This window comes from Miniopterus schreibersii, assembly GCF_964146895.1.
Source record: "Miniopterus schreibersii genome assembly, chromosome: 20".
Classification (NCBI taxonomy): Eukaryota; Metazoa; Chordata; class Mammalia; order Chiroptera; family Miniopteridae; genus Miniopterus; species Miniopterus schreibersii.
This window is the reverse complement of record NC_138122.1, coordinates 2,851,452-2,995,630: the sequence shown is the minus strand read 5'-3', so window position 1 is coordinate 2,995,630 and position 144,179 is coordinate 2,851,452.

Sequence of the window (144,179 nt, the reverse complement as noted above, 5' to 3'; positions counted from 1 at the left end):
TTCAACACTGTGAGTGCTAAAACCTTTGTCAAATTACCTAACCTTTTTAGAACTGGTCTGTTCTAACAAGTTGTTTAGGTTCTGAGCCTTTTCTGGATCATCTTCAAAGAATCAAAAATCTCACAGGAAAAGGTTAGGCTGCTGGATGGCAGTAGAGTAGGGTCCTGGAATCGGGAAGGTAGGAAGGAAATGGCCCTTCAGTGCGGGGGTGAGATATTTCACTGAAGGGACCTGTGCAGGGGAAGGTGGGGGGTAAAGAGGTAGGAATGAGTCTGTAGTATGAGGCTAAGACCAAACCCATCTATGTAAAGTGTTTCATAACATGAGAATAACTCCATTTTTGCTTTTATTTTTCATATTTTATGCCTGGTAGATTTGACGTGTCAGAGGGAAATCAAAAACCCTCCTACATCAGCTCTTTATTATTTTAACTCTTAGCTTTCTTTGCTTTATTCTCTATAAATACCTTTCCCCAGACAGTGGCTCTTTATAAAAGCTGGTTTCTGATTCCCTTTCCCTCCCTCCCTCCCTCTCCCTTTCTCTCCCCTCACCCACTGTGTCTGTGAGCACCGCCCCTCCCCCATCTGTGCTCTGGAACCTGGGAGGTGAGGCTCACAGGTGGAGAATGAATCTCCCAGGGAAACAGGCCTCAGGGAGGAACCCAAGTCTCAGGAGCCTCCTCAGTCCCAACAGCTCTTGTTTCCTGTGGCCCCAGCTTCCCAGCTGAGCCCAGAATCTGAGGGACCCATTGCAGTGGCCCTGTGTCTCCCCTGGGCCAGCCCGAGCAGCAGCAGGACAGTGGGCTCCTTGCTGTGCAGTCAGAGCTGCACCAGGCAGGAGGGAGGACTCCGCCCAGACTCACAGCTGAGGGACCTCGGTGGTCCTGGTGGGCTGCACATTCCTGCAAGGCTGGGATTGAGGCCACAGACCTTCACACACCTGCCCACAAGCTTGGGACATGTAACCCCTGGGGGATTGCTCATTAAACACATTTAGGATTGTTATACAGAGCAGGACTGAAATCTTTGTTTCTTTGGAATGAGGCAAGTGTGCTTAGCTTCATGCATGGTCTTTAATTAGAAAAATTAGTCTTAGCCTCACAACAAAGTTAAATTGATGATTCAGTGACAGCTAATCATTTGCAAGAAACAACAGATGCCCTTACAATGAAGATACATTTCATGGTGGTTATTTTAAAGTGCATTTAACAAACTGAATAATGCATTATAATGAGCACACTGATCTTTCAAATATGTTTTTAGAGTTTATAATAAAATGTTTCCTCTGAGGATGCCAGAGGTTTACGTAATTGGTGATGAAGTTAAAACAGGAGGCGCTTTTCACACACCCACCACCAGTGGCTCCAGAAAGTTCAACAGAGGGAAGGCCTCTGGGTGTGGGAGATTGGAGCAGGGCCCCCCATCGGACAAACACAGGCTACAGAGACAAACCCTGGGTGATGGGAAACAAACATGAGGCAGGTGATGGATGATGGGGGGGGGGATCTATCGGCTTTTCCCTAATCCCTTCAGGACAGAACAAGAGGTGGTTGGATCAGGTTACAGAGAAGGTGACTTGCCTGAGATCCCAAGGACGAGGTCCGCTGCTGCCTGGAGGTGAGCGGCAAATCCTGCCAGGCTGAGGCCCTGCTGGCCAGGGAGGTCTCGAACCAGGGCCTGTCTGGCAAAGGGGAGGGACTGGGGGGAAGGAGAGGGGTTCCCAGAAGTTCTGCTTCAGGCGCAGGTGGAAGAACTGGACTTGCCCACCTGTCCTGTACTAGACAACTGGGCAACATCAACTGAGCGACTCTTCACAGACTTTGGAAAAGAGGAGATGGAGATTACTGAGCCATTCCCAGACCTAGTAGCCATAGTGTGCTGGAGAGATCAGGGAAGCCTGCCTGTCCCAGCTGCCTGTCCAGTGGGGACTCCTCCCTCGGTGAGTGGCCCGGAGAGCAATCTGTCCCAGGTCCACTGCTGATCTCGGCGGGTTTAACAGTTCTCCCTGGTGGAAGGTCATTACAGGAGTCATTGATCCTAAGGCTTCATTCATTCTGCTGATCCTGTGAGGATCTAGCTAATAAAAGACAGGAGATTAGCTCTGGTCATTTTATAGATGAAATTAGATGCCATCACTCTCCAAAGCTTCTCCATTGCTTTCAATATAAATCAAAATACTAACCATTGCCTACACAGGCCCTCTTTCGGGTGGTCCTCCATCCAAGGCCTCACTGCTGAGATGGTGATGAACATGGGCACAGCCGCTCGCCTGGGCCTGTCTTTGGGTCCCACATGGGTGGTGGAAGCTGAATTCACAACAGGGCAAATGTGGCTCCTCCGGCTCCTTCGGTTCATTTCTCACTGGAGCCAGAGACAGCTGGTGAAACACTCTTGGCATCAACACCTGCAGATTCTTGAAGGAAGATATTAAGTTGGCTCAGATTTCCCGTTTCTAGGCCAAGATATCAAACTTGCATAGCTAAGAACTCTTGAATTTATATGGAACTGCTTCATGACAGTGAGGGATGCATTTTTAGTTTAATAGCTGGAAGCTATGATTCACGGAGATGCTCAGGGTGGAGGAGGCTTGGCCCCGAGCTGTATTCCACACACCAGAGACCCGGCCCTACCTCATTTATATTGTCAGCAGCCTCGCTGCAGGCTCACACAGCTTGGCTCTCCCTGCCGAAGGTCAGCTAAACCAAGAGAAACCAAAAACAGGGAGGGGAGGAAAGAGGGCTGGTTTTAGGGCTCAAGCTGGGAGGCTGCCGTCACCATTCCCAGTTTTGAGAGGAGCCTCTGAGGCTCAGAGAAGTTAGGTCACTGGCCACAGAGCAAGCGTGTCTAGTAAGTGGCTGAGACAGTCCAGGACTAAAAAGGCAGAGCAGGGGCCCGAAGGGCAAGTGGCAGAAATTGTGGGGTTGGGGGTTGTGAATGTAGGGGAGCCAGTTCCCTCTGATTCCTGGGTTGGACAAGGGTCCCTTCCACAGAGCGTATGCAGCTGAGCTACCACTGGGGACACTGGTAAAATCACTCCAGTGGGAGCTCGTGTTGATTTTTATACTTATTTCATTGTAGAAATTTTCAAACAGGCATGAATGTAGAAAGAAAAGTAAAAAGCGGTCAATTTAACCCTTACGTATGCATCTCCCAGCTTCAAAGTATCTATTCATGCCCACTTCATTCCACCTGCCAACCCAGGAGATATCAAAGTAAGTCCCAGCACTGTAACAATTTTACCTGGAAGGACTTCATCATTTATTTATAATAACTAAACATTTTTAGCCCATAACTGCAACTCTACAATTACATCTAAAAAAATTTCTACCATTTCTTTAATATCAACTAATACTTGCTCATGTTCAAATTCCTTGATTTCTTCCAGCAACAAGAGTCCTTACAGTGGCAAGTTTAAATCAGGGTCCACAGAGGGTTTCCACCTTGCGGGGTTTTCTTTAAAACTGTCACCGTTTCCTGCATCCCCCTTTCCCGGGCCATTCATCTGGTTGACGAATCTGGGTCATCTGTTCCTGTAGACTGTCCCACATTCTATATTTAACTCAGTGGAATGTTTAACTTAAATGTGACCTGGATGCTGCAATACAGAGGCTTGATTCAATACGGGGTCATAGATGGCACTGTGTTCTCGCTGCACTGTGCAGGATTCTCTTCAGTGTTGCATCTAAACGAGGCTTTCAGGTGACAGCAAAACCTGGGTCATTATAATAATGATGACAACGATAGCAACACAGCAATAGTCGTGATTATATGTTGAAAGTTACTTGTGCCAGGCACTTTGCCAAGTGCTTCACATACCTGCTTTCATTCAAGTACCTCCTCATTTTATAGTCGATGGGCAGAGGGATTGATTTAACGACTTGCCCCGGGGCACACAGTTAGTACCTGACAAAGCTAGAATTTGAGCCCAAATCAGTCTCATCCCAAAACCCAGCTTCTCTAACCTTCTTTGGGGTTTGGTGACTTTGGTGCAAGAAGACATCCCACCTAGTGAGTCTGGGGAACAGAAAGGACAGAGGTAGAGAGGGAGGCTTTGCTAAGTGAGCTAGAGAGCACACCCTGCAGCCGGGGCCCCTGAGGGAGACAACAAGGAAGGCACCTGTGGCTCTTTAGGAAAGACTTTTTGCAGGAGAGCAGGTGTGTGTGTGCGGTGAGCTGTGTGTTGGGTGTAGTGATGGTTCCCTTTCCCTGTTCTTGTCAGGATAAGCATGCATGGAGTCTGGCAGTATTGCTAAGGTACAATAGGATCAATTGATGGGGTGGCCCCTGGCTGCTTGGGGGTTCCTGGCAGTCCTAGGCCTCACCCTAGAGGGAGGAGAAATCTGCATCTCAGACCACATGTGAACCGATTCTCAAAGCAAGATGCCACAGTCTATTGGGAACCTGGTTTTGGCTTTGGGACCAGTATTGGAGCTGGATGGAGAGATGGAAGCCAGAAGCCATAGTGGGAAAGACTGTGCATCCCAGGGACTAAGGAGGCTAAGAAATGTGATCCCAGCCTCAGAATGATTATAGCTGGTACCTAATTCTCTTCTGCTGGAAAAAGTGTTGCTATTGGAAGCAAAAACCCTGAATTTGTGTCTGGTCTTTAGCATTGACTAAACCTTACAGTGGTCATTTAAACTCAATGGGCTTCAATTTCCTTACTTCCATAATGAGGATAGTCCATGGGCTATGCATATATGAATATATATTCTTTGCTTAATAGATAGATTGATGATAGATAGATAGATATAGATAGATAGATAGATAGATAGATAGATAGATAGATAGATAGATAGATAGATAGATAGATAGATAGATGATAGATAGTAGATAGATGATAGATAGATGATAGATAGATAGATAGATAGATAGATAGATAGATAGATAGATAGATAGATAGATGATAGATAGATGATAGATAGATAGATAGATATAGATAGATTGATAGATAGATAGATAGATAGATAGATAGATAGATGATAGATAGATGATAGATAGATGATAGATTGATGATAGACAGATGATAGATAGATAGATAGATAGATAGATAGATAGATAGATAGATAGATAATAGATATAGATGATAGATAGATAATAGATATAGATGATAGATAGATAGATAATAGATATAGATGATAGATAGATAGATAATAGATATAGATGATAGATAGATAATAGATATAGATGATAGATAGATAGATAATAGATATAGATGATAGATAGATAGATAATAGATATAGATGATAGATAGATAATAGATATAGATGATAGATAGATAGATAATAGATATAGATGATAGATAGATAGATAATAGATATAGATGATAGATGATAGATAGATATAGATAGATAGATAGATAGATAGATAGATAGATAGATAGATAGATAGATAGATAGATGGTAGATAGATGATAAATACAAAGATGATAGATAGATATAGATATGTAGAGATATATAGAGATATATCCTCCTCTCTCTAAAAATCAATTTAAAAAGCCTGTAAAGCACAGCTTATCTGAATGATGCAGAGACAGACTATGGCACGTGTCTTTGGTTTCCCATGGCACCCTGTTAGCCCTCCTCTGAGTTTAGCGGTGCCTGTGACAGACAGTCCATGCACGTTCAAGTCCACCCCTCAGGGAAGCCCCGCTTCGGCAGCAACGGCTACTTCATCGCACTTTCTGTCTGGGTCTCCCTTTCCCCTCCCACAGCCACCTGCACCACAGCCAATCTACTGCACTTAGGCCTTGAGAGTCTGGCATGTGACGCTGCCGACCCCGTGCCACCGGGCACGCTCCTGCAGTGTGGAAATGCTCAGGAGAACACCTCTGCAAACATTCATCAAACACCGTGAGATGGGGCTCTGACTGTGCTTCATCTTCATCACCTTCAGGGGGAAGACTGCGGGGGCTCATTCTGTATCAAAGGTCCAGCAACATTTAGTCCTGATTTTTCTCACAGGGTTTTATCTCAATAACGCATATTTATATTGGTGTTTCTTCATTATTTTTCTTTATCTCCCTCTCTCCCTCACTTTGCTTCCTGCGATTACCTGCACTCCACAACTTTTCCTAAACTCTGCTTTCAAAGGAAACAAAGTAAGATACTCTGCACACTAGGGTTATTACTATACACTTACCATCATCGCTACAACTCTAATTGTTCTCTAACAAGTAATTTGTCAAGAGTTTAACTAAGGTATTACTGCCACAATATCCATTTTATTTAGCCAAGTGGCCTTCAGGGACCATAAACTGACACTGGTCCCCTCATGCAAGTACAGTTTTACCTCAGTTTTCAAACGTCTCCATTGACAAACATTTCAGTTTACAAATGCCGTAAACCTGGAAGTAAATGCTTTGGTTTTCAAACACGCTTCAGAAGTCGAACATGCCACACGGCTTCCGCTGAGTGCAAGACCCTGAGGCCCAGCCGTGGGCTGTTGATCCGCAGTTTTTGAACGTTTCAGAATTTGAATAGTCATAGCAAGTATGAGTTCCTGATACATATGACTCCCCCCAGCCCTTGTGATCAACAGTCTCTCCGCCTCCCAGGGCCTTTCCCCTGTAGACCCCTTAGAAAAGCCTCCTGAGAAGCTTAAAAAACCCTTTTGGTTTGAATTGACCAATCAGGCCTTATTCCCGGAACCCCAAAGCACCCCACCTCTGGACCCTAACACAGGCACATGCTCTGGGTCCTATTATGCTCTCTGCCTGCACTCAGCCTTGACTGACCATGTGGCCCCTCCAGGTATGCTGTGCATTTCCCCCAGGACCTTTGAACAATAAACTCCTCTATTTTAATTTCTCTTGTTTCTGAACCATGGTACCCTGTGTTCTACTTAACAAATGTTTATCTAACAAAGTCTTACCATAATCCATCTCCCAAATCCCACCCTGATAATTGGCTTTCTAGAACTAGCCTTGGTGCACTTTATTAGTCCATCTTCTCTACAATGGGGGGAGCCTGATATAAAAATTTCAATGTATGCTTTAAAAAAAAAAAGGTCTATTGATTTCAAAGAGAGGAAGGAAGAGGGATAGGGAGAGGGAGACAGAAACATCAATGATGAGAGTCATTGATCAGCTGCCTCCTGCACGCCCCCTACTGGGGATCGTGCCTTGACTGGGAATTGAACCTTGACCTCCTGGTTCATAGGTCGATGGTCAACCACTGAGCAACACTGGCCAAGCTCAATGTGTGCTTTGTTTAGAAGATGCAATCTTAGTATGAGAGTGAAAGAAATGGTAGATAAGAGAAGAATGAAAAGTTATTCAAGATTATGTGATTCTATGCTGGCGTTTGCTTCATGATGAGCTCTGGAGAAACACAATCAGTTATTTGCATATTTATGTATTTATTTTCATGGGATATAGTAAAGGGCACACTGTGAAGTAGTTCATGGGAAAGTAAGGTGAGAAGGAATTTTATGTCTTATGTTCATCCTGTGTCCTAGTTTCCGTTTGTCTAGTTGACTTTACAGGGAGTTAATTCTCCCTCAGTTGGGGAATCCAGCTCTTTGGCAGCTGCTCAGACAGCCAGCTCCTAATTATGACATGTCAGCTCATCCAAACCTGAACATAATCAAGGGAACCATAGACTTAGCAAGTGACTAGTAAGCATGGCTTCTTGGTAACAGTCAGTGAGAGGCCCAGCAATCAAAACCAGACGTCTGTAAATATTTATGCTGCAGTGAACATAAGGTTGCATATATTTATTGCAGTGTTATTTACAGATGTCTCGTGTTGAGAAGGGTGAAGGGATTAAGCAAAGAAAAAAAGGAAAGAAAGACTCATGGATACTGACATCAGTATGATGATTGCCAGAGGGAAGGGCGGCGGGGGAGGTAGAAGGTAAAGAAGGGATGAATGGTGATGGAAAGAGACTAGAGTTTGGGAGGTGAACACACAACACAATATACGGATGATATATATAGAACTGTATACTTGAAACCTGGATAATTTTATTAACCAATGTCACCTTGATAAATTTAATTTTTTAAAAAGACATCTGTAGGGACCACATAGCAGAACCGCAGGGTCCCAAGTGTAATAGATTAGCTGTAGTAGCAGCTGAGATAGAAAGAGTCTATGGGACTGGGAGGCAGGAAAGGCTGAGAAAATATGAGGAGATACAAAATAAAATGAGTCTAACATGACTGCTGTTGGCTGGAATGAGTCAGGGAGGTTTTGTGTGAGCAATAAAACATTCAGGGCCTAGACTGGGAGGAAGGTGGGAGGGTTTAAAGAAGCGATCCAGGTATAGGGACAGTGGGGTCCCAGGAGACTGTGAAGAGGGAATGCAGAGTGTTCTCACCCAGAGATGTATCCAGCTACCCTAGCATGGCAATGTCCATGCTGAGAAGTTACCCAGACTCCATCTGCTAAGTTTCTAGCTATTCCAGCATGCTCTTAGCAAACAAGAAGCTTAACTGATGAGTAGTTAATGGGACCTGTACCTGCCTTTTAGCACCCGTAAATTTATGCAAATATATTTCTTACATTCAGAGTTCAGATGCAGAAATTTGTAAACAATTTTGCATCTGAAGCTTCCTCTAAATACCTGAGCATGAAACTCAATTTAAGTAATCAGCACATTTGTAGAGAGAAATCACAAATCAGTTACACTAGATGGAGCTGTGAATAGGGACTGAGCCGGGCCACTCAGCTCAATCAGAGGATTCTATTCTGAGTGAAGCAGAAAAAAGGGAAAACAATTCCTCTGGATTCCCAGGGCAGGTACACTGAGCCCCGTTTGCTGTCACTTTTTACCAGGTGAGTGAGAAGATGGCAAAGGGCTCCTCAGAAAAGCCAAAGTGAAGGTCATGTTGAATGCTGACACTATCATAAGCAACTCATCTTACCCCCAGTAGCATGAGTAAGAAATTCTCACCTGACCAATGAGCCAGGAAGAATCACGCCAACCCCCCGGACATCAACTTCACGTCACCCGATCAAAATTCATGGCCACAATCATATCCAATTCTCCTCAAGGCAGAGACTGATGACATCAAACCAAAGTCACATGCCTGTGTTTGCATGTCGACACACATGTGCGCCTCCACATCTTAGGCTTGCTCCACAAGTTAGTCTTCTCCTCTCTCAATTTAGTTACCACATCCTTTTAGTCATTAACTCCTATTGATTCTACATGCAAAATTCCTGTTGATGCATGAATTTATCTCCCTTCACTCTGCTCTTGTGTGAATTCAGTCTTTGCGCTTAAGTTTTATCACACATATTTATGAATGTGCAAAATAGTTCAGGAGAGTGGAGCAAGCTCGAACTGGAGGGAGTTGGGGAGACATGAAGGGAGGTCCAAGGTAGCAATGACCTCCCATTTTGTTCCCTCTATAAACCTTTTCCTAAAGCAGTCTCACCCTGTAGAACTGGCCTCTGCATTCTATACACATTCCTTTAGGATAGCCTTATATTGTACTCCTTTGATTTCTTGATAGTCTTAGAGGTGAGAACTTATGTCTCTCTCTGTCCCTACCCCCATGTTCAGTGTCTGGTGAGAAGCTTTGTAAATATTGGCTGAATTAATGAACAAATGAGACTCTGACACAATTTGAATCAATAACTCTGAAATAGTAATGAATAGTTATGAATTCATAGGTCAATCATATTTTAAAAATAAGCTATAAAATGGTCTTTTTATGTTGATAGATCAACTAGAGAGAATTAGGTTATTAAAGAAGGATGTTACTGGTCCTTGGTGTTTATAAAAAGAAGTTGAAAGCTTGTGTCCACGCAAAAGCCTACGCATGAATGCTTATGGCAACTTTATTCAGATTGCCAAAACATGGAAGCAACCAAGATGCCCTTCAGTGGGTGAGTGGACAAATATACTGCAGTTCACTGGGCAGTGGAATATTATTCAGTGCTAAAAAGATATGAGCTATCAAGCCATAAAAAATATGGAGGAAATTTAAATGCATATGACTAAGTTAAAGAAGCCAATCTGAAAAGTCTACATGCTGCATGATTCTAACTACATGACAACCAGGAAAAGGTAAAAATATAAAGACAGCAAAAAGATCACTGGTTTCCAGGGGTTGAGGGGAGGGAGGGATGAACAGATGGAGCACAGAGGACTTTTAGGGCAGTGAAACTATGCTGTATTATACTATAATGGTAGATCAATGTCATTATAAATTTGTCCAAATCCATTGAAGAGACACCGATAGTGAACCCTAATGTAAACTTAAAAAAAGGAAGCATGGTATTTGAACTGTTCACTTTCTATTGCTACTACTACTAATAGTAATAATAGTAAAAGATAGTAACAGTTATTGAGTACTGACTACACCCAGAGACTTTGCAAAGAGTTTCACATGTATTGTGACGTTAGGGGCATCACTGCTGTTTACAGATAAGGAAACCGAGGCTTGGAGAGGTTAAGTAACTTATTCAAGATTACACAGTTGGTATGTACCAGCACTCTGACACCAAATTTCCTGCTCAGAACTACCCAACTTTCAATCTTTCGTAGCACACTTCTCTCCAGAGGACCTTACATGAGGCTACCTAGGTACCAGACATTCTGCTGGCAGCATTGTATTAGCTAAAGAGACCCCAGGAGGGACCAGTCATGGAGTGCTGAGAGCCTTCATCCCAGGCCTGCATGCTCAGGATGACTTCATGATTGGCGGGCACAGGTCCCTCCATAACTGTATCTCCGCCCACACACAGACCACTTCCTGATTGATACACTCATATCATCTGGGTTCCTGACTAGAATATGAACTTCACAGCTATCTCTCTTGTTCATAATTGTATCCTCAGTGTGTAGCCTACAAATGAATGAAGCAATAAACAAATGAGATGAGCAAATTAATAGTAAAATACATGGACATATTGCTTTATCACTTATATTATCACATTTTCCAAATGTTGTTATCTTCATTTTATAAACAAGAAAAGGAGGCCCAGAGAGGTTATGTGATCTGCTAAGATCACAGTCCATGTTGTATTGGCTGGAAAGAAAAGCTTACTGTGATTGCACCCATTTTCCCCTTTGTTTGATCCCTTCCCCCAGTGATCTGCAGGGAATGGACCTGTGGTTCCCTGGGGAGTGTGAAGTTGCAGCTTCCTGGTGAAGCTGCCCAGATGACCATGCTTATAATGGTTCACCTCTCCTTTGCTCTCTTTCTATTATAATACTAAATAGCTAGTTGCAATGGTAACATTTAGTAGGTGATGGGCGCTTTTTCATTAAATCCACACACAACTCTATTATGACCCCATTTTAATGATGGGGTTTCAAGAAGCTGAGTAACTCATTCAGAATTCCCTGTGTGGACTGCTCTACCAGTTTGCAGCAAGAAGGACCCTTGGGGGCAATGTAGCCAATGTCTTGGTATCTGTGGGCATCAGGGGAAAGCAGAAAACTTAGCCAATAATTGGCATCTAACATCAGGACTCCCAGATAACACTAAGATTACTGAGGGCACAGCTGCCAATCTTCCCTTCCCTGTGTAAGTGCATTATGAGTCTTCAAAAAGACAGGTTCCTGTCTATTCGTATCACTGGTGGACAGCTCATCAATGCACTTAACAGAGTGCTTAACACTTGATAACACCACCCACCAAAACTCCATGAAAGAATGGCTAAAGCCTCTCATTTTATTTACTTATTTTTATAGTGTAGTAATAACACTCAACATGAGATTGCCCTCTTAACCAATTGTTAAATGTGCCACACAAGATTGTTAACTGTAGGCACTATTAGCCATGGCAACCACCATTCTGCTCTGTTTCTATGAGCTTGACTATTTTAGATTCCTCATGCAAGTGGCATCATGCAGTGTTTGCCTTTCTGTGATCAGTTTATCTCTCTTAGCATAACATCCTCCAAGTGTATCCATGTTGTTTCAAATGGAGGATTTCCTTCATCTTCAAGGTTAACATTCCAGAGTGTATCTTTGCCACAACTTCTTTATTCATTCATACCCCCCAATGGACACTTAAATTGTTTCCACATTTTGGCTACTGTGAATAATGCTGGAACAAGCATGGGATACAAACATATCTTTGAGGTCCTAATTTCAATTATTTTAGGTAAGTACTCAGAAGTGGGATTGCTGGATCCTATGGCAGTTCTATTTTTAAATTTTTGAGAAACATCTATACTATTTCCGTAGCAGCAGCACCATTTTACACTTCCCACCAGCAAGGGTTCCCATTTCTCCACACCCACCAACACTTGTTATCTTTTGAGTTTTTTTTATAATAGCCATCTTAACAGGCATGAGGTGATATTGCATTGTGGTTTTGATTTGCTTTTCCCTGGTGGCTAGTGACCCTTTCATGTGCTTATTGGGCATTTGTATATCTTCTTTGAAGAAATGTCTATTCAAGTAATATACCAAATTTTAGTTGGGTTATTTTGCTATGAGATTTGAAAATGAGAACCAGAGAAGTTGCTCAGAGTCACACAGCTTTGTGGGCAGAGCAGGGAAAATCTGGACGTATTGCCATTCACACCAGGCTGACCCTGGGCTCTGGGCTCTGGGCTCTGGCCCAGCCAGTCTGCCAGCCTCTCATGATTAAAAGTAAAATTATTCTAAGTCCTCTCACTCAGTGGCAGAGCCTGAGGAAGCCACACTTGTAAATAAAATAAAGTAATAAAAATGGTGAATCTGTGCTTTAAAATCATTTCTCCTGAGAAAGATATAACTTTTGATGGCACCCAATGTGCCTTAGAGTGTTTACAAGTGGACACTACAGGCAGGGACAGCCTATATGATAAATTTAGGATAGACAGGACCTAACTCACCAAAATAGTCATGCAGGTCCAGAGTGGATAGACATTTTTTGAGAGCTAGAAACTAAGTGTAAATTCCTGCTGTTGCTGGTAAGTAAAATCCTAAGAATTCCATGCTCACACTTTTGTTGAGAAGATACTTAGCTTTCTGTCCTGACACTGAACTAACCCCTTAATAAGAGCAGGCCGGCAGGTAAAAGTGAATTTTATGTTTGAGTGTGTTCAGGCTTATCACTTCATGAAGGAAAATAAAACTGTCCTAAAGACTGCAGGCAGTTCAGAAAAATGCTGGAAAGAACAAAGAAAGAGCAACAGTATCATGAGAAGGAAAGAAACATACCTACTTTTTTTTTAATATTCAACATGACCTATATTTAATATTAGCTTAATTAGTCTTATTTTATTTATGTTCTTTTTAAAAAGACTTCACACTTATGTGCCTTAAGAATATACAATAATATACTCTAGAAGATGTAAATATGCAATAAAAAGTTATAAAATCTCTATCAGAGAACAAAAATATAAAAATGTAACTAGTCCTATTTTGTCCTGTTTAAATAATAGCATTTATTGGAACAGAAAATCAAATCGTAGAGAATATATAATTTCAAATAAGCACATGTTTTCATCATGTTTATGGCAAAAGTAACAGTATATGTATATTATTATTACTGTATACCATGCTATTGTGGGTTATTCTAGTCTGGTGTGGCTGTGTCTCAGGTCGGCTCTATAAAAACTCATCACTTTGTTCTGCTCAAGGAAGGAGGTAGCCCTGTAATTGTGGGAATTTCCAACTACTAGCTCCCCTGGGCCTGGCATTCCTCTTGTTTCTCCACATGCCTGGTTGCAGGGGCTTCCTATGGGCTATGTCATATGGACAGAAAGAAACTCTTGATGGACAGCACAGTGCGAGAATGTGGGGAGGAGAAGTCCTGTTAGATGTCTGCCTCTAGGAGGATACTGGGTGGTCCACACCTAAAAATACTGGGACGGGTTTCAACTAGCAAGGGCTCTCTGGAGATAAGCTCCCAGGATGGTGTTCAGCAGGATGAGACTCATGCCTGGTGAGTCAAAGTGAAAATGGAGTAGAAAGTGAGGATGGTAAAGGTGCCAGAGCCCTGAATCAGTAGAGTCCATGTAGGTTTATTTAGGGGGTAAATCAATGTCCCGAGAATGCATGGGTCAGCTGAGGGCATCCACCTCTTGCTTATGTGCTGTCGCTGAAAGGCAGGGAAGAGTGAGAGGCCAGGGCCCTGCTGTCTCTCTCTTCTCTCGGGGCAAACTGCAGTCAGTGTCATGAATAGTACTATTTTCTACTTTGAAATCAAGGAACTCTGCTCCTTCCTGGTATTCATTTTTAAAAGGGGTGAAATAAACTTTACTGTTTCTTCTTTTAAAAAGTCAGAGAAAGGCTTTCTATTTGTGATCCTCAGCAGGTCTCTGCTTAAGACAGGTGCAAAGTCTCAGACCTGCAGGTGCACATCAGCTGGGATTCCACTCCCAAAGGCCAGCATTGCTCTCCAGGTCAGCCCAAGGATAGCAGATATGGGAGGAAAACTACTGACAAAAGTGTTGGGGACTCTCTATCCTGGAGATATTCAATACTCCAGGACCACGGTGTTTGGAGCCATAGCCTGGAAGCCTCTACCACACTCAGGGAGGTTTGCCTGGAAGCTTTGGGTGGAATCCCCAGTCCCTGCCCTAACTTGTGTCCTGCCCAACATGTTTCCCTAGAAGTAGGGGGGCTAACCATCTCAGTTTGCCCAGGACTGAGGGATTTCTCGGAGTGTGGAAATTTCAGTGCTAAGCAGGAAAACCAGTTCAAGTTGGTCACCCTACAAAAAACAATGCTCTCGTCTTCCCTGAGAGTTCCTGCTATGGGTGTCTGCCTGTGCGAACAGCATGGATCTTAGTAAATTAGGAAAAGGAACGAGGGAAACAGGAGTCAGCCTATGCTGAGGGCTGGGTCCAGGGTCCTCCTCCTGGGTCCCATCTCTGTTTGCAGACATATGAAGGAAAATAGGTATTTCTGGGGGAAGTAAATAAACAGAAGAGGGGCTCCACACCACAGAATAAACAAAAAGCAGATAAAATATCACGTGAAGTTGAACTTGAGCTCAGCCTATGGAACACAAACTGAGAGAGAGAGAGAGAGAGAGAGAGAGATTTCCCCCATCTTCTGAAGCTCATTGCTATCTCAGGCGCCTAGGTACAGAGGTGAGTGCTCTTGCCTGGAGTCCCAGACCCTCGAGCTACTGAACAGTCACAAAGGCTTCTCATGGGGGAGAAAATAGGTGAACCAAAGCCTCTCTCCTTTCTGCCTGACAGATTATGCCATCAATTTGGGCCAGCTTTATCCCTCCAGACATCTCTGGGCTCTCTTTCCCCAACTCCAGTCTTTCAGCTTCATATATATATATATATATTTACTCTGTATAATTATTTGACACTAAACATTACCTAGGGTCAGCTTTGACCCACAGGGATCCTGACTTTAACCCCATCAGTTTTGCAGCCTGGAAAATCTGGAATTTTCCTGCAATCTTGCTATTCCCAGCACTCTCAGGAATTCCTCTATCTGTGCCTCCAGCCCCCTTAGCACAAATGCAGACATGAACTCAACATCCTCTCAAGTTCCCCCAGACAATCCACTTTCACAGAAAAGCTCTAGGGAGTAACGTGTCCTTTTTTAATGATAATGTAAAACTAACAGGCAGGAGGTGTTAGTCCACCCATGTCAAATACTTACAAAAAGCCTCTGGCCCTGGCCGGTGGGCTCACTTGATTGGAGCATCATCCTGTACATGGAAAGGCTGCGACTTTGATTCCCTGTCAGGGCATATACCTATGTTGTGGGCTCGGCCCCAGGTTGGGGCACATATGGAACCTGACCAATTGCTGTTTCTCTCTCAGCTCTCTCTCCCTTCCTCTCTCTGTAAAATCGGTAAGCATATCCTCAGGTGAGGGAAAAGAAAACCTCTCTGTAATTGTTTTCCTCCCTAAGACCTTGCTAAGGACGGCTCTGCTCCTCAGGTCTCTCACAGTCACCCCCTTCTATGCATGCAGAGCCCACCCCGAGGGGCCACCTCTTCTCTCTTCCGGATCCCTCACCAACCTAACATTTCAGGTTCTCCTCCCATATTTGTTCAGAGCATTTTGCTCTCCCACTCCCTGCCCCACTGGCATACTCTAACCATCCAGATTTGGAGAATGGGTGAGACCTCCTTGTTAGCATAACCCAAACCCTAAAGAGGGAGATGGAGCTATATCCAGCAACATTTTTTATGTTTTGTATTGGCTGCGATATCAGCTCTCAGTTCTCGAGTTCAGCAAAGAAAGAATTCATAGCCAAGAACTCTAGTATGAGAGGAAGTTTATTTAGCATGCAATGTGAAAGAAAAGGCAAAGAGAAGATTCAGGTGGGCTGTTCAAAGAGCTGCCCTGGCCTTTTAGAAAGAAAATCACAGAGGCAGAAGCAGTGAGTCAGCTGGGCTCCTTGGACTCAGGATACAGTTATAGAAGCAAAAGAAGGGTCCTTGGAGACAGGTTCATGGGGTTAACCCAGGGCAAGCTGCCTCTGACCGCTGCTCCCCTGGTTGCAAGTCTCATGGAGACCCTTAGAGATTAGGAGAAAGAAAGCAAAGATTCACACCTGAAGAAAGAAGGCACAGGTGTGCTCTAGAGAGAGAGGATGAGCTGGGTCCTTTGCCTTAACGGTTTTTAATTGTTTTCTAAAGGCAAGAATTTTAAAGGAGGTGTCAGGGAAGGATGTCAATGAATATTTATCAGCTTTCCAGGTGTATCCTTTCAGGGTTGTGGCCTCAACTGATCGGTCAGTGCCATGGCAAGGTCAAAGCAGTTGGTCCTGATGTTGCCATAGCATCGCTTTGTCTGGTTTTTCTGCTTTTCTGGGCCTAGAGCTGAAACACATCAGAGGCCTAGATGTCATCTCTACTTTGACCAAATTGTTTCTGTGGTCAACAGACCCAAGGCCTTGTTTCTAAGATTATATGGAGGGCTTAAGGCTTAAGGGAGTGGCTGTGCTGGGGGAAGGAGGCAGGTGATTCAGGGTGCTGGATGAGGCCAGTTTGAATCAGCTATCGGTCTCAGTTTCCCCATTCCACTTGCCAAGGAATTTTCCTGGCTCCTTACTATCCTGCCTCAGAATTACACCTATGATGAAGGTGTTTCTGATTTTCCATTCTATTTTCTAGCTTTTCACCCAAACCCCTGTTGAACTCTCAATAATTCTCTTTTTTTTACATTTTTATTAGGTTTATATGTATAGCAAAGTGGTTATAAAGTCATGTACTTTACAGAGTGGTCCCTTGATGCTTTAAGTTCCCACCTGACCCCATACATACATAGTTATCACAATATTTTTTACTATATTTCCTATGCTGTAATCTACATCTCTGTGACTATTCTATAACTACCAGTTTATACTGCTTAATCCTAATCACTCTTTAAAATAATGGTATAGATAGATGATAGATGATAGATAGATAGATTAGATAGATGATAGATAGATAGATAGATAGATAGATAGATAGATAGATAGATGATAGATAGATAGATAGATAGATAGATAGATAGATAGATAGATGATAGATAGATGATAGATAGACGACTGATTGATTTAAATTCATTTCCTTATGTTAGGCAGGCACATAATAGAGTTGAAATCCTTGCAATTTCATATTAAATTTATAAACTGATACTCACTGCTGTATCCTTTCCTTTCTTTTACTTCTTCCATGTCCTGCTAATTCTAATGAATGGGCAGTGACCCATTGATGAGCCCACCACTGCTGAGAGCTCCTCTTTTTTGTGTGTTTCCTTTTCAACCAAAACTTGCCCACAGTCGCCTACTTCCAACCATCTTACACTCCCTCCCCCCACGGTCCCCTATCTGTAGGGAGTGCTTCTGTTGAGACAAGTCCCTCTGCACAGCCTACTATTTCTGGCATTGTCATTAGGGCTTAATTTTGGCTCTGAGTAGTTCTAAATGATACAAGAATACCATATGCAAAATCACCCTTCAAAGTCCAAGCAAAGATAAGCTCCAGAACTGCTGTCCTTAGAAATCAGGCTCTTCTACGGGATCTCTAGAAAAGCATTTCAAGGACCCACACATGGGAGATTGTGGCGTGGCAAGGTTTACTCATGATGCAAAATCAAAGGAGTTCCCCTTCTGGTTTCTCAATGTCCTGACTCCCTCCACCCACCATGGAAAAAGTCCAACCTTGTCTTCATCAAGGCCAAGACAAAGGCCAGTGTCCAGAGTTCCTGCTTCATATTAAGGCTTAGTTCCTTGGAGCCCTCACCACAAGTGGCCACTAGGCCCACATGGTCTCATGTTCCTGGGCGGAGAGAACACAAACAAACCAGGTGAGTGTGGGTCATGGAGAGAGGGAGAGAGAGAGAGAGAGAGAGAGAGAGAGAGAAAGGGAAAGCTCTTTGTTCCCCTGGTGTTTAAACCAGGAGCTTTTTCCAAAATAACGAATCAACTTCCCAAGCTTTCTCGGACTTCTGAAGGATCCACCCCCTAACCAATGATCCTGTTCCCAGGTTAGACTGACAGCCCTCTATGGTCACCATTTTCACTTCTATTGCATTTACCTCCCCCTGCTGGCTCCCCCTCCCCATAGTCCTCTACTGGAGGGCCGCTGCTCCCTACCTGGGGGAAAGGAGGGTTGTGAAGCTGTAGCTTCCTGGTGAAGCAAACAGGCTCAGGGTCCCAGCCCATTAGGCTCATCAATGTCCAATTCCTTTCGCTTCTTTCTTATTAATATTTAGGTAACTACAGTAACAGAATGAAAATTTCCAGGTGGTAGAGGGTTTATAAAAATGGCTGGTCAACTGTATTCTTCAAAAATGTCAAAGTCATAACAGATTTTTTTTAAATGACAGGAACTTTTACAGATTAAAGAAGACAAAGAGCTATGGTATCACAATGCAATGTGTGATCAATCTTTTACTGCAAGAAAAGCAACTCTATAAAAAAGACATAAATTGACAAAATTGAAATACAGGCAGTAAATTAGATTTAAGTTCTGTATTAATAATCAATTTTCTGAAGTTAATAATACTGTCTGCATAAAAAACAATATTTCTTAGAAATGCACATTGAAATATTTTAGGGATAAGAGGTCAAGACGCATGTAATTTATTATCAAATAAATGTTTAGTTACAGGGAAAATATGTATGGTTATTACATCTAGAGAGATAACAAATGAGAATAAAATCTTAAAAATAGGTGAATTCATATATAGAATGTAGATGTAATTCTTTCCTATTGCAACTCTGTAATTTTGAAATTATTTCCAAATATTTCTTAATGGCCCATTGACTCTGTTCCCCATTTTGAGCTCCTCTGATTTTATTTCCCAGAGCTGCCACCCCCAGGGGCAGCCCCTGGAGGCAAACTACAGATGTGCTAATGAGTCTGAAGGAGGAGAGGACCAGGATGGGCACCCGGAGGAATGAAACTGGAGCTGGGGCATTAGCAACTCAAAGCAAAGAAGGCGATTGTCAGTCCTGCCTCACTTCTGGGGGTGGTGGGAAAGGAGCAAGAGGAAAAAGTAACAGCAGTATTGGTGACAAGGGTTTGAGATAGAACTAGATTCAGCCTGGGCTTTGGGGCTTTTGCTTGTTAAAGAAAGAAGTCGCAGCTTTCTTTGTCTTTTTTTAATTTTGTGTTCCTTTTTTTTAAATTGAGGTATGATTGACATACAAAAAGCTGTACATATTTAATGTATGAATATTGACAAGTTTTAAGATAATTGTGTACCCTTGAAACCATTGCATTCTCCACATAAAATGCCATAAATTAACTGTCGCTTCTGAAACTTCTAAAATGTTCTCCTCTTTTTATTTTGATAAGAATATTTAACAAAAGATCTACCCCCTTAACAAATGTTAAGCATACAACACAGTGATGTTAACTCCGTGCACTGTGCTATAGGGCAAATCTCTACAACACGCTCATCTTGTGCAGCTGCAGCCATGTGGTCTTTGGACAGCACTTCCCCAACCCCCTCTTCCCACAGCCCCCAGCAGCCACATTCTATTCTCTGCTTCTAGGGGTTTGACTACTTTTAATTCCTGATATAACTGGAATCATGTAATATTTGTTCTTCTCTGTCTGACTTATTCTACTTAGCAAGTTGTTACAAATGGCAGAATTCCATTCTTTATTAAGGCTGAATGATGTACCTTTAATGTATATATACTGTTAGCGTAGATAGCTGGATTTTTAAAATCTTTATTGTTGAAAGTAATACAAATGTCCCCCTTTTCCTCCATTGATCCCCTGTACCCTGCACCACTCGCCCCAGGCCCTTCACCTTGCTATTTTCCCTGTTCATGTGTTATGCATCTATGCATATAAATTCTTAGGTTAATCTCTCCCCACCTACCCACCCACCCCCGCTTTCCCTCTGAGATTCCTCAGTCTGTTCCATGCTTCTATGTCTTTCTATCTATTTTGTTCATTGGTTTATTTTGTTCATTACATTCCACATATGAGTAAGATCATGTGACACTTGTCTTTCTCTGACTGGCTTATTTCACTCAGCATAATACTCTCCAGGTCCCACCATGCTGTCTCAGAGGGCAAAGGATCCTTCATTTTTAAAGCTGCGTAGTATTCCATGGTGTAAATGTCAGAGAAGATGCTTGATATGATTTCAGTCTTCTTGAACTTGTAGAGACTTGTTTTGTGTCCTAACATGTGGTCCATCTTTGAGAATGTCCCATGTGCACTTGAGGAGAATGCTTATTCTGCAGCTTTGAGGTGAAATGTCCTGTAAATGTCAGTTAAATCCAGATGATCTAGGGTGTCATTTAGAGTCACTGTTCCCTTGTTGATTTTTTGTCTGGCAGATCTATCCAGTAAAGTCAGTGGGGTGTTAAGATCCCTGCTGTGACTGTGTTGCTGTCAATCTCTCCTTTAAAGTCCTCCAGAAGTTTTTTGTTTGTTTTTCGGAGTTTTTTGGGTTTGTTTTTTTTTCAGCCAATGTGAGTCTTTTGTTCTGAGGTAGATCTCTGTAAATAGCATATATTTGGGTCTTGTTTTGTTATCCATTCAGCTACTTTATGTCTTTTAATTGGAGCACTAAATCCATTTATATTTAAGGTTATTATTGATAGGTATTTATCTATTGCCATTTTATTTTTTTATGCCTATGTTTCTCATTCTCCTATTTCAACTTCTAATTACAGCAGTCCCTTTAACATTTCCTGCAATGCTGGTTTGGTGGTGATAAACTCCTTTAGCCTTTTTTCAATCTGGGAAGCTCTTTATTCCACCATCTATTTTGAAAGACAGCCTCGCTGGATAGGGTAGTCTTGGTTTCAGATCCTTGTTTTGCATTACCTTGAATACCTCATGCAATTCCCTTCTGGCCTGTGGAGTTTCTGATGAGAAAGCAGCTGGCAGCCTTATAAGAACTCCTTTGTAAGTAACAGATTGCTTTTCTCTTGCTGCCTTTAAAATTCTCTTTGTTTTGAATTTTTGGCATTTTATTATGGTGTGTCTGGGTCTGAGCCTCTTTGGTTCTTCTTGCTTGGGACTCTCTGTGGCTCCTGAACTTGTGTGACTTTTTCCTTCATCAGGTTAGGGAAGTTTTCTGCCATTATTTCTTCAAACAGATTCTCTATCCCTTGCTCACGTTCTTCACATTCTGGTACTCCTATGATACAAATATTGTTATGTTTTATGTTGTCTCACAGCTCCCTTAAACTGTCCTCCTATTTTTTAATTGCCTTTTATTTTTGGTTCTCTGAATGAATGATTTTTTTTCTACTTTGTCTTCTAATTAGGTGATGCGATCCTCAGCCTCTCTTAATCAGCTGTTTATTCCTGCCAATGTATTTTTTTTTATTTCTGCTATGTCATTCTTAATTTCTTTCATAGTTTTCATATCTTTTCTTATCCTTTTGAGCATCCTTACAATAATTCTGAATTCTATATCTGATAGATTGCTTCTTTCCATTTCATTTATCTCTTCTTCTGGAGAATTCTTTTGTTCTTTCATTTGGGGCTTGTTTTGTTGTTTTGTGTTTTTTTCTCCCCATTTTTGCTGCCGGTTTGGATTGTTTCTATGTATTAGGTAGATCTGATAAGGACTCCCAGTCTTTTGGATGGTCTCTGATGCAGGCCCATGTCAGGCTTTGTTTGTAACTGGCTTTGAGTACCCTGTTTGAAGTTTTCCCCACTGTACAGCTTGTGGTTCCCTCTACTGGGGCTGGGTTTGTTTGGACAAGACCAAGATGTGCACCAAGGTCTGCTTTTCCAATCCCTGGGTCCAGAAGCAGATCAGGCAGTCTCAAAGCACCCAGAGGCTGATTGTTATCAGCCTCTTGATGAGCCTCAGGCTGTAGAAACCCTACAGGGCGGGGTGAAAGGTTTTTCAGAAGAGTGGGGCATTGCTTCCTCCCACTATCTCAGGCAAAAGCTGCTTGGAAGGTAAATGTCTGCCTGAGAAAGATGTCCTCTGCCATGTGTGTGTGTGTGGGGGGGGGGGGGGTCAGCATAGAAATCCAGATGGCTGCCCTTTGAGTTCTGTTTTCCCAGTCAGCACCACTGGATTCTTCTCTCATAGCTCCAGCCCACTCTGCCCTCCCTCCACCGGAACCCAAAGTGAGTGGCTGCACATGAAACTTTGTGCATTTGCCCTTTAAGAGGGTGCGTGCATTTCCAGCCATCTCTCCTTGGCAGAGAGAAACCTGGATGCTTTTCACAGCCAGATATTACGTGGGCACCTTTCTTTGTTCTGGTGCTCTGGGCTGGGAATCCCAGCTTGGGGTTTAGACCCCAGAGTTCTCAGTCGGAAACCACCACAGCTGAGATCTCCATGTAGGCCTTGAGCTGCTACCTGTGGGATCCTGGCCAGCCCTCTCACATCTTCACACTTCCTACCCATGTCTAGGTGGTCTCCACTTTTCCTCCTTGATTATGAGAGTGTTCTGCAGCTCATCTTCAATTGCAGCTGATTATTCTGGGTAGTTTTTCTATATTTTACTTGTAATTCCAGTTTGGTCCTGGGAGAGTGTCAGTGTAGCTTCCATATAATCCACCACTATCTTGGAATCATAAGTAGCTGGATATTGATAAAGGAAGAGAGCAAAAGGAATGAGACATTGTTGAGCATGATAAACTAGTAGGGAGTGGGGAGTGGGGAGTGGAGACCTCTAGCCTGGGGAAAGAACGGGTTTGTTCGGGGGTGGACCCATCAGAAACCCAGGAAAGGTTGGGAGGTTGATTTGTTATTTTGAAAAGAGTGCCTAGTTCTTCCCAAGCCAAAGATAATATAATCCCATCTAACAAAGCCCTTTCTTTCTCTCTCTCACTCTGTAACACACACTGGGTCCTGTTAGTTTCCGAGTTCTCTCTTCTTAGCAGCCATGTGGCCCTAGCTGCTGCCTGAAGCCCATGGAGTGCTGCTCCAGTTCCAAGTACAGGCCTGGACATAGCACCAGCCGAAGCACAGCCAGAACACAGACTAGCTAGCTGGATGGCAAGAAACGCTGGACCAGACTAGCCATGGCATAGCACAGACTCTCTGGATACTAGCCCTGTTTCTGGGCCTGATGAAGGCAAGATGGACTATATCCATCTTGGAATGAATGGAGATGGAACATTGGAAACCCAGAGAAACTCCTTTAATTTTGCATCTGGCACCACAAATAAGTCTTATCACCAGGCCTCATTCTCCTTTGTGGGCCTCCTGGAATGCTTTCCTTGCAACTCCACAAGGATTCCACCTCCACTGGCAACAATACCACATTTTCTTTATTCATTCATCAGTAAATGAACACGTAGGTTGTTTCCATATCTTGGCTATTGTGAATAATGCTACAAGGAACATGGGAGTGCAGGTAGTTCTTGGAGCTTTCAACAAGATTAAGAGAAGTGTGCAGCCCCAGATTGGCTTCACTCAAGCCACTGCATAAGGGTAATTAAATTGTAATTGCATGTTTCTTCAGCCTTCCACTGTTGCACTCTGCAGGTAAAGACTGAGGGCACCTCTCTGGTCTCCCTGGACAGTGTTCACTTGACTTTCTTCCTCTCCAGATGGAAAGCTCTAGAGGACAGAAACATGGTTTATTACTTATTTCTGTGTCCCTATATCCAAACAGGTGTTTTATAAGTGTCTGTTAACTGAATGAATAGATGAGGCATGGCACAGAAGTAGGATAGTGTTCCATAAGCCTGCAGAGGACAAAAGAGACCACCTGCTTTTCCTGAGCCATCAACAGCAAGGCCAGTACCTCTCTAATCCTGCTGCTCACTGCACTCCCTTCTCTCCCACCAAGTAGCTGCCTTTCAGAGATGATAACACAGTGTGTGTTTCTGCTTTTAGTGTCTCTGAGCATGCATGTCCAGCAACTCTTTCTGGGAGGATCATTTAACAAATACTATTGAGACTCTTCTATGTGCCAGTCCTCTGAGTTCATGCTGGCTGCCAGTCCCCTGGGAACTTCCCACGACAAGGTATGGCAGGGAGCCCTGTAGAACCTACCTGTGCCACATTACTACCCACCTTCTAGTAATTGTCATGATGCTGCCCACTTTCTTATTTCCACTCTCCATTTGCATGGTTCCTCTGGAAGGATAACATGCAGACAGAAAAGTACCTCCAGAAAGCCCCAGAGGAGAATGGGGGAACTGGTGGAGGAGACCAGGAAGTGAGAAACCCCACTCCTCCAGACCCTTCCCAAGATCACACCATAGCTACACCAGTGGTGGTCTCTCTACAAGGTTAAATTCACACCTTGGAGATGAATAAAGACTGGGAGGACCCACCTCTGCTCCCCATACCTGCTCAGGATCAACCTTGCCAAGGAGAAGAGGGAGAGAGCGTCTCCAAGAGAATAGCTGAGCCCAAGGCCTCCTGGAGCAGTGGAAGGAAGCAAACACAGGTCCCACTGCACCAAACAGGGAGAAAGGTCTATGACAAAAGGCAAGTGTTGACTCTGGTTTCCTTAGAAAGAAAGGATTCAGTCAGGGATTCCCTTGAAAGAGCAGACAGCCTCAGAAGGGACACACGGGGTGCTTGCTGGGGATCCACATACACACACATTGATCTCAAAGTGTAGATGTGGTCATATAACACTGTGTTATCATCACTATGTGGCAGACTAACACACCTGACTGGATTTATCTCCTCATTCAGGACATAAAACACAAAATATATGAAGCGTGACACAGGAAGGAGCCAGAGCTGAGGGAGAGCTAAGCTTATACAACATGCCGTGTCAGCTGGTAGTCTTGTGGTGGAGGTGAAATCCTAATCCCTTTCTAATCAAGACTTTCCATGAGCAGCCACACGGTAGGTGCCACCCAGGCGAAAAGGCTGTCAGCTTGCTGCAGTCGGGAGCTGAGTATCCGTCCAGCTGGGAGCTTGCGTCTTCTGTGCTGCGTTCAGTCACTCACAGGTATGTATTGACACCCTCTCTGTGTCCGACACTGTGATAAACACTGGGCACACAGCACTGAGCCAGCCTGGAGTGGAGAAACGGGGGAGAGGGGTCGGGAACGCCACGCTGTCCTGGGAGCTGAGGGATTTACCAAAAACATTAAAGGGAACTTGGTTCCTATCTTCAGAGTGCACACAACCCCATGGGAGAGAAATGCCACGTGGGCCACTGAGATTTCAACCCCACAAACTAAGAAGTGCAGACTGAATTCAGGACTGAAAATGTAAGATGGAGTCTTCCATCTGCAGTGTCCGTGAATAGAGCCTCCCTCCTGGGGCAGGAGAGTAAGGAAGCCCTATGTAGTTGCTGCTTTTATTGGTTTTGGTCAGTCAGCCTCTTGTCCTCCAATGTAAATCTCTGATACATCAGGAGTCTTTCAGGACATCTCACACTCACCCCCTGACAAGCTGGCCAGCCAATCCCCTCTCTCCAGTGACAAAAATTGCAGAAAAAGAGCAAGACCCATTAAGCTTCTGAAACAAACAACTAAACAACGTGCCATGTGTCAGTATATCCAAGATTTTAGTCTAGTGCGGCCTGTGGTACTACTTTATTATATTATGGTGTGGTTACCTTCCTGCCGAGGTCTTGTCCAGCTCTGAATCTCTCTCCAAGGCTGAGTGGACCCAGACTAACAAAAGGTCTCGTAGTTTGGGTTCCACAGAAAAAAGAATCTAAACTAAGACCCCACTATTTGGGAAATTTATGAGGAGCAACATCTGAGGGGCGAGGGAGCCAGGCTGGGCAGAAGGGAAAACTGAGCTGTGATGCAGTTACAGCAGAGGCCTCCACAGGCCCCATGGGGACTCCAGAGCGAGTCAGATGACTAACTCACCCCAGTTCATCCAGACTTCACATTCCTGATTTTAGCATTCAAAGTCCCACACCCCAGGAAAATCCTGGAACCCAGAAAACTCAGGCACCAGCTGTCTAGCCCTGAAGTGGTCAATGACAGAGGCTGGCTGGTGTCCACTGGAGTGAGCACTCTGTCTGCTTCTGTTTTGCCCCCTTCTGTGGTGGATGCTCCTTGGTGGTGAGAATATGTTAACTAACTCCATGCCACCTATTGTAGGCCCATCTACACGATCCTCTCCCAGACCATCTTGTTCCACTCTTACAGTATTTCATCTTCCCAGGCCCTGAGCAGCCAGCCAAACTACTCACCCCTGACCATGAGACTGTATATTCTCAGGTTTCTCTCCTCTCCAGACAAGGTGGACGACCAGGTGCACCACTTAAACTTCTCCCTAGTGGAGAGCTTTCTCATCACCACTTTACTTCAAAGATATCCTGCGTGGCCTGGCAGTGACTGCAGCCCTTTTTTGTCTTGCACCCACCCAAATGTCTATATACCAAGTTTGACCCTTTTCAGATTCCACTGACTGTTCACAGAGCCATAGGTGTGACCTGAAGGTGAGGTGCAGGTGCAACATTAAGGGATGGCATGGGGTTCGCCCGCTCATGTTGCTCCTTTTTCCCTCTGGCCCTGTTCTCACTTGATTCTGGAAGCACCGTATTTGTGCTATATGTAACCCACATTACAGTGGATTGTTGCTTGCACAGCCTAACCTTATAACTTAGTACATCTGAGAAAATTCCACTCCTATTGGGTGGTCCTGGCCACATGCTTATTTGTTACCCCACAGTTAGATACCCCCCCTCTTGGCTTGGGTACAGTCGCAAGCCAAGAGCTCTTTTTAAATGTGTATATAGTTCTCTGCTTTAGATGGCATGCCCTTCGTCCCAAACCCTCAGTGTTTCCATTGTGGGCTCCTAATGTGGCTTGCCATGAACCACACACAGCCTCTCTTCAGACCACACTTAGTGTTGGGTAGGAACAGGATAACCCAGTGTGGAGTATGCTGCCTGAAAGCCTGACAAAACCTAACAGGTGTTGCATTTCTTCTTGGTGGTGGAAAGTATGGGGTCAATAAATTGTTCTTAGCTTTGGAAAGGATGCTTGGGCATGTCCTAGACCTCTAGACCCCCAAAAACCTTAATGATGTGTACTGTTCCTTCTCGCCAGTGTATAGCTTATCGTTTTAGTTATTGAAATGCCCTCTGATGCTCAGATGTGGGCTATATTCCCAGTCTGCTGGTGAGTTTGGCCTTTTTGGTTTATGCCTCTGATCGTGCTTACTTCTTGGAGCCTGCTAACTCTTCTCCCACCATGAACTTGGAAGTTCTGGCACTTCTGCTTCTCTTACTGTTTTCACTTTTCCATAGCTTCTAGCCAAATGAGCAGTGGGATAGCCCAATTCCGAGGTCCATTCCCTGATGAGAAATTCTGTATCAGGGGAATTTATTCTCATATCAATATGTTTTTCCTTACCTAACCTTGTATGCAATCCTCCTGGATCCAATACACTCAGACTCAGTCCCAGAACTCCCAGAGCCTGCCATGCATGTTGGATGCAGCTTCTTCAGCATATAGCCCCTTTCTCTCTTTAGCAGGCCCAACATTTCCACAGTGCTACTAGACCCCAGATATCAGGACGATGACCAGGAGCAGAGGTGGGAATAGATCTAATGAGGGGAAAGTCTTGCCAGGCCAAGACACCATGACCATGGCAAAGAAGTCATCCAGGGTGGAGAATTCCAACTTCTCTGAAGCTCCACTCCTAGTAAAATCTGAGCTTCCCTTTTTCCACCCTCTGGCTGCAGTGAAGACTCTGATATGGGCTGAGGATGCTCTCTGGCTTCCATGCTTTGCCCCCTTATTGGTGATTTATTCTTGTTGTTATTATTTAATGCGTTGAGTGCTCTCAAAAAGAGCCATCCAATTCCACAGTTGCTAATAATTATTATTTCCCCATATGTCTAAAATAACTGAGATGGATGTTTTTAGCGGGTTTCTCTTCCACCAATATTCCAGCCCCCATCACCACCAGTGAAAGTTAAACAGTTTCACTGCAATCGCATGCCAAAGACTCAAAGAGCTTCATCTACCACCAATAACAGGGCCCTTATTCCCAGCCCCCAGTGGATGATGTATCCCTGAAATCCCATTTCAGAGTGAATCTTAAGACCAAATTCTATATCAAAAAATGTGAATTGTGTTTTGTGAAACAAACTCCAACACTCTGAGATGTGCATGCAGGAAGTTTAATGAGAAATGTTCACGATGAGAGAAACTGTACTAGGCAGAGTGGAAGTTGAACTGTGATGCAGCTGCAGAAAAGATGTCAGCCAATCCTTCCAGGTACTCTGGACCTGGGATGGTCCCTCTGCAGTTGTCCCCATTGCGACTTGGCCTTCGTAAAAGGTGGAAATTCTGTGTTGCTGATGGGTTGAGGATGCCAAGCAGTCAGCAACTAAGCTGTGCATTGCACAGTGGCAGTCTTCTCTCTGTAGAACTCCAATAGAAAATGTATGTGTCTGTCTTTCCTGCAGGGTCGCTTTTGGTATCCCTAGCACCTGGCAAAAACTTGGCTTATAAAAGAGTATTGCAAGTGTTTTTTATTACTGAATATGTGTAACTTATTATCTGACTCTGAGAAGGGAATATAGAATTACTCCCTTTAGGCCTTGTATTCGCAGGGCCTAGGGAAGTTAGTTGTGGCATCTACCTACCCAGCTCCTCAGGGCACATCACTCTGACACCACCTGAATGTAGTATCAGCACAGGAGAGAATTCTCCTACCCAACCTGAGGTCTTACACTAGTCCATTGCATGACTATGCTAATCTGAGGCAGAGTGCCAGCTTTAAGATCATTTAAAGCTTCTACTATTACCTGACCCAGTGGCCAGCTCTGAAATAGAATGTGCCCAGCAACTTGAGGAGATATCACAGATCAAAGGAAATTTATAAATCTTAGAAAAAAGAAAACTTTGCAAAGTCCATGAAATTTAGGTCAATCTCATTTTGAGCATATTCAGTAAGATCTTTTATTCATTCAAACAATTAGATCAGGAACTCAACTTTCTTCAATAGCTGCATCTTTGTTGAAGCCAATCTAAGCTTCAAAGAAACTACAAAAGGAAAGAAACTTCAAATGCCCTTGAGGGATTAATTAACACCTTGAAACTTTCATCTTTCTTAACAGATGCCTGTCTCATACATGCTTAACTTCTAATAAAGACTGACAATAGAATCCTAGTAGAGTTGTTGGTTTGTTTCTTTAATGGAAGTACCCAGTTGCTGGTCTACGCTGAGCAGTAGATAATCAGAATATGAGGGAGAATCTAATTTTAAATAAATAAGTGCACTTGTACATGAAAAATATCAACAGTAAAAACATTTTTCATGATACACTTCTAGCTTGTGTGTTCTGCTATATATCTTATCTGTAATATGGTCTATGACTGTAAATTTCACAGAGATAGAGATATTTTAATATTCATGATTTTTACATAAACTTTTACATTGATGAATAACATATCTATATAAAAGTATGCAAATAAGTGTATATATGATGAGTTTCTCAAAGCCAGCACACCTGTGTAACCATCACTATCAAAAGCAATGAATAGAATCCTCCATTCTGTTTCAGTCACCACTCACATCTTCTCCCAGGGCAACACTATCCTGCCTTCTAATATCCTAAATTTGTTATGGCTGTTTTTCATTTTGAAGTGAAGCAGTATGTACACTTTTGTATATGATTTTTTTGCTCAGCATTTTTTTTTTAACTATGTCTTTATTGATTTCAAAGAGAGGGAGAGGGAGAGAGCGAGATAGAAACATCAATGATGAGAGTCATTGATCAGCTGTCTCCTGCACAGCGCCCACTGAGGATCAAGCCCCAAACCAGGGCATGTGCCCTGGCCAGGAATCAAACCATGATCTCCTGGATCATAGGTCAACTTTCAACCCCTGAGCCATGCCAGCTGGGCTCAGCATTTTGTTTTAATACACAACCCTGTTGTTAGCCCCAGGCATAGTTTTTCCATTGTTGTATACTATTCTAATATGTGAATATAGTATGATTTTTTTTCTACTGTTGACAGATATTTGGGTCTTTTCTCATTTGGCACTATTAGTGATAATTCTGCCACAGTCAGTGTTGCAAATTGTTGTGTTTTGATTTTTGTGTTTTTCTAATGGGCATAAACCAATGTAAAATTTTTAGGTCACCATGGTATATACATTACATTTTAGTAGATATTAACAACTAGTTTTCCCACTGGCTTTAGCAATCCATACTCAACCCTCAGGAATGAAGACTACAGATGTCCCATGTGTTCTCCAAAACCTGATGGTGCCAGGGTTTTTTATCTCAGCCTTTCCCATGAGTATACAGTGTTATCTTACTGTGATTTTAATTTCCATTTCCCTGATGGCCAACTATCTTGAGGGTCTTTTTATTATATGTATTGTCTATTTGGATATCTTGTTTTGTAAAATGCCTATTCAAGTACTTTGATTTTTTTTCTATTCTGTTGATTTGAAAGTTCTCTGCATATTCTGGATAAAGGCCCTTTGCTTAATATAAGTAATATAAATTTATTCTATACCTTGGACCTCCTCTTCATTCTTACAATGAACTCTTTAAAGGAACAGAAAACTTTTGTTTTAACAGTGCAACTTGTCAATCTTTTCTCCATGTTTCATGCCCTCCCACCTGAGTTCATGAAGATACTCTTCTGTGTCACATGCTAAAAGCTTTATTATTTTCTTTCCACATTTAAATCAACAATTTTGGAAGTTTTTGTTTGTTTATTGAGTGAATTAAAGGTTAATATTAATTTCCCTTTCTTGTCAACCTCTATTATTCTAACCTATAATCTATTGGGTTTGTGTACTCTTAGGTCCCTTCTAGTTTATTCTTCATTTTTAAATGTATCCACTTCTTTCTTTAGTTATCCCCCCTCCTTTCTGAGCTTTTATAATTCCTTTTTTAAGGTTAGTCATATTTTATATTATTTTCTTAAATATTTGGACCTTGTTTAGAAATACTTCGTTATAGTTTTCATCGGTTGTATAAGCATGTGTTTTTGAAATTCTTTCTTTGACTGTCAGGAGGTTATTCTGTTCCTTACAGCCATTTGTCCTATAAAAACATTGTATAAGATTCAGTGTTTTAGTAATCTTACTCAACCCTTTTCTGTTGCTCATTTTTATATAAAATTAGTTTTCCTAGACTTTAGAAGAGGGGGATCAGAAAAGATCTAACTTCATAGCTACAGCTGCTTCTTCTGCTGTTTTAGTAAAATGGGCAGAAACCACGGGTTAGAGCTTTCAGTGACAGCCTACCTCTGTGTCCTCCCATTTTATCTGGACGTCCCATTTCTTGCCCCACTGGCCCTGCTTGGTTTGGCTTCTGTTCCCAGAAAGTTATATTCTTGGCATGGAACCTTATCTTGAAAGGGATCTTCAGCTGGTTAGCTTTCACAGTTCATGGGGCCCAGGTTGTTCAAGTCCTGAAAACATTACAGAAACTCCTTCGCATTCAAGCAGGCCAGGCCCGCCTGCTTTTCTCAAACTGCCCACCGTGTTCTCCAGTGTTTGTGTTTTGGCACCTTATGTGTTCTTCTGCAGGCCCATCAGACACATACATTTTTTGTACTATTATTATTACTGAAACAGAGAGAGAGAGAGAGAAATTTGTTGTTGCCCTTATTTACGCTATGTGCCCTGACTGGGGTCCGAACCTGCAACCTTTGAGTTTGGGGATGACTTTCTAACCACTTGAGCTACCTGGCCAGGTCCAGGCACACCCTGGCTTCCCTCTCTTTCATCCCAAGCAATGCTGGGACCATGCAGGACTTAGAACAGTTGAGGCTTTCCCTTCTCTTATTTGAAGTTCTAAGGGATGATTTGTTGGTTATTTTTGTTGTACAATGTCTTACATTTCTGGTTTTCCTATCCTGTACATTATCATGAATGGTTTCAGGAATATTCAAGATTCTAAGCTATACCTACAAATGTGGCATTTTCATAAAATTCCTTCTGGAAGCCCTATGTTATTTCCTCAAAGTTTTAGAATTTGGCTCATCCCTAGTGGGGTGGGAGAAAGATGCTTTCTGTCTGCTGTGCTCCCCCGTTAAAATGTCCAGCCTTCCTCTCCCCACAGGGCCTGAGGGAGCCAGCTTGGAAAGTTGTTTATTGGAGATTCTAGAGACTATGCCTGGAGAATCCTCACTAATTCCAGGGCAAGAACTAGCTCATTGCCCTGCACAGCTCAGTTAGCTGCCAATTAAGAGTAAGTCAACATCAGAGCAACTCGGGACCTGAAGGGCTTCAAGCTGTGGTCTCCCAAACAATAAAACTTACTCAGTAGTAAAAAACAGATAGTGATTCATCTTCTTGAAGACTTGGATGAACACATCTGTGTTTGGGACTGTTGAGGGTTACAGAAGATAGAATAAAAATAAAAACTTGTAAAAGTAGAAGCGAAAACACAAGAAGGTCTCAGTTCAGAGATTTAAATAAGCCTCATTTACATATATAAACTCTGTTCTGATTGATTGAAAATACAAGAAACCTAATTAGTTAGAAACTAGTTTTTCTAAATTCTTAAATACTTTAAGGATACCTTTTCCATTCACATGTTAGTAGACACTACAGGAATCTGCCCTCATTTAGGAAAGTATTGTCACTGGCATCATGGAACAAGTATATTTGCTCTCCCTGGCCTCCAATCATCTGAAAACATTCATGCAATATTCCTGAACCCCTGCTATAGTTTAAGAACAGCTGTCATGATCAGTCAGGTTTCAGACATGAAACAGAAAGGCAGTTTGAGGAGTAATATGAGACAAGATTAATAAAATATATTTACAAATGTATAGGCAAGGTTAGAGAAATCAACAAGGGAAAGTGAAATCTCTAAAGGATAGCAATGTGCGTCTTGGGAGCGGGTCATGCTGTAAGACCACCAGGCCCAAAGAGCTGCTGCGAGGACCCAGGAGAACCAAGACCCTCCAACCTTCTTCCAGAGCTCCTGCTTGGAGCTACTGAAGCCCGGGGTTGGGAGCCCCTGTGGATGCCATAGAATGATTCAACCTCCTGTGCACAGAGCGAGGGGAGTGGAGTGGAGAGGGGATGCAGAGGGCAGCGGATGACCCCAACACCCCCGGACACACTGTGAACAGGCAGAAGCCCCTGTCCCCAAGGAGCTTACATTCTAGTGGGGAGAGGAAGGCAATAAACATGCAATTAAAAGTCCAGTAAGACGAAAAGCCAGGTGAGGTGAGGGGAAGACTGACAGGGAGGCCAAGGCCTCAGGAAGGCGTGTGGGTACCCACTCTGAGGAATGCATGTGAGCGGAGACCTGGGTGAGACTCAGCTTCTCGGGTGGAAGGAATAAATGCGAAGAGGATGGGACCATGTTTGGAAGCTGGAGGCACATCAGGATCAAAGGTAATTACTTTCTCCTATTTGGCCACTGAATGAAGTACAAGGACTTTCCAGTAAATATTATTGCCGATAACAAAGTTTCCTATGAACCTCTGAAAGCAAGCGACATGGTACACAGACATGTTCTTGAACAGCAAGGTAAGTGGTTTATCCTGTGTTTGAATGTTTAGGGAAGTCACATCTGTCTCCCATCACTGCACCCAGTTTTATCCTTTTGAGGGGAGGGTATGCAGTAAAATGGGGGCCGGGGGAGATGACACTCCTCTCATGGGGGTGACAGAAACTGGAGAAAAATTCAGGATTGGAAGTGGTAACCTTGGGAACCATCACCTGCCAAATGTAGAGCCCTCACCAAACCCTAGTGTCTTACATGGGCTGTGTGTCCTGAAGACACTTGGTTGGGTAAAAGGAGGAGGGAAAGGAGGAGGGGGAGGGAGTGAAGAGAGAGCAGGAGCGGGAGTGGGAGGAGACAGAGGAAAAGAGAACGACCCGTGCAGCCCTCCCATCCGTCTGCACGAGGAAAAGACCAGCCACCTAGTGTGGGATTGTATACATTGGCACTCGGCTGCCCTCTCTCCCCTCTGGCACTTCTTGCATTGGAGTGCAGTAAATATACTCTGAATTTTATTGCACCCTGCTAGTTACAGTACTACTAACAGGTAGATGTGGTACCTAAAGGGCAGAGCCAGAATCTGAACCCTGGCTTGCCGACTTTAAAATCTACCATGAACACAGAGAGGTTAAGCCTTGTTCCCAGAGCTGTGCCTATAGCCATTTGTCGCAAGGTTAGCTTTAGGGAAATTTGGGTCTGAATGAATGAATGAACGAATGAATGAAGACAGGAAGAAAGCTTTCATAGAGGAGAGGCTATTATGTTGTAGAACAGGATATCCTGGGGAATCTGAGTGCTTCCAGGAAGATTTTAAAAAGTGAACAAGAGCACCGTCTAGGACAATACTCAATTAGGCACAAGTGTGGAATCCAACAATATTAAGGAACACAAATTAGGTTGCTTAGAAAAATGTTTGTGGGGCAGGGCAGGCTCTAAGCAGAATGCTAGATGATGAGAGGGCAGCTGTGTTTGGGGTCGATTCTCACATTGCCACGATTCTTTCCCTCCTGCCCAGCCCTCCAATGTGATAGTCTTTATCGTCCAGTTTGGCCACATTCAGTCCATTCTTATTGCCATTCTTATTTCCTATTTCCTCTAATCCTACAGTGTTAAGTGACAGAAGAACAATGGCTAATGTTTTAACTAATAACAAGGACATTTATACTCTAGGGAGCTCTTTCACAGAGCTTCCCTGTCCCTCTCATTGGTAGTCAACTTTAGATGGCATGCCTGGACCCCTCAACCCTGAACCCAAGGTGTAAAGAAATAATCACTTGACCTAACACTTCCAAGAAGTTGCTAACCTGGTCTAAGATGGCTCACGGGCATCCTTGATGAGGTGAGGCCCTGACTGGTACCTAAGGAGCCTTATTCTACGCCAGGAGCTCCCAGGACAGTAGGGAATCAGGAATTACAACCTAGATGTTTTCACTTTTAAAAAATATATATTGTTGACAGTATTACAGATGTCTTCCATTTCTACACCCTTCTTCCCGCTTCGCCTCCCTCCACCCAACCCCTGCCCCTCCTATTCAACTAGCTACTATTTAGTTAAATGTTTTTTATTTGGTGATGCTGGGCGAATGAAAACAAGAATCAAGATGCCCTTAAGGAAAAAAAAAATGCTAGCATGGGCAATAAATTTTGGTTGCCCAACCTCCTGAGTAAGATAAATTTTGATTCTTACACAGATCCATTTAGTATATAATTTATTATCCCCCACTCAGTGGGATATATGATGCCACAGATCAGAGCATTACTGCCCTTGCAATGTGGGGTCCAAGGGAGCAGGAGAAGAGGAGGATTTGGCAGCAATGACCCTCATTTATCCTGTTGAAAGATTATAGAAGGTCATAAATCCATATTACAGAAGCAGACACACGGGCAGGTAAAGGGCTTATGTGAGAAATAGAAAGGATCATCACGAAGGGCCTCTCTCTGCAAGGATGATTTGACTTCATCAGGGCACGAGGAGCAGAAAGAAGTGAATATTTCTCTTGGAATAGTGACAGTGCCTTAACCAGGACAGAGCAGCCCCCGAGCCTGTGACACTGGTCTCCTGCCCGCACCCTCCCCTGATGCTCCGAGTGCTGGCTCTCGTCTAGGGGGTCGTTAAAAGCCATGTGCTGGAAAGAGCCCTCAAACTCGCAGCAAGAGACTTGGGGCCAGGTCTTGACTTTTCACTGGTTAGCACGTGGCCTTGGGCAAGTCGCTTAACCGTCCTATTTATAAGATAATAGCAATGGACAAAATAAACTAGTTAGAGTATCATCAATAGCAGTTCCAATCCTTAACCACCGATCATTATAAAGTTTATAACCTTCTTCCTATTTATTGAATTTATTGGGGTGACACTGGTTAATAAATTTCTATAGGTTTCAGGGGTATGATTCCATATACATCATCTGTATATTGTAGTGTGTGTCCACCACCCCAAGTCGAGTCTCCTCCATCACCATTTATCCACCTACCCTCTTCTACCTCCAGACCCCCTTTCCCTCTGATAATCGCCATATTGTTGTCTGTGTCTATGAGATTTTTTTTTTTTTTGGCTTAATCCCTTCACTTTTTTCACCCAGTCCTGAAACCCCCGTCCCCTCTGACAGCTGGCAGTCTGTTAACTTTCTGAAAAAGGAAAGTCTGTTTATTGTAGGGTTAAAGCTCCTAGCGCACCTCTGCATTCAGTCACGTGCCTGTTCTTCCACACATTCCTTTAATATTAGCACAACATGCTGCCATAAGGGAGCAAGGACGCCCATCTCCATTAAGCTTAGAAGCCATAGGTAAGCTTCGTCTTTGTTCTTTTCTGCTCATCCACCTCTCAGGTAACCTAATCAGTTGACATTTTCCCAAGGAAAAACCAGATACAAATTCAGTATTGGAATTAATCTTTTCACTATCAAATCCACCCATTCTTATTAACAACTCTGCCGGACCTGAAATATAGAGGTTTCCTCCCCTTGGGTACTTGGAAATTTTCTTTTTACCTTCCAGAGCTGCTTTTTTCACTTATTTTTATAAGAATGACCATCAAGAATGAGGACCAAACTCTGACAATGATGGAGTAACAAGAATCAGATCTAACCTCTTGCTATAAACAACTGTACACAATATATGAAACAACTATTTTGAGACTGGAGAACAGCTATTACCGAGTTGGTGAAACCCGAGAGAATAGAACATGTGATGAGCCCTATAATTAAACTGTGATTGCGTCTGGACAGAATTTCAAGATTCACTGACAGAAGGGAAATCCAAACAGAGCCTATTGGCTCCGCTGAGTTGAGAACACAGAGATCAGAGCTTAAAGACATAAATTCACCCAAAACTATGTAAAGAGCTCCAGAAATCTGCATAGAGTACCCTTGAGACTTTGTCAAGTACTAAGATGTGAGTGTTTAGAATGACTCTCCACAAAGCTGGTTGAAAATGACTGTGGAGTTATAAGCTGCAAACGCCAAAGCTCATATAAGGTAGGGAGGAGTTTAACTCTGTCTTAGCTTGGGTTACTATCACAAATTACCATCGATCAGGTGGCTTAAACAACAGTTATTTACTTCTCACTGTTCTAGAAGCCAGGAGGTCCAAGACCAAGGTGCCAGCAGATCCAGTGTCTTGTGAGGGCCCACTTCTTAGTTTGCAGACAGCCATTTTTGCACTGTATCCCCACAGGGCCAGGAGCAGAGAGGAAGCAAGATCTCTCATGTCTCTTCTTATAATCCCACCCTGAGGACTCTACCCTCATGACCTAGTTACCTCCCAAAGGCCCCACCTCCTAATTTAATTATACTGTAGGTTAAGGTTTCACCATATAACGTGCAGTCCACAACAAATTCCAACTGGCCACCATAAAGAGTCTTCATTAAACACCCAACCTTCAGTGCAATGTTGACACTCAGTGGAGATGTTGGAAAGAATGTGCCTTAGTAGCAAAACTGAACTTTCACTAGAGTGAAGGTTACTGGAGCCCCATCCAAGGAAAGCTTACTGACAGGCCTCAAAGAAGTCAAACTAACCCTTGATGACTTGACTGCCTGTAAAACAAAGTCTACCGCTCTATAAAGAAAGACAAATCCAGACACCGACAATGGAGCATATATCTGCTACCCAATCAAAACTTACCGCACATACCAAGAAGCAGGTAAATGTAGCCCATGAAGAAGAGAACAGGAAAACCACAAACTACTATCTCTTCTAAACATAAGTGCAAAAATTAAGAAAACAGCAAACCAAGTCCAGCAACACGTGAAAGGACTCTTAACCATGGCCAAGGGAGATTAACCCCAATAACACAAGGCAGATTTAACATCAGAAAATAAATCAGTGTAACACACCATATGAATTAAATAGAAGAGTAAACCACAATATTAATTATTATCTCAATAGATGCAGAAAAAGCATGCGACAAAATCCAATACCCTTTCATGATAAAAACAATCAACAAATTCTCGAGAGAATGAAACTTTCTCAACCTGAAAAAGGCCTCTGCCAAAGCCCCACAGCTAATAGGGTACTAACTGTCAAAGGCTGAAGCTTCCCCCAGGAATGTCAGTAACTCAAGGAAGTCTGCCTGCTCTACTACTATTCAGTACTGTACTGGAAGTTCTAGCCATGACAATTATGGGGGAAAGAAAGAAAAGACAGACTGGAAAGGAAGGAATAAAAAAAAAGTATCTCTATTTGCAGATGACAAGCTTTGTACATAGAAAATCCTAAGATTTTGTATGTGTGTGTGTCTGTGTACACATGCGCCCACATGCAAAGTGTGGGCACAACTTTGATCCACCTGGACATACATGACATATGTCTCCCTAGCTCTTGCAGCGTGTTCAGTGGCACACAGGTGACACACAAGTTATACACAGGTGTGTCGCTTCAAACAAAATAAAAGTTATTATAATGAATAAATGAGTTCAGTTAGGTTGCACTGTGAAAAATCAATATTCAAAATCAGTTGTATTTCTATACACTAAATAAAATTTCCAAAAATTAAAAAAATGAAGAAAACAATTTCTGTTATAATAGCATCAAAAAGAAAAACACTTAGAAATACATTTAATATACTTAACAAAAAATGCTCATGACTTTTACTCTGAAAGTTATTGAAAAAAATTAAAGACCTAAATAAATGGAAAGTAATCCCATATTCTGAGAACTCAGAATTGCTAAAATGGCAATAACCCCAAAATGATCTACAGATTTGATGCAATCCCTACCAAAATCTCAGCTCACTTTTTTAAAAACATTGAGAAGTTGATCTTAAAATTCAGAGATGAGGGGAACCCCGAATAGCCATAACAATCTGGAAGAAGGAGCAAAGCTGGAAAACTCAAGCTTCCCGTAATGTCAGGCCTAAAGTTCAAGTGCGCCTCTCCATCCCAGGCCTGCAAGAGCACCACGAGATCCTCTGCCCCACCAGAGACGCGCCCCCACCAAGCAGGAAAGCATGGCCACTCGACCAGCTCCCCCACCCGTTGGACCAGCTGGACCCCACCAGGTCCTCACCCTAATAGGTTTCAGTTCCCTGCCAGCCTATTAAATTATTCAAGCAAGCCAATCACCCTCCCGTGGGAAGCGGAAGCACCCTGCAGTCTCTTGCTACAAAGCCTGCCTCCCACAACCATTGCTGGTTCACTCTGCTCCCTGTTGCAACCTCCATGTGGCCTTGCAAGGCATACGGCACCCTCCTCCACCAGGCTGTAAGAATAAGTGCCTAATAAACCGCTGCCAATCTCAGCTGCCTTGCGCTGGGTGTCACGTTCAACCATCTCTTACTCTTCACCAACAGAGTAAAGGTGACACTCCCAATTCAAAATTTATAACAGGTAATCAGAACACCTCCCAGTTACAAACTTATTACAGAGACTATGTGGCACTAGCATAAGGCTAGACAGACATATCCATGTAATAGAAAGGAGAGTCTAGAAATAAACCCTTACGTTTGTGGTGAGTTGATTTCCAACAATAGTGCTAACACAATTCAATATGGAAAGAATCATTTTTTAAATAATGGTACTGGGCTAAATGGATACCCACAAACAAAAGAATGAAGTTGGGCCCCAGCATGTTTCTGGGCCTCCCAATGCTCCAGGCAGAGAGTAGGTTTATTTAATGGGAATTCTGTCTGAAGATGAAGTGAGGCCGCCAACACACTAGGTGTGTCTGGGGTGCAGACCCTCAGTTGCTGCAAATCCAAGGACTACAGGCCTAAATTCAGAGAAAGCTATTTGAGAAATGCTTTAAAAATTAAATATAGCTCTTTCTTTTCTTCCTTCCCTTATGTAATGAGCACACACAATTGTATTCATAGACACACAGACATGCTGACACATATCTCACCCCTCAAGGCCGTGGACTCAGCACTGACCACCTGTGTGGCAGGCTGTCACCTCACTGTGACTGGGCCTCTGCATCAGGAAGACCATGACAAACCTGCCTCTTGGGGCTGTGTGAGGAATGAAGGAGATAAAGCTTATACCATACATAGAACAGACCCTGGCTCATGCCGAAGAATTACCTGGCGTTTTCATTATTGTGTGCACGGATACCACAGACTGTATGTCAGCAGCATCATGTGTGTGTGCGTGCGTGCGTGTGTGTGTGTGCGCCCACATGCACTGTGTGGGCACAACTTTGATCCATCTGGACATACACGATACATGTCTCCCTAGCTCTGTGCAGCGTGTTCAGTGGCACACAGGTGACACCCAGGTGCATCAATTCTGGGCCAAGATCAGCAGTAGTCCCCTATAACATCACAGAGGACCTACTATTGATGCCTGACCCGTCCTTGTTCTGTCCTGTCATTCTCTGGGGTGCACAGGTGGCAGGACCCCAACTCTCCCAATGCCTGCATCCCACACCCCTCATGCCCCTGCCCGAGGAGCCCGCACATCTCTACACTCGACTCCATGGCTTTCCATCCTGAGTCACAGCCAACCCGCCCACACTAGCTCATCCAGGGGACGAGAGCCTGCACAGTGCACCTCCTGGTTTTAGGAGAGCCCTGGCCAAGTAAGCGCCTTCCAGCATTCTCCATCCCTTCCATGTAAAGTCCAGACTCCTGTAAACTGTGCTGAAGCTCAAATACCGATTTCCTTCAGCCGGCCTGCAGCCCTTTCCACTGTTTGCACAGGCTTCAGGGCCCTTTTTACTCCATTCTCCACCCCCAAGCATCTCCTTGGTCTTCAAAGTCCAGCTCAAACACCAGAGCTTGTCCAAATGGACCCCGATTGCTCATTTTTCTGTGTGTCCCACCCACTCTGCTGCCGGGGGTGGGCTGTTGTTCTGCACAGAGGCTCCATCTGGGTAAAGTCTACCTTCTCCCACTCCCACTAGCCTTTCCCCTTCTAATACCTCTGACCCTACAGCACCTCCCACCTCACTTTCAGCCAGTCTTTCCTTTATTCATAGCTCTCTTCACATCTGCTTCCATCCTGGGCCTTAAATATGCCAAACTTTTTTGTGCCCCTGGGCCTTTGCACTGCTTGTGCCCTCTGCCCCTTCACCCAAACACACGCACACGCTACCCCCCAGGTGTTTGGAGGGCCACTGTCTTTTCATCCTTCAGTTCTCAGTTTAAAAGGTTTCCCCTCAGAGAGGCCTTCCAGGCTCCCCTGTCCAAAGACCCCCTTTCCCTCAGTTACTCCCTAGGTCGTTACACTTTTATTTCCTCCCCAGCACTTTTCATAGTCTGTAATTACTGTATCCAGTTATCTGTTTCTTGTTTCTTGCCTGTTCCCCAGTTAGATGGTCAGCCTCTCGGGTTCTCAGTCAGGTCTTCCTGCCCACTGCTGAGGCCCCTGGCGTGCCATGCAGAAAGTGCTCCGTGACGACAGGTCTGCTTCCCACCAGGCAGGGAGTTGCTGAAGGACAAGCACTGTGCCCAGTAATCACACCTTTTTTCTTATTGCTTGACTACACAAAGGTATAAGAGCCCTAATATCATCTTCACAAAAGGTAAAAATCTGCCCCCTTATGCAAGACTAATAAAAACAGAGCTGTTTGATGGAAATAGGGATGTGTAGAGCCTGTACATACACACAGGCATGCATGAGCACACACACACTTGCACACACATACATATATGTGCACACACATACTCACATACAATCTCTCTCTTATTCATTTGGAATCACCAGGGCTCCAATGAGCTAAGTGTGAAAAACACTACACGAGTGAGTTCTCTGAAGTACAAGCTATGGTCTGAATATTCGTGTCTCCCCAAATCCATATGTTAAATCCTAATCCCCAATGTGATGGTACTTGGCAGTGGGGCATTTGGGAGGTGGTTAGGTCATAAGGGTGGGGCCCTCATGAGCGGGATTAGTGCTGGTGTAAGAGACCCCAGAGAGATCACTCTCCCCTCTGCCTCGAGAGACATAGTTTGCAGCCTGCAGCCAGGGAGATGAGCCTCATCAGAACCCAGCCATGTTGACACCGTGATCTTAACTACCCAATCTGTAATATTTTTTTAGCAGCCAAAAGGACCAAGACCTATGTGTTCCTTACACAAAGTTCTGGACTTTCTGGAAGAGGGTCAACAGGGGAGAATGTAGCCAGAGATCTTCCCACTTGCTTGCTGACTCCTAACAGACCTCTGGAGAGGTTAGGCTGATGAGAGGCAAAGATCCCAGAAGAGTGGGAGGTGCCATCAGAGGGACACTCAGAGAGCACACACGGGCTGTGGGCAGAGATATGCAGGGCTCCTTTGTCTGCCTGAGGTCTCCTGAGCCGGATGGTGCCCTCTGATGAGCCTGAGCCACCTCGTGACTAAAACAGACTGACAGAGAAAGAAAGGGGTCTGGGTTACACACTGGATTAGGCAGGGTTTGCCAGAGCAGCAGGTCCAACAGAATGTGTATACAGAGAGACGTACTTTAAAGAATTGGTTCATGTGATTATTACCCTCACATTCAGCCAGGACCCTCACTGGGTGCCACAGTGATCCGAGCCAGTTACAGGGGCCTGTGCCCGGGGTGTGGAGCTCCTGCTTCCCCTTCCAGTGCACTCTCCTTTCCCAGGCTGCCTCTCAGGAGCTGGCCCCTGGCACACAGCTCTCCTGATTTCTGAACCTGAGGAACTTCCCAAGCTGGCCTTTCTCAACCTTCCTGCCAGTCCGGCCATTGTCCCCAAACCCCCAGAATGTCAGCAGCCTTCTTCAGAATTTCCCCTGAAGCTACAGTGTGTGGTGAGCGGAAGCCCACTGTCCTGGAAATCAGCCTTTGCTCTCCCTGAGGCTCTCATGCCCCTGGTGGTCCCTGTGGCTCCTCTCCCTGTCCCGTCCCCTGCCTTCTCTGGGTGTCCGCATGCTCTGTCCTCCCCAGGACCCTCCCCTGTGGCACTGCACCCCTCCCCTCTGCAGTTGGCTGTGCGACCTCAGCTGGAAGCACCACTCTCCTGCCTGCACGCTCCTCTGCAAAGCAGAGGTAATGAAGGTGCATGACCCGGGAGGGCTCAGTGCATCACAGCAGTCACAGCAGGCCGGGCACAGGGCAGCGCCTCCCACTCTCTGCTTTCTGGACCCCAGAGGCAGTGTTTATGGGCAAGGACCCGACAGGAGGAGGGAAGAGTCCTGATGACCAGATGGGGCCACTCCACATGGTAGCATCTTGTGTACAGATAACAAGGTGTGTGAGCCTCCCTCAGTTGGGCCAGAATCCACTGGCTTCCTTTTTCTCCCAAAATTGCCAGGGGAGCTCTGTTCCTCCTGCTCTCCCTGCCCAGTGCAAAGCCAAGTGTTTGCATGGTGTTCCCCATGTCACAGAACATTCCTGTAGGTCCTCTTACAATCACACAAAGCCCTGTGGTGGAATTCTCACAACAAAAGAGCTAAGGTGAATCTAGAGTATGAATTAGAACCACAGGTTGGTTTTGTCAAGGTCACAGAGCTGAAGGATGACAAGGACTCCAGGAAGGCGGAGAAAAGTGGCCTGGGCTTCTTGAGGCCAATGGCCAGCAGGAAGAGCTAACCAGTGCTGACCAGCCCCCACCACTGGGAGAACAGCTCTCACTAGGTGCAGAGCATGGGTTACAAAGAAAAACATTTTGTTCAGCGAGCAAGAAAAGGTAAAGAAAAATATCCAAGAGAGAAAAAAAAAACTGAGGGCAATGGAAAAGGAATTCTGGGAGGTTAGAAGGGAATTACTTTATTTAACGGGCATATTCAGCAAGGTACACAGAGCCCTTGTTAGTGGGCAGTGCCAACCTCACCTAGTTTACATCAGGATCCTGTCAAGAAACCAAGTGGGAAATGGGGAAGAAGGAAAGAAGAAACATTCTTACCTTCTCATCAGTCCCCGCTCTGGGACCAAGGGTGCCGTGGCACCATTGAGGAGGCTGGAACCCTTTCACATTCAGTCCTGTCCCCTTGCCCCCATTGAGGCCATCTCAGGCCCTGACCTCGCTTGCCCATTTAATCTCACATGGTGTTGATGCCATGAGAGAATGAACTAGTTATTAACAGTAGAAAAGGGGCAGAGGGGGGCCAGATGTTACAGGCCTGCCCTTTGGGCGGCTTCACCAGGAAGCTGCAACCTTGCACTCCCAGGGAACCACAGGCCCCTCCCCTGTGGGTTACTGGGAAAAGGGACCAGACAAAGGGGAGAGATGAATGCACAGTGAAATTGGGGTGACTAGGGAAGGTGCCTGTCAGTCACACTTGGGAACAGAGATTTTTTTTTTTTCTAAATATATCTTTATTGATTTCAGAGAGAGGAAAAGAGAGGGAGAGAGAGAGATAGAAACTGGGGATCGAGCCCACACCCCGGGCATGTGCCCTGACAGGGAATCGAACCTGACCCTTCTTCCTTTGTCCCATCTAACTCTAACCACAGCTGGGGAAAAGTCTCTCGTTTTGTTTTGTTTTGTCTTTTTAACCCTCACCCAAGGATATTTTTTCCATTGCTTTTCAGAGAAAGTGGAAGGGAGAGTGAGAGGGAGAGAAACATAGACTTGAGAGACGCGTCGATTGGTTGCCTCCTGCACACACCCCAACCAGGGCTGGGAACTGAGCCTGCAGCTAAGGTACATGCCCTTGGCCGGAATCAAACCCAGGACCCTTCAGTCCAAGGGCTGACTCTCTAACCACTGAGCCAAACTGGCCAAGGCAGGTCTCTAATTTTAAAGACTTATGTGATTAGATTGTTCCACCTAATAATCCATGATGCCCTTCCTATTTGTAACTGTCAGCACATCTGCAAAACCCCTGTACTGAGTATGGTAGCTCATTCCCAGGTTCTGGGTTAACAAGTCAACATCTGCTCTCCACTCCTGAGGAGATCCACTGAGGAGCTTGGTAAAGGAGTTGTGGGCCATGCCCGCAGAGATTCTGGTTCAGAGTGTCAAGGTGAAGCTCACCCCAGGTGACTCCACTGCAGGTAGGCTAGGAGCCTGCTGAGAAACACTACCTGGGGCATTGGCACTTCCAGCATTTCGGGTGGTGCGCACAGGAGCCTTGGAGAGAGGAAGCAGGGACATGTGTGCCCACTTCAAAGATGGGCTCTGGCGCTGAGGCGAAGAGAAGACACTGGACTGAGCATGACAGAGCTGGAGCTGGGGCTCATCTTCAAGCACCAAGTCAGGGGCTCCTGGCACCCTTCCTGCCAGCAACTGTCACCCCAGAAGCCAATGGTGTCCACACATCCCTCCGCAGAGATAAAATAGCAAGCAGCATCTCAGGCGAAGGACACTGCTTGCCCTGGGGGCTGCTCCTTGGGGGGAAAGGGTGACAACCACCCTGGCTCCCTGATGTGACTCAGGCCACCTCCCACAGGGCCCCAGAGGCCTGAGCAGTGACAGGGGAGACCTGCCCGCCTCTGCCACACTGGGCCCTGCACAAGGCACCTTCACACTTCCCATACTTGCTTTCAGTGTGGCTGGCCCCACAGGGCTCTTCCCACCTCGCACAGGCTCCTCTTGGAGAGAGCCCATCTGCCGGACGGTCTCCACAGGCCTGCTCTGTGTGCTCCTGGGCCGTGTTCCGGCTGAACGGCTCGCAGCTATAAAGCAGTGGGGTGCAGAACGCTGATTGAAATGTTGGTACTTGCCTCCTGCATTCTGGGAAGGCGTGCGCCGCCTGGTTAAGTGAAGAGGGCCTGTATTTTTTAGATCATTGATTTATCCTCACCAAGGCTCCAAACATAGCACCGCGTGAGTCAGCGTCAGGAGCGAGCGTCTCTGCTTCCATTGGCCTCGGGCTGAAACCGCCCCCAGCTCTCCGAGGCTAAAACAGGCGGAATTGGATTTGGTGTGATCGCCACCCCTGCCCTGTCAAAGGCTATTTATCGCATTCATGTCAGAATGGGTGATTTTAGTGAGACCCTCACAGTTACCTCTGCACAGCATTGACCACAAAGAGAACACCCTGCAGGTTTGGCACGGGGCCTGGTGCCCGGCCTTGCGAGGCGGATGGGGAGGCCAGGTCCACTGTCCCCTCCAGCTCAGCAGGCTCACAGCACCAGCTCCCTGACTAGGAGGTGGCATCGTCGCTGTGCCAGGGATCTCCCAGGTGAGGGAGGGAGCAGGCCGGGCGCAGGAGGCAGCTGCCACGTGCCACAGGTTGGGGCTGCAGGTAGTGGAGCCTATGTTCCTGACTGAGGCAAATGCCCACCGGGCTCAACAGAGCCTGCACGTCCCCAAACCCACCCCGCCCGTCAGGGTGCCATTCACGCCAGCTCTGTGCCCGGCCCTTCAGGGACGGAGCTATGTTTCCCGACTCATGTGGAAGCAGGTGGCAGCGGCACCCTAAGGCACCCACAGAAATGTGCTTAGGAACAGAGACAGGCCCACAGGCACATGCCCACACTCGTGCAAACGACAGTCACATGGTGCGCATGTCCTCTGCCCGTCACTCACCCTTCACAGCAGTTCTTACTCAGCTAAACTGATGTCATTTGCGGAGCTTCCATCACTCTCCCTAAGGTGGAGATGTTCACCCAACCTCTCTGTCCCTCCCAGCCCCTCAGCTCCCGTGGTGGGTGTCACTCCCTAGACCCATCCTCCACTCTTTCTTCCCATTTCTGCCATACATGCAGATGACCTCGACGGGCACACTTTGAAATTTCCTGATAAAGAAATGAATTCCTGCACGTCAGGCCCTACCTGCAGATCACCTAGCTTACCTGAACTCTACAGCCCCCACCAGGAAGTTGCTGGGTGAGAACAGAAACAGCTTCTGCCCTGACCACCCATCCGTCCGGCACCCAATGCACAGTAGGCCTCCAATCAGCAGCTGTTGAGTGAATGAATGAATGAATGAATGAATGAACAAGTGAACAAAGGAACATCCAGGAGCCTGTCATAAGTCCTGCTTCTGCCTCCCCCATTTCTCCAGCCTGACCCTGAGTCTGGGCTGGGTGTCTTCTTCTGGGCACACACAGTGGCTGAACCGGTCCTCTCCGGTCAAGGAGATGTCACCCTGTGTTCCCTCCCCCCGCCAGGCTGTGGGCTTCATGGGGCAGGACAGCTGCTGTGTCCAGCTCCGGCTGTAATGTTCCCACACAGCAGGCACCTGATAGGCATGCACTACCTGACTAAAGGCATAAGCCAGTATTTGTGGGGACTTTGAGTCTACAGAGCACTTGCGTAGATCTGTTTGATTCCTAGGTGCAGACTGTGAGGGCTGTGGTGACAAAGGTACAGCATGCTCTGAAAACGCAGCTTCCAGAGATAGAGAAGCAGTCGGAGGGAGGTTTTAAAATGCACCAACAATGAAGGGAGATTTAAAAATGCACCAACAATGAAGGGAGATTTTAAAATGCACCAACAATGACGTTTTCATTTCATCTTCCCAGGTCTTACATTCAGATAGCAGGGGTTACCTGCGCTTCCGTTCATTTGCTCTTCAGAGCAAGCCTCTGAGGTATAAGTGACCCCAGGATAAATGACAATCTAGGTGGAGAAAGTGTTTCACTGGGTAGCACTCAGCATGCGAATGGCAAGCCAGGCCTGGGGCTCAGCCGCAGGATTCTCTCTTCCTTTGCTCTGCAGAAACCCAAGAGACTCTCAGAATAGCAATGCCCTGGCCTGGATTTTCTGAGAAAGTCCTAACTTTAAATAATTTTGCCACTTGCCTGTAAATGCGCAAGAACTTGTCAGGCCCTCACACAGTCCCGCTTGTAGAATATGGTCCCCATGTGTCCCAGGCACAGCCCAGACAGACACGGCGCCCGGTGCATCAGGTCACTTCTGACTGACCACAGTGAGACCAGCCTGAGAACCCTCCCACTAGAGGACGCTCTCCTCCCCACCTACCCCTTGCCTTCCAAGCTGCCACCTTGTCCCTTACTACCCATCCCCCACACACACCTCCTGGGAAGGCCTTTCCTCTTTCCCTGGCCTCCCAGGCTTCTGGAGTCCCAGCAGAGAGGAGTGGGGGAAACTCAGGACTGGGAGAGCTGCCAAAACAGAGGGGCCCAGGCATCCAGACCACGACGGAGCCATGTCACTAAGCAGCACTTGAAATGTTGGCAGCATCGTTGAGGTCTGTGTCTGCGAATGTAGGTCAGTGCTTGCACGCTGGACGGCAAAGCATGACCACTGGAGTGAGACAGAGGAGAGTAATTACAAAGCGCGGACTAAATAACCATCAGATAGCACGCGGAACAATAAGCAGCACGTGGAGATAGAGGAACGCAATTAAACCCGGGGACTGTGACCACTCCCGGCCTGTCAGGAGGCCTCCCTCCCTTCCCGCTCACGGACAGGCAAGGCTGCCCCATCCCCAGGGAAGCCGCTGCTCTTCTCTCAGCCCAGGCCTTGCAGCTATTTTCGGCCACAGAGGGCATTAGAGCCTGGTCCCCGCTGCAGGGCTTTCAGTCTCAGAAGCAGTTGGTGGATGCTAGAGGGGGACACTGAGGATGTTCTGAGAACACTGAGAGCTCTCCACTCCAAAATCCTCTGCTTGAACGGTCTGCCCCAGTACTTTATAGCTTTGCTACTTCCACTGGCAATTTAGCTGCCAGGAGAAGGAAGGGCCAGAGAAGATTCTAGGAAATCAGATAATAGAAACATCTTTGACCAGGTGTCAGGACACCCAGGTCCGGAGCTGGCTCTGTAGTTCTGCTGTTAGCTTACCATGTGACCTTGGGCAAGTTAGTTAACCTCTCTGGGCCTCAGTTTTCTTATCAGTAAGACAGGGTTTCACAAGATGATCTGTAAAGCCACTATCTTTCCAGCAGCAGGAATTGGGAAACTAGGAAGCTCTCGTCTGCTCAGTGGATGAGCCCCAACCTAACTCAACGCAGCGGAGGCAGGTTGCCCTTCTCTCCTCAAAGGACCTACCAAGCCACAGAAAGCCAAGTGTCACCTGAGTCCCCCAGAGCCTGTCCTCACCCCTGCTTTCCTCTCTGGCGCCCCTCTGCTCTGTGGCCGCTTCTCTCAGCTTCCTCTCAGGGAACAAGAGGCCCAGGACTCAGAGCTCCTAAGCTTGTCCAGTCTCGGTACAGACCAGGACTCAGGCCCGGAGAGATGACGTGACTTAGCCCAGCTTTTACACTGGGCCGCTTGGAGCTGCAGTGAACCACTTTCCATGCAGAGACTCAGTTTCCTTACCTGCAAAGTGGGCATCATTCCACCTACTTAGTGCTTTGTGAGGAAAATTAAAAAACATATAACACCCAACACATTAGGTGGGTATCAGACGTGATGGGCGTTTTAACATCACAGTTCTCACCATGATGCCCAGCTCTCCTGCGTAGGAGCCTGCCTTTTTCCTGCGGACACGTTGTTGCTTCTGGAAAGAAGTAGCTTCCTTCCTGCCCCAGAGACCACACTCAACAGTGGATGTGGGCTGGAGTCCGGGTCTGTTCAGGAACAGAAGCGTGGACTTGAGTAAAGCAGAGGGGGTCTTGGGGCCAGGGCTGAGATCCTGGGTTCTGGTGTTACCTCCATAGTCAGGTGGCTTTGCTGGGCGACTTGGCAGACACTCGTCCTCTGTCCCCCTGTCCTCATTGTCAGATGAGAACAGAACATGTCTCCATGATTCCCAGGCATGTTGTAAGGAACCTCAGCAGCGTAGCATGAAAGGCTTCAGCAATGTAAAGGCACTGGCCAGATGGAAACAGGTGTTACCCTAAGTGGTTTCCCAAACTTTGTGTTGTGAGGATCAGAAAAGACTACAGAAGTGAAGGTGTTCTGTGAACATTATAATTCTCAGCAAATGTAAGCACCCTTCTTATTGAGCTGTGTGGCTGAAGGAGGCAGGGAGGGACACGCTCAAGGTCGCACAGCCTGGTCTCATGGACACAAGCCCCAGAGTCCCAACTTCCTCTCAGCGTTCTCCCCGAGTCCTTGCCCGGGGCATCATGCAGGAAGGAGCCCTGGGCAGGCTCCAGCTGGGTTTGTTTGCCTGCTGAAACCCCTTCTGTTACAATCCCACTTATCGAGGCAGCTTCCATTTGCCAGAAAGGTCAACTTTGCATAAATTACGTCAGTGTAATCAAATATTTCCATAGATTGAATTAGGTTTAATTGGTGGTCCTCAAGGCTGTTCCCCTCCTTCCCAGCAGAGTTGGCCACCTCCTGGGGCTCACTCTTATCCCCTGTGCCAGGAGCAGCCCCTACAATGGCCCCCAGCCAGGCCCATGGGGGTCCAGCCTGAGATGCTGGCACCAGCTGGGGGCACAGGGCTTTGTGGTCAGAACGTGGGCTGCTCTAGGTGCATGTTCTCCTAGCACTCAGAGATTGTTCCACGTCAGAGTGGTACCCACTTCTTTTTAACAGGTGTAAAGGATGCTGCTCTATGGATATAACAGGAAGGAGTTTTCTCTATTAATGGAACAAGTGTGGGTAGAATCTTAGCTACTTATCCACTTAGATAAGTCACTTTATTCTCGAGTCTCAATTCACTCCTGTGTAACACGAAGGTGAAACCTGCTTTACCTACCTCACAGGACAGTGGCTGGACTGAAATAGCCATAACCATGCCCTGTGGGTCAGACGGGCCAGGTAAGCTCTCCGCAGTATCATCTCATCTAATTTTCAAAACAACCTGCGAAGCAATAGTTACCATGCAAGGAACAGGTGAGGAAATCAAGGCACAGAGACCTTGAATAGAATTTGCAAGGACATCACCAGCTTGTGGCACCGATGGGCCAGGCTCAGGAGATCAGGTGTGTGAGAGCAACGTTGGGAGTGGAAAACCCAGCAGACGAGCCTCCCTGCTGCCTTGGGATCAAGGACAATGCAGGTGGTGCCTCCACAGGAGCCCTGGTTACCCTCGATCCACCTGCTCTGTAGGGAGAGGAGCTAGGGAGGCCGGAGGCTCCACGGGAAAGGGACTCGGGCCCCTCGGGTCTGTCTGTGCTCTGTGCCCTCAGCAGCACCCTCATACCATCCTCCTCTCACGGCTAGGGCTCTGCTTTTAGGACATGACTGCATCCAATACTCAGAGTGCAACTTAGAGATTTGATCAATGTGTGTGGTATTGAGTGGAATTGTTTTTAAGCAAGAAATGAAATTTAAAGAAGCCAGTCTCTGGATGAGATGAACAGGGCAGGGGCTCATGGGAGGTTAGCAGGTGCAGAGCAGGAGAAAGAGCTTGGGGAAGTCTTCCCACCACAGGCCCGCCTCCTCTGGGCCATGCACCCTGGGAGGCAACCAGGGCAGTGTCTGAGAGAGCCTCCTGCTTCAGGTGCAGGGCAGTCACAAGCCAGGACACAGAAAGCAGGGCCTTGCCCTCTGGAGAGCAGCACCCGGGGGTAGCATGTCCCTTCCTGGGGTGGTTTGCATGGCCAGGGCTGGAGCCGCAGTGTCTTCACTCGTAGCAGGGATGGTTGTCTCCCTGAGTCTCTGCCATGTAGACCATGAGGCGCTGAGAGGTCTCAAGCAGGGCTCTGCTCCTGGCAGCCTCAGACTGAGTCCAGTCTGCGTCCTGATTGTGTAAGGAACACAGCCACACCTGTGCTTTTCTAAATCGCCTGGCTGTGTCCTCTGCAACAGCACTTAGTGGCTGCGAGAGACCGCATGGCCTGCAGTGTCCCTAACGTCTACTCTCTGGCCATCGACTTGTCAGTCTGGCCTTGAAAGGGGCGTGGAGCTCCACTGTCTGCTGCAAGCAGGTCCCGCGCTCAGACCCCTTCCTCCCTCATTCTAAGTCCTAGGGTAAGGCCGTGCCAGGCAGGGGTGATGGCACATGTTGAACAGGGGAGAGACGGGGGGGCAGCACCTCGGAGCACGGGTAAAGGCGCCGACCCCGGGCAGCTTGGGCTGCAGTGGGAGCCCGACACTCGGGAGGCCGAGTCCGGCCGCTCGCCAGCGTGGCCACACTCGGACGTGTGGCCTGGACAGTGAGTGAGGAGGCAGGTTGGAGGACTGACGCGGGGACGCCGCTGTGCGGGTGCGGCTGCCCAGTCTCCCCGACTTGAGTGGGTGAAGCAGGAAATGGTGACACTTGGGCTGCAGCCCTATCAGCACTTTCTGGGTCAGACTCCAAGTGCGAGCCTGGCACAGAAAAGTCTGCAAAACCCAGCCCGGCCGGGTGAGACCCACCCAGCCTCCTCAGGCTAGAGAGCGGACAGCTCTGGTCGGGGGCGCTGCTCAGGACGCCTCTCAGCCTCTCAGCGTGATCCAGCGTGACCTGCAGAACAATCTTTTTAAAAATAAATCCAGCTGGAGACCCCGCAGAAAACAGCTTCCTAGAAACTGCAGGAGAAACTGGGCACTTTATTTCAGTGACAACATCACTGGGCTGCTGCTCATTGCAGCAATTCCAATTCGGGCTGGAGTTGCCAAGGCTCTCCGGGGGGTGGGCTGCGGGGCCTCTCCCCTGCTCTCCTTGTAAATGACACTGAATGTGAATACTGAGTTAGATTAATAATAAAAATAACCCCGCCCTCTTTCTGGGCTGAGTCTCCTGTGGGTATTAGCCCAAGTAGCAGCAGTGTCTGTACTTTAAAGGTGAACAGAACTTCCATTCGTCCAGGGCTGCACTTCACAAATTCCCCATCAAAATCTATTTTGCTTAATCATCACAAAAAACCTGAGATATATACTTCTATTTTTTCCATTTCACAGTTGGGAAAATTGAGGATGCTAAAGTTTGTGTACCTTTTCCCAAGCTACAACTTAGTAAATGGCAGAGCTGCAAATCGAGCCCAGGTCCTCTATTCAGAATCCCACCATGGCTGTGTGCTCCACCAGCAAGAAACAACCTTCGCTCTCCAGGAGTAAAACTTCTAGGAACTCATGCAAGAGGTAGGCAGAATGGCATTATGGATAAACCATAAACTTTAAAAACTAGAATCTCTGTTACCAACGTACCCTTGCCCTGGAGGGTTCTGTGACGTTGAGCTGCTATATGTCCGCCTCACCCTGTGACTGTAGGTGAAGGTCCTTAGCTGCATCCTCACTGTGCCCACCCAGCTCTCTCACCCACGATATTGGGCTGCACTGCAAAGAGGTCATTTGAGAGAACTCCCCCTACTTTGGCCTGCTCAGCCAACGGATATAGTAGCTCATGACAGAAAAACATTTTTGTAAAAAGTGAAACATGCAAGATAACTAGAAGAAAGAATAGAGTAAATTGCAAGTACCATATTTTTAGAGGTCCTAAGTTCTAGAGAAAGAAGAACCCTGCCAGGTGAGCTGAAGCTCACAAGCCGTTTTCTCAGTGGGCATACCGGACTTGGATGAGCGACAGGGCTTGGCCAGCCCTGCTGGAGGAAAGAATAACTAGCAGATCTTCCAGCAACTGTGCAGGGTTAGAGAAACAATTGGACTTTTGAGATGCCTCATACACAATCGGACATTTGCTGAGGTCAGGGGTGGGACTGGGGAAGCAGCTCAGAGCTAGGCCTAAAGCTTCTAAAAATCAGAATCAAGTCTCCAAAGAAGTTGAACTGTACTCAGGAAACAAAGGCCTGACAGAAGGAAGAAGATCTTCCTCAAAAACACTATAGTCTGTCCTTCAGTCATTTGCAGGCTTGAGTCTTCTTAGGTTCCCAGGTTAGTATCAGAGGCTTTTGAACTCTGAAGGGCAGCACTTGGAGACCCCACAGCCTGTCAAGGCTGAGCCGATGAACAAGGGAAACCCAGAGTAAAGTTGCTGGACACAAAATCATCTGCAAGAGATCACTGTGTTCCTATATAATAACAATAATATTTCAGAAAACTAAATGAAAAAAACAATTCCTTTTTTAATTGCAACAAAAAAACAACCACCTAAGAATAAACTTACAAAGGATGTGAAGGACCTATACACTGGAAACTGCCGGATATTATTAACAAAGGCAAGAAGAAATGGAAATATATTCTATGTTCACGGATTGAAAGAATCAACATAGTTAAAATGGCTATATTACCCAAAACAATACACAGACCTCATGCATCGCAATCAAAACCCCACTGGCATTTTTTAAAGAAATAGAACAAGAAAATTACAAATTTTTGTAGAACCACAAAAGGCCCTGAAGAGCCAAAGCCATCCTGAGAAAAAAAGAAGCCAGAGAAACCACACTCCTTGACTTCAAATTATACTACAGAGCTATGATAATAAAAACAGCATGGTCTTGGCAGAAAAACAGACAGACACACAGACCAATGGAGCAGAATTGAGAACCCAGAAACAAACCCACATGTATATGGGTAATTTTTGACAAAGGAGCCAAAAACATACAATGGAGAAAAGAAAGTCTCTTCAATAAATGCTGCTAGGAAAATTGTAAAGCCACATGCCAAAGAATGAAATTAGACTATCGATGGTCCCCATGCACAAAAATTAACCCAAAGTGGATCAAAGACCTAAGTTTGAGGTTAGCCGAAGGACTTCTATGCATAGATATATATAACCCATGGACACGGAACAGCACCGTGAAGCACGCGGGGAGCGGGCTCAGGGTGGAGGGGATCACTGGGGAAAAAGGTGACATTCATAATACTTTTAACAATAAAGATAAATTTTAAATAAGAAAATGAGGAAAAAAGATCTGAAACAATAAATTACACAGAAGAAAACATAAGGACTAAACTTATGCACCTTGGTCTTAAAGAAAATTTTATGAATTTGACCTCAAAGGCAAGGGAAGTAAAGGCAAAAATAAATGACTGGGACTGTATCACACTAAAAAGCTTCTGCACAGCAAAAAAAACCTGACAACAAAGCAAAAAGGCAGCCAGCCAGATGGGACAAGATATTTGCAAACACTGCCTCTGATAAGGGGTTAATATCCAAAATATACGAAGAACTCATACAACTCAACACCAACAAAAACAATCCAATTTAAAAAATGGGCAGAGGACCTGAGGAGATGCTCCTCCCAAGAAGACACACCAATGGCCCACAGATATATGAAAAGATGCTCACCTTCCCTCGCTATTAGGGAAATGCAGATCAAAACCACACTGAGATACCATCTCACACCTGTCAGAGTGGCTGCTGTCAACGAGACAGGTGATGAGAAGTGTGGAGAGGCCGTGCAGAAAAGGGAGCCTCGTTCCCTGAGTACAGCCACTGTGGAAAACAGTATGAAGGTTCCTCCAAAAATTAAGAATAAAGTTACCATATGACCCAGCAATCCCTCTTCTGGGTATACACATAAAAAACTTGAAAACATTTACTTGTAAAGATATATGCACCCCTATGTTCATTGCAGCATTATTCACGGTGGCCAAGACATGGAAACAACTGAAGTGTCATTCTGTAGAGGACTGGACAAAGAATTTGTGGGACATACATACAATGGAATAGTACTCAACCCTAAGAAAAGATGAAATACTGCCATTCGTGACAGCATGGATGGATTTTTTAAATATGCTAAGCAAAATAAGTCAGATGGAAAACAGTCAATAACCATATGATTTCACTCACATGAGGGATATAAAAACTAAAAGCAACAAATAAACAAAAACTCATAGACACAGAAAATAGTATGGTGGCTACTAGAGGGAAAGGGGGTTGAGGAGAGGTAGCAGAGGGTAAAGGGGGTCAAACATACTGTGATGGAAGGAGCCTTGACTTTGGGTGGTGAACACAATATGCAATATACAGATGATGTATCATAGAATTGTACACTTGAAACATAATTTTATTAACCAATGCCACCCCAATAAATTTAATAAAATTTAAAAATATAAACATAAAATTCATATCTCTGCATGGTTTATAACAAGGTTTATCTATTTATCCAGCCTGACAATTTCTTCTTTCTAATTGGGATGGTCAGTCAATTGACATTGAACGTATGTTTATGGTCAAGCCATCTTGCCACTTGTTTTCCACTTGTCCCTTTGGATATTTGTTCTCCTATTGCTCCCTTTTTACCTAGTTTGGGGTCAACCGAATATTTTTCAACATTCCAGCATTAGCTTTTTTAAAAAAAAAAAAAAAATATATATATATATATATATATATATATATATATATATATATATTTTAAATTGATATCAGAGAGAGAGGAAGGGAGAAGGGAGAGAGAGAAACACTGATGTGAGAAACATCGATTGGCTGCCTCCCTTACCTCAACCGGGGATCGGGGACCAAGCCCATAACCTGGGCATGTGCCCTTCCTGGGAATCGAACCAGCAACCCATCAGTGCACAGGCTGACACTCAACCAACTGAGCCACACCAGCCAGGACCAGAATTAGCTTTTAAGCTATATCTCTTTACTATTATTTTGTTAATGGAACATCTATCCTTGCCTGCCGGAAGCCGTTCCATCCTTGCTGCTTGACACAGTCCTTCAAGGCGGAGACATCTGCACAGCCAATGCTCCATGGGACTTGGTGTGTGGCAGATCCCTCTTCCCATGCTTGTTCCCCTTCCTGACGCTCTGTGTCCTTACCCGAGTCACTTCACCAGAAAAGGGTTCTGCCCTAGCTGGAGACTTTTTCCCAGCAGGGGAGTTGGATAGAACTGGAAAAGACAATGATTCCGTAAAAGCCCCAAGTATTACAAAGATATCATGTGGCGCCTATAAGGAACTTAGACTCAGACTGTGAGCATTAGTTAGGACTTGTTAGGCCCACTACCCCGGGGCCTTCCCACCAGGGAAGAGGCCTGGGTTGGGGCCCCTGCTGACTCTGCAGCACAGGGCAATCCACAGGGAGTCCACCAGTGAGTTCCCACTAAGGAATGTTTTACTGGGGGATGTTCATATTAATGGAAAACTCTGGGAATCCCCACAAGGAAAGAGCAGTCTAGGAAAGAGATTATTTCAATCTGCACCTGAGCCCTTATCATACACAGGATATTACAATGAGGACGGACTGCTGCGGGGAATGTAAAGGGAGAGACTAAGGCAGGGGCCAGACAGGCGGTCAGTCAGCACAGCTAAAAACAGTCAGGCGTTAGGACTTGCATAACCTTTACATAAGAAAAGCTGGCTGAGTTATTCCTCTTTTAGCTAAGTGGTAGAGCAATAAAATAGTAACTTCAGAATATAAATAACAATCTAGAGATTAACCTGTAGAATAGCCTATAGAAATGTAAACAAGAGGCAAGACTAAAATTAACATACCTAAACAGATGTAAATTCTTTAGCAAAGGTCAGATACGAAGGTATAATCATTAACTGTGAAAGGCAAAAACAGAAATCGGAACAAAGCATGATGTCCTGTTGTTTAACCAGCGATAAAATCAAATAGTATAAATACAGTTGTAACGAGGCAATAAAAAAGGAGAAGCTGATTGTCCTGATGCTCTGAACGCTGTCTCCATGTCCTTCATTCCTCGCCCACGCCGTCCACACCTCTGGGGACCCCTGGACCGCGGGGGCTGGACCCCGGCACGTACCATGGTCCAGTTGGCATTGATAGCTACCACTCCTCCCATTCTTTGCCTCCCTGCCTCACATTTATACATAAGACTTTCATTAGCACCGCGCTCCAACCAACAGCTCTAACCTGCCACCTGGTCATGTAAGACTTTTAAAAGGGTGCAAATTTCATTACCTGGCTCCACCATTTGTGCTATCACAGTTATATCTTTTACTTCCACATGTTAATCCCTGCTTACAGTGATATTTTTCTTTGAATAAGTCATCTATTAGAAAAATTAAGAGGAAAACAGATAGTTTTTACATTGACACACACATTTAACATATCTATTGCTCTTCATGTCTTCCTGTCAGTCTTATTTTAATCTAGAATAATTTCCCTTCAGCCTGCAGAACATCTTCTAGTATGTTTTCCAATCCAGTCTGCTGGCACAACATCTCATAATTTTTGTGGATCACAAATTGGTTTTTTTTTGCAGCCATATTTGAAGGGTATTTTCATGAGATAAAAAATTCTGAACTGATGTTTTTATTTTTCCTTTCAAGTCCTTAAAATGTTGCCCTATTATTTTTGCAGTCCACTGTTTCTGATGAGGATCAGACTGCTGTGCGTATCATTGGCCCCTGTAGTGACACGTTTATTTGTTTAACTGTTTTCAAGATTGAGCTTCATTTTTTTATTTTCAGGAGTTTGACAAGAATTTGCCTAGCCAAATTCTTTGTATTTATCTTTCTAAGGGATTTTTAAACTTCTTAATCTGTATACTGATGTTTTTCTTCAAATTTAGAGTATATTTAGCCTTTGTTTTCTCAAAGAATTTTTGCTGTCAAAGTTCACTTTTTCTAGGGCCCCAGTCACAGTAGATGATATTGTCTCAAAAGTGAGTGGCACTTATTCTATTTTCCATTTCTTTTTCCTCTCTGTTCTTCAGGTTGCATACTTTTTATTAAACTGTCTCCTAATTCTTTAGTTATTTTTTTCTTTTACTTTCAATATGTTCTTTAGTTCATTCAGTGACTTTTCTCATTTAGTTATTTTCTTTTTAGTTTTGAATTTCTTTTTTTTAACCCTCACCCTAGGTATGGGGTGTGTTTCTTGATTCTTAGAGAGAGAGAGAGAGGGAGAGCGAGAAATGTTGATTGGGTGCCTCCTGTACATCCCCCGATGGGGGATTGAACCCGTAACAGGCATGTGCCCTGACCAGGAGTTGAACCCACAATCTTTTGGTGACAGGACAATGCTCCAACCTAGCCACCCTCTCAGTTCACTCATTAAAATTAATTTGTATAAGTTCTTTAACATAGTTATAAAAACTGCTTTGAATTTTTGTCTACTAAACTCAACATCTAGGCCTTTCCAAAATAGGTTTTTATTTATCGATTTTATTTTTTGCCAATTGATTAGGCTTTCCGGTTTCTTTGTTTCTCTCATTAAAATTCCGTTGTACACTAGACATTGGGATCACATATAGTATAAGTTCAGGATTCTATTATGTTCCTGTGAAGACTGTGCGTATTCGCTCTAGTAACTAATCCAATTACAGGGAACCTGTCTTAAACACAGTCTTGGTTTTATGTAACCAAGGTTACATAACTGGTTTTATAACTGGTTTTATGTAACCAAGGTTACATAACTGGTTTTACAAACTTGGTTTTATAACTGGTAAGACTCAACCTTTAAATCCAAAATTATATTTTAAATGTTTAATTAATTTTAAGCTCTTTTAAGATTATTGCAGAGTAAACTTTAGAGAAGTTCAAAGCTATGGCCTCCCCAGTGTTTCCACAAGGCCTGGGGCGCACAGGTCACCGCTGCTCGGGCGAGGCTGAAACACTGTCCTCGGCGCCGTCTGACCTCTGCTGCCTTCCTTCTGCTCTCGAACTCGCAGAAACTGCTCCTTGTGGACTCCACGTAGTCTCGCCCTGCCCATAAGCATCCCTGCCTCTGAGAAAGAGCTCAGAGAAAGTCCCTACACAGATTTCTGTCACTTCCCAGTGCAGGTCTCTCTGTTTTAGTCCTTTGCAAACTTATTAAATTCAGTTTGTTTCATTATTGAAAAGATAAGCTCTCCCCCCTTCTGCCTAACAGAAGAAAGTGAAAATTCTAACTCAAGAATGAAACATCACCAAGTGTTTCTAATGTGTGACTCTTTCACACACACTATGTGGCACATAATAAGACAAAAAAATCACTAAGCAGGCAAAGAAAAAAATACCTGGTAAAGCCCTGGCTGGGTGGCCCGGTTGGTTGGAGTGTCCCACACACCAGGAAGGTCACGGGGTCAATTCCCAATCGGGGTACATGCCGCAGGCCTCTACTAGACGTCTCTCTCTTCCTCTCTCTCTTTCTCTGTCTCCTTCCTCTCTCTCTAAAAATCAGTGATCCTCAGGTGAGGATCAAAAAAAATACTTGGTAACTAAGAGGAAAAGCAGACCAGTGAGTCAGATATTGGAGTTAGCATAAAAACTTTTAAAACGCTGATTAATAATGTTTTGAATAGTGAAAAGGAACAACAACACAGATGGAAATTTTGACATGTATAGTTGGAACCTATAAGTAAGTGAAAATGTAATACCTGACTACTAATTATTACATATTGATTAATTATTAATATTTAATTGATAGACTTAAAATCATATTGGACATAGCCATGCACAAGGTTAAGTGTAAGGAGAGTAAACAGAGGAAAGAGAAAGACTACATCCAGAGAGCAGAAGATGCAGGACATACCCGACAGGTCTAAAGTGAGTGTCACTGGAGGAGCAGAATGACAGGAGTGATGAAATGTGGCAGAAGCAATAACCAGATAAATAATAATAAAAGAAACAGCACGCAGGTTTAAGAAACTCGGCAAAACTCAAGCCAGATAAATGCCCAAAAACTACACCGCTAGACATATTATAGTAAAACGGAAGGAAGGAAGGAAGGAAGGAAGGAAGGAAGGAAGGAAGGAAGGAAGGAAGGGAGGGAGGGAGGGAGGGAGGGAGGGAGGGAGGGAGGGAGGGAGGGAGGGAGGGTTAAAAACAACTAGGGTTTTAAAAAATTGCCTTCAAAGAAGGAATAATAAGAGCTGGTGTTTTAAGAGAAAGCATTGAAACCAAAAGATAATGGAATGTTATTTTAAAGCATTGAAAGAAAAAAATGTCAATCCTGTAAAAATAAGATTTTAAAAAGTAAGCTTTTGGGTAAACAAAATGTGAGCAAAATAATGACCATCAAATTTTAACTGCAATAAATACCAAAGAGAATTAATCAGTCTGAAAATAAATGTCCTAGATGAAATCACAGAATTGCATAAATAAGTGAAAATAACTGGAAAGTAAAAACATATGGGTCAATTAAAACAAATATCAACTGGAGGAAACAATAATATTAATGATTTGTATAGTTTCAAATATAAGTAATAATAATAATAATAAAGCATAAGGCAGCAAAAGTAAATGGAGAGAAACACTCTAAAGTTCTAACAACATCAGAGAAGTGGTAAAATTTTCATTTTTATCAGATGGAGAGAAGTCAAAGATGTATGTTGTACTATCTATAGTAATAATGAAAAAATAATAAAAGAAGATTTACATAAGAAGTTAATAGAAAAATGAAGTAATAAAAATATCAAATTAATTTAAAGAAACTCAAGAAAGGAGGGAAATAATGAACATCAAGCTGTTTGTTCAACTAGAAAATTAATGGTAACATGGTAGCTATGTGCCCACTTGAATCAGTAAGAACACTGAATGTAAACAAAGAGCTGATGATGTTCTGTTTCTTGACTTGGAGGCCCATTACCTGCATGTGTTCAGGTTATGAAGATGTACGTTTATGGTTTGTACACTTTTCTGTTTGCATTTGTATCTCATATATCACTTAAAAAGGTGCTTTTAAGCATTCAGGAAATGCCTTCATTCTGGAAAGCTAAATATCAAAATGCCAAAAGTAATGAAAAATGGGCTTATGAAAGATATTTTCACCTTTTACTTATGTATATTTTCTAATATTTTAATAATTTAAACCTATACACTTTGCACAATTACCTATATATTTTAAAAGCCATTGGGAAGTAAATAAATATGAAGATGGTAGTGCCAAATTCTGTCTCTGGCCCCTCTCTTAAGCTTACAGTTCTAGACAACTTCATGCTGGGTGTCCATGGAAGAGATCGGAGGGCTCTGTCAACTCACCTCGGTTCCAAGTTCAGAGGAGAAGCTGAAATACAGTAGACTGGAACCAAAGAAGACTCCCATAAACTTATAACTTCTCTTTTCTTCCCTTCTCCACTCTAGTTTCCAAAAGTCTAGCAGACGCCTCAGCAGCACTGGCGTTCAGAGGGATTGAACCCAGAGGTGTGGCTGTGGGGGTGGACTTTTCAGCTGTGAATCTCCAGGTGGGGCCACAAAGTAGGGACTGTGTGGACAACCAGAAAGGGGAAAGGACTTTCTCTGGCCTTTCTCCTTGCCTAGAAAATATTGGAAATTCTTTATAACATCTCATAGAAAAATGACACAATCGCAGTGCTAGTGACTAGCATATCTGGATTTTTCTTCAACACAGGGAAGGCATTTAGCTCAAGGCTTCTGAGTGTCTCTCTTGGTCTAATCGTGGAGGCAAAAACATTGATGTCAACAGATTTGGAGGATCAGAGGGCAGCTACAGGGACATGTGTGAGGCTCCAAGGCTAGTTCCCAGGTGGTCAAAGCCAAATAAACCCCCCTGTCACCTCCCCCTAGTCTTCTCCCTGATAATTCTTGCTAGCAACTCTGTCGTTTTGAACAACTAGGTAAGGGAAGAATGTGAAACAATCGGGCATGAAGTCTTCACTTAGACACACTACGGGTGCCAGCCCAACACATCCAAGATTAGACTCACTTACCCCAAACCTTATTCCTCCTTCAGTGTTCTTTTTAAAACCACTCATCCAAACTAGAAACCGTGGGGTCACCTCTCATCACCCCCATGGGCCCTTGTTCCTCAGATCTCACCTGAGATTCACTTACATCTGTGTCTCCTGTTCCCCATGGCCTCCATCATCGGCCTGTCACACTGACCTTCACCATCCCCCTCACACACATCTGTCTGTCATGCTGGCCCCAAGAAATCTCATGGTGTGAACTGCTCCCCAAACCCCAGCAGGGTGAAGACCAGCCCTCCCAACACTATTGGGTCCCACGGGCATCACCAGCCTCACCTCCCGCTTCCCCCATCTAGCCACTGCTGTGCAGTGTCTCTCCAGCCTTGGAGGAACCGTGACCTGACAGCCCTAAGCTCTGGTGCGCACTCTTTCCTCTCCCCGGAGTCTACCCTCCAGCTCCTTCACCACCTGCCACAGATGCCAGTCTTCCGAGGAGCCTTCCTTTCCCCGCGCCATTGCTCACACTGTGCTCCCAAGAGGCTGTGTGCGTATCTCTGTTTCCACCATCAGCCCTGAAGCAGTGGCTGTGAAACACCACGCTGAGAGCCTTGGGTAGCTCTTCCTGCTCAATGCCCACAACTATCTTGCAGAGCAGGCACCATCCACTCCCCCATTGTACTGATGAACGAGTGAGCGTAGGCTAACAGCTCATCCACGGTGTCGAATCCAGGCAGAACTGAGGCCTGAATGCAGGTGTGTGTGAGCAGCATTCGCGCATCACACTGTCGCCGTCCCCAGGCTGTGAGCGTCTTGAAGACGAAGATCAGCAGGGCCGCACAGGGGAGACGCTCAACCCTATTTGTGAAGGCTGTGGCAATCCCACTTTATTTACTGTGGATACTGAGTAGACTTAAGCAGTGTATGAGGAGTCTCCAGCCTTCCTTTTTTAAATGCCACCTGAGATCATTCACTGCAAACATTAAAACATACTGAGTCCTCCTTACAGAGCTGCTCAGAGATGAGCAATCATGGTCCCTGTCCGTGAGGGGCTCATAGCACATAACCATCCAGCTGCAGAGTAGCTGGAGAAGTGGGCCCGATGCCCAGCACTGGGCTGAGGACAGGTGGCTTCACTGTGTGTTGGGAATAAGAGCAGGAATGTGCCAAAGGCCACTGTCAGGGTCAGAAGCCACCCTCACCTTACCCTGTCCTCTTGCCCCCTTCGAAAATAGTCATTTCTCTCCTGCAGCAGACTCCGCACCCTGAGGCAGGGGGCCATGCACTGTGTGGAATTGCGAGCTCAGGAGCAAGACCACCTGGGTGTAAGCCCCGGACCCACGCTTCCCCTCTCTGTGACCATGGGCAAGTGAATTAGCCTCTCTGGAACTTCATTTCACCTTTTCTAAAATGGATATTATAGTAATGTACCTCCTCATAGGGTTTTTAGAGAATTAAAGCATTGTTGTGTGTAAATTACAGGGACTAGTCTCAAGAGCCATCCTAGCATTTAGCATTTTGATTCTTGATGCAAGGCCCTGCGCAATGGTGCAGCGTAGCCATGGTGGAGGGCGTCAGAAAGAAGGCTGTCACCTGGCCGGCGTGAACCAGAAAGTCACTGTTCAGTTCCTTGTCAGAGCACATGCCCGGGTTGAGGGCTCCATCATCATTAATGTTTCTATCTCTCTCTCCCTCTCCCTTCCTCTCTCTGAAATCAATAAAAACATACTCTAAAGAGAAGAAGAAAGAAGAAAGAGGGAAGGAAGGAAGGAAGGAAGGAAGGAAGGAAGGAAGGAAGGAAGGAAGGAAGGAAGGAAGGAAGGAAGGAAGGAAGGAAGCTGTCATGGTACAATTGTTTGTGTTCTTCAAGGCACAGAATAGGGTCAACTCCCTCTTCCCCACTTTTGCCTTCAAGTTATGTTAAAATCCAGAAATCTGGTGATGGGAGAAGATATGACTTTGGGTGGTGGGCACCCAGAGCAATATACAGAGCTTGCAACATAGAAACCCAAACCTGAAACCTACATGTTCATATTGACCATTGTCACCCCTACAAATTTAATAAAAAAATAAAATAAAATAAAATCCAGGAATCCCTGTGGCCTTCAGTCCCCATCCTGCTCCCCAGTACAGAGCAGGAAGTGGCTCTGAAGTCCAGAGACTTAAAGATCAGGACAAAAGCCACGGTGCACAGCTGTGTGGACTGCAGATTCCAGGAGAACAGGGTGTGGGAGGGCTCAGGTCAGACCATGTCTTGTTCTGGATGTCCTCCTGACCCACCAGAGCTCTGTCCTCTGCTCCCCTGGCAGCAGCACCTGAACTTACACCCATCTCAGCACTTTGCCCACTGAATTGTCATTCTCTTTGTCTACCACTGTCCTGTGAGGTCTTCAAATACAGGGACTGTGTGGTCTCCGTGATACCAGGAAAATAGACACTCAATGAATATTAGATGAATGAAAAATGAGTGAATGAATGAATGTTCAGGGTAAGATTGGAAAGGTGAGAAGTGGAGCCACAACACCGAGAAAATGCTGGTGGTGAAAGCTCCTCTATCATTAACCATTCAAAAGGGCAGCTCACATCTAGGTGTGGGGCACGGCAGCTGGGGAAAGGGAGGAATATTCACAGTTCTTACAACTGTCATTAAATTAAAGAAGTGTTAAATCTGGTGTTTTGTTGATTAATATCTTAATATAATTCATTTCCAGTTGTGTTTGAAATGTGTGTGTTTGCAAGAACTGATTTAACACAAATATTAAATAAAGTAGACTATCTACAAAGTCCTTTACCTGGACCTTTTGGGCCAGAATTTTTAGGAGACTCCAGGAAAATCCATAGCTCAGTCCTTGGAAATCTGTGAAATAGTTTCATTGAAACAGGCAGAGGAGAGGTTGTTGGCAGCCATGTCACCAATGTTGGTCTCATGCTGAAGGACCTGGCCTTGGAGAACACACTGTTTTCACAGGGACCAAGACACCAGACGACAGTGACATGGGCTCGGTATTTGTTCAGCACCTCACAATTCAACTCTGAGGAAGGAGGGACATGGCACCACTTGCCAGTAGGAACAGTGAGGCTCTGTGAGGTGGAAGTGCCAGAAGCTGCAAGATGAGAGCCAGATGTCCTGTCCCAACCCAGGGTCCCCCACCCCACCCACCAGCCTTGTGCACAGCTGCAGAGACCAGACAGGTGGCTGGGTGCTTTCTGAGAAGCCTGTCAGGGCTCATCAGGAAGAAGAAACAGCAGCACGTCTCCTGTTTTTCTCCACACTCTCTTCTCCTGTTTTTCTCCACGCTCTCTTTTTCTCCTGTTTTTCTCCACACCCTCTTTTGCTGTCTGTGGGTAGAAATCAACAGGCTAATGCTGACAGAGGAGCCCCACAAAGAGCAAAGTGCCGAGGGCAGTGGACCCTGAGAAACAGGTGTCATATTCCATAACCAGCACAGGGGCCACAGGTGGGGGATGCAGACAGCAGGAGCTCCCAAAGCCCATGGAGAGTGGGGCTTCCTGGTGGCTGCAGGAGATGAGGTAAAGCTCTCCTGGAACAGTGCAGAGTCTACAGAAGTACAGGGCAAAGGATCAAGGTAAGAGAACAGGGCAGAAGCTTCCAGAAAGGAAGGCCTTCCAGGCAAAGCCTCTCTCTGAAGCTGGCCAGGGCCGTGCACCCACTTCAGAGCTCAAGACCCCACACCTGGGCCCAGCCAGGAGCCCAATGAATGCTCTTAGGTGCAGTAAGGGATTTTGTCAAGAAGGTTTTTATTCATCACCCAGCCAACATTCATGAAATGCCCACTCTGGCCAGAGACTGGCCTGCAGGCTGTGGCCCGTGACAGCTGCCTGCACAAGGGAGGAGGGCACTGTGTTCTTGGACACAGCCAGCCCCGAAGGCAGGGAGCCTGGGAGGTGTGCTGGGTCAGTGGAGAGCCCTTCCCAGGGATCCAGTCATCTGCAAGGACACAGCAGCGGGGCAGAGGCCCAAGCCTTCCTAACCCCTCAGTAACCCGCACCTCAGCCTGGCACAGCTGGGGACCTGATGGCACAGTTCAGGAGGGAGGTGAGCCCTTCCCAGGCCTTCCCTGGGCACAGCCTCACCGACTCACCCAGGCTGTTGCACTGGAGAGAAACAAAACCTCAAACAATTTTTTTTTAAGCGAGAGAAGGAGGGGATAAAAAATAGCACACAATTAGGAAGCCACTGAACTCCTGTGCAAACTAATGAATAAAGCCAGCCCTTGACAACTTCTCCCAACTGCCGCCGACAGGATAATTGTGCCTAATTTCTTAATTTTAATGCCGTTGTTGCATTTGACTTCTGCTAATGAGATGTAAATATGTGTTTCGGGTTTGTGGATTTGTTTAATTGCAGGGTAGCTAAATTACGATTGGCTGGAAGGGTAGTCTTTATTTATTTATTTTTGTTTTCATACACCCCTGAATGGTGAAAAACGTAAAGCTGGGGCGAGGGTGGAGGAGTGTCTGCCTCCTTCCCTGTCCTCTTCTTTGGGAGGGAGAAGGAAAGGCCTGGGGACTCCTGAGGGCTGGCGGTTCGGGGTGTGGAAGGGGGGTGAAGAGGAGGGCTTCTTAGGCCACGGCACGCTCCTTGGCCACACCTATCAGAACGAGGCCTATGCAGTCCCCGAGGAAGAGGGAGCATTGGGGATGGGCCAGGTGCGCACAGGAGCAACGGTGGGATTCAGACCAGAGCCTCTTGCAAAGTGGCAATGACAGCAGAGGATTGGGGGAGCAGGGGTGTAAGCAGGGCTGAGCCTGGCCCTGGAGGATAAGAGTGAGTGAGGCCATGTGATGAGGGGAGGCAGGTGAACTAGGGTGCCCGAGCCTGTCCCCGTCTCTCAGGAGCCTAGTGCAGGGCCTCTGGATGGCTCCCACAACCCCCTCCCACTCACAGAGGCTCACTGTGGGGCCAGTCTGGGGCACAGAGGAGCCAGGGGAGCGGAAGGGCCTGGACACAGAGCTGGGAGCCCAGAGAGAGGCCAATGCTGTGGACACTGTGGGAATGTCCACGCCTCGAGTGCTGCCACAGTGACCGGGAAGAGGAGCATTCCAGGCGACACCTCACTCTATCTTCTCCACAGCCTTGGAGGAAGGGCCTGTCCTATCCCCACCTGACAGAGCAAAGCAGCGGCTTCAGCTGAACCTGCACAGTCTCACGGCCAAGTTCACGCTCTCTGCTCCGGGCTGCCTCCCTCCATCCGCCAGGCAGCCTGTCCCTGCTCCCTGCGCTGATCCCCACAGAAGCGTCGTCTCTGCTCCTGGGCCTCAGGCTCCCCACTCAGAGGCCATCTAGTACACACTTTCCTAGTTCCTCCCATGGCAGGGATGTGCCTGGCCATGGGACGTAGCTGGGACTTCTCTCTGCTCCAACCATGTCCCAGAAGGGGCAGGTCGCCTGCAGCCACCGTGCGGGATTCACACCCTTCCTGAGCAGTGGAGCTCTGTTACGTCTGACTTAAGTCCTTGATCCACTGTTTTAAATGGCACCTCTCCACCACTCTCCCTCCAGGACAGTCCTTCGGATACCTGAAGGAAGACACGTGGCACCTCCCAGCCTTCTCTTCACAGGGTCGGACAGCACTGGTTACTTCAGCTCTTCCTTCCCACAAGGTTTCTCCAAGACCCTCTGCTGATGGCCCTGAGTCTCATCAAAGCCTCAGGCCCCTAAATGACTGGAGAACACACTTTAGTCAGGGCCAGAGCAGCAAAAAATAGTCTGTTACTTCTTGGTCTTCACAAGGAGCGAAACTTAGAAACTGGCAACATGCCTCTTCGGAGCCCTTTCCCCACTAATCACTGCACCTACCTGCCCGCCCCACACCCCAGGCTGAGACTCATTCTCACAACCACCTTGCTCCCTGGGGAAAGAGGCTGATAAACCAGTTCCTCCTTGTGTAGATTTCTTCCAGAGGTATCTATGTTTAGACAGAAAAGATCTGTAGTCCAAAATAAAGGTGGATTTTCCTAGTTAAAGAAGAAAAATAAAACTAACTTTACAAAAAGAATATTCAGTATACTTTGTGTCAAGGAGGGGCACAAGCACAGCCCCACCTGAGGACGGCCCCATCCATGTGCCAAGGGCCTTTCCTCTTTTTTGACACCCTTTTTCCACTTCTGTGTTTTCTTTCATGTAAGCCTCTCACCGTTTGCTCTTCTTCTTTACCTTCATGAAAGCATCCAGGTGAAGTAGAGAAAGTTACGAAGTCACGAGCCCCCCCTCTCGTCCCAGCCGAGATGGCTAACAAAAGTCTGGAGAGAAGCCCATCGTGACACCTCTTGAAGGCAAAGTGCCCAGCGCCCGGGGACAGCCTTCTGGCCAGCGCCCCATCTGGAATGTGAGCATTTCCCGACACATGGCAGGCAAGTGTTTGTCAGCCGGTGCTTGACTCCTTCTAAGAACCCACTTCTTCCCCCTGCAGCCCCTTCCCCTCACGAGCTGTTCTGAGGGTAGGATTTCTCTCATTACATTGGCCAGAATTGGGTCTCCCAGTGACCTGGAGCAATGAGTTCTGACCCTCCCTGTGTCGAGTGGGAAGGACAGGATCGGGCCTGGACTCGCCTCTCCCAGCAGCCGGGTGCTGTCTGGCACTTGCGGATGCTAGTCCACCTCCCTTTCTCACTCCTTGATAGTGATTATCCTGGAATGACAATCTGCATCTACAAGTGTTTATTGTGAAGATAAAATGAGATTATCTTTGTGAAGTGCATGGCATATAAGAGGAGGGTGATGATGTTAAATCTCAGCTGTCTCTACATAAGGCCCCTTTGAATTCTATGGAGAGCACAGTGGCCTCACCTCCACTCCAAAGGGCCAAACACGGTCATAAGCTTGGCGGCCCTGCCAAGGGCTATTCCAAAGTTAGATATTTTTTCTTCTAGTTTTTCCCCCTCTACTTCTGACATCTTGCATTTCCCCTTCCCCCTTTCTCTCCTTTTTTCGCTACCCCACCATCCTTACTAGTCCTTTCTCTTCCCTCTTCACTCTTCATTTCCCTCTACGACTCCACTGGGCTCTCCACTCTTGATTGCCTGGGAGGGGACGGATTCTGGGACTCCTCTTCCAGCCTCAGATAGAATACATAGCAGTTTATTTCCAAACATATTTAGTAGAAAAAATATATCTGCCTTAGCTTAACAATGATAATAGAAAACAATATGTATGGTAATAAGAAAACCAGTTAAATATGCTGCAAGCAAGGTGATGTTCCTTAACCAGCCAGGCAGCTGATGAGACAGCCCCAATGCAATCAACGACTTCATCCATCTCACCAAAGGCCTGAGGCTCTCTTGGTTGGGTATCTGAACACCATAACCTCACCATCCCAGCTTCTAGCAAGAGAACTTGGCTGGATATCTACTCCACCCATAAGTCCTCCTGACAGACATAAGGAATAAAATCTGTGGGTGCATTATAGATTTAGCAGGGTGCCCCAATTTTTTCTATTCTCTGACAGAAATGAACCTCAACCTGAGATGCTCATTAAGTCAATCTGTTCTAATTTGTCTTTTAAGACTGCTGTTTTCTTGTTGCTGTTCTGTCTGGAAGATCTATCCGTTGGTGTCAATGGGGTGTCAGAATCCCCTACTATTACTGTTTTGCTGTCAATCTCTCGCTTTATGTCCATAAGATTTGTGTTATATATTCAGGTGCCCCTATGTTGGGTGCATAAAGGTTTACAAGGGTTGTATCTTCCTTTTGGATCGATCCCTTTATCATTACGTAGTGTCCTTTATCTCTTATTATAGTCACTGTTTTAAAGTCTATTTTGTCTGATATTAGTATTGCTACCCAGCTTGTTGTTGTTGCTGTTTCCGTTTGCATGAAATATCGTTTTCAAATACTGTACTGTCAGTCTGTGTAAACCTGTTATTCTGAGGTAGGTCTCTTTTAGACCGTGTGTATACAGGGTGTCCCCAAAATATGTATACACAATTTAACAGCTGATAGCTCAATTTTTAAAATGAAATGTACTTTAATAAACACTGCCTTTATAATTATTCAAAGTGTGGGTATACATTTTTGGGTAACCATATATATATATATATATATATATCTTGCTTTCTTATCCATTCAGCTACCCTATGTCTTTTGATTGGAGCATTTAAGCCATTTACACTTAAAGCGATTTTTGCTCTGGCTGGTGTGGCTCAGTGATTAGAGTATCGGCCTGCACACCAGAGGGTCATGGGTTTGATTTCCAGTCAAGGCCATATACCTGGATTGCAGATTCAATTCCCAGCCCCAATCAGGGTACTTGCAGGAGGCAACCAAACATGTCTTTCTCACATCAATGTTTCTCTCTCTCCCTCTCTCTCTCTCTGCCCCTCTCTCCTTCCCCCTAACCCTCCATTCTCTCTGAAATCAATGGAAAAAATATCCTCAGGTGAAGATTAACAAAGATAAAAATAAAAAAATAAAGTGACCCTGACCCGTTTGGCTCAGTGGTTGGTGCATCAGCCCCTGGTCTGAGGGGTCCTGGTTTCTATTCCAGCCATGGGCACAAAGCTCAGTTGCAGGCTGACCCCAGCCCCAGTTGGGGTGCATGCAGAAGGCAACCAATCAATGGGTCTCTCTCACGTTGATGTTTCTCTCTCTCTCTCTCTCTCTCTCTCTCTCTCTCTCTCTCTCTCTCTCTCTTTCTCCTCCCTTTCACTCTCTCTGAAAAGCAATGGAAAAAATATCCTCAGGTGAGGATTTAAAAAAATTAATAAATAAATAATAATAAAGTGATTGTTAATATTTATGTATTTATTACCATTATATTCTTTATAACTATGCTCCTCTTTTTTTCTTCTTCTTAAAGAAGATCCTTTAACATTTCTTGTAATACTGGTTTGGTGTGATGAAGTCTTTTACCTTTCTCTTTTCCAAGAATCTCTTTCTTTCACCTTTCATTTCAGATACTAGTTTTACTGGGTAGAGTAGTCTTGATTATAGATCCTGGTTTTTTTATCACTTTGAATATTTTATGTCAGTCCCCTCTGGCCTGAAATGTTTCTGTTGAGAAATCAGTTGACAGTCTTATGGGAACTCAATTGTAAGTAACTGTTTTTCTCTTGTTCCCTTTAATATTCTCTGCATTAACCTTTGCCATTTTAATTATGATGTGTCTTGCTGTGGACCTCTTTGTGTTCATTTAGTTTAGAACTCTCTCCCCTTCTTGGATATGTGTGTCTTTTTCCTCCACCTGAGTAGGGATGTTTTCAGTCATTATTTCTTCAAATAAATTCTTGATTCCTTGCTCTCTTTCTTCTCCTTATGTTTTTACTATGATGTGGATACTGTTACACTTTATGATGTCCCAAAGGTCCCTTAGACTATCCTCATTTATTTAATACATTCCCCCCCCCCCAATTGGGTGTTTTCTGCTACTCTGTCTTCCAAATCACTGATTCTATCCTCTGCTTCATCTAGCCTGTTGTTTCCTTCTAGTGTACTTATTTCAGTTATTGTGTTCTTCATTTCTGACTGGTTCTTTTTTATGGTTTCTATGTTCTTTTTTTATGCTTGGTATCTTTTTGTTAAAGTTCTTGCTAAGTTTTTTTTGCACATCTTGTAACCATTGTTTTAAACTCTGTATCTGGTAGCTTGCTTGCCTCCATTTCATTTAGTTATTTTCCTGGGGATTTATCTGGTTCTTTTATTTCGAGCATGTTTCCTGGTCTCCCCATTTTAGCTGTCTCTGTGTTTTTGTTTCTGTGTATTATGTAGATCTGCTATGATTTCCAGTCTTAATATGGTGGCCTTGTGTAATAGGTGTTTTGTGGGGCTCAGTGGCACAGTTTCCCTGATCACCTGAGATAGATACTATAGGAGTACCCTTCATGTGGGTTATGTGAGCCCTTCTGTTGTTGTTGTGTCTTGATTGCTGTTAGCCATTCTGTGAGTGGGGTTGCCACTCTGGCTGACTATGAGGATAGACCCTGAGACCAATGTATGAGCTACTGTGTGGGGGCTGATACCACAAAGCTGAATTCACCCCAACAGGGTGTTGTACCTATCAAGAGATCCCTTCAGGTGTGCCACTTGTAGAACTAATTGCATCATGATTTGATGTGATCTGAATCCCACCCCTGGATGTGTGAGTTCTGGTGCCACTTTGTAGTGATTCCAGTGCAGGTGGATGTCGGGCACTGCTAGTGACTGGCCCTGGGCTCCTTCTTTGGAGCTTCAAAGTGACTCACAATTTGTGGCTTCCTCTGCTGGACCTGGGTTTGCATGGGTGGGGCCAAGGTGCACACCAAGGCTGGTTTCCCCCAGCACTGAGCCCAGAGGCAGATCATCAAAAGGTCCAATGCTCCTTAAGACCTGCCTCTGCTTACTATCTGCCTGTTAGGCTCAGTCACTGAAAGAGCCTCTCATGATACATGAGTCGTGTGAGGTAGGTTCTCATGAGTCACCAGGTAAGGCAAATGGTGTTCACCAGATTGATACAGATTCAGACTTGGTGGCAGTGGTGGGTCTGAGGCCACTCAACAAGGTCAGCTGCCACTTGCTGGATGCCTGAGGACCTTTGTGGTGGGGCAGGGTTATAGAGACTCATCAAGGTAAAGCCAGCAGAGTTTATTAGGTCCAAACAGACCAAGATTTGGCCATGTAAAGGTAGGGCTCTGCACAGAAATGATGGCACTGGTCTGAAATGTGAGGGAAAAATCTCATTTTTTGTCAGATCTGTCCCCTGACAATATTGCAAAGCACAGGCTCTGCAGGGCCCAATGAGAATCAGGAATATGGGTCTAGTGGATCTCCCATGGGGGAGCATGGGACAGTACTGCTGTGGAGCACGGGGGCATGGTGCCACTGCTTTAGCATGCAGGACTGCTGCTCCAGTTTGCAGGGGAAAGGACACCAGTGGCTCCCATGTTAGAACATGGGAGCCACTGCTCTGGCACATGCCAGGAAAGAGTGGGTGAGAAAATTGTCCCCACCCCAAAACTACACAATTCTGTCTTTGACTCTACCTGAGTTTGCCCCAAGATCCCTTCAAGAAAGTTTTCCCCACAGGCTCAGGCAGCAGACTCATCTACAGAGTATGAGCTCCAGAGGGTGGGGTGACAGGAAGTTAGTAGGGTGAAGCTAGTACAGTTCCTCTGGGAAGGTGTAGTTTGGAGGGGAGTCTGTGACCCAGGAAAGATGGCATCTGTGGGGAATGTGGGAGAGGGACTTAGCACAGGGATCCTGGCAGCTGTCCCTTCAGCTTTCTCCCTGGAGCCACATAACCCAGTGTCTCTTCCACTCCCATGGCTCTAGTCCACTCCGACCTTCCTTCTCTCTGCCAGAGCCCAGGGTGAGTGGTTGCAAATGAGATTTTGTGTGCTGGCCCTTTAAAAGTGTGCCTGGGTTTCTAGCAGACTCTCGTCTCTCCCTAGAGGACAGAAACCCTGTTAATGCTTATAGCCAGGTGTTATGTGAGTGTCTCTTCCCAGCTCTGGTGTTCCAGGCTTGAAAGCCCAGCCTGGGGTTGAAGCCCCACATTCCACAGTGTGGGGGCTTTGCTGCTGAGATATCCCTCTGGATTCTCAGCCACCACATCTGGGTGCAGAGCCAGCTCTTTTCATGTCTCCGTCATTCCTACTAGTCTTGATGTGACTTCTTCTGTAAATCTTTGGTCATAAGATCTGTTCAGCTAGTCTTCAGTTGGGTTTTAGGTTGACTGTGCTATCATTTAGTTATAATTTTAGTGTGGTCCTGGGAGGAGGTGAGTGTAACTTACTCCACGGCCATCTTCTTGGACCTGGTGATTTTCTGATGATTAAACTAGGATAATGGGTATTTGCTCTGCAAGGAATACCATGGGGGAGAAGTACCGCACCAATCACATTATGGCAAGTATACACATTGCCAACATGACTTGTCATTGTCAATGTTAACTTGGCCACCTTTTGGTCAAGTTTATCCACTATAATGTGACTTTTGTCCCCTTTTCCTCTTTGGAAGTCAGTATTTGGCAGGACTTTTTCAAGTAAAGATTCTCAGAGAGGACCTTCCGTCCCATTTTCCCATAGAAGAGGGCCCAGCAGCCCACATGCTTTCATTCATCATCTTATTACTTATTCATTTATCATTCAATAAACACTACCTGGTGCCCACTGTGTGCCTAGCCCCATGATAGGCTCTGGCTATCAAGTACAGAATGAAGCAGACCAGGTTTTTGTCCTTGGGAGAAATACAGTCTAGTGGGAAGACAGGCACTAAACAAGCAAGCACAAAATAAACTCCAGCCACAGTGGTCATGACAGCAGTGAGGCAGAGAGCAAGGCAATACGGGAGAAATCAAGGGGGACTGAAGCTGGGCGAGGTTGAGCAGGAAAGCCTGCCTGCGGCCCAGAGTATGCCAGGGACGTAAGCAAGCAAGTGTGGCAGAGGCTGAGAGCTGTGCTCAAGTGGGCGACCAGCACTTGCAAAGGCCTGAGCATGGAAGATGGAGAGAGGCTAACCCAGTGCTGCATCACTGTTTGTTTGTTTTTTATCAAACTTTTCTGTACTCGAGATCAGACACCATGTCTTAACCTCTGTGTCTTAATACAGGTTGATGAACAGAATCAGGGCAGTCATGGGGATTTGTGCAGTTTATTTGGGGGCCATCAAACAACCCTTTGAGTTTCTGCATTTCTGAAAACATCATGTTTGGGAAGAGGGTCTCACAGCTGGACAGGAAAAGCAGCAGTAGTCATAAAGGACACAAGCACCTGACAAGGAGGCAGATGAAACATGGCCTGGAGCAGATGAGAAGGTGCTTTGAGAGAAGCAAGTCAGGTTCCATATTCCTGAGCTCATCTTTCAGCCTCCTGGAACTTGATAGTGCTGCAGTTTTCCAGAGCAAAGGACAAGCAGACCTTACACCGATGTGCTTAGTTTCCAGGCACAGACATTGCATGTGGCCTTGGCTTTCTGTGTCTGTACCTGCAGGCCTGACCTTGGTGAGCTCACAGAAACTAGAGCAGCCCTGAGTGGTGGGAGAGGAGAGAAAGGAGTGCAGACTTTCCTGTGGCTCAGCCTCCTGTAATTAAAGCCAACCTCTCTCCACTGGGACCACATGGGGTGTATGGGCTTCTGCTTTAGTTCATAGTGCAGTTAGTAGAAGGAGGGATGTGGAGAGAGGACTTTTAGCACCCAGCCCTTTGTAACCAGGCCTCAGGCTCCTCTCCTGCCCAAATCCCCAAGCTCCAAGCCCATTGGTGTCCTCTTAGCACCTTTGTACCCTCCTGACCTGCTCAGCCTCTTTGTAGTGTTCCCTTCTGTACATGTGCATACAAACACACTCACATGTTCACATGCACACACACACACACCTGGACTGGCTCCTGGTACCCTGTATGTGGCCCTTACTCATTGACCCAGGTCCCATTCAAACCTCCCCTCGGCACATACGTGTCCCACCTTCTTCAGACCCATGACCAGTGGTTGCTATTCGTTGCCTGCCTCTTGTGTATTGGTCCTGGCAACCCTGAGGTTGGTGTCATTGTCCCCATTTCACAGATGAGAGCACACTCAGGGCAGTCAAGTGGTTTAGGCTAGAAAATGAAAGGACTCCAAAGTGCGACAGGTCTCTCTGCTTCCTAAAACCCAGGCCTTTTCTACTGCACTCATGTAGTCCCTCAGTGCAGTGAGAGGACAAGCAGGAAAAGGGCATGTTTCTCCCAGAAATGAGAGGCTTAGGGTGGAGGAAAAGGTCACCTCCACTGTGCCAGACCACAATGATAACACCACAGTGTATGACCCAGAGCCAAGATGGGAGTGCACTAGGATAGTGGCATCAACTTAACTATGGAAAGTTGCTAGGTGGGGACTGCTTACACCAGCTCCCGGCTATGTGACTGTATCTGCTGTGTGGCTGAGGGAAGCTGCTTAACATCTCTGTGCTCAAGAGGTGAGGATGCCCACCACATAAGGTGCCCATAAAAATTGTAGAAAGCCCTTGATTCAGTGCCTGGCACAGGGGAAGCACCAAGGGGACGTTGGCTCTCACAGTTACTACCACATCCCCAGGCCCCAGGCCCCAGGGAGCTTCAGGCCCAGATGTTGCCAACCTGAGGGGCCTCCTGGCCAAAGTTGGCAGTCAGCTCTACACTCATCTATCTCTGAGCTGTCAGCACTTCCTAAATGCCAGGACAGCTTGTCATCAGCATTGTGGGGAAACCCACTTCTGGGAAGGCTTTCTGGTGGTTTTTTTTATGATGGTCCCTCAATAAATGCAGGAATGAATGCAAAGTGCATTTTCACCTCATATTTTTCCAGCTCACTGTGAGTAGGCAATCTCATTAGCTCTCCTTTACAGAGCAAGCAGCTGAGCTTGGAGAGTGAACTGAGTGATTTGATCTGAATTATGCAGCAAGAGCCTACATGTGGACTGTAGCTTCTAGGCCTAGAGGTGGGAGGTGAAGCAGTCACGCTAGCTTTGGGGAGGAGCAGACCTTACTGGCTGTCTTGTCTTAAGCAAGTCTATTAACCTCAATTTCTTCACCTGTAAACTGGGGCTAATCATCTTCACAAGGACATTTTGAAGATTAGGTGACAGATGCGATGTGCCTGGCACCTAGGAAGACTCGGGCAGTGGCACCATCACTAGAGCTAATGGGAAGGCTGACTGTAAGGGTCTCTGCCAACCTGAACCCCAAGGGAAAGAATGTAACCACCCCCCTTGCTGGGCCCATCTTTAGGATGACAGCTCCTTTACCCTCCATGCTCCCTCCTCCTCCCTCCAGCAAATGTTAATTATGTATGAAGCTTCCCTCCAGCAGAAGGGTCATAATTAATTTACGTTGGGACCATAAAAGATTCCAACACAAACTCTGTTTTATTGCAACCAACTGTCCTCTGGCTGCTGTTCGCTGCAAGGCCTAGCCCCATAATTTGCTGTGAGATGTGGCCTCCTGCATCATGCCCTATCCCAGCCCCTAGGAAGAAAAGCCAGTGGAAGGGAGAATGGAGACAGCAGGCCTCTGTCAGTGGACAGAACAGGAAGGCTCTCCATTCCCCACCCTTATCGGCCACGGTGCTCAGAAAGGAAGGAGCACACCCCCAGATCTTGCAGACCTGCCTGGAACCTCAGCTCCTGCTTGTAATTGCTGAATAACCTAAGACATTCACACAACCTCTCTGAGCCTCAGCTTTCTCATTTATAAAAAATGAAACAATACAGTAATATATACCCATAAATTATTTCTGAGGATTAAATCAGAAATACTTTTATAAAACATTTACAACAACGTGAGTCTCTTACCATGTACTTAAGAGTAACAACTAACCTAGCAATTGATATTTAATGGGCATGTACTGTGTGCTAGGCACCGTGCTGGTTCATTCATCCTCACGACCACAGGTGAGGTCAGGCCCCATGCTGGCCCCCTGGCATTGTGGGGAGAGGCCATCCGGATAGTATTGTCCCTCTTAAGGAAGCCCCTATGCAAGGGGTCAGGGTGGAAGGCGGGCCCAGTGCCATCCCTGGAGAGGAGGCCTGCCCTGCTCCCAGACCACAGTAGTGCTGGCTGCTGCTACACACGGTCTTTTCAGGGAGCAGAGAAGGGAGAAAGGGAAGCTTGTTCACTCCAGAGGACACTCCTGTCACTCCCAGATCGCAGGGATCTAAGGAGTAAAGGACTCAAAGTGGAGATGGCAAACACAGACTGTAAACATGAAAAGTGGAAGGAAGCAGGCAGAGGGGAGCGCACAGAGCAAGGATGCTTGAAATGAAGGACAGAAAGGGTTAGCTGGCCAGGTGGAGAGGGTCAGATCAGAGACTCGAGTTCCTAAGAGCCTGGAAGGGTGCCTCAGAGCACCTCTCAATTCTTGACAGTTTAAAAAGTGTTATTGTTATTTGGTTATTGCCTGTGTCCCCCAGGAAAATGTCAAAGTTGGGGTTATGGGCTTTTAAAAATCTTTTTAAACTATTGTATCCTCAAAGCCTGTAACAGTGTCTGGGACACAGCAGTTTTTCAATAAATAGCTGATGAATGAAGGAAGGAGCAAAATAAAATACACTGTCCTTCGCTTCTAATTTGTCTGCGGTAGAAACAAAACAACCTGTGGATGGGGTTTGTGGAGAGGGGGTGCTCAGCAAGAGGAAACTATCCTTTTGTTCAGAACTGCACATTCCAGGAAAAGAAGCCAGGTGCAGACAAAGAAAGGCATTAGACAAACAAATTGATCTTCATAGAACTGCAGAAGAATGTTGTCCAGCACTGAGGAGCAGAAACTTGAAGGCAAAGACGGGGCTGGTCAACAGCTCCCTTGACCTCCCACAAGGCCGCCCAAGCAATCCACAGCAAGGAGGGACTGCAGGCGACCACCGGGACAGGTGTGCCCCAGAAAGGAGCAAGGCCAGCCTTCAGCGAGTGAGGGACTGGGGCATGTAGGAATGGAGCCACCAGGGCCTGAGCTGCCCCTTAGGAGGTCACTGTCTCCTCGTGCGCTTTCCCAGTGGAGTGGAGCATGGTCTCTAGCTCATTCGCTGGGTTGAAGGGAGTAAAAATGCCTAAAACCTTCCCTTGGAAGCCCCAGATTTGCTGCTGGCTCTGTCGGGTGAAGTGAACTAACACCTCTGAGCCCCAGTTTCCAGTGGTGACCTTATGGCTCAGTTTGCAGAGGACCATCGGGGTGGATGTCTGGTGTCCCAACATATATTAGTCACACCTCCTTTCATGTCACAAGAGTCTTAGTTTGGACAATAAATCACATTGTTACTCTAATAAAAGTCCTTGGAGAGTTTTGTGCTGGTTAAGTGAGTGATACACTTGATAGTGGCAGCACAGCATCCAGCACACGAATCCCATGAATGTCCATGGAACAGTCAAATACAAATCACACCCGCTTCCTGCCTCCTGCCCACCTCAACCTCAGGGTCCTGACCCCTGCCTCCTCTCACCAGACACTGGACCCCTTCCTGACACCTCTTCTGTCCTACCCATCTGCTCTGGGATCTGCTGCTCTCACCTCCACCCACCCACCCCCCTTCCTGTTCCCAGCTGAGTGATCCATGGACCACCAAGGGCTCCGTGGGGACAGGGCTGCCCTGCCCCGAGGGCTGTGGCTCCCTGCAGCCAACGCTCTCCTGTCCTGGCCACACAGCTAATGCATGAGAGAGCCCATTCAGGGCAGTGTTCCCTTATATCAACCTGGCCAAGGTCCCTTCTTTCTCTTCTTGACAAATGGGCAGCTGGCCGATGTGTGAGCCATGACCATTCTTCAGGGCCTTCACCAGGACTGATGGATGGAATTTCTGCTCTTTGAAAAGAGTAATTTTGCGATGAGAGCCTCTCCCCTGGGCTTTGCCTTCCTCCCCGTGAGGAAGCAGAAAGAATGGTAAGGCTAGAGGGAGCGCCACAGCTAAGGAAAGACACTCAGGGGAAGGGCTGGCACGTGGTCACGAGCTCCAGGTAGACGCTCAGGCAGGCACCCGGGTCTTCCCGTTCTGTGAGCTTGCCAGGTGAGCATGTGAGCGGTTGGTGGGTAATCGAGAAGGGTACTGAGTTAAGGTCTGTGGAAGAGGCTGGGCCTGCAGGGGAGAACAGGCCCTGTGCTGGTAAGGCCACCAGCAGCTGGCATCCTCAGCTCTGCCCAGGTGGCAATTCTGCCCACAGTCCCAGTGCTGGAGATGGGCCTTGCACCTCACCAGATTCTGTCCCCCCTCTGCCCTTTGTGACCGTGTAAAGGCGGTTGCCAGATTAGAAGGAAAACAAAGACCAAGTGCCCAGCAGTGCTAGACACATACTCACACTAAAACTGTGTGGTTAACTGATATGCACATCCCCTGGGCATCCGAGTTTAATCTGATAGCTCTGCATGCTCAAGGCTACTCTGCTTCCTGCCTGGAGTACAAGCAGGTGTGGCCAGGGAGGTCTGCCCATGGGGAACAGGGCCCAGGGTTAGAACCTCAAAGCCAAGAAGAAGCCCTGACAGACAAGAACAGGCAGGGCCCAAGCAACTCCAGAAAGGGGGCCTCAAAAGCTCTGGGCTGGCCACGTCTGTAGCTCAGAGCCAGGCATCGGCTCGAAACAGAAAGGACCTCAGGGAAGGGGATGAATGTCCCTTGGGAGCAGGTACTGCAGAGCTCGGTGCATCTTTGCCCAGAGGCTGGCTCTGTCCCCCAGGCCTCTTTGGAAGGGAGGGGCTGGCAGAGTGAGCAGAGCAGACCGAGGGGAGGGCCCTGAGCTCACATGCTGCTCACCCTCCACAGGACCCCTGGAAAATCATGGGGCCTCTCTCAGCATCACACCTGGGCACAATGCCCATGCACTCAGGAAGCCCAGTGCCTGGAGGTGCTCAAACAAAGGCTACAAGTGCCCTGGCTGGTGGCTCAGTCGGTTGGAGCGTTGTCCCATACACCGAAGGTTATGGGTTTGATTCATGGGAAAGGAACATGCCTAGGTTGCAGGTTCAATTCCCTGTCTGGGTGCATAAGGGAGGCAACTGATCAAGTTTCTCTCTTTCTCTCTCCCCCTTCTTCACTCTCTAAAATCCATGAAAACATATCCTCGAATGAGGTTTTTAAAAATAAATGCCAAATAAATAAATGGACTCAACCTTCTATGTAATATTTCTTTGTTGTGTTTATATGTTCTCAGCCTTTCATCAGTTCTATTAGTGTCAAAGCCAGTCTCACTGAAAACTGCCTCTCCTCAATTCTCCCCTCTGTCTCCTGTTGGCCAAGTATGAGACTTCCCAACCCACCCGTCTCTTACCTTCCCCGCGGCGTTCGCCGTCTCCCCCTCTGGCGCCGTCTCTCCTCCGGCCCGCGGTCCCCCTCACTCCCTGTTCCTCACGGCATTCATCCATCAGCTGCCTCGCTCCCCTGTTCAATTTTAATTTCAGCACAACCGATGTGAATTTGGGGAAGTTCATTTTTCCAACCTTGTTCTTTTCTAGTACTGCTTGTTCCTTGCTACGATCTTCATGCTTTGTACATCCCGTCGTTTTTAAGACTCCTTCATGGTGTCACGCCACCCTCAGGTTGCAGTTCCAGGGTCCCGCTTCTTGGGCCACTGAGTCTAGTTCTTAGAAGAACAGTGTCTGACCATGTTATTGTTGGTTCCTAATCAGCAAGGACTTTTTACTTGATAAAAATCCTACATGACCTAAGATTTGTTGGCGTCTTCCTGGCACCTTGGGGTACCACAGACCTGGGTTCAAGTTTATGTTCCTTGCTTAGCCTAGGGACCCTGGCCCACCTGGGAACTGTCAATTCCAACTCCAAGCCCATGCACATCGGGGAGGCTCAGGGCACCTATCACACAGTTTTTCCACCTGAATCACAGGAAAAGTTGTTCTTTCCCCCAGTTCCGGGGGTGGTGGCAGACTTCCTACTCCCCCTTCAGTGACAGCACTTCCCTCTGAGGGGGACTTGCCCTGTGTAGGCCACACACATGCACGCACAGCACACACACAGCCACCGGAGGGTTTTCTCATACTCTAGCACCTACTCACCGCTGGCATCTGGGGATTCCCATTTCTTTCCTGTGTCTTCACCTGTACCTTTAAGCATAGGTACTTATGATCACCGGCTCAGCAACTCTGCAGGTTTGTATGGTGGGGACCCAGTTCTTGCCCCACCTGTGAGGTGTGCTCAGTGAGTCACCAGAGCAGGGCTTGGGCTCACCACAGTCCCCTAGGTCACTGCGTCTGGTAAGCATGGAAAGATACTTGGGTTCAGACCCCCATACCATGCTGGAAATGGGTAGAGGCAGGAACTGTGGGTGGGCTTGACTCCTGGAACCCCTGGCACTCAGCTGGGGCATGGTAGATTCTGGATTCACCACCAAGATGGTGGGACATGGCAGGCACAGGCCAGCCCCAAAACACTGGGTATGCCAGCCTCCCTGGGCCAAGGATTTGCCAAGGTTCACCGTGGCCTTAAAATAGGTGCTCTCAGAGACCCCTCGGCCTCCTTGCTGACCCCACCCCAGGTGGCAGGGCAGGACACTCAGGGTACTTGGCCCTCCTGCACTCCCACTGCACTCTCCTGCCTGGCTCAGGCCACCTGCACCCCTCCTCCCAGGAGCCAGTGATGCCCCCTCTGGCCCTGGTCTCGGCATGAGCCCCTGGCTTCCCTAGAGATGAAAAGCACTTCAGAGCCAGCACAAGGTCTGGCTGCCAGATGCCAGATGGCACAGGAGATTCATTATTGCATCCCAGAGCCTCAGAACCCAAACCCCAGCCTCCTCCCCGATGCCAGGGAGGGAAAGGCCAAGAAGAAGGTTAGAGTCCCTGAGAGAGGCTGCCCCTTAAAGTCATCATTTCACTGCTCTGCTCCTCAATCCACCCCAGTGGCAGCTGCCCACACCCAGGGGATGGTCACCTCCTCAGCCCCAACCACGCAGGAGCCAGATGGTGCCCCCGACTTTCTGCCACTTGCCCCATGATACAGACATGCTGGGAGGCCAAAAAGCAGCATCAGCTCCCACCTACACTCAACCAGGGTCACTTCTACTGCCCAGATGGGAGAGGGGCAGGGAGGAGGCCGGAGAGCCATCCTGGGACTCCCTCCAGGCCCAGCTCCGCACTGCCCACCAACCTCCACATGCCCACTCTCTTCCCAATGGCACAGCACAAGCCTGCCCTGCCATTTGTTCTGAAGGAGAGGAGACAGGCTTGCCAGCCCCCGCCTTCCTCCTTCCTTCTTCCTTCCTCTGCCTGGAGGCTCATTCATTCATGAGTCATCCGTTCCTTCACCCATTTGTTCATTAGACTCGGTGAAGCCCTATGAGTGCTGGGCACAGCACTGGGCACTCAGAACAGCAGTAAGTCCCAGTCCGGCTGTGAAGGCTGCAGTTCAGGGGGAAAGTTGGTCATATAAACAGAGTTCGCACGAAGCTGTCATAAGCATCTGCAAAAGAAGCGTAAGGCAGGGGAGACCAGGGCCAAGCATCTGGGTGGGTGGGCAACCTGAGGAGGCCTTGGGAGGTCTGGGACTCAGTGCGGGGCGAGGAAGGGCCCTGCAGCACCAAGGAGACTAGAGCAGGCACCACCTATTTCCCAGAGGATGGTGGGGAGACGAAAGGTCTTGAACACCAGCCAGGGGGGGTGGACTTGGCCCGAGAATAATGAGGCCAACAAGGGCTTCAAGCAGGGAGGCTGCATGACCGGGTCTGATATCTGCAGCGCAGCTCTAGCGCAGGTGAGGGCTGGGACCTGGCGGAAACCATTCGAGGCTCTGGAACCAGTCCTGGAGGTGTAGTGAGGACCTAAACCGAGGCAGTGTGTGTGCAGATGAGCACAAGAATGAGGGTGAACCTCAGGTCGCAGAGCAGCAGAATCTGTGGGACCTGCTGACTCAGGGGCACAGTGAGGGAGGCGGGACGCAAGGGTAGCCCTGGGGCCTCCACCGCCTGGAGGTGGATGGGGAGCAGAGGCCCAGGACCCGCCAGCTCTAAGCAGCCTGAACCGCGCCAGCAGGCCTGGCGGAGGCCCACTCACTCCTGCACCTCCCACCCCACCTCCCAGCTCCAGTGTGATGTCGGACATGACAAAACAGGATCTCTCTGCAGAGCCTGCTCCTCAGCAGCCCCTGGGAATGGAGGAGGGATGCAGGAGGCAAGACTCATCTATTACAGAGTCTCCCTGGGGACTCCAGTACCTCCAAAACCAATCGCATTATTTAAGACTGGCTTACATTTGGCCCAGAATAAAGAGATGTCTCTCTTGTTGATTGCCACCCCCTTCTCCCGTGGCATCTCCCCCATTTCCTTAGAAGAGGCACCACACTTCCAGCAAAGCAGGTCTCAGGTATGGCCCTCACCAAAGGCACCGCCTCCCTCGGCCCTGCCAGCAAATGGTGCTGGCCCTTCTCCCTCTTACCCTTCTTGGTTTGCAAAGAAGGATTAGTACTTCCATTCCTGGTGGCATTTTAGGGAGGAACGCAAGCCATTTGGTTTCTTTGGCTAAACCACTCATGGTGAGATCATCACACAGGCCTCATGGAAACTACTGGGTAGAGGGACTGCCCTGTCCCCTGGAGCAAGCAGCAGCTAGGTGGCTGGGTACCCAGGGGCTTGGGCTCCCTGCTTGAGGGGTGAAGGAAGGAAGGAAGGAAGGAAGGAAGGAAGGAAGGAAGGAAGGAAGGAAGGAAGGAAGGAAGGAAGGAAGGAAGGAAGGAAGGGCAAAGCAGCTAACTGGTTGCTATGGAGATGCTTTCCCAGCAAGCAGAGCAGTTGCGGCTGTCAGTGGAGCTGACCTTGAAGGATTTCCTCACGAGAAAGGAGGGTAAGTAGGTCCAGATAGGCCATGTGAAGTCTGACGTTTACGTGGGAGGCTGGGGGTGGATGGTGGGGATGTGGGAAAGACACCAGGCCCAGGGGAGGGGAGGGAGGGCAGAGGGGAGGGAGGCAGGGAGGAAGCTAAGTACCGAGAAGGTAGGAAGGAGGAGGGAGGGGACGGGGAGCTCCACATGCTGAGATCAGAGCACATTTCTCCCATTTGACTCGTACCAAGTCCCAGTGTAGCAGGCCTCTGTGTCGCCTTCACAGTGAGGACGCCTAATGAAGACCCTGAGGGACTCATCCAGTCTCAGATCAGCAGCTGATTGGGCTGGGGCTGAAACGCAGGTTTTTCTGATTCCAAAATCCACACTCACTCCCCCGCTGAGTGTCCCACTGAGCATCCCGGTGGGTCACTCCAGAGGCCCAGGTTGGGGGGGGGAGGCTATGGGGCTCCAACCCAAGTCAGGAAGAAGAAACCCCCCTTTTCTCAGCTGTGCTCCTGCCTAAACACCTCTGTCTACCGCATGGTTCTCCCTGGCATCAGGGTCCTGGGGTCTGCTCCCCTAGCTCCCCATTCACCACCCAGCCCAGGCACCCCATCTCACTCATTCACCTTCTGCCTTGCCTCTGACTTCTGGCCTCGCTCACTGCTCAGCCGCAGACCTGAATCCCTGCCTTCTCCAAAAGCCCCCAAGTCTGCCCCGAGGAACCTCCCACACCCACTGTGCTCTGCCCTCAAGGAAGAGCTCCAGGTGCCCAACTCTTTTCCAGAGCTCCTGCTAAGGACCCCAGAGTGAGGAGACCAGGTGCTCACATGTAAAGGCCCAGAGGGAGCAGCCAGCGGGTCCACACAGCAAGAGCCAGGCGGCTCCAACACAACAGCCGCTGGTGAGCTGCTGCGGGCAGAGGCCTCTCTCCCCGCTCCACAGGCAAGGGGCCCAGCCTGGTCCATCGCTGCTCTCTCTGGCTCCAAGCTCCGGGCTCCAGGCCTCATGGGCCTCCCTTGCCTTCCTTCTGCATCCTGGTTGAAAAGCAATCAGTACCCACGCTGTATCAAGGCAAGAATAAATAATTGGTAGTTTTCCTAGATAGACGGTACTGGGATCACCAAGGACTGGATATCAGAAGGTAATTGAGCAGCCCCAGAGGCAGGTAAGGATAGAACTCCTTTCAGATGCACTCTTGCTCCTTCGAAAGCATTGTCTCTACGTGGAGTTCACATTCCGACCAGGGCTAAGGACTCGAAATTTGGAAAGTAGTTTTAAGGGGCAAAAACTAATGCTACGGAGTGGCAAGAAATTCTGGGAGCATAAGTGACTGTAGGTAATAAATAGTTTTCTGATTTTACATTGCCCCATGTGACTGGTCCACAGCATTGCAGATGTTTTGTGTTCTTTCATTAACAATGTAGAATGCAATATGCAGTGCAAAACTCAAGCGCAGGGCCCTAATGCAACAGCCCCACCGACGGTGACGCTTGCCTCTGTGGGGCACTGCATCATAGGTTTTGTCTCTGACTTTAAATACTGATCCCTACCTTTACCAGACTCCAGCAGAGACCATCAGGGGGAGTCAGATATGGTGGACAGACAGCCTTCTCACTCAGCCAGCTTGTCCAATGTCGTCTAGGGAATTATCATCCACAGCCCCTCAGCGTCCTGTATAAGGGGTGACACTCCATCCTGTCAGAAACATTTTGGGTGACTTGTCCCTGGCCTGCCAATTGTAGAAAGGATAGAAATTAGTCACTTAATGTGGTTAAATACAACAAATAGACATCTATGTTTTCAGAATTTATGGCCACCATATATCTTAGCTCAGGCTGCCATTAATAAATGTTATAAACTGGGTGGCATAACAACATTTATTCCTCACAGCTTTAGAGGCTGGAATTCCAAGATCAGGAGCCCAGCATGGTCAGGTTCTGGTGAGAGCTCTCTTCCTGGCCACCTCCTTACTGTGTCCCCACATGGTGGAGAGAAAGCCAGCCAGCTCTCTGGTATCTCTTCTTATAAGGGTACTACTCCGGTCAGAAGGATCCCACCTCATGGCCTCATCCAACTCTAAGCAACTCCCAGTAGCCCCATCTCCAAATACCACCACACTAAGGTTCAGGCTTCAACATGTGATTTTAGAGGGATACAATTCAGTCCATACACTCCTTCCCTGGCCCCCCAACTTCATGTTCTTCTCACATGCAAAATGCATACATTCCATCCTGACAGCATCAAAAGTCTTAACTCATTCCAACATCACCTCTGAAGTTTAAAGTCCAAAGTTTCATCTACATCAAATATGAGTGAGACTCAAGGTCATCTCTAGGCAAAATTTCCCTCCAGCTGTGAAACTGTGAAACCAGAACAGTTAAGTGTTTCCAAAACCCAACGGTGGGGCAGGCTTGGAATAGCTATTTCTCTTCCAAAGAGGGAAGTAGGAAAGAAGAAAGAGATGTCCTGTTCCAAACACATCCAAAGCCAGCAAGACAAACCCCAGTAGATTTTAAGTCACGAGAATAGTATTCTCTGATTCAATGCCCTTGCCTCCAGGCCACTGGAGTGGCGACATCACCCCCACAACTGACAGGGTACCCCCCTTTGGCTCTGCGGACCCTGCCCACAGGGCACCTCTCCATAAGGGCAGTGGTGCCATTCTTAGAAGCTGCGGTAGGCAGCCCTACCCCAGGACTGCGTCCTCAGGGCTTGTGGGTGGAGCGGCAGCCCCAGTGATCCCCAAATCACCTCCCTTTCTTTCCTGGAAGGATAGCACACATTTGCAGCTGAATAGCCCTGTGACCCCCATCTTGCAGAATCTAAGAAGTGGGGTAGCTTTTCTCTATTCTGCCAGCTTTCTCTGTCCCCTTTACTTCCAACTGGCAGTGTCTCTGCGGGTACAATCCCATCTCTACTCCTGGCCTCCGCTGGGGTGGCTGATTTAGTTCATGAGTCATACCCAGGATTTTTTTATCAAATGATTGCTCAGCCACACCTTCAGTGTTCTCTTCAGGACAAGGTTTTTGGGGTTTTCCCCCCAATATCAATAGGAAAAAAATAGGAATTGAGACTTTTCCCAATTTCCTAGTTCCTTCTTGCTTAACAATTTCATCTTCAAATTATCTCTTTCCTGTCACATTTTGCTATAAACAGTCAGGAGGAACCAAGGTGCTCCTTCAACACTGCTTCGAAATCTCCTCAGCTAAACTCTCAGTTTCCCTGGGTGGAAGTTCCCCCACACCCAGAGCACTGGGACACAGCTCAGCCGAGGTGTTTGCACTTTATAACAAGGATCACCTTTCTTCAAGTTTCCAATAACACATTCTTCATTTTCATCTGAGATGTCAACAGAATCACCCTAGTGTTCATGTTTCTACCAGCGTTCTGTTCACACTTATTTATCTATTCTCTGAAAAGAAGTCTGAGCAATGATTTTTTATGTATGACCCAAAAAACACAGGCACCTAAAGCAAAAATAGACAAATGGGTTTGCATCAAACTAAAAAGCTTCTGTGCAGCAAAGGAAACATTCAACAGCATGAAGAGATAACCTTCAGAGTAGGAGAAAATATTTTTAAGTCATTCATCTAAAAAGGAGTTAATATTCAAAATATGTAAAGAGTTCAAGTAACTCAATAGCAAAAAAACAAATAACCCAATTAAAAAGTGAACAAGGGACCTGAATAGACATTTCTCAAATACAGACATACAAATGGGCAGCAGGTGTGTGAAAAGATGCTGAACATCACTAATCATTAGGGAAATGCAAATATCACCCCACGTCGATCAGAATGGCTATTATCAAAAAGACAAGAAATAAAAAGTGTGGGCAAAGATATAGAGAAAAGGAACCCTTATGCACTCTTGGTGAGAAAGTAAATTGGTACAACCAGTATGAAAAATAGTATGGAAATTTCTCAGAAAATTAAAAGTAGAATTATCCTGTGTCCAGAAATCCCACTTCTGGATATAGTTCAAAGGAAATGAGATCAGTATCTCAGAGTGATGTCTACAGTCCCGTGTTCGTCACAGCAGCCAAGGTGTGGGATCGACCTACGTGCCTGTCACAGATGAATGGATTCAGCCTTAAAAAGAAGGCAATCCTGTCACAGTGACAATATGAGTAAACCTGGGAGCATTATGCTGAGTGAAATAAGGCAGGACAGAAGGACAAATAATGCATCATCTCACTTATATGTGGACTCTAAAAAAGTTCAAGTCATAAAAGCGGAGTAGAATCACGGTTGCCAGGGGCAGAGGGGTGGGGAAATGAAGAGATGCTGGTTAGAAGGTAAAAGCTGCAGTTACGTGGATGAATATGTTTAGAGATCTGATACCCAGCACGACTGTAGTCAGTGTGGGCAGGGATGTAACCTGCGTTGAACCCTGGAAACGCGCTGAGGGTAGGCGTCAGGTGCCCTCATCACACAGGAAAAGTGGTGGCTGTGTGAGGAGAAGGTATGTAGACTAGTGCGACTGTAGCAGTCATTTCTCTATGTATGTGGATATCAAATCATGTTGCACTCCTAAAACATATGATTTTTATTAAAAATATTTAAAAGAAACCAAAAACTATGAGATAGCGATTAAATTTTAATTACAGGACAATAACAAATAACAAATAATTTCATGTTAAGTATATCCCGTGCAGTATTTGGGGTATACTTATAAACAAGTTCCTTGTTGCTTGTCTGAAACCTGGGTTTAATCGGTGTCTCGTGCTTGTCCTGGCAGCCCGGCCCCGCGAGCACTGCTGCTCCGCTCGGTCCTGCCCTCGGACTCCACGCCGCGGCACGCTCTGTCTCTCTGCACCGGCTGCACTTTACTTGAAAGGGAACTTTCTTGTGTTCTGGAATTTCCTTCTATTTCATGTATTCCGAGTCTCTCTTCCTCATGCCAAATAGTGCTTTTCTTTAAAATCACACTTAGTAAAGTGACAAGAATATTTCTTCTGAATATTGTATATGCACCAAATAAAAGACAAAACCATTTAAACAGTTATTAAAAAAATGTCTTTACTCTTGTTTCAAAAGGTATTGTACTCCACAAAAGAACAAACAACCCAATTCAAAAATGGGTGAAGGACTGGAGTAGACATTTCTCCAAAGAAGATATGCAAGTGACCAAGGAGCACGTGAGAAGATGACAGACATCACTGGCAGCTAAGGAAATGCCAATCAAAGGCACAATGAGACGATACCACTTCACACCCATAAAGATGAATATTACCAAACAATAACACCTAGTAAACGTTGGCGAGGATGTGCAGAAATCAGGTCCTAGTGGGAACATAAGATGATGTAACTGCTGTGAAAAATAATATCGCGGCCCCTCAAAAATTAAACATAGAATTACCACTTGATCCAACAATTCCACTTCTAGGTCTATACCCCAAAGAACTGAAGGTAGGTGCTCATACAGATGTTAGCACAGCTGCATTCATAGTAGCATTGCTCACCACAGCCAAGAGATGGAAGCAGCTTAAATTTCCTCCCATGAATGAATGGATGACACATGATACATGGCATCTAGTTCAGCCTTAGACAGCAAGGAAATGCTGCAGCACGGATGAATATTGAGGACACCGTGCTAGGTGAAATAAGCCAATCGCAAAGGACAAATACTGTTTGATTCCACATATATGACGTTTCTAGAGGAGTCTAATTCATAAAGATAGAAATAGAACAGTGGTTGCCAGAGGCTACAGAGAGGGAGGATGGGGGAGTGATTGTTTAATGGAGACAGTTTCAGTTTGGAAACATGAAAGAAGTTCTGGAGATGGGTGGTGGTGATGTTTGCAGAACCATGTGAATGTATTTAATGTCATTGAATTGTACTCTTAAAATGATTAAAATAGTAAATTTTATGTAATGTATATTTTACCACAATAAAAAATTAAAAAGAAATATTTTACTTATTTCAATGCCTTTGAACTATATCAATGGGTTCTCCCAAAAGCGGGCTGCATTTTACCTTTTTTATTCAATTAATCATAATTCTTCTACACAGGTCCTCATCTGTGTATTCAATTTGCAAACTATGTGCATCTCTATATAGTAATGTGTTTTATATGTGTTCAAGTCATTGATTTTTTTTAAAAAAAAAAGATGACGCCTCCCCTGGCTGCATCTGCAGAACAAAGTGTGTAAGGTAGCAGCCCCCTGCCTTGGCCACACCCAACCAGACAGCTCTGTCTTCACATCACAACATCAAACCAGGCAGCAAAGGGTCCCCATTTTGATGGGGAAAGGTCTGCTAGGCTGAGCATGATTAAGCAGGGGACTTCAGTGGTCTTAGAGCATACAAAGAGTTGGTATGTAGAAGACGTTTTAGATTCTTTGCACATTTCTTCAAAGGAACAGCTGGTACCTGTGAGTTTGGGCTGTAAGAACTCCTATCATTTAAGATGCATGGACACAAATAGGCTTATTTGTGTGTAATGAGCCCCTGCTTCTGGGACAGTCCAAAAGGGTGATGACACTCAAGGAGGGGTGCTGGGAGGGTTCCTGCTTTGGACCGGGGGTGGGGAGTAGGGGCAGACATCCTCTCAGTCTCTTTGGACACACAGACTCCAGGTCAGGATTTATTGAGAGCCTTCTATGCTCTCTGAGATCACCTTGTGAGGTTACTATTTTTCAGGCACCTAAAGTTAAACACAGTGGCTCCTATTTCTTTGTCTTCGTTCGGTAGCTCCTGGTATATGGCCGTTCAGTGTGTGCAGGTCACTGACCCCTCTTAACCACCCTCTCAGCAATTAAAAGTATTTACTGGGCCTTCTTAGCATGGTTCAGTGGTTGAGCATCAACCTAGGATCGAGGAGATCGTGGTTCTATTCCTGGTCAGGGCACATGCCCGGGTTGCGGGCTCCATTCCCAGCAGGGGTGTACAGGAAGCAGCCAATCAGTGACTCTTTCTCATCATTGATATTTCTATCTCTCTATCCCTCTTCCTTCCTCTCTCTGAAATCAATAAAAACATATTTTTTAAAAAAAGTATTTACTGGGCACCTGCTCAGTGCCCAGCACTGTGCTAGGTGTTCTGCTGGAAACAGGCACTTAAGCATTTGATCCCATTGCCAATGGAACTCACTTGCAACTGAGGAAATTCTTAGAAAAGAGTCTGACAAAAGGTTGTTGCTCAAGAACTATGTGTTTGTTCGATTCATTGTATAAATCATTGGAACCAAACTCTGTAGGGTTCTCAAGGAAGGCAAAGGAATCCAATTTGAGGTACTCTAGTCAAGGCAGGTTTCAAGGAAAAAGAGACCTGATCTAAGCCAGGAAAAATGGGAGGGAAGGAACTGAATGATTCAACAATAGGCTACCCTAGGACATAGATATTAATTCCTATTTTATAGTTAAAAAGCCAAAGCTTAAAGAGGTATGTGACTTGCCAGTGGTCACGCAGCTAGTGGGTGGGCAAGCTCAGACTGGGCTCATGTTGAATTCCAAAGCTGGGGATGGCAGCCACTGCACAGCTGGCCCTTCCAGGGTTGGGGCAAGAAGTCACAGTCATAGAGGAGTGAAGATGCTCTAGGAGGAGAGTGGGTGATAGGGTCCAGGAAGGAAGGCAGTCCTCAGGTTGGGGGGCTGGAGAGCCAGGCAGAGGGGTGCTACATTCAGCAGTAAGAGCCACCATCAGCAGGTCCCTGAGCAGGACCTGGGTCAGGCAATGGCTGACTCTGCTTGGAGTCTCCCTTATACTGGCTGGCCTCCTGCGGAGCCCTCACATAGAATGTCTTCCCCACATCAGATCCAGACATCTCAGAATGGACAGTGCAGAGAGGTGTTTCTCACCCTTGAACAATAAACAAGAGAGCCACTTGTCAGCCCTTTGGCAGAGGCAATAGATCCAGGGGCAATTCCACAGTTTTTGCCAGCAGTTGTGTTTCCTCACTCTGACAGCTTCAGGAAGCATGAGAGCCTCTATCCATCAAAACCCAAAGCCAATCTACCTTCTCCCCAGCCTCATCCATCACCATCTTTGCCCTCTGTGAGGGAGACGGAGAGAGGGAGGAAGAGAGCTCCCTCCATCCCTGCTCTCCAGCCAACATTGATCCCTACTGTTCTCCAGGGTGCTCCTGACCGACAAGCAGGGGTCATGGTCAGGCTGGAAGTGGTGCGACAGAAGCAGTCAGGCCATTCTGAAGCCTTCAGCGATTAGCAGCCCAGCACGCCCTGGAGCCAGTCTGCTGACCTGGCCTTAGTCCCAGCTCCACCACTTACCAACTGTCTGACGTTGGTCCAGTTCCCCCACCAATCTGACTTTCAAGGATTTCACCTTCAAAGGTGAGTGATGAGGAGGATTAAAGACAGCAGTGGACTGAGTATAAGCTACACTGACACTCTCCCAGGACCAAGATGGAATTACAACTAAAATATAGAAAAACCAGCCTGAATAATCAACTGCAACCGAAGACAAGGTGGAGAGCACCCTCATAACCAAGGAGGAAAAGTGAAGACCACATAGAGACTGGTAAAAAGTGTGGGGGTGTGAGAGGGCTGGCTGGGCTCCCACAGGCAGCAGCTGAAGGTCTAGAGGGATATCTCAGCTGAAGGGGTTCACCCCTGAGGACACTGGGGCCTAAGCCACAGGCTGGGCTTCCCAGCAAAGAGCCCCAGAACTGAGAAAGGTGCCCATATAACATCTGGTTGTGAAAAGCAGTGGGGTTTTTGTCTGCCAGGGAGAAATGGCTGGAAATGCAGGCACCCTCTTAGAGGGCCAGCACACAAAGTTTCCTGTGCAGCTACTCACCTTGGGCTCCAGCAGAGGGAGGGCAGAGTGGACTGGAGCTGTGTGAGGAGAATCTAGGGTTGTGAGCTCTGGAGATAGAACTCAGAGGGCACCCCTCTGGATTCTTGTGCTGAGTCATTCCCCCATACTACAGAGGCAGACATTTGACTTCCAAGCAGCTTTTGCCTGAGGGAGAAGCAATTGCCCCACCCTGCTGGAAAACCTTTTGCCCAACCCCATGGAGTTTCTACATTCTGAGGCTCATTAAGAGACTGATAACATTCAGCTGCCCCACCCTGTAGAGTTTCTACAGCCGGAGGTTCATTAAGAGAGTCATATTACTCAACCTGTAGGCAGAGGCAGACTTCAGAGTACTTTGAGTCTTTGCCTGATCTGCTTCCAGACCTGGGCCTTGGAAAAAAAGACTTTCAAGTGTGTGCATCTTGGTCTTGTCCAGCTGCACTCAGCCCCAAGAGAGGGAACTTCAATCTGTGGGTTGTTGATAGCGCCAAACAAGGTACTTAAGGCAAGTCACAAACAGTGTCTGACATTGGCCTGCACCAGAGACCTTCCAAAAAGACTGAGAGTCTTAGCAAATCTACCTAATACATAGAAACAAACCCAAGTAGGCAGCCAAGAGGGGAAACAAAAAAAACAAGCCCCAAATGAAAGAACAATAGAAGTCTTCAGAAAAAAAGCTAAATGAAATGGCGATAAGCAATCTATCAGATAGAGAGTTCAGAATACTGATTGTAAGGATGCTCAACAGCATGACAAAAGATATGAAAACTATGAAAAATGACCAGTCAGAGATGAAGAATTGCATAGCAGAAATAAGTAACATGCTGGAAGGAGCAAACAGCAGCTTAGAGGAAGCTGAGAATAAGATCAGTGAATTAGAAGACAGGGTAGAAAAAATCCCTCAATCAGAGATCCAAAAAGAAAAAACAATTAAAAAACAAGAGGACAGTCTAAGGGAGCTCTGGGACAACTGAAATGTAACAATATTCACATCATATTATTGACAGAGGGGGAAGAGAATAAGCAATGGATAGGGAATTTGTTTGAAGAAATGGCAGAAAACTTCCCTAATCTGGTCAAAGAAAAAGTCACAAATAGATCCAGAGACAAAGAAGCATGGAACAGATGGATGAATCTCAGTTGGAAGGCGAGGGTGGGGAGTAGGTGGGGAAAGATTAATTAAAGAGCTTATATGCATATATGTATAACCCATGGGCACAGACAATAGTGCAGTGAATGCCTGGGTGGGGGAGAGGCGGCTGTGAGGGAGGGATCAATGGGGGAGGGGGAGGAGATATCTGTAATACTTTCAACAATAAAGATAAATTTTAAAAAAGGTGAGTGATGATGCTGACCATGTGGAAATCAGGGGAAGGAATGAGAAGCATATGGGAAGAACCTAGCCAAGGGTCCACCCTACAGTGGAGCAGATATAAACAGCCCTTGCTTCTGGAGCCCTGGAAGTGCCCTGGCCTTGTGACAAGCTCTCCAAAGCCCGTGCTCCCAACCTCCCTTCCAGCTGATGCATCTCCTCACAGGAGTTCAGAGTCTCCTCCTTCATTCCCCAGGAGGCTGCAACCTCACCTGCTCTGCTTCTGCCCCAGAGCCCTCATGGGTGGGCCGGCTGAGCCTGCCTCCCTGCACTGCAGTCACCTCCGGTGTGTGTGCCACTGCCCAGCACTGTGTCCCTAAGCACCTGGCTTATTCTTTCACTCAGTTGGTTGTCACAGCGGGTCCCTTATAGATGAGAACCCAGTCGTGGCAGGTTACACAGGAAAGTGACGATGCCTGGATTAAAACCCAGGCTATGAGAGTCCACTCGTTCCAAAGTGTTCCAGAGAACAGTCTCTGCTACCCCAGACCAAGCAGGGGCTGCCCACCCTTGCCTTCTTCCTTCACTACAATGACGCATTACCAAGCACATCCACTCCTTTAAGTCAAGGTGACCACCCTGGTTGGCCAGGGCATTGGCTCTGGTGTGAGGATTTCTCTGAAGAAGAGTCCACAGGATTGTTTCTTAACCTGGAGTTGAAAGCACTTCCAAGCAGGCCCAGCCCCCAGGGCAGGGGGAAAATGTGGGGCAGTAATCGCAAGAGATGGGGTATTCCAGGGGCCACTCACAGCCTGTAAGGCAGGTTGGCCATCCTCCCCAGCCACCTGGGTTACAGGGGAAGACATGAGTGTTTGCACACGTCACAGCTACATGCAGAGCTCAAGGCAGTTCTCAACAGGTAAGCAGCTCCTGAGTTCCTCCTTGGGGAAAAGAAAGGTTATTATGTTCAGATTCCAAAAACCCTGGGCTTAGAGACTTGACCCAGCCAGATTATCAGGTGGGGAAAGGTGAGCTGGCTCCTGGAGGCACCTCCTGACCTTGAGCATCTCCTGCCCGGGGTACCCGCAGTGGCCTCTCTGGAGACCAGAGCCAGTGTAAGTCAGCAGATATGTGAGAGACCCTCAGGGCAAGAGGAGTGGGTGGCTCAGAGGCGCAGCAGCAAAGGTAGACAGGTGTGGCCAGGCTGGTGCACACCCCACACACCCACACAGATGCACATGCCCACTTCAGTAGCACCAGGACCAAGGTCATGGAAGTAGTGAGCGTGAAGCACACACCTGTGCTCACAGGAAAGCCCCAAACAGGAACATTCACATTCCTCCTAATTTATAAGCTTGGTGGAGACAGCCCTTCTGGTGCCCTGGCTCCTTAACTAGATCCCCTCACCAGCGTCTGTGCTCCTCGGTGGGGCCCATCTCCCTCACACCATCTTTCTTCCCCTACATCAGTGAACGTCACATGTCCTCAAGGGGAGCAGAAAGCTCTGGGCTCTTACCTGGTGTGAGCGGCGGTGTGTCTGCACATGAGTATATATGTCTGTGTGTGTCTGTGTGTGTGCCTGTGTGTGCAAGACACACACACACAATCACACTCTCACACAGATGCAGTCACACAGACACACTCATACACACACTCACAGACAGAACCACTCACACACACACACACACTCACACAGCCCCTCCCAGCCCTGCCCCCCCCCCCCCCGGTGTCTCCCCTGCCTAGAGCTGCCTTCTGGTCTCTGCCTCACTCTGGGGCCCGCAGTGACAGCAAAGTGGGCACGTGTGCTCATTAGTGTTGACAGGACTGAGCCAAGTCAGCACTGCAGAGACAGGACAGGGACTCTGAATGGGAAATCGACTCCACAGCAAAGGAAATGGAAACGGAGCTATGCGGGATGGGCTGGCCAGCAGGGATGCTCAGTGTGAAGGCAAGGGCCAGAGTTGGCCAGGGAAAGAGGGATAACCGAGTACGGTCCGCAAATCCACGCCAGGCTCCCCGGAGACCACAGGCAGAAGCAGCGTATGCCTGGGGAGGACAATGTGACAATATGAGGCTGTGAAAGTGACAAAATAAATCAGGTGAGGTGGGAAAGGTGGAGACAATCTTTTAATAAAAAGAGAAAGTAAGGTAAGTGTGAAGTGAGAAAGCACTTTAATAAAACTGATACAGCCGACAAGCAACACAGAAACCTGAGGAGCCGAGAGGAGCACATCACCTGTCAAGGGACGGCCACCCGTCCTGTGTGCTCACAGCGCGCAGCTCCTGGATGCTCAGTCTTCAATCAGGCTCCTCCCCAGGAGCACCCAGAGCTACAGGGCTCAGGAGCAGGAGGTGCGTGAGTGGGAGAGACTCCTGTCTGGAAAGGGGGCCCTGGACCCTTTGTAAAGGAAGGACTCTCTCCAGCCTGGCAACCCTTAGGGAGGTCGATCTTTGTTTCAGGGAAACAGGACAAACCACCCTGCTTGTAATGGCTCTGCAGCTTTGCTGTGTGTTTCAGATTTTAAAAGCCTGGTTCTCCCAAATACCTGTGACCGTGGCCTCTGCTGGCATGTTAGTCTCCACACTGTCATCACCAGCAAAATACTCCTTTGAAAATGAGGTCTCATCTGCAGGTGGGCTGATGGAAATATCTGACATATGTGTGCCTTCGACAAATGAGCCAGGTTGTAACATAGTTGTAGATAGATGATAGTTAGCCAGGTAGATAACAGATGATAGATGGATTGATGGATGGATGGATAGATTAGATAGATAGATAGATGATAGATAGAAATAGATAGATAGATAGATAGATAGATAGATAGATAGATAGATAGATAGATGATAGATAGATGATAGATAGATAGATAGATAGATAGATAGATAGATTGATGATAGATAGATAAATGATGATAGATAGATAGATAGATAGATAGATAGATAGATGATAGATAGATAGATAGATAGATAGATAGATAGATGATAGATAGATATAGATAGATAGATAGATGGTAGATAGATAGATAGATAGATAGATAGATAGATAGATAGATAGATAGATGATAGATGATAGATAGATAGATAGATAGATAGATAGATAGATAGATAGATAGATAGATGATAGATAGATAGATGATAGATAGATGATAGATAGATAGATGATAGATAGATAGATAGATGATAGATAGATAGATAGATAGATAGATAGATAGATAGATAGATGATAGATAGATAGATAGATAGATAGATAGATAGATAGATAGATGATAGATAGATAGATGATAGATGATAGATAGATAGATAGATGATAGATAGATAGATAGATGATAGATAGATAGATAGATAGATAGATAGATAGATGATAGATAGATGATAGATAGATGATAGATAGATAGATAGATGATAGATAGATAGATAGATAGATAGATAGATAGATAGATAGATAGATAGATGATAGATGATAGATAGATAGATAGATAGATAGATAGATAGATAGATAGATAGGTAGATGATAGATAGATAGATGATAGATGATAGATAGATAGATAGATAGATAGATAGATAGATAGATAGATAGATGATAGATAGATAGATAGATGATAGATAGATGATAGATAGATAGATGATAGATAGATAGATAGATAGATAGATAGATAGATAGATAGATAGATAGATAGATAGATAGATAGATGATAGATAGATAGATAGATAGATAGATGATAGATAGATAGATAGATAGATAGATAGATAGATAGATAGATAGATGATTGATAGATAGATAGATAGATAGATAGATAGATAGATAGATAGATGATAGATGATAGATAGATAGATAGATGATAGATAGATAGATAGATGATAGATAGATGATAGATAGATAGATAGATGATGATAGATAGATGATAGATGATAGATAGATAGATAGATAGATAGATAGATAGATAGATAGATAGATGATAGATAGATAGACAGATGATAGATAGATGATAGATAGATAGATAGATGATGATAGATAGATGATAGATGATAGATAGATAGATAGATAGATAGATAGATAGATAGATAGATAGATAGATGATAGATAGATAGATGATAGACAGATGATAGATAGATAGATTTTGGAGAATAGGTATTTTAATAGAAAAATAAAAATAGCTACACCCAAATCATAAAAATCAATGGATATACAAGAAATGCATGAATTTTTTTTTAGATGGGCAGGAAAATGAGTGTTAAGAATCATTTTTTATAACTAGGTGAGTGTAAGTGATGGTTATTTGGCGGCAGATAGCAGGCCTGGGTAACGAGATGGATGGATGATGGACCTCTCACGTGTGTGGGTCTGTCCGCTGAGCCAGCCCTGCACTAGCAGTTTGCACACCTCATCTCATTTAACCCTCAAAGCCTGTAGGGAGAGACTCACATCATCCCATTTCTCAGCTGAGGAAACTAGGCACAGAGAAACGGAGTAATTTGCTCCAAGTCACGCAGCCTGTGAAAAGAAGAGTTGAGATCTGAGCCTCGGTCTGTCTGAAAGAAGAGTGAAGATTCTTCGCCTCTTCCCAGGGTTGAAACGGATGTGGGCAGAGGGTGGGGAGCTCCACAGGCCCAGGGAAGCACCGCTGCACTGCGCTGGCCTCCCTCCCCCACCCTCCTCCTTATCTCAGTCCCTCTAATTAAACCAGGACCTTGACAGGAACCCTCCAAGCCTGTGTCCCAACTGCTAAGAGAGACAGATACCACCCAGACAATGAGTTCTGCAAGAGCAGGAGAAGTCACAGTTCCCAAGAGTCTCACACAGGCTTCCTTTTACCAATTTGGCTTTTCTTCACCTTCCCTTCCATCTCAAAGCATATCTCAGCTCTAGAGAGAATTTCCTGCCAATCTGGGTAGATAGAGCTAGTTTCTTTTGCTGTGACAGACCCCAGTGACAAGCAATGCCAGAGAGACAGGCAAGGGGACACGGGCATCAAATAACTTCTCCAGGAGGTGTCCTTGGGGCTGTCTTCCCTCCTCTGAAACCAGCATCCCAAAGATGTTCCGAGAGGCAGGCGTGAGAGAGAGAGGTTGGGATTGGGCAGCAAAAGTCCGCTGCTGTTCACAGCTGCCAGGAGGAAGCCGGGGGCCTGGTCTCCGTGCCCAGGAAGACCATGCTCCCAGCCCCTCCCGAAGCCACGGAATTCAGACCTTAGAAGGTGCCCTGACTCTCTCAGGTACAAATGGGTCCAACGGTGCTTACTTGCCTTTAAACTTCACTTGAGAGTATAGATCAAATAATCACGGAAAATAAGAGCTAGAAGGAGCCTAAATCCTGGCATTAAGAGCCCACCTTTGAGCTGTGTAACTGAGGAAACTAAGGCACAGAAAGGCAAAGTGACTTACAGAAGGTGACCCACGGTGCCCACACAACATGACGGTCCCCCATCCTCTTTGCTTCCTCAAATTGCTCCCCACTGTCCTGGGCTACTTGTTCAAGGGCTCATAACTTTAACATGAGCGTGAAAACTCAGAATGAAGTAAATCTTCAAACCCAACACATGAAGTACTTTCCAGCCTCTCCCTGGACCATCTGCTGCGACCCCCGGTTCCCTGGGGAAGGGAAGCGTAGCCTCTGAACACAGACCTAAAGGCATGGAGCAGGATGGGCGCTGCTGGCAGGAGGCCATCACTGCTGCTGAGAATGTGGTGATAAATCAGGTCCCAAATCTCCAGGGTGTTCGACTTAAACTTTATCCTTCAGCCTAAGAAATCCTCACCAATCCAGACCACAATTTAATACTCAGAAATTACCCAGAGGACGCTGGGAAAATAACCGTGACACCTTACCCTGCCACACATGCGTGAGGAGCAGGCCTGGGGCCTGGGGAGTGGAGCGGAACGGAGTCAGGAGACAGCGTGGAGTTCTGTCACTTGATCTCCATGACAACACTTTGAAGTGGGTACCACTGTCCCTGTTTCATAGATGAAAAACTGAGGCTGAAGGGAAAAATAAGTAACTTGCCTAAGGATGCACAGATCCTGATGGCTTGGAACCCGTCTGTCTGACTCCCATCAGCTCCCTCCCACCTGCTCTTCGGGCACCCAGGGGGAGGGCCATGTAGTTCAGACTGGCTGGGTTTGAATCCCGCTCTGCCAGGGCTGTATGTACTTGAGCCATTTCATTGGGCTCTCTGTGCTTCAGTTTCGCCATCTCAAAAATGGAAATAATAGTGCTGACCCAGAGGCTTGCTATAATAACTCTCCACCTGGAAGGATGTTGGCACCTGTAAACTCGTACCAGTGCCACCTTGCTAACCTTCTCTCTGCATCTTACATGGCAATGTCACCCAAACCAGCCCCTGCTATGCTTACCCTCAGCTGCGGGAGCCTCTACAACCCACCGGGGAACTGTGTACAACAAATTAGCTCATCTTCTGAAAGGGAGGCCATGAGCCTTCACAGCAAGGGGGCTGCTCAGGCCAGGAGCCATGCATGGTGACAGGCAGGGAGTCCCCCAAATTAATTACTCACCACATGTCACAGCTGGTGACAAATTTGCAATTACTATCTTTATAAGAAGAAAGACGTCAGTCCTTTCCCAGCTCCAGTCCCCACAGTCTCCAGGCTGATGTAAGCAGTTCTGGGAGGCAGCGCCAGCCAGTTCCAAAGAGAACAGGACCCTGGGTCGAAAGTGGCAGACTGTCTTTCTGTCCATCTAAATCAGTGAGGGACTGGCCATGCACTGACATCTTTCCAAGGGGGCCTCTGGTTTGGATGAAGGATGGGCGGGAGCAAGAATAAGAAGGGTAACACGAGGCCAGATCTGGGAGGTGACCCGAGTGCTCTCTTTTCCTCCCAGGCCTCAGACTTGTGCTTCGAAATTCATCAGAGCAGACTTGGGGAAAGGAACAGAATAAAAATTGGGTCCCCCTCCCCTCTGGGTTTCCTAAAGGCAGAACAGTACCTGGATAGGCCCAAACGTCAGCTTTGCTTTGGTTGTCGCCTCTGAGCTGGGCTGGTGTCAGTGCTTTAGGGAGCAGCCGGAGGCTCTCACCTCCCTGGACACCCAGTGCGCACTATCCAGCAACTGGCGCAGTCATTCATTTGTTCCTGACATTAGAGGAGCACTTGCAAATATCAACAGTATTGTTTTAACTTTTCCTACTTCCTCCCCAAAGAAAGGGGGGAGGCACAATGGGGAACCAGTGTTTTGGGAAATTTGGACCCAGAAAGTTTTTTGGGCCTCTCTCTTTCATCACGTGACTTCCCAGTAGCTGGGGGACGTGGTGAAGGGAAATGACATGCAAGTGAGACCAGGAGAACTGAGAGGGGCCTCAGTGAGCCACACCTACTCTCAAGGAGGGGGCAGGCGGCTATGGAGCTCCTGTGAGCCCACCAGGGGCAAGCATGTCCTGTGGTCCCGGCTGAGACCCACATGCTGAGTCAGGGCCAGATCTTGCTGCTGAGCTTCTGCTGAAGCTGGAAGTGCTCACGATAATTACCTTCCAAGTGCCAGGTTATTTCTGTCCTTTTGCAGGAGGACAGATCAGGAGGGGGCAGAGTCCAGAAATAGCAAAAGCAATTAGCAGGCGGGCTTCCAGGGGCATAATTGCTGTGTTCAAATTAGGACCTGGACAGGTAAACCTCAGCTCAGTTTTGGGACACAAGGGAGGTGGGGCATCGGTGCCCTCCCAAGGCCCTCACCCAGGGTACAAGCAGGACCACCAACTTCAAGGGTATATTGTCCTCATAGGGCCCTTTTGGACTCGGAGGACCTGGATGGCAGAAGATTCCCCACCTGACACATACTCCATGACTTCCAAGATGGGCTTGAAGGTCTGGGAGGCCCTGGAGGGTGTATCGAATATGAACGAGTTAGTCAGCTGCTCCTGCCTGCCAAAAGTGGCCTGGGCTGTCAGGCCTGAGAAACAAACAGGCTCCCACTTTGGAGCATTTACTTCTGAGCTCTGTGACCCTGGGCAAGTCACTTACGCTCATGGAGACTCAGTTTTCTGTGCAGTGAAATCAATAGCCTGCACACCAGTGTTAGTGGGGTGGGCTAGGTAATGCTGCCTGACCAACGGCCCAACGATCAGAGCCTCACTGCAGTGAGCATACCATCCTCGCTTTCACCAGGGCCGCTGGGACGTGGAGCAGCTCTCCAGGGCAGCAGTCCCCGGCAGGGGCTCGGCAGTCCACGCCACAGCGGGGTAGGGTGGCCTGCCATCTGCACCCCAGGCTCCACACCCAGGAGGCGGGAGACACACAGGCTGGAGCAAGGCTTCCCACAGCTTCAACCCAGGAGACACACCTCACTTCTGCTGGCCTTTTGTTGGTCAGAACTAGCCACATGGCCCAACCCATCTGCAAGGGGACTTGAAAGTCATTCTCCTATACTCTCAGGAAGGGAAGGGGAACCAGACATTGATGAGCACCGAATGTTCATCTAATAAGCTCTCATTGTCGCTAAGAAGTTGTGAAAGTCCCCGACTCCGATGCTCACTCTCCAGCTGAGGAGGAAGGTCAGATAAAGAAAGTTCGAAGCAATGTTACAAGTGCTTGCTCACAAGTGCTGCAGGAAACAGGGCGATGGTGGGGGCGGAGGGGGCTGAGAAATGAGCCAGGCAAGGCTTCCTGCGGGCACGTACCTGCAGAGCCAGCCTGGTTTTCCTGGGTCCAAGCCTTCCTGGAGCTCACTGCCGGTCCAGCCCAGCCCTTGCTTCTGGGTCTTGAGGGCAACAAATGCCAGCTCACTCAGCAGTCTGGATCCTTCCTTAGGACCTGGCAAGGGCAGAGTAGAATCACCTACGCACTCACTCCAGTCCCTGTTCCCTCTGCCTTTGGGCAGAGTGGGGCAGGGCGTGGGTGGGAGTGGGAAGCACTGAATTCTGTGTGGACTGAGGCTGTCCCTGACACACCTGAGCTCAGGTTCTCACACAGAGAGGTGGGATGCCAGGGCTGGAAATGTGCCCACAGCGCCAGGCACCCACGCATGGAGGCTTCTTTATACCTCTTCTTTACCCGGGCCATGTAGGTGCCCCACCACTTTGCTGTACCTTCCTCATCAGAAACTCAACACTATGTCACTGGAGATGTGTGCCCAAGTAGGTGGTCTCCGTGTCCACTGGCACCCAGACCTCTGCACCCCTGTCCAGGGAAGTAGACACCACTCGCTGCTATGTTTATGTCTCGGCCAACCCCAAACTCCTGCCCACCCTGCGCTCACTCTCTGGGTCACAGAACTTCTCAGTTGGGCCCCTATTTTTTGGTATGACAAAATGACACTATTGTTCTAACAACACAAGGAGCAGAGAAGTGACATGTTGAGGGCTCAGCCTGGAGCTGGACTGAGAAAATCTGTTTCCACAGGCGCTGGTCCTGGCTCTGCTGCCTTAGTGGGGACCTAAGCAAGTCGCCTCACATCTCTGAACATGAAAGGGGCCATCTTGCCGTCAGCCTGTCTCACAGAGCAGCTTTGAGCAGGGGTGCGGCCTGCAAACGAAGATCCCTCTGTGCAGAGTCTGTAGCCTTAGAGACAGGTCCTTACTCAAGGCCTCAAAGTCAACTGCAGGAAGTGAGACGGGAACAGGACCTGCCTGGCCACGGCCAAGTAAGAGCAACTTGAGGCTCCAGGCCCCAGGGGCCCTTCTCCTTCCCACTTACCAGCCAGTCTTCACAAAGAGCTGCCTGCTCGTCCCCCACCAGCTCCACAAGGCTCACCAGCTCCAGGCAGAGGCTAGAGCGTCAGCCATCAGCCCGAGGCCCTGCACTGTGGACACTGTGAGTAATGGGGTGTCATGTTTGTCTAATAGATTTATCACTACTTACGAATGCAGCTTCATCAACAAAAGCAGGTGAAAATCGATGTCCAGGCAGCTAAGTGAGCTGCACTTTCCCTCACAGCTTGGCATGTATTGATAGTCTTTTGTCCACTTGGTGTTTTGCACCCAGTGTGGAGCTGAAAGCAGGAATAAAAATGCCCTCGGCTCTTCTTGCCGACAGCCCTTTGGCTCCTGTTCAGTGTTTCCACGCAGCCTCCACTGTCCTGTGCTGGGGCAGCGACTGACCTAGCAGGGTTTCTTCTCTCCAGAGGAGAGGAAAAGGGCAGCTCCTCTGAGCCCTGCACAGGGCTCCCCTGACATGGGCCAGCCCATTGCCACAAGCCTGGGAGGGCCACACCCCTGCACTGCTCCTGACAAGAATGAGCGTGGCCATCTGCATGCGTACACACGCACATTGTCTGTCTGTCTGTCTTCTGTCTGTCTGTTGTTTCAGTTTGATTTCTGGCCAGGGTGGAAATGAGCTGTTAGATTGGAAGAGTAGGAAATGGATTTTTTAGAGAGATGTTGGGTGTTTCTGGCAAATCTGTATTAAGATATGGAAGAGGAATGGGGGGGGAAGCTGTGATGTCTCAGCCCTTGTTCCAAAGTTTCAAGTATGTTCTCTGCACCTCCAGTCTTACTGCTGGGCTCAGTGTCCACTGAGGCAAGTGGAGAAGACAAGGAACCTGCCCCTTGAAATGAGCTGCAGATGGCAAGTGCGGAAAATGCTCTCAATTAATTTTACTCATAGTATAGTAATGGCATTAGTCCAGGCTGCTATAACAGCACACGCAGGCGGGGCTCATAAATGACAGACACTGATTTCTCGCATTTCTGGAGGCTGGAAACCCAAGCAGCTTCAGTGTCTGGTGAGAACCATTCTGTGCTTGCTGCCTGCTGGCTGCCGTCTTCCTGCTGCGTCCTCACCAGGCAGAGGTCAAGGTCACGTGCCGTCTCCTGGTCCTCTTACAAGGCATACATTTCATTACAGGAGCCCCTGCTCGCGACCTAATCACCCCCAAGGCCCCACCACCAAGTCTGGGGGACTGGGACTTCAGCAAGTGAACTGGGAAACGTACTCAGTCCGAAGCATTAGCCAAGCTCTGGGGGATGGAGGGGAGGGGAGCACGGAGGAGGCTTCCCCATCCGTTTTCTACTTTAGGAGAACCCACTATGTGCCAAGTATGTCACATGTGTTGCTTCTAAACCTTCTAATCAGGAGAGGTACTACTTACCCATTTTAGAGTTTACAAAACGGAGGAACCAACTTCCCTAAATTGCACAGATAGCAAGAAGCTAAACTGGGATTTGAGTTCAAGTTTGTCCAGCACATTAGTCAACAGACAGTGGTGGTGTCTCATTTTATATCTCGAAGGGTTTTGTGATCATTTCCTGGCATAGACCAAACATTCTCAGACTTTAGCATGTGTCAGAATCCCGGAAGGGCTTGCTGGTCCCCCCAGGAGCTTCTTCTTCAGTGGCCTAGGATGGGGCAAGAGAGCCTGCCCTCCTACCAAGACTCCAGGCAGTGTCGATGCTGCTGGTCCAGGGACCACACTCCGGCCCCCTCTCCAGATGGCACATCCTGGTGCTAGAGAGCCTGACAGGATCAGACAGCTGTGAAGTTGCCGTGGGAAGCTCTGGGGGATAACAGGACACTAGCAGGTTCTCGCTCTTCAGGAGCCACCCTGCCGTCTGGACAGAGCATTTCTGAGGGGGAGGGGCTTAGAGCCCCGGGCAGTCCCATGGGCATCCTCCGCTTGGAGTCTAGCGCCCCTCTCCCTCTGGATTCCTTCCAGATGCTGAAGCACTCGACCAAGATGAGAACTGCCCACTCCCCCTTTTTCCCGTCCTCGGACAGAGGCAGAAGGAAAAGTCTGCATTATTTCAACAGGTTTGGGAGACTCACTGGTAATTTTGTGGAGAGCAGGTATATATTTCTGGTAATGTCTTATATTTATGGGATTACACTTCCCAAAAGCATGTGTGAAATTTTGGACGGATATACATTTAACACTTAAGTTTTGCATGAAGGACAAAGGAGTGAGTTATGGGAGATAGCGTTCCCATTTTATGGATGGGCAATTGAAGGCCGAGAGGGTTTTCCCCGGTTCTACAACTAACAATAATTATTCTTCATCGAGTGCTTCCTATTCCCTATGACACACAGATCTCTCTCATTTAACCCTTGCACAGCTCTTCCAGTTACTCATCACAACTAGCATTTATCAAATGCGTACCATAGGTCTGACACTGTGCTAAGGCCTTTACCGGTGTTACCTCCTAAATCCTCACAACTGCTTGATGTGGTGGGTCCTACTAGTATCTTCATTCTTAGAAACAGGAAACCAAGCTCAGAGATGAAGGCGCTATGCCCAGAGTCACTCGCCCAGTAAATGGTGGAGTCTTGATTTTATCCCAGAGCCTGTGCCCTGTGCAGCCTCCTAAGATGGGGGCTACTGTTTTGCACTTGCTGGTGGCCCCGACGGGGGTAATGGAAGCTGAATGGGACATCACAGGGGGGTGCAAACCCAGGGCTGGCTGACTTCAGAGGCCATAGATCCAAAACCAGGCCTCTAGACTCCTAAGTGGGCTTCTGCTCACTAGCGAATGCCGGGCAGGGTGGTCCCTCTCAGACTCTGAGGTCACCATCAAAGCTGATGCCCCCAGATTCTCCCAGCACCTGGTTAGAGATGCAAAGCTGTCTCTCCTACAGCTGACCTCAGAGAACAGGGGCATTTTCGAAGAGCACAAAACTCAAAGCAGGATTGGAGAGAAAGGCTTCAAGTCCACTAGTGTCATTAGTTCCAGTCTCTCTTTTACCCTGGTTGGGGTGCCCTAGGCTCAGCAGGCGCTCCATCTTCGAAGCTCTCTCCCTCTCTCTTCTCTCTCTCCCACCCTGTCACAAAACGATGTATGTTGCCTTTGAGTTGCCATGGCATCCTCACTGATATAAATATGCATCCAGCCCTGAGACTTCTTTTCTTTTCTGGTCTGTGGGAGAGTGGGGGTGGAAACGGAGAGGGGACACAGGTGGGGGGGGGGTGGCAGCTCAGAGGAGCAGGTAGAGGCTTCTGTGGGAAGGTGACAGGATCCCTGGCAGCATCTTACCGTCTTGGAGCTCCCTTTTTTTCTAGGATCTCCATGCACTTGGCCAACATGCTCTCCTCACTCCCGAGACAAATGTGCAGAGAGACAGCCTGGACCTCATCTTGAAGGGACAGAGTCGGAAAGACCTGCCCTCAACTCCTCCAGGCCCTTGAGTCCCAGCCCCCCTCCTTGGGAGATAGGGATGGGTGGGCTGCAGGCCGCAAGACAATCTTCCCACTGCCCCAAAGGGGTGATGCCAGGGATGGAAGCAGAACCATATGCTTGGCAGGGGCTGCTGGCTCACCTCTTTTCCAAGGAACGCTTGTTTCTCAGAGCCCTACATAATGAGATTCATGAAAACCTCCTCCAGAGGGTCAGCGAGGCCCAAACACCAAGACTGCTCAGCCACCTGAGCTGTCACCACCCTGACTGTCAGCTCCTCCCGAGGGGAGAAGCGCAGTGGGGTGTGAGGGCTGGCGTGGCCCCACCTGTGGGGGCGAGAGAAGGCTGCTGGGCAGAGGTGTGGTCCGAGCAGACAGGACGTGGCTCCTGCCTAAAGTCAGAGCCCAGGCAAGGAGGGGAATCCAGGCATAGTCGGCCCTGGACACTGCCAGTCTCCTACTTTTCAGTCCCTCCCCTGTGTGCCCTGGAGGGGAGGGCAGGATTGCTTTTTCTGTGAGACCAGAAGACAGAACCAGAGCCACTTGCGGGAAATTCAGGAAGACAGATATTGACTCGTGAAAGGAAGCGTGCTCTTACACTGGAATTAGAAGCTGCCTCCCCAAGGGACAGTGACGGATTTGTCACTCAAGTATTCGAGCACGGACAAGGACTGGTCAGCCCAAAAGCAGAGGGTGGGAAGGGGTGCTGCAGCAGGGGTCACATCCTCTGGGCCACCAAGGGGTCCCTTCTACTCTGAAGCTGGGCTGCTCATACTCTGGTCCCTGGGGGTCCCACACCTTGCCTCTGGCTGGTCAGCTGGGGAGTAGTTACAGAGAGCCATCAATTATTTGCCTAGAAGAAGCATAAACAGAGCCCCCCAACTCAGGGGGAGCTGGGGGAGATGGCTTACCCACGAGATGATTGGACAGCCGTGGCAGAGCCCGTGCACGCCTGCCCTCTAAGTCACAAGCCACGCAGCACGGGCATCCCCGGGGGCCTGTTGTGAGGGCATCCTCGTCCCCAGGCCTGCCTGCTGGTGGTGTAGACCAGAGGCGAGGGCAGGAAAGGCTGGCGTGGGCCACGGCCAGTGGGCAGAGGAGCACGCGCATGAGTAGGAACAGCCCCCCAGTCCAGTTTGGGAGCCTCCGGGCAAGAGCCCAGCTGTGGCTCCTGGGACAGGGATGCAGGGACATCTCTGGGCAAAGTAATTCTTGACCCCTGAGAGGTCTCTAGCTCAGGTGGCCACCCTTGTGGGAAGTTGAGACAATGGTGCAAGTAACCTCCAGCTGCTCCCAGCCGGACACACCTTCCAGGCCTTTGGGGCCTATTGTTTTCTGTCTTAGATGATAATTATCTGTGCAGCCATCTGACCTCTCAGACCAGACTGAGAACGCCTCAGGAGCAGAATTCATCTGCTACCCACGCCCTCACACCCGCCCCAGCCAAACATGCTACACTCACACTCACACACACACTCACACACGCCACACACACACACACACGCCACTCACACACACACACACGCCACTCACACTCACACATACACTCACACACGCCACTCACACACACACACACTCCACTCACACACACACACACGCCACTCACACTCACACACACTCACACACGCCACTCACACTCACACACACACTCACGCATGCCACACACACACACACCACTCACACACACACACACGCCACTCACACTCACACATACACTCACACACGCCACTCACACTCACACACACACTCACACACGCCACTCACACTCACACACACACTCACACACGCCACACACACACACACACACTCACACACACACTCACACACGCCACTCACACTCACACACACACTCACACACGCCACACACACACACACACGCCACTCACACACGCCACTCACACTCACACACACACTCACACACGCCACACACACACACACTCACACACGCCACTCACACACACACACGCCAGTCACACACACACTCACACACACCTCACTCACACACACACAGACCACACACACACGTATCACTCACATACACACACACACACGCCACTCACACTCACACACACACTCACACACACCTCACTCACACACACACACGCCACTCACACACACGTATCACTCACATACACACACACACACATCAAATATTTGTTAATGTACAGGTGAATTAGCAAACTAATACATTTTTCTAGAAACATTTTTCCAAAAGGGCAAGTTGGGGTGTCAGCCATTCAAATCTGGCAGTGGCCTCACTTAATGGAGTCACAGCCCAAATGGGCATTATGGGAAGCCTGGGTTAGAACCATAAATATTTCTGAGCATATAGAAGCTGAAGGAAGTTGAGGTTTTACTCACTGGAAGGTGGGGAAGCGCCTGATGCAGTCTGGACACCTACAAAGTGATGGATAAGTGATGGCTGTTGTCATTGTCATGTTAGGTCTTCACTCCTCACCACATGTACAGCCGCACTCACACATCCACATGCACACATGCACACACACCGCTCACACACACATACCACTCATACACACCACACACACACCACTCACACATCCACATGCACACATGCACACATGCACACACACCACTCACACACACATACCACTCATACACACCACACACACACCACTCACACATCCACATGCACACATGCACACATGCACACACACCACTCACACACCACTCACACACACATGCACACATGCACACACACCACTCACACACACACCCCTACCACTCACACATCCACATGCACACATGCACACACACCACTCACACACACATACCACTCATACACACCACACACACACCACTCACACATCCACATGCACACATGCACACATGCACACACTCCACTCACACACCACTCACACACACATGCATACACACATACACCACTCACACATACACATGTGCACCACTCACACACACCACTCACACATCCACATGCACACATGCACACACACCACGCACACATACAGGCATACACACATACACTACTCACACATACACATGTGCACCACTCACACACACCACTCACACATCCACATGCACACATGCACACATGCACACACACCACTCACACACCACGCACACATACAGGCATACACACATACACTACTCACACACACACCCCTACCACTCACACATCCACATGCACACACCTGTGCACACACACTCCCAGTGAGTCCTCCGATCTCTCACCCACGGCCTCTCTGGCCGGCCTCCTCTTACCCTGCAGACAGAGAAGCCCCATTCGGGTCCTCACAAGGGTTCTGGTCAGGGTTTCACCCTGTGCCCCATCCCCTGCCCCTTCACCCTTCAAAACCTAACTTCTAATGAGAAGCTTCCTGGCCTCCTGGTTGTCGAGTTCTGCTCTTTCCTTCCGAAACAACTTACTCAGCCAGGCTGTTCTTTGGAAGGAAGCCAGGGGCCGGAATGGTCATGCACCATCTCCATAGCAACAAGAGCACGGCCAGGACCATGTCTCCACATCAGACTTCCCTGGGCTGGCACGGGGATGACTGCTCGGGCTCCAGGCTCTCCTGGGCTCATCCATTTATGACTCTATTTCTCACCTGGGCTTTCCCCTTAGACAGGTGAAGAGGCAGCCTGGTTCTCAGAGTTATCCGGGGGAAGAGCCCCACAAACACCTCTGGATCCTTTGTGAACTCCTGGTCGGAGGTCCCACTGTCTGCAGTGGCCCGGGCCCTGGTTTCCAAATCTGCGGGAGACCAGCGAGAAGCCTGAGGTCAGGGCTAAGTTACACTCTCCTGTGCTCGGACCAGGCACTCAGAGGTTATTTGCAGAAGGATTAAATACAGGGAGAAATCAAGAAAGGGAGGGAGAAAGGAACACTGGCTGAGAGGGAGCACGTGTTTGTGGATGACAAGGCCTGAGTTATTTCTACCGTGTCACCAGGAACCGCCTCCAATGTCTCTGTGCCTCAGCTTCGCCTCAAATATAAGGGTGAAGCCCCCGCCTCTCTGACAGGTGGAAGCGTCAGGTAAGTGGCCGTGAGGCGAGCGTGTCAGCACGCGTGGAGGCGGCTTCGCGTGGAGGCTCTGGGAGGCCCCTGCTCCCCCCGAGCTCTCCGCCGCGAGGGACTCGGGCCTGTTCGCCCACGTGCTCACCAGCAGCGCGGGTCCCAGCTGCTCAGCTCAGCGATCTGCGAGGTGAAAAGTGGCGTCTGGGGAGGTTTCCATCGGCACTGCTCTTAGATTCAGCATCGACGAGCGTCTGCTCGCACGGGAGGGCTTGTCCTTCTGTTCTGTGGTTGTCTCTTCGTACCCTTGGCCCTGTTTTTTGCTTTAGCTTTTGGGTTTATTTTGTAGGAGATCTTTAGATATAAGAGAAATTGACCTTGTTCTGATATCAGCTGCAAACATTTCCCCACATTATTGTTTGTTGTTTGGCTTTGCTTGTGGTGGGCTCTGCCACGTAGAATTTTTAATTTTTTTATATAGTGAAATTTATATTTCCCGAGGCTGTAGTTCATGATCTGAGTGTGTGATCTTCCTCCTGTCATAGTTAGAAAGGCCTTTCCCACTGCAAGACTACAAATAATCCTCCCAGGTTTTCATTTTTCTAGGAATGGTGTGGCTCACTGTTGGTTAGCCTTGAAGGCGCTGACCCACCCGGAGTAACCTTAGTTTAAGATGCCCGTTAATACCCCAGTTATGGATTCCGCAGTTTCCTGTTGCCCCAGCACCATTTACTGACTAACCCGTTTCTCCCACTTACCTAAGAACACCCGGGGGGGCCTCCACACTGCCCTAATTCCCTTTGCAGCTGCTTGTGCTTTTACCCTATTTTCTGGTTTACTGATCAGATTAACTGCCCGCGCACTAGTACCACACTACTTTATTGATCATAGCTTTAAAACACAGCTATAATACTCATTTACCCCTGAGACACAGCTGTTTGGACTTTTCCGAGCTATTCTTCCTTGTTTATCTTTCTGTGCGAATTTTTGCATCAGCTTATCTGATTCCAAACAAATTATCTTGCTATTTATTTGGGAATCAGCCGTATTTGTGGATCACAGGCATGCCTTGTTTTACGGTGCTCTGCTTTATCACACGCCACAGATGTTGCCTGTTTTACAAATGGAAGGCAGGGCCCTCCACCAGCAGAAATATGATGACTCACTTTATTGCAGCACTCACTTTATTGCAGCGGTCTGGGACCGAAACTGCAATATCAACGAGGTATGCCTGTCCCTGTAATTAGGAGAAGTGATGTATTCATATTGAAGCTTACAATCTATGTCATTTAGGAAACATATTCAACTGCTAATAGACTTAAGTACATTGGCTTAATCACTTATGGGTTCAAGAAAAAGCAATCGGAGGCAGGCAGCCTGAGCTAATTTAGCAGCTCAGTAAAACTACGCAGGATCTAAATTGCTTCTGTCTTTCTTCCCCGTCGTTCACGCTGGCTTTCCCCCGCCCGGTCAGCAGAGCCAGCGCTTTCGTGCCGGAGCTGCACACAACATGTCCCTCTTCTAGGAAGGAAGACAGTGAAAGGTGACAAGGACATGTCCAACTATCTGCCCTCTCCCCTTTTAAGGAGGTTTCTTGGAAGTTCACTCAACGAGTACCACTGACATCCCAAACCCTTGTTTTTCCAGGGAGCTGGAAAACGTAGTGTTTTCAGCTAGGCACACTGCTGCCCCAAATAAAATGAGATTTCTCTCACTCAGGACAAAGCAGTAGGTGGGAGAAGCAGCCTGCAGGCTCTGCCACCTGCCCTAGTCCAAGTCCATCCCGCGTTCACTCACTCCCACCTGGGTCTCATCAGCACTACACCCTAAAACTGCTCTTCTCAAGGTCATCAAAAGCCACCACCTTTCTCAGTCCAATGATCCATTTTTACTCTTTATCTTATGCAGCCATTCAGCAACACCTGGCCAGGAGATCATCCTCTCTTTTCAAAATACTTCCCGCCCGGATGGCGTGGCTCAGGTTGAGGGTCGACCTATGAACCAGGAGGTCACGGTTTAATTCTGGGTCAGGGCACATGCCTGGGTTTCGGGCTCGATCCCCAGGAGGGGGTGTGCAGGAGGCAGCCGATCAGTGACTCTCATTGATGTTTCTGTCTCTCTCTATCTCTCCCTTCCTCTCTCTGAAATCAATAAAAACAGATTTTAAATAAATAAATAAATAAATAAATATAAAATACTTGCCTTGTTTGGCCCTGGACACGATCTTTGATTTCTTTCTAACCAGCTGCCCCTCCCACTCCCCTTGGCTCAGACCTCTTCTCTTGGAGCTGCATGTTCATTCCGTGCCGAACACATGTGCCCCGGGGACTGGTGTGAGGGATGCGTCTCACGTGCAAGTGCCCAGCCCTACACACCTGTTAGAGTGGCTACGATTTTTAGGCTGGTGCTGACGAGTGCTGGCAAGGACACAGGGCAGCTAGAATGCTTATACACTGATGATGAGAATGCAAAGTGGAACAACCCCTGGAAACAGTTTGCCAGTTCCTTACAAAGTGAAACACACACTTACCCCATGGCCCAGAATTGCTACTTCTGTTATTTACTCAACGCAAATGAACACATGTACACATGAAGCCTGTGTGTGACTGTTTATAACATCTTTATTCATAACTGTCAAGCGTGGGGAAAACTCTTCAATGTCCAACTACAGGTACATGGACATATTGTGGAACATCCATACAACGGACTACTACTCAGCAGTAAAAAGAAGTGAAGTACTGACGCCCACACATGGATTAATTTCAAATGCATTGTGCTGAATGAAGAAGCTAGACTCACAATATCACATACCATATGATTTCATCTCTCTAATTCCATTTGTATGAAATTCTGGAAAAGATAAAACTATGGGAACATAAAGCAGAACAGTAGTTTCCAGGGCTGGGTGGGGGAAGGGTGATGTCTACAAAGGTGCACAAGGGAACACTGGGGTGATAGAAATATTATACATCACGACTGGCTCATATTGTATATGTTGATTGATGGTGATGGTCACATGAATGTATACATTGGACAAAATTCATACAGCTGACTACCTAAAAGGCTGAATTTTACTCCGTAAAGTACACATTAATAACTTTGACTTCTGCAAATGTATCAGTCCCATCTGCTTCCCTGTACTCCTCACTTAACATCTCCTCTGGGGGAAAAACAAAGCACTACATGTCGAGTCTGCCATTTCACTAAATGATGTCTTTATTCATGGAGGTACTTTGGGGAAAGAAGCAAACCTTGACAACCTCCTTGACTACCCTTCACCTCAGACCTCATGCTGATCCCCAGTCCTGCGGCTCTGCCTTGTCCTGACCAGGCCACTTCTCCTGACTGGCTTTGGCACCCACCATACATCAAGTCACCCTCACACCTGCCCTCCAAGGCCCCTCAGGTATTCTCCCTGCATCAGCTTTTGGACTCCTGCCATCTATTCTTCATAGAGCTCATAGCTTGTTTTGTTTCGTCTTTTTCAAAACATAAATAATATCACCTTTATTAAGCAGTCAAAATCACCCAGTGGCTTTCCCACACTCCTAGAATCAATCTCACGTCCCGCCCAGCCCTCCCTGAGCTGGCCTACCTCCCTGTGTGACTTCAGATCCCACCATCAAACCCAGGGGCCTGCGTGCTCCCCTCGGTGCCCAGCCCAGTCCTTCCTCGGGCCTGTGCGCAGCTCCTCTCTCCAGTATGCTAGCCTCCCGACACACGTGGCCACATGCTGTCTGCCCACTTTATATGTCATCTCAACCAGGCTTACTTCGATTTTCCACCTCAATCTTATCACTTATTGAGACTGTATCGTGTGGTTCGTTTGTATTGTCTCTCTTTCCCCCTGTATGCGAGCTCACGTGTGGCAAGTGTCAACAATGAACGCGTTGGTGGAGTGGCCTCGGAGAGCTCCATCGCTTCTGCCAACTGTGAAGTGCTGTGCTCCAGCCCTGAATCTCCAGGCCCCTGACTGGGCGCCGTCCTTAGCCCCACACCCTCAGGGGGTCCTGCCTCTTCCTCACCTACTTCCTCCCCTCACAGCTCACTGGTTACCGTCAGAAGAGAGGCCCTGGCTGCCCTTCCCGGCCCCTGGTCAGGAGGTCCGCACAGCCCACCCCAGCACCCACTGGCATGCAGCCTAATGTTGAGTGGCGGAGCCTGGGTCCCTGGGCCGCACACGCTGCTTAATGAGCCACCCTCCCCAAGCCCAGCCCATGTTCCCCAGGCCCTGCCTACCATATTCATCCCCAGGCTCAGTTTCCAAGGACGTCTGGAGAGAACTGGCACAGGCTCAGGAGGTTGCTGAGCAGACAAATGCCCAGACGGAGCCCTCAGCGCCAGGGCCCTGTGCTCAGTGCTGCCCCCAGGTGGGGCGGGGGGAGTCCTGCAGGTGCCAGCCGAGCACAAGGGGTGCCGGCTGAGCACACGGGGTGCCAGCGGCCAGGTCCCCCCCAGCGCTCTGGGCTGTCCAGCCAGGGGAGCGGGGCCCCCAAGGCAGCTGCTCGCTTTGCCAGGACTGCCAGCTCCCAGAGTCACACCCAGAGCCCAGAAGGAGGTGGGCCGAGGCTTTGGGCGGGCACGGGGAAGGCTTGAGTTCTATCTCCACGCTCTTTTCCTAATCTCTTTATTAATTCAGACAACAAATGTTTGTTTGCCGCCTGCTGTGGCCCGGATCAGGCGAGGGTGAGGGAAAAGAAAGCACCAAGTGCCTGGCCAGAGTGGCTCAGCGGCTGAGCACTGTCCTGTGCACGGAAGGTTTGCCGGTTCGATTCCTGGCCAGGGCACGTACCTGGGTTACGGCTGGGTCCTCAGCCAGGATTCATGCAGAGGGCGGCCCCTCAGTGTTCCTCTCTCACATCAGTGTGTCTCTCTGTCTCTGTCTCCGTCTCTCCCTCTCCCTAAGCATGTTCTCGAGAGGATTAAAAAAACGCCAAGCATCAAGCTTCAAAAAGCACAGCCACCCTGTGCATCCCCAGCCACAGGGCACAGGGGCCACTGTCCCACACAGCCCAGGGTGGCCCATTTTCTGTGCCCTCCAGAGCATCTAAGGCAGCAGCTCTTTCCTGTCCTCTGCTCGGCGGAGCCCGGATGTGAACACTCCTTCGCTCCCTCTCACGCCTGGGGGTGATGAGAGGGTGAGGCCCAGGGCGGTGCTGTGCTGTGAGGAGAGCAGCGATAGGAGGAGGAGGAACCGGGCCGCCCCCTCCTTCCCCTCACACGGGTCCCTCTTCTCCCCCCAGGCAGCCACCCCCCTGGCTCGCTGCCCATCAGAACCCTGGCCTGCAGCTCCCTGCGCACCCATCAACTTGGGGCTGACCAGTAGATCAGGGAGAGGATTTTTTTTCACTTGGCCCTCAGCCTTCCCCGGCCCCTGTCCTGCCATCTCTCCATCAGTGAGCCTGTCGGTGCCCTTGGCTGATGGACCTGCAGGTGCCCAGGCTGGAGTATCCCCTTAATGCCCTGAATAAAACATTACTCACAGATCAACCAGGCAGTTTTAAGTGAACGGCCGTTTTCATCTGTTTTAAATTTTCATGAGTACTTTCCTGATGAACAAGTACACTGTTAATAATTGAGGGGAATGAGACCTTGTTAATCTCTGTATTTTAATAAGGTCCTACTGTGCCCTCGCCATTGGTATTTAGAACAGCTTCATTCTGCCCTGGAACTGTCTCCTTTGAGGAGAGTGTGGGGGCGCAGGTGGTGGGTAGCCTAGTCTAGAAGGAACACTGGGGGCTGGCCCTAGGGTTCAGGATGAAGTCTGGAGGCCATGGGGTCAGCGCCCGGGGGTTAGGGGCAGGCGAGGCCAGAGCAGGTCACAGTGGGGCTAGGCCCAGGAGCGCCAGCGGGAGCGAGAGGGCACTGCGGGCTGGGGGCTGCTGCAGGGTAGCGGTCTCATGGCCAGGTGGTCTCATCGGCAGAAAGAAGGCCAAGCATGGGCTGAAAGGGAGAGCTGGGAGAAGGGAAGGAAGGCCTCGCAGTTTCATACCTGTGACCTGAGTGAGCCCCCCTGTAGCCTGTAGCCGATACCATCTCTGAGTCACAACAAAGGCCACCATGTCCCTGTACCTGTTACGTGCCAGGCACCGTTTCTTTTTTTTTCTCCTTTGGGGAGGGATATAATCTTTTTTCAATTTATTGTTGAGAGCATTATGGATGTCCCCCATTTTCCCCCCTCTCCCCCTCCACCCATCTCTCACCTCACCCCAGGCCTTCACCTGTCTATTGTCTGTGTCCTTGGGCTATTCATATATGCTTATAAGTTCTTTGATTAATTTCTTCCTCTCTTCCCTCTGAGATCTGTCAGTCTGTTTCATGCTTCCATGTCTATGGTCCTATCTTGTTTATCAATTTATACAACTCAACAAGAGGAAGACAAAGGACCTGAATGGGCAAAGGACCTGAATAAACACTTCTCCAAAGGGGACATACAGATGGACAAGAGACATATGAGAAAATGCTCAATGTCACTAATCATCAGAGAGATGCAAATTAAAACCACAATGAGATATCACCTCACACCTGTCAGAATGGCTCCATCAACAAATCAATGAAGGACAAGTGCTGGCGAGGGTTTGGGGAAAAGGGAACCCTAGTACACTGCTGGTGGGAATGCAGACTAGTGCAGCCACTGTGGGAAACAGTGTGGAGTTTCCTCAAAAAATTAAAAATGGAGATGCCATTTGACCCAGTGACCCCCACTTCTAAGAATATATCCTAAGAATCCCAAAACACCAATCAGAAAGAACTTATGCACCTCTGTGTTCATAGCAGCACAATTTACAATAGCCAAGATCTGGAAACAGCCCAAGTGCCCATCAGTAGATGAGTGGATAAAAAAGCTGTGGGACATTCACACCATGAAGTACTATGCAGCTGTGAAAAATAAGGATCTCTCACCCTTTGGAATAGCATGGATGGAACTGGAGCATATTATGCTAAGCGAAATAAGCCAGTCAGAGAAAGACAAATATCATATGATATCACTTATTTGTGGAATCTAAGGAACAAAATAAATTGATGAACAGGCACCATTTCTTAAGCCCTGGGCACAAGCACGTTGTCTCATTTAGTTCTCATGGCAACCCTAAGGTATGTACTATTATCCCCATTCCACAGATACAAAAAAGTGAGGCCACAGACAGGGAAAGCAATGTGCTTAGTAATATACACTTAAATAGCAACACCGACACGATTAGATGCTGTTCTGCTTGGCTTTCCCCACTGCGCAATGCTGGGAAGATGATTTGCCAAAACCTTGTCCTGGCAACAAGTCTATTATTTCTCCTCCTGGGATCAGGCTCTCCTCAGGCGATAATCTCCCAAGTCTGTCCCGGGGCCTATGCGCCCCCCCCCCGACACACACAGCTCCCTATCACCCCTGTCTGTGAGTGTGCCCTGGCCTGGCTACTCCCACTGGACACGCTCCATCTGGGGGGGAAGGCAGATGGCTGGGGGAGAAGGCAGAGGGCTTGGTTTGCATAGTGCAGCTTCCAGCCTGGACTGAAAGCCACTCGATCGAGTGATTTCATGCAACAAGCTGTTAAAACACTCTGTGAGGGAATCTTAAAACAGCTCTACACTAAAGCCTTGTCTACTGAAAAAATTCGCTGTGCATATTTATAGGCAGGAAAGTAAGAGCTCTACTGGCCAGACGAGGGTAGCTGAAGGCTTTCTGGCCTGGGGGGCATGAGGGACTCCGGCAAACGATGCATTTTCCACGCACAGGTGGGTCCCATAGCAGGGTAAGGACTCGCACCCTCAGGAGCAGAACAGTAACCTGAGGCTCCTGTCCGGGACCTTGTCATGATCAGGAGGTGTTCTGTGTCATCTGTGGAAAGGTGAATCCCTGGGCAGTGTATTTCCAGCACGCGGAATCCCCTCTGCAGCTGAACAAAATGCCTGTCCCACACAGATGCGTCAGAAGCAGAGACCAGCAGTGCCCGGTTCTATCCCCACCCCACAGTTTTTCACACACTCAGCCCTTCTCTGTGTTTTCTTCCATCTGCTTGGGAAAGCACAGTGATCAAACAGCTAGAAAACAAAACGCATCTCACGGACATCTCTACGATGCACGCCAGTGCAGCCTCTGCGGGGCCCAGAGGAGAGCTCCGCTGTCAGCTGGCGACTGGCGAACAGTGCAGTTCTCCTAGCTGCAGTGCGGCACACCTATTCCATGCATGTCACATACATATTACATGTGCGTGGAAAGAGTGTTGGGCTCTCTCTTGCAGCTGGAGCTGACTGACGTGCCTCCGGTCTGCATTCAGGAAGCCTGGTGCAGCTCCTCTGCCCGCTCAGCTCCCACCATGCCCATCTGCAGTTCCCACCATGCCCATCTGCAGTTCCCACCATGCCCATCTGCAGTTCCCACCATGCCCATCTGCAGTTCCCACCATGCCTATCTGCAGTTCCCACCATGCCCATCTGCAGTTCCCACCATGCCCACCTGCAGTTCCCACCATGCCCACCTGCAGTTCCCACCATGCCCATCTGCAGTTCCCACCATGCCCATCTGCAGTTCCCACCATGCCCATCTGCAGTTCCCACCATGCCCATCTTCAGTCCCCATCATGCCCATCTGCTGCTCCCACCATGCCCATCTACACCTGCCCAAGGAGCTGACACTGATTCCCCATTCTGCCTAGGACTGTGGCCCCCCTCCCCAGATAACTGGAGCTCCCTCTCAGCTAAATACAGAGAAGGAATGGACCCACCTTCTCCTGGGTCCTGCAAAAATGAGGTAAAGTACAGAGAATGAGTTCTCTTTCACTGGGAGTGTGGGAGCAAAAGCAGAGACTCCCAAGTCCATTTCAATTATTTCATTGCACACATCCGCACATACACCTGCATACACACCTACACACACACCTGCACACACACCTGCACGTGCACACTGAGAACCCACTGGTGCCAGGCCTGTGCAAGGGCTGGGAGCCGGACACACCTTTCCTCTTGCCCCTGAACTCCAGGAGCTTGCAGTTGGCCCCCTGAAGCTCATTCTCCATGCAGATACCAAAGCAAGGTTTTTAAAACTAAAAGCATAGTAAGTATCCCCCTTTAAAGTCTTCCAGTAGCTTCTCAGTCAAATTCAGATTCCACGTCGTGCGGGGGAGGCCCTCATGGCCTGGCATGCTCAGCTCAGGTGTCCCTTTGCCGGCCACGCCACACAAGGCCACACAGGTCCCCCGCTCCTTTCCAAGCTCGTTTCCGCCTCGGGCCTCTGCGGCAGCTGCTCCTTCCGCGGTGTCCTCTGCAGGCAGGACCCCGCTGACCGTCCTGCAGAGCCCGCCCCAGGAGCCCAGGTGAAGCAGGCGCACAGTGGCCACGCAGCTGGACTCTCCTTCACTTCTCCTTTTGTCTGTCTGCTGCCTTAGTCTGCTCAGCTGCACAACAAAATACCACAAGCTGGAGGGTTTACATAACAGAAACGTATTTCTCACAGATCTGGAGGTTGGGAGTCAAAGGTCAGGTGCCATCCGGGCTGGTTCCCTGAGAGAGGAGGGAGGGAGGGAGGGAGGGAGGGAGGGAGGGAGGGAGGGAAGGAGGGAGGAGGGAGGGAGGGAGGGAGGGAGGGAGGGAGGGAGGGAGGGAAGGAGAGAGAAGGGAGGGAGGGAGGGAGGGAAGGAGGGAGGGAGGGAGGGAGGGAGGGAGGGAAGGAGGGAGGAGGGAGGGAGGAAGGGAGGGAGGGAGGGAGGGAAGGAGAGAGAAGGGAGGGAGGGAGGGAAGGAGAGAGGGAAGGAGGGAGGGAAGGAGGGAGGGAGGGAGGGAGGGAGGAAGGGAGGGAGGAAGGGAGGGAAGGAGAGAGAAGGGAGGGAGGGAGGGAAGGAGAGAGGGAAGGAGGGAGGGAAGGAGGGAGGGAGGGAGGGAGGGAGGGAGGGAGGGAGGGAGGGAGGGAGGGAGGGAGGGAGAGTTCTCCTTGGTTCTTTCTCTCTTTTTTTTTTAATCTTCACTGGAGGATATTTTTTCCATCACTTTTCAGAAAGTGAAAGTATGTGTTGGGGAACGGGAGAGAAACACCGATGTGATAGAGGCACATCAGCTGGTTGCCTCCAGCACGTGGCCCGGTCAGGGGCCAGGGGATCAAGCCTGCAACCGAGGTGAATGCCCTTGGCCGGAATCGTACCCGTGACCCTTTAGTCCACGGGCCGATGCTCTAAACACTGAGACAAACCGGCCAGGGCTCTTCCTCATCTTATAAGGCCAAAGTCTATCAGATTAGGGAACCCCCTTATGATCTCATTTTATTTTAATCACCTCCCTAAAGTCCCATCTCCAGATTCAGTCATATTGAGGGTTAAAGAATTCACATATGAATTTCAAGGGAACACAATTCAGTCCATAACATTCACTCAGTAAATATGTATTCAGTACCTACTGCATGCTGCTCACTGTTCTAGGGACTGGAATGCAATAGCAAACAAAACAGACAAAGACCCTGCCCTCATAAAATTTGCATTCTGGTCAGAGACAGTCTACAAAAGCAGCAAGTCAAGCACTGCGTTTCAGCGAGTAGTGAATTCTCTGGAGAGCAGCGCAAGAGGGGAAAAAGGGTCGTGATAGGAGACGTGACTTGGGGTGGTGAATGTACAACGCAGCACACAGATGATGTGTTATAGGATGGTTCCCCTGAAACCTATATAACTTCATTAACAGTGTCACACTAGGAATAATAAATAAACCCAACAGTTCTGTGGGGTGGGGTGGGGGCAGCGAGGGAGTTCCTAGGGCCAGGGAGGGTGGATTTAACAGACTTTGAGGTGGTTACTACACTTTGTCGGGGGCAGGATTGTGCCTCTCCACCCAGGTGATGTAAGGGGTAGCTGTGTGACTTACACTGTCCAGTGAGGTGGCCAGAGTCATCTCTCACTGCACTGCTCCCTCCTGCCATCTACAGTGTCCCAGTCAGTCCAGCTGCCAGGTCAAGTTACATGGAACAGAGACTCTAGCTGGCCGGAGAGGGACACATAGTGTAAGAGAGGAATAACCTTGTTATTTTTAAGTAACTGAGAAGTGGGGTATTTGGCACTGCAGCATGTATGTCAGCCCATCCTGGCTAGGACAGACCTAAAGGAAGGGGAGTTTGGCCATGCAGACACAGGAGAATAGTAAATCAGGCAGAGGAGACAATAAGTGCAAAGGCCCTGGGGCACAAGCATGCTCTGCATGTTCAAGAGAAATAAAAAGACCATGTGGGTAGAGTAGAGTGGGCAAGGGCAGAGAGCAGAAGACAGCTCTGAGGCCCTGGGGTCCTGAGGGCCACTGCATGATCTTAACTCTGAGTGACAGGGTAGCCACTGGAGCATTTTGAGCAGAGATACGACATCTGATGTATTTTTAAACGCATGAGAGATGGTGAAGGGCAAAGGCAGCAATTGGAAAACCTTTGAGGAACAGCTAGGGAGAGGCTGTAGTGTCTGGATGAGGCTGCGAGAGTGGAGGGGTGAAACGGGTTCTGGAAGTGTTCTGAAGGTACCCCGACAGCACCTCTAATGTGGCATGAGAGGGAAAGGAATCGGGGTGCCGCAGTGTTCCTGGCCTAGGCAGCTCAAGGGTAGAATGATCATTTCCTGAGCGGGGAAAATGGCAGGAGGGACAGACCTGCAGGCACAAGGCAGGAGCTCAGTTTGGACCAGCCTTTTGAGAGATGTGGGTGGACTTGAGGACATCCAGTGCACAAGGCCAACACCACCCCTGACCAGGAAGCCTGCAGAGGACAGGAGGGGAGGGAGCCAGGAAGACGAGACTCCGCACAGGTCCAGGGGAGGCTCCAAGGCACAGGAACCTGTGGCCGGCACAGCATCTGGTGCTCCTGGTGCAGACTCCACATCAGTCGGGGGCAGAGGGGCTGGGGGAGGTTGGCCCACTCCTCACTGCCCCCTGGCAGTTCACCTAAGAAGCCTGGAGCTTCTCCAGTCTGGCGGGTGCCGGCCAAATTCTCGCTCACTACGGGGAATAGCAAGGAGAGAGCTGTAAGGCGCCCCCGCACTGCAAAGCACGTGCCGTGCAGAAAGGGCCCCACTAAGCTCGTGGGTGCAGCAGATACATGTCCACAGCACAGTGCCCAGGAAACAGGGTGTCGGTCTCCCTATTAAGAGTCAAGGGGTGAGGACAGGTGATAAGACATCAGTGCTCCATAGCTGCCTACAGACCCAGCTGGCAAAGGGGAGACTACAGATGCGCTTGCCCCAGACATGCCCAGGTCTCCAAGGACTTGAGCCCACTGAGTCAGGGGTCAGCCTTTCCCCAGGAGCTTGTGGGTGCACCAAGCTAAGAACTTCCACTATCCCTCCTCCCCTCTGTGCCAGAAACTGGGCAAGAATAAGCCTTCCCCCCCACTCTGCCCCCCTTCCTTTTCTCTCCCTCTCTCCACAAATATTATTCCCACAAATATTTATTGAGTAACGTCCAAGCACCAGGTACTAGGAATGTCAGAGTAAGGGTGCAAAGCTACTCAGACGTGGCCGCTTCCTGAGAAATGCCCTGATTCGTGCTGGGGAGACGAGAGCCTAGGCACACAGGTTGGTGTGGTGCACAGGAAGCTATAGTCCCTTCGACTTGGAAAGACAACTACGGGGCTTAGAGAAGAGGCCACATCTTCAGACACCCCGTCTCGCTCGTGTGCCGGTCCTGCATCACCCAGAGCTGGGCGTGAGGTCAGCAGCTGCTTCCTCACCCGCAGCTGCTCCCATTCTTGGTGCTGGACCAAACTTACCACGATTTTCTCCCATTATTCAGGGCAAGAATGAGTTTGTCCAGATGTGCAAACACTCTGGATTCGGTTCACAGCTGTTGGAATACAGGCAACAAGTGAAAATGGTGCCTGGCCCCTCGCTTCTTTTCCTTTGGGCCATCCAGTAGCTCTCCCTCTCAGCCCTCCAGGGGACCCACGTCCTCCCACTGCCCCTGGATTCCCAGGACCGCTCCCCAGGGTCCCCTCCTGGCTCCACTCTTCACTGCACTGCCACCCAAGCCTGCCCAGCTCCCAGGTCGCTGTGTCTGTCAGGGCGCAAGGGGAGAACTCAGCATGGCCATGGGCTCTTCACCCTCCCCTAGCAGCCACCCACACACACTGCAGTGTCCAAAACCAGACTGAACCTTTTTGCAGGAAAGACCCGAAGGAAGAGTGGAAGGGAAGGAATATGGGGGGGGGGGGGCGGGGAGGAGATCAAGCTTTGGACAGTGCAGTGCTTCAGAGTAAGGTCCTGAGATCACCTGGGTTATAAACGCTGTTTTGGCTCTTTCTCCCACTGTGACTTGGACAACTTTATCTCTCTGTATCTCACTTTCAGCTTCCAGAAATGGGCTAATAAATTAATGCCTCCCTCATAAGGGCTGTTATGAGGCTCAACAATGTCTTATAAATGGTAACCCACAGACAGCCCCTCATCTGTGATCAGGAAATGTCAATGATGTTATGTCAGCTGCAGCCAGCAAAATTGGGTTCAAATCTATGCTCTGCCACCTGCCAGCTGCTGAGCTCCGGACAAGTGCTGGATTTCTCTACATCTCAGTCTTCTCCTCTGTAAAAGAAGCAATAAGAGATGTATTAGGTAGCTCCCTGAAAATGCAGATCGTGTCTCCCCCGAGTGTGACATAGGAGTGCTTGATGCTATTGGCTGAAAGAATGAATGATAGAGTCACTTCCCCTCACTGACTGGTTGTTAAAATTAATTACAGTGCGCAATCCCTGCACACAGTAGGCGCTCTGCAATACTATCTGAGAGCATTTCTTCTCCGAAGGCCACTTGCGGGCCAGGCCTTCACTGGGCCAGGCAGCCCTAAAGCCCGGCGACTGTTGTCTATGTGCCCTCCTCAGCCCACCCCGAGCTTACCCACCTGCTTGGCGTTCCGAAGCACACGCCAGTCTCCTGTGCAGGTATCCTCAGTGTCCCGCGAGAAGTGCAGAGACTCGGACCCTAACCCCTCCTGTGTGGATCCTGCAGCCAGTCACACTGCACTTGCTCAGGCATCACTTCCTCTAGAAATATCCTTAACACACACACATGCACACACACCGCACGCACACAGACACAGAGCACACACACACACAGACACGGAGCACGCACACACACAGACACGGAGCACGCACACACACAGACACGGAGCACGCACACACACAGACACGGAGCACGCACACACACAGACACGGAGCACGCACATGCACACACACAGCGAGCACACACGCACTCAGAGCGCTCTCACACACACACGCGCGTGTATTCCTCACCCCCCTGGTGGAAACCCTGCCCATCTTTCAAGACCTCACCCAGACGCGCCATCTTCATCTTTACCCACCCTCCTCAGAGTTTCCCTATTCTGTATTCTGTGCTCCTTTCTTTCATTGTTATCATTAATTGGGTGCTGTGGGTAGGAACAGGGACTGTCTTTCCACAGACCCAATTTCAGAGCTGAATAAGTAGTGGGTTGAATTTATCAAGTTATTTTAACTCCTGTTTCCATCTGGACAATGTTCTCAATTCAGGCTGAGTGGATATGTCATTCCCTCGATATCCTGGGCTGTGGCTCCAGTGGCAGCTCACACCTATCCTGAGAAGTGCTCATGGCTCCCTGGGCTCCTCCCCTGGGAAAACACATCTGCACGTTAGCAGGGACTTTCAGGATTTTAACCCACACATAGCGGGCGGAACTTCTGGCCGGGAGGGAGACACTGTGGAGACAGGAGCTCCCAAGGCTCCTTGAGTCCTGCCAAGTGTGAGCACAACCCCTCACTGCGAGTGGCCCTTGGGGCAGGCCACCAGGCTGACTCAGACAGTTGCTTCAGAAGATTGACCAGGGGGAGCAGCCTCCTGACCAGGCCCCAGTGAGGTTTCAGCAGCTGGACCAGCCCCAGAGTCCCCAGGCCAAGACTCGGCATGCCTCCTGCTGGCCAGATGACCTCAGGGTCGGGGCTCTTCTTGTCAAGGTGGGAGATATGCACTTATCCCCACAGAGGGACCCTCCACATCAGAATCACTCAGGCGCTCCCTAAAATGCAGATTCCTGGGCCCTGAGCAGACCTGCTTACCTAGTCGTGGGGTGGGTGCAGGAGTCATGTGGTCTCTGGCTTCTGCCTGACTCGTGAGGTGCAGAGAGCACGGCCCTGACACGTGCACCCGTGTTGTGTAACAAGTGTTGAGCATTGACGTTCCTGGTGTCCTTTGTTTTCTGCACTTTGCCATGCCTGGAGACTTAATTTTTCTGATAAAAGTTCAACTTTAAGGTCTCCAGTACACACTAGTCAAGTCCAGGAGCATAAACCTTGTACAAGTGCTTAGATGAGAAGCAGAGTCCTGGGGGAGCCCGATGGAGCGTGACTTACCCAGACCAGCCGTCCCGCTCACTCACACAGCCCTCCGCAGACATCTTCAGCCTCTCCAGACAGGCCCTGTCCTCCGCAGACCCCGCTGCCCCAGAGCTCAGGAGAAGCCAGTGCACAGAAGTGGCGGCACATAGGATAACCACTTGTCCACACTGTCCTGACCACAGTTATGTCAAACGGGCCTCATTATCCTTATGTCCTAGACGAGGCGCAGGCCAGTGGCACGCCCAGGGTCTCACAGTCAGGAACCGTCGGAACCACCTGGCCTGGCTTCTCCCCAGCGCACCGGGCTGCCTCTCCCCACCTGCTCACCCGGGGGACCCCAGCCGAGACCTCTCCGGCCCAGGGACCCTCTGTGAAGGCTCAGAGCCTGGGAGATGTTTGCACCTCCCCTCTCCTTCCTGCCATGGTGCTTTCTCCACCCACTGGCACAGCCTGTCCTCCCTAGTGATCTTATTTCTGTGTCTGCCTCTGCCACCAGACAGAGCTCTTGGACGTCCGGTTTGTATCCTGCACACTGCTTTTTGCCCAGTCGGGAGGGAGTGGCTGACCCATGAAAAGTGCTCAGAGGTGGCAGAATGAGCACCACAGACTTGCCCTATGGAGTTCACAGGGGAGAACGTCTTCATTAGCTTTTGCTCCCTCCTCTTTCAGCTCCTTTGCAAGTTTTACCACCCTGTGCCAAGAAGAGACAGAGCCCCAGGTCCCCGGCTCAAGCTCTGTTCAAAGCCCACGCCCCTAAGATGCTGACTCGAGGCAGATGGATGGGCAGTTCCGCTCAGGCTGTCTCTCTGGTGATGCTGTTTCATGTTTTTCTTTATATAAACACCAATAAATTATTTGTGATGACCTGGATGGAGGTTAAATTTCTAGAATCAAGTTCCTCCTCATTACAAAGTTGCACTATTTCCATATCTACTATGCAAAGTAGCATGGATCATAAAAGCATGGTATCGGCAATTGAGTAAAACTGGTTCAGAATTACAAAGCCTTGCCTGAGTGGCCACCAGAGCGCCCAAGTCAAGCATAGAAGGAAAGGCTATGACAGCTTCTCCTCCAGTGACGGGTGTCAGCAGGAAAAAAGGAGATCCGAAGGGAGGTTGACAAGCTCACAAACAGTCTGGGTGGCACCTGACATTTCCGGGAGGTGTCAGCGTCAAGAGAGCACAGTCCTCGCGAACCCCAGCGCAGGGCAGCCGAGTGGCTGGCAGCCCTCACGTCTCAGCTCCCTGGTGTGTCCCGACACTCGCAGTGTCATTACCATTAACAGCTCTGCGAACTGCAGCATCAGCAGAATGCCCAGAAAGTTAATAAACAGCTCCACGAGCACACCCAGGTAGAAGACTCATCTCTGTCTCCTAATGAAACGTGTGACTCCCTGGCATCTCTACCGGCTTCTGGGTGCGAGAGGCAAATTCACCCCAATGCCCAACGAAGGGCCCAGATGCTGGGCCATCTCTCTGACCAGCTGGGTGCTCACTCCGTGTGCAGCCAGAAGACCCGGGTTCCACCCCAGGCTCTGATGCTTACTGGCTGGATGACTTTGCAGAGCTACTTAACTCCTCTCGGTCTCCGTTTTCTCATCTGTAAAATGGGAACAACTTTAGTATCTACTTCACAAGGCTGTTGTAAGGATCAAATGAGATGGTCTATGTAAAGTAATTAGTAACATGGCAGCACAGAACGATGGCCCAGAACAGATGACTGTTGTCATTGTTATCTGTCCCCGGTCCTGTCTCATGGCTATCCGTCACGAGTCTGTCGCTGCACCGGCTCAGTGCTTGTCGAGGGCATTGCGAGGTTCCAATTAGTGCTCTGAAACAGGAAAATACAGATACAGGAAACTACAGTCATCGTTTTCACTGAGCCAGCCTTTCCCATTCCCTGGGGTCTAAGAGACCCTCCTCCTCAATGTTGCCCGCCATCTGCCTGCTCTCTCTACTTTTCATTCCTACCTTTGCTGTGACCCTCCCCTTGGGTCTACTCCCAGGTCCTGGGAGCCACCGCCAACTCCCACTGAGTGCCCCGGGCACTTTCCAGGGCAACTTTCCGCTGCAGCAGAAGACAGAGCACTTCAACAAGGGACCCATGAGCCAGCTGTGGTGTCCTTACTGCTACTGGCTCCAGATGGGATCAAACAACCAGTGTGACCATGTGGTCCGCTCAAGGGAGTCCAGGCCACCTGGAGGCCAGGGGAACCAGCAGGAGAAGGTCACCAGCTCGAATCTCCGCCTAATCAAGGCAAAGCGGTGGAGACTGGACTCAGCAGCCTAGGGGCAGAAAGAAATTTGGCTGACTCTCAAAATAAGTAACTAATAAAACCCCACAGGCCCTCTGGAAACTCATGGCCGGGTTCGGCCTGCAGTCTGGACACGGCTGCTGTTGTCAGATGCATCTCTGCAGGGGGACTGAGTCAGTGTGGGATCGATTTTTGAGCCCGTCTGCTGATAAATGGTGTGATGAAATAAGAGATATAAATTGTCACCCTGTGCAATCAAAGATGCTGTCGCTGCTGCAGTTACTCTGGCTGGAGGAAGCGGGCAGAGGGAGCCGTGTCTGACTGGTAAGATTCCATTTGTCTGGCCAGCAGTCAGAGGCCCCTCAGCCAAGCGACCACCAGCAGCTGCACTGAGTCATGTACCCGGCAAAAGCAATGGCCCTGGGGCGGCCCGAACTCGCCTCTGGCACTCCCTAGCTGCTGGCCTTAAGCAAGTTACATGACCACTCTAAGCATCAACTTCTTCACCAGCAAATAAATGTGATAATAATAAGTACTTTAGAAAAGTGTTGGTCTAAGAAATAAATGCATGGCTACCTAAGGATACAAAATATCCCAACTACCAAGCCAACCTCAATAAGGAAATTTATTAGCCCACAAAACATTCATAGGAGAAAAAATTCCAGGGTTTTTTGATTGACTCAACAATGTCATCAAGAACCTGGGTTCTTTCCATCTTTTCTCTCTACCAGCCTTGTTGTGTTGGGTCTGCCCTCAGGCTAGGTGCCCCCACGGTCACAGCCAGGCAGGACAGGTCCCGAGGAAGAAGAGATGCTTTTTGCCTTGTGTCTTGTCAAGAAACCATCTTCAGGTGCCTCTCTCCTCACTTCCCCCTTTATCTCAATGGCCAAGACCATGTCCCTTGCCCTTACGTATCCTTTATAAACCAATGCCTCCCTAGGGAAATGTGACAGTGATTGACTTGCCCCGGGGATGAGGTCAACTTGCCTGAACACACGACTACGTGGTTTCAAAGCAGGAAGAAAGGACTGTGGGACTGAGTAGGGAACCAGCCACGGTCTGCAGCAGGTGCCACACTGAGCACGGTGCCAGGTATCGGTGAGTCCAGGTGCCACCTGACTGTTTAATAGAAGTGCTGGAGTTGTAACTGTGTAATATAAACTGCTGGGAGTTGTGATGATCTGTTTCAAGCATCCCAGCACCTAGCATTTATTCCACTCCAACTACTTTCAACCTTTTCATCGCATGGCACATAAACTAATTACTAAAGTTCTACAGCACACCAAAATATATATTTTTTGTCCATCTGACAAAAAACAATGTGTGTGATTTTGATTGATTTACAAATAATAATAATTATTACCTACCTTTTTTGCTCAAAAGTGACTTTTTACAATATCAGCTGCTTATACTTGTATATAAGGATTTCTGGTACCAAGAATTAACAGGTCAGATGCAACCGTATTATGTGATGTAGCCAATAAAATGCAACTCTATTATATCACCTATATATTTATGGTTCGAAGCAGGGCATTTACACGGGGTGGCTATTGTTGTGTTTACTGTTGTCATTTTTTTATTTCACAATCTCAGGGAAAAGAGGCCAGTGCCCCTGACTAAGTAGTCAGGTAGTGCATGTTATAAAAATGCTTGCGGCACACCAGCTGAAAATCGCTGGGCTAGTTGAATATTCTTGCCTTATAAAGGCACCTGAAATAAGCAACATGTTGAAGAATACTACTTTGGATTGAAGTCATTTATTTTTCAAAACCAAATTGAGGCAGTTAACCTAATTAAAAACAACTCAAGAAAGCTATACTGATATAAGACATATAGTTTAAGAATAATTTAGAAGAAAAACATGTAAGTATATTTGATGCAAATCATACCACTTTTCAGTGTTTGTCCTTTGTGATGGATTAAACAAATTTCTAATCATAAGAGTGCAAAAAGCCCTCCTTTCTCATTTGCCTTGAATCTTTCTTGGCTTCCCTCTCTTCGAGCTTCTCCATGCTGCAGTGCTCATCTCCTAACTCAGCCAGATTTTCAGTAGCTTCCGGGGCTGGCTTTCTTCTAATTAAAGAGTCGGTGTTGCCAGCTCCTGTGCCTCTCCCCCCACCACTTTGCCCATAAGCATCATAATGACAACTATTTTTGTAAGTGACGGTTGTCTTCTCTAAGCCCCACTCTGTCAACCTCCTCATTTGTTTTGAAATGAGGTAAGTGTATATAATTGAAAAGTATATAGTCTTGTATTTTCTGCCCTTCAACTCCACTCCACTTTTTGAGAAGTCAAGGTGGTTTTTTTCCATTTTAAATTTTCATGCTTCCAGATACATCGGCAGAAGACAGATCACAGCCTATCCCCGCAATGTGTGTGCTGTGTGCTCCTGCTGCGGTGCCTGGCAGTGGTGGCAGGGAGGGAGGTGGGGCAGGAGAGCCAGGGCTGGGCCATGAGCACTGCTGTTGCATCTGCTACAGGTGGCCCAGCACCTCCCCAACCCAGAACAGACCTCAGAGAGGTGGCATCAGGTGAACTTGCAGTGACGTGGGGCTGGGGGACGCCCCTCTTAGGAGTAAAGTGCCTCCCCTCACAACCGCCCTGTAGGGGCCACAGGAACACTAGGCCACATGGCTACAAAACCCACCTGGGTGGTAGTGGCAGAGAACCACAGGACTTTTTCTTGGCCCTGAGCATCTACCCCGCCCCACTCCCTACCGCCACCCCTCAGCCATGGTCCAAGCAGCCACCGTCAGAATCAAACTTGTTAAACCAGGAGGTTAGATTTTATGAACCTGCTTAATTTAGTTCCTAATTGCATGCAGGTTCAAATTATATCCACTGGCTTTCATAATGGATGTTTCCTTTCTCTTACAGAGAGGAGAAAATAGCCCAGGTCCCCAGGGAGAGCATAAAAGGAAGTGTGCTATCGTGTACTCAGCCGGGGATTGGAAATGTCGTAGAATCAGAGATTTAGGAGTCATTTGTTCCAGGCCACTGGCACCTGCAACCCAAACTGTTCTTAATCTATGCTGGACAGGTCAGTCATCCCTCTCCACTTAGGGGCATTGGGGACCCACTCCCCAATAAATGGACCAGTGAGAATCAGTTTTTGACACTTGGGAATTTCTCATGGAATATAATATAAATCTCTCACTATGAAAGATGATTGCTTTTGCATCTCAGCAGAAGGGAGTTAGCCCCAACTGTGATTTGATACGGAAGACTTGGAAGCGTGGGCAGCATCCTCTGTGAAACTCCAGCAGTAAATAAAGGGAAACAATCCCAACAGCCATCACTGCTACAAGAGGCCTTTGTTTACCTAAAGAATATCTTTCCAGAAGCTCTAGCTCCCACCTCATTGCCTCCCTCAATTTCTAGGTGGGAGGGAAATAAGGAGATCATTGTAAGAAAAGGAAACTCAGGCATCGGAACAATTTTGCTGGTGAAGAAATTAACAAAATCTCATCTTAGCACAAAGCCCTCTTTTTAGACCAGCTTAAAGGTGAAAGAAGGCAGTTTCCCAGGTATGGATGCTTGCCTATTGGCAGAGATTAAGCAATAAGAAAACACGTCAATTCTCCACAATTGAGTGAAAAATTCAATAGTTAAGTTTTGACTAAAGATGATTCTGGCATGGGAGTGTAGGCAATAAAGACTCCTTGGAACAGGTGAGCTACTAGGTGGTTTCCCAGGTGGGGAAGGAGAGAGGTGGTCCAGGCCTGTCCCATTTCCTTGGGCACTGGAGAAAGGAAAGGGTGATTCAGGCATCTTATATCGCCCTGAAAAGTGGACATTCTCTCTTGGAGGAGCTGACACCCCAACAGCAGGGCAAACATTCTTTGTCCAACCTCAGACTCTGGGCCATGGGCACAAAGGTTACACCGAGGGAGAAGTGAGACAACAAATGCAAAGGCAGTCCTGGGAGGAAGGATTCTCAGGGAAGAGAAAAGGGCAGGCACAGCACATTCTCACTGACTCCTAAAGGCTCAGGCTCCTGAATCTTGGGCCCCTGGCTTTTTGGGAGGACCCCCCTCCTGAGAGCAGGAGGGGCCAGGGCTCTTGATAGAGCATTTGCTTCATTAGGGGCTCTCCCTTTGCTCAGCGTGAAATGCTTTCCTCTTTTCTTCTCTCTTTGATACTCTCTTTCTCCCCCTACATTCAGCTCTCTCCTCCCAGACTACATTCCAGGCCCACAGCTTGGAGTGGGGCCAGGGAGCATGTGGCCTGCACACGGGCTTGCCTTCCCAGTCGCCTTTATATGCGTTTCTCCCCCCCCTTCCTCTCCTCCTCTTCTCCCTCTCTCTTCTCCCTTCTCGCTCACCTGTCCCTCCTCTTTGCCAAGATTGCAAACTTCTTTGGCTTGTGTCATCCCTTCTGCTTGGGTTCCACCAGTTTGCCACTAAATCGTATCCCTTTGTGAGCAAAGCCCACCCCAGGTTCCAGCTCTTCTACATGTTTGCAGTTCACTGCCTCCTCTGTCCTCCATTGATGTCTTTTTCTACAGCAGTGTTGGAAGTTGCAGTATTTGTGCCCAACCTCCCTCCCTGAGTGTAAGCTCCTTGGGGACAAGGTCAGTGTTGTCTGGTCTTCCCCCTGGGTATCTGGTGCACTGCGAAGCGCAATGGGAGGCCCGAATCCTCTGCAACAGATCCTCCTGGGTTTCAGCAGCTTCCTCTGCTGGACAGTTCTCTGCCCACTGCCGGTTTTTTCACTGGGCATAATCCCCTAGAAGTGCACAGTCATCGCATATCATTACTCTGAGAGGAGAGATACTCAAGCAAAACACTGAAATAAAAGTCTGCCTGGTCCCTGGAACCACAGGGGGTCAATTTAACTTACTTGTCCAATGAGCTTTTTTCTTCTCTAAATATCTATGTTCTCTCCCAACCAAAGAAGATCAAAGATAGCATGTGATCAAGTGATGGAGAGAAGACCTTCCATAAAGGCTTCAGGAACCAAAATGCCAGGATTGGTCAAATCGTTCAGACATCATTTAGTCCTAAATTCACAGTTTATAGATGAGGACGCTGAGGCCCAGCATGGCCCAGCAGGGCCCCACAGGAGAGCCAGCATCGATCCTGGTGCAGCGCTCACAGGTCTCTGTTCCTGGAGGCTCTCTCAGCCGGGCCCTCCACTGGAGACACACTGCTGCTTGGGGGCTTCTGTGTCTGAACTTCGCCCTGTCCTCTGCACCCCTCTCTCCCGCCTCATGGTCACTTAATAAGCATAAGATGTCTTCATCCTTGCCAAGTGTATTACTGAGAGCAAACAGCTCCTAGCGTCCCCTTCTCAGCAAACTTTGGTTCTAATGAGGGCAGATACTTGACCCAGGAATAATCCCTAAGATCTGATTTGGTCCCTGGCAGCTGTCCTAAGGGGGGGAGTCTCCTCAGCATCCATTTAATCATGGCACGATTGTCCAGATTGTATTGGACATTGGCTAATGGCCCTGTGAGCTCACTGCCGCCTCCGGCAGTGAGGTGGAGATGATGGTTCTGATCCCTGAGCGCTGGGGCTCTGGGGAAGAAGGTCTTTGGCAGAGAAGCCTCTCAAATCCCTCAAATCATGGGAAGGCATTGAGCAGCCTCCACAGGCTGCAGACTGCACTCACCTCCACAAGCAGCCGCCACCCAGGTGGAGGCACTATGGCCTCGCCCCCCACCATCACCATTTTCAGTCACTATGGCATCACACTTCAGCTCCCACCTGTCCCCAGGAGCACCTCACAGAGCCCCACCGAGGCACCTGCGGGGAGCATCCCACCTCAGCAGGAGAGACAGCTCTCGGAGAGGCCAGGGAACAGCTAGAACTCGTTCCAAAGCTGAACCCACAGGGGAGGATGGAGCCACCAGGTCCCAACCCCAGGCCTGCACTGCTCCCCCTCTGCCTCCTTGAGCCCCAGCCCTGTGCACTGAGTCCCATCAGCAGCCACTCACCAGGCTGGAGCCAGGAGCAGGCCCAGCTTCACACAGAACCAGGGGTACTGCTCCTGGCCAGTGCTGGGGTGAGATTGGTGAAGGGGAGCAATCACAGCAGCGGCCTGAATCCTGCACGGTCTGGCCAGTGGCCACCTTCACCCGATCGAGGGGCTGAGGAGGGAGGCCAGCAGTGGAGGGCAAGGCTGCCATCGTGCCCTGGGCCAGTTTCCTGAGACTACACGTGATTCAAAGGGGAGCCCACTGAGATCTCAGGAGCCAGGGAGAGAGCAGAGCAGGAAGCGCACTGAACCTGGAGGTAGGCAGTTAGGTTCAGATCCCAGCTCCTTCCCTTAGTAACAGCATGAGCTTGACCTCTCTGAGCCTCTGTTGCCACAGCTATAAAATACGGGCAAACCCTATAGAGTTTGTTGTGAACATTAAAATGGAATGGCTACTTCAAACTGCTCAGCACAGCACCAGGCTCTAAGCAGGCACTCAACAAACATCAGTCCCCCTTCCCTTCAGCTGAGGAGGCTCTTCCCTGTGGTGATTTCTCCGTGGGCAAGCACAAACGCCACACGTCTGCACTCACTACAAACTGACCCCCGGGGAGCACTTTCCAGCTGACTTCCCTGACCCAGGCTAACAGAGCCACACTGGTAAGTTGTCAGCATTTCAACATCCTCATGCCCAGAGACCCCCCTCAGGCTGAGGAGGGGGTTTCTGGCCAGGACTCAAGTCTCATCTCCTCTCTGGTTCTCTAAGATTTTGCATTGGCAAGGACTGGAGAGACTCAAAGGCCAGAGAACATGGGGCCTGGACAATCTGTCCTCTGTCTGGTCTCCTCTCGCTTCACCCTCAACACCAAGCCAAAGATAGAAGAGAGATCTGAACTGGCCGCTCCGGGAAATCCAAGCATCTTGCAGGATCCATGGGCCCTCCCCACCAGGCAGCCAGCCCTGACAGGGCCGCCCCGCCCTTCATTCCGTCAACACCTGCCCCGCACGCCTCACACACACACACACACACAGAGCCTGCACCCTTGAGACAGCCGACCACACATCCCAGACTCTCCCCTAGCTGTGCCTGCACCTAGCCTGTGCCCCCAGTCAAGGGTGCAGTTCCTGGCCTGTCTGCAGTCCCCTCTGGCAGCAGCGTCCTTGCTCATCTCCACACCCTCACCTCCCAGCACAGGACCCATCACCACGAGACATTCAATAAATGGATAAAATACCTTGTGCTCCACTCGGCTCAGTCTGGGCCATTCACATGTTTGGCAACAGTTTCTCTTCATCCTTAGGGGTCCAGAGCTACCAGTCCTCCCCTCACACCTCCCTTTGAAAACCACATCTGGAAGCCTCGCAGGGAGAATGCAGGGTGAGAGCAGCATGGAATAGCCACGGAGAATGCTTCGACCAGAGCAGCTTCCCAAGAAGGCACGGGGCATCCACAGACCTGGGAGTGATGGAGCCTCAATAATGGCATAAAGACTCCCTACTCCCCAATGATCAGACCCAGCATTGATTGCACTGCTCAGTTTAGCATCTTCGCCCCCCAAGAGCAAATGCTTCCATGTGCCTCAGTGATAGAACATGTGATCCTACACAGTTAAGGCAAGGGCACTGAGCTGGGAGTCCCACCACACCCTCAGGCCTGGGGTGAGCCACCCCACCTCTTTGTGGGCAGGTGCCTCCTTGATCAGATGCAGGGCCTTCCTATTGCTCCCAGACCTTTCCTCTCAATTACTCCAGACCTTTGCTATTTTGTTATTTCTGCCTTATGTTGTAAGAATTGTCTGCTGGACTTTCTTTATTGCTTTGCCTCCCACTTTTTTAAAACAAATAAGTGGATATAAGTGTCCATTAGAGTTGCTGATTGTATGAGACAACCACACCAAGTCCCTGTAACTCAAGCCACAGTTAGAGATTTTGACATGTCAGTTAGCCTCATAGCTTTAACACAGGTCTAAGCACCATTTTTATTAGACTTTCTGAAATATTTGCAAGAGGTTCCAGAATCCCTATGGTTATAAAAAGCTCAAAGATGTGTGAAAGCCCCGGGTGAAAGAGGTCCCTGGAGGCTTCGTCCCTGAGCTCCAAGCGTGCTCCCTGCAACACAGGGCTGGGGAGACGAGCAGCAGGGAGGAGGCTCTGCGGCGTGGAGGCTGACTTCCTGGTTATATTCCCCAGGTAGGCCTGGTTACAAGGAGAGACATCGTCATTTCAGCTTTTCTTATGAGCCGTTGAGGGAGGCCCTGTTTGTGACTCACTGCCCTAGGCCCCCAAAGGTTAGTGGAGCAGAGGAGCTGCTTCCCCTCCTTCTCTCTCCTCTCCTCTCCCCAAGCTTCTGCTTCTCAGGTGAGTCTCCTAGCACAGTGAGCTCAGAGCCATGGAACCTTGGAGCTGGGAGAATGTCAAGGGGATGCAGGACCTCCCTGTTCATTTTAGAGATGGGGACCCCGAGACCCAGGTGCACACAACAGCTGGACATGAAACCAAAGCTGGAGAGTGGATCTCTGGCTGTGAGCAGAGCTCTGGGCAGAGCTCTGGGCAGTGTACCCACCACTGCCCAGTGAAGCCTGGGCTCAACACCTGGCCTGACTTTCCAGGGCTCAAAGCCGCAGGCCTGGAAGAAGCCACCAGATGGCAAGTGGTAGACAAGTAAGCGCAGACCCAACCCCACTTGTCACTAGACTGGTCCTATGCGAGCACAATGACACAGCCTCCAAACTAAAGCTTAGAGGAAGGCACTGGAGACCAACTCTATACACTCATATGCAAATGAAGCCCAGAGACACAGAGTCAAGGGACCAAGGACTGGTGGGGACGACTCGCTCAGTCCTGGACAGTGCTGGGGTCAGTGCAGGGGGTCCACAGACACATACACACACTGTTAGGTGGCTGGAGTGAAGGGAGGAGAAGGGTTGGGAAGGCTCAGGATGGGTAGCTGAGTGAAGGCTTTCAAAATGGCTAGGAGGTAACTGGACAAGAAGGTGGGGCATCCTAAGCAGAAGGAAAGCCGGGGAGTGAGAAGCAGTCAGGCTTGGGGGGGCCCTGCTGCAGTGCTCCTTTGCTGCACAACATGAGGGGCAGGAGGTCGGGAGCTGGTGGGCCTCACAAGCCTCCCTGCAAAACAGGGCCTTTGTCTGTGGGCGGTGGGGAGCTATTGAGGCTTTTAGGAGGGAAGTGACTGAGTTCAGACCCGCATTTTAGCTAAATTACTTTGGCAAATGGAAGGAGGGTGAACTGCTGGCAGACTAGGCCTGCAGGGCCAAGACTTCAGGATGCAATGGGGTAGTGAGCGCTGAGGAAAAATGCAAAGTCCTGGCTTCCAGCCCAGTGTCCCTAGGCCTTGGCCCCCTGACTTGCGGGTAGCAGCAAGTAACTGTATGGCAGCGGAAGGGAAAGCAAGCTCCTCACCCCCTCAGATTGTCCAGGTCGAGCCACTGCAGAGCCCCACTTTGGGGCGGCTCTGGCTCCAGCAGCTCTGATTCACAAGCAGCTCCTCTGCCCATTGGCATCGCGATGTGCCTGGATGGGCGGAGGGGTGTCAGCTCAGCTCATGCCCCTCCCCACCCTCCCAGAGGGGGCAGGACCTAAGCTCACTCTCCCTGGTGCACGGACAGGACACCTCTTAGGGATCCTTCAGGATCCTTCGCAGTCAGACAGAGGACCCCCTGGGGGGTGGGGGGTGGCACTTGTGCAAACAGAAAGAGCTCAGGCTTTCCCTACAGTTTAAGAACTCTATCCCCTACAGATTTACTTTGTTCAAAAAGTAGAAGATTCTGCAGCTGAAGATCTAAATGGTCTATTAGCTGAAAAAGACAGGCACCCCAACAAAAAGCTGAGATTGAGATGGTTTGGACCCTACCCTCTAAAACGACCCACCTGCACCTCTGGACATGATCCAGGAAGAGGCCAGAGAGTCCACAGGCCCAGGATCAACACTGCTCGTCTCTCCGGAAGGAGTCTGACCATTTTATTTTCTTCTTTGTACCTCTTGGCATTTTATTTTATAATCATTTGGAAAAAGAAATGATTTATATAGAAAATGACACTATTCCCTTCCTAAATAGCCCTTGAAGGTTTATTTTAATTCCTGTACCTAGGAAATGTTTTCCCAGGTCTAGGCAGAAGATATTCTGCTATAGTGGAAGCCTCCTACCCCACTGAGGACAAGGTCCCCACCAGGACACCCAGGGAAGGGGGGGGTTCTCCTCCCTCTTAACTGCACCAATAGCCCTCCCACAACCTCATGGCTCCCAGCTCCATTCTTTCCAACAGCCAGATCACGGCCTTCTAGGCCTCAGCGTGTCCCCACATGGCAAGTCCAGGCCCTTCCTGCAGCCTGCCCAGACAGCCCGAGCTCAGCCAGCAGACGAGTCCTCAGCCCCTGCACCATCTGTCTGTGGGAGTGAAGAAGGACGCTGTGAGGAGCAGTGTCCCCCTAGCGCTGCAGCCCTGGTTAGCCAGAGTGCTTCTTGGGGACTACGAGGGTCCCCATGTTCTTTGTACCAACTTCTATGAGGACAGGCTGCTAGACCCTTAAACCAGAGGGCTCGTTTCAAAACGGTGCGTCCTATGGGGGCCTCCTCACATACCAGGCTGGCTGCACACACAGAGGCATGGTGGGAGAAAAGACAGAGGATAATGATTTTTTTTTTTTTTTTTGAGACTTTAAATGGAATAAAATATTTAAAAAGCCCGGCCAATGCCGGTACATAGTTGCTGAGTTAACGGAGGTTGTTACAGCACTTACTACTATCACCGTCACCATCATCACTATTATACAGTCAATAGCAAGTAGTTTGAACCAGGATCCAAACAGGTATTCTGACAGCCACGCCCTTGTGTTTGCATTTTATAATTGTACTAATTCTTGATGCCTCACCACTAACTATGGAGAGACTCAGGGCCCCAGAACAGGGGCCAGGAGTATCTTGTCTGAGACTAAGCATCAGGAGGGTCTCCTGCAAGCAGCAAAGTGAGCTCAGAGGAGGGTGGGAAAACTCTTTCCATAAGGGGCCAGAGAGTAAATGTTGTGGCTTTTGGGTCATGCCATCTCTATAGCAGCTGCTCAACATGGCTGTAGTGGCCAGGGCAGCCACAGGCAGAATAAGCATGGCTGCATTCCAATAAAACTTTGTTTATAAAGACGAGCAATGGTCGGACATGGCCAGAGGACTGTGGTCTGCTTGGCCTAGGAGGCTGCTCTGTGAGAAGAGACAGAACAGACGGGGGAAGGTCTCGAGTTCTACAGCCAAGCCTCCCGAGGCCCAAGGTGGGGCACGGAAGCCCAGGACCTGCCCCTGCTCACTCCCTGTGCTCTTCCTGGGGCGCTCAGACCACGTTTCATCCAGCAGCACACCCCTTGGCACGGGCCTTTCCTCCCTCTCCCTGCACTTCATCTCATCTATCTAGCTCCCACTCATTCTTCAGCTCCAGCCTGGACGCTTAAATATTATCTTTCAGAAACCGTCTGGCCTGCGCCTGGGTGAGGGCCTGGCCAGTGTTCCTCATCCCAGCCCACCAGACTGGCTGTCTCCCCATCTGACTGTCACAAACTGTGCATAGGCGTTGAGAAGAGTGACAACATGGGCTGGTTATCACGCTCAGGGTTAATAGGCATGGCTCCTGGGAAAGGTAAGTTTTAAGCTGAAGATCAGTTAAGGGGGGAGCTTGGCTGGGTGTAAGGAAGAAGAAACAGTTCCTGGATCCCAGGGTCACGACTGGGGTGCAGATCAGCCCCAAGCTCCAGCAGGTGCTATCTGCCAGTCTCAGCTCTGTGGGCACCCCTCCAAAAGGAGGTGTCTTCAGCAAGCCATTAACTTCAGTAATGGAAAGTGCAACTTTATGAGCACCAGAAATGGGCTAAACTCATTAATTTTATTCATAATAGAAAATTAATGCCTGGCATGAGTGAGCCAGTATCAGGAAGGACCTTTGGTTTCAAATGTGAAGGGGAACGCATAGAGTCATTTCCTGGTGTTGAGGGTTATTTTCCCCTTCATTACATTGCAGCAGAAGTAAATTTTAACTGTCTTCTTTTCTGTGGGGGAGAATATTGGGCTTTTCAAGTCCAGGAATTTCATTTTTAACTGAGGAAGAAAAGAAAGGCAATCAGATAGCTCTGGTTCTGCCTTGCCCCTCTCCCTCAATTCTTTCCCCCTTCTACGTGTCCTTAGAATGAAAGGGCGTATTGATGCCTTGGTCCTGCCTCCAGTGATTATGCCAGCGTAGGCAGCTAGATATTAATAAAGGAAGAGAGCAAAGGGAATCAGACATTATTAAGCTTAATCAACCAGGGAGCTGAGTCGGACAGTAAGCTTGATTGAGTCTGGAAGGTACAAGATTCATAGGCTCCCCAGGGGACCACTGCACCCTCTGCCCTTGGTGCCTAATCCCCAAAGCTGGCAGGGAGGGGCAGGAAGGGTCATTACCAGTCATTATCCAGAATTACCAAGGGAAAGGTAAAACAATAAAGGGGAAATTCATCTGCTGGGTGCATGCCCAGTAGAAGCCCAGACGGCCCGATGGAGGTGCTTCTACTATGAAGCATGAGCAGTAGGAACTAAGGAGGTGACCATAAGGGGCAGAGCCTAGCCTAGGAAAAGGGTCAGACTGGAAAACGGACAAGGAACCCTGGATCACCTAGGAAAGGGGTTGGTTAGGGGAGGGCCCAGCACCAGCCCAGGAAGGACCGGAAAACTGATCGGTTAGTTTGAAAGAGCACCTAAACCCGCGATAACATAATCCAAGCTTAACAAAGGGCTCTCTCCCTCTCTCCCCCTCCCTCTCTCCCTCTCTCCCTCTCTCCTCCCCTCAGTAATACGCGCTCACCCCTTTCATTCTCTTGCTCTCTCTCCATAGCAGCTATGCGGGTCGACAGCTGGGGGACTCCGAGCGCAGGCTCCAAGTGTGGGCCAGGTACAGCCACACAGCGCCAGCCAGGTGGCAGAGGGAAAGGGCCTAGGCTAGCTGAACAGGTGAGAGACTAGGCTGGGCTAAGCTTTGATCTGGACTGGCCAAAGGCACAGAATTTTTGGACACTGGCCTTTGTTCTGGGCCTGATGAAGGCAAGGTTGGACTTTTTCCACAGCGGGACAGACAGAGATGAGACATCAGGAACCTGGGCACTGTCATTTACTTCAGTCCCAATAAATCCTAGCATTAAACTTCATCTTCCCATGTGGGTCCCCAGAATGCTGTTCTCGCGACTGTGAACGGACCCCATTTCCACCGGCAACAGTTCCGGAGCCGTGGTGGAGGCTCCTGTGGCGTTTGTGCAGCCAGAGGGACTCAGCTTTTCCTCATTTGCAACTAACCCATCAGACACCATCTGGTTCCTGAGGCTGAACCTTGGGGAGTGGAGCCTGGAAGGAACACAGATGCGGAGAGTGGGCGAGGGGAAGGAAAGAGAAGAGGGAGGGGGGGAGAGGGAAGGTGGTAATAATCAGCCTTTACTGAGAGCCAAGCATGTCAGGGGCTTCACCGATTTAAGTTCATTGAATGTTTTACAATCACCCTTTTGAGATCAGAATAATTTCCCCTACTTTGGAGATGAAGAAACTGAGTGTTGGGGGAGATACGTGAATTCAGAAAGCCTGTGCCTGAAGTGGAGGCCGTGCTGGCCTCCACCCGCTCTGCCCACTGTGCCCCTCACCGCAGCCTCCTGCTCTGGCTGCATCTAGCCTCCAGGCCCACCTGGGGACAGGGTGCAATGGCTCCAAGCAAAGGCCCAGCTCAGTAGCTAGGACTGTATAACAAGAAGCCAGGGTCTGCCAGGGGATAGAGCGCAGATGCCTAGGAGCTTCTTACCATCCACACAAATGTGGCTGCGTCCCTCTGAGGAGCTGGCAGGCCCTTGGGAGCTCACAGCCATCAGGTCTCCTGTGGCCAGTCACACCGATCTGCACTGCTCTATGCTCTTCACATAGTGACCCAGACTCTGGGCACAACAGCTGCTTGACATGCCTGGAAACACCTCTGGTGGTGGCTCCAAGCCACAGCGAGCCTCCTCCAGTGGCACATGCAATGGCCAGTAATGGTTACTTCAGGGGAAAGTAACCTGTCTGAAGAGGAACTGCTTCAGGGTGGCTGACCCTACTCTTACCTTCCAGAATGGACACGTGGTAATTCTGGCCAGGCAGGGGTCCTACGGTTGCAGTGTGGGTTGGGTTAGGAGCGTTGGCTTCAGTGTCAGACAGACCAGGTTTAAATCCACACCTTGACCCACACGGTGAGACAAGATCCTCAACCCTCTGAGCCTCAGGCTCTGCATCTGTAGATGAAATGATAACACTACGCAGTTACTGGGAGCATTAGAGAGGTAATGGATGTGAGAACACAGCACTTACGAGCTTTAGTACACGTGAGCAGCCATGGTGTGTAGAGAATGAAGTCCTGCTGTTGTGGGGACACATGCAGATTGTTTGATTACTGAGATAATTAATTCTCAACCTGCACCCTTCCCCTAAAACCATCCTATTTCACCCATCATCAAGACATCATCAAAACATGGCTACTCCCAACACCCAGGAAATCAGGTTCTAAGAAATTTTAACTTTTGGGTTGTGGGCACACAGTGCAATATACAGATCTTGTAACATAGAAACCCACACACCTAAAACCTATATGTTCATATTAACCATGGTCACCCCAATAAATTTAATTTAAAAAATTCTACTGCTAGTCATAGGCTTATGTGCCTAGACACAAGACCATATGCAAGGTCTTCTACTGCACCTTCTCACTATATACCCTGACCCCCATCCTGCTCCAGCAGGTCCAAAATATCATGACTAACAGCAAGGTTGGGAAATAGAGGAACCTCATTGGACACATATGGTGTCTCTTACCAAGGACCATGTACAGAAGTGTGGGAAAGCATTTCCCGCTCCGTGCCTGGTATGATGTCCGGGCTCTCTACTCTTGTTCTCTCAGACCATTTCTCTTTAGTAAGTGAACTGGTGTAGTGTTTGAATCCCGAAGGAATGAGCCTGGATTCCCCTTGTAAGCCACCAAGAGCTTAAGAAATTGGTTGACAATTTCCTGTGGTCAAATTGTCCTAACAGCATGAATGCTTCCAATTAGACTCTCCCTGGTGTGAACTGGCCTGAAAGCTTTTGCACCATCCTTTCGCAAGGAAGACAAGAGC